Source organism: Limanda limanda, chromosome 6, assembly GCF_963576545.1.
Source record: "Limanda limanda chromosome 6, fLimLim1.1, whole genome shotgun sequence".
NCBI lineage: Eukaryota > Metazoa > Chordata > Actinopteri > Pleuronectiformes > Pleuronectidae > Limanda > Limanda limanda.
Genome location: NC_083641.1, coordinates 12,271,375 through 12,415,553, shown reverse-complemented (window position 1 = coordinate 12,415,553; position 144,179 = coordinate 12,271,375). Strand labels below are relative to the sequence as shown.

The 144,179-nt window shown below is 41.0% G+C and overlaps 2 protein-coding genes across 3 annotated transcripts in view; one reads left to right on the top strand and one right to left on the bottom strand.

Annotated features, from left to right (window-relative positions):
- Window positions 1–28,079: 28,079 nt before the first annotated feature.
- gria4a (glutamate receptor, ionotropic, AMPA 4a) lies at window positions 28,080–138,034 on the top strand. Of its 2 annotated transcripts, none has more exons than XM_061073764.1 (18): window positions 28,080–28,173; window positions 31,342–31,500; window positions 72,196–72,435; window positions 75,366–75,418; window positions 75,636–75,767; window positions 79,169–79,222; window positions 80,059–80,217; window positions 84,426–84,593; window positions 88,258–88,362; window positions 89,532–89,642; window positions 98,945–99,151; window positions 109,917–110,132; window positions 110,999–111,159; window positions 120,801–120,999; window positions 125,947–126,194; window positions 131,245–131,359; window positions 133,025–133,162; window positions 137,870–138,034. In XM_061073764.1, the coding sequence occupies exons 1-18, from the start codon at window positions 28,080–28,082 to the stop codon at window positions 138,032–138,034; spliced, it is 2,724 nt and encodes a 907-aa protein (XP_060929747.1). The 2 variants fall into 2 exon arrangements, with proteins under 2 accessions (XP_060929747.1, XP_060929746.1); XM_061073763.1 differs by lacking the exon at window positions 131,245–131,359 and adding an exon at window positions 129,424–129,538.
- Window positions 138,035–144,036: 6,002 nt separating this feature from the next.
- msantd4 (Myb/SANT-like DNA-binding domain containing 4 with coiled-coils) overlaps window positions 144,037–144,179 on the bottom strand; it is a gene marked incomplete at its 5' end in the record, with an annotated part of 8,720 nt that continues 8,577 nt past the window's right edge. Inside the window, one exon of the mRNA XM_061073490.1 lies at window positions 144,037–144,179. This exon is cut by the window's right edge and continues 1,798 nt beyond it.

Genomic DNA, 144,179 nt, shown 5'->3' with positions numbered 1-144,179 from the left:
GTTAAAAGGTAGTTCTTTAATTGGCTAAATAAAACAAGTTGTTAGTAAAAGGAACGTGACAGAACAATACAGTTAAAAAAAAGGATGTCCTGAAAAAAGTAAATAAGGGTTGATAAGCGATGATAAGGGAAGAGCACGTATTACAGAGCACATAGAAGACAGGGCGCATTGAGAGGGATGGGCACAGACTGGGAGGGAAGAGATAAACGAATTGAAGAAGCAGCTAAAATGTCACTTGAGAAATGTAATGTTGGTCCACGAAAAAAAAAAGTGTGACAGGGAATTTAACGGCGAGATTCCTCTGAGGGGATGACGAAGAAAAACATTCTGATCGAGGGAGGAGATAGAGCAAATGAAAATGAGCAGACGAGCTATTAAGTAATGGCCAGATAGTAAGTGAGGTCGAGTTCCTCCACAGACTGGGAGGAGACAGTTGAGAGGATGGTCCAGACACACACAGAGAGAGAGAGAGAGAGAGAGAGAGAGAGAGAGAGAGAGAGAGAGAGAGAGAGAGAGAGAGAGAGAGAGAGCGAGAGAGAGAGAGAGAGAGAGAGAGAGAGAGAGAGAGAGAGAGAGAGAGAGAGAGAGAGAGAAAATAAAAGGGAGTAAATAGCGTGTCCAGAAAGCGATGGGGAAGGGGCAGCGGGGGGGAGGGAGACAACCCCAGAAAGGGGTGCTCGTCTTCCGCTCAGCTGTGTGTCTTGGCCGGCTGTGAAAAGCCACTCTCTTCCTGTCAGCACAGGAAGCCCACAGGGCGCCATTGTGCCAGCTCGCAGGGAGAGAGACGGAGACAGAGAGAGAGCGACGGGCAGAGGTTTGAATAATTTAGTGGAATTATTGAGTTTCTGAAGATTAGTTGCTATTCAAATCACACAGGGTTTGCCTCGTACCACCTCGCTCTTTATTTCGCCGTGGTATAATTGGGTGGAAAATATCAAGAAGACTGTTTTGTGTTTGCTGGATTGATTCACAATGAAAATCGCCACAAGCTCCCCTCAAGCATTGCAGTTGCTCCTAATCAAGCCGAGGCCTAAAACCTATAGCTCCGGCCCCCCCCCATGCCTATATTTACCAATAAATTTAAATAGGGTGAAATTCTCTGTTCCACAGACAGCCAATTGTCCTCTCTCTGGTCACAATTGGCTCTAATGCCAGTCAGAGATTAGCTTTCTGCAGTGGTGATTGGTTCTCCTCCAGGGACGAGGCTTTTTTTAAGCTCTTCCAGTGAAATGAGAAAATCTTTCTGTTAATTTCACTTGTTTTTGTCAGTAATTGAGCGAGTCACAGAAGAAATTGGCTCAAATGGCAGTGCCCAGCTGTGTGTGTGTGTGTTTGTGTGTGTGTGCTGATAGAAAACCGTGAATCAAGTCTCCTTACTCATTCAAACATTCACATTAATTAGTCCAAACTGCACATCAAAATATTACAGTACAAGACAGCTTATCTTGGGCCTCTTTATTGTTTTTTCCCTGCTTACTATTGTGGCCTTTTTACTCTTTCATTTCTCTCTCTGTTAATAGGTTGCCATACTTCAATTTCAAATTGTTCCAGGCTGCAGGGAGGCTAAAGGGTTAATGATGTAGGTTCGTTTTTTTCAAGCAGTGAAAACAACAGTTCCATTATTCCAGCTTGTCCTGAGAGTGGCTGCTTCTGAGATCAGTTTCACACATTCTGGAGTCTCCGGTTGAGTATTTCCCCTGTAAAGAGTCACGCTGCAGTGACCCCATTCAACTAACTGTCAGTGCACTCACACATACAGCGATGTGTCATCACACATGCATTGGTTTTGTTTGTTTGGACAGAGAATAGGAGACAGACCGAGCAATAGAAAGATATAGTGCAGCATAGTATACTTTCACATCTGTGTATCTGTTGATATGTTTATGCATGTCTAGGGCTGTGTTTACATAACTGCACTCAAAAGGCTATTTATCAGCACCATAGCGCTTCTGTCCTGCTCCATTTTTATCTTGGACGTCTTGTCGTCCATATGCGGGCTATAGTTTGATATATGGTGCAGCAGTGGCATAACATATACATGAAATATATACATGAAATTAGAGTAATTGGTAGGAATGTGTGAGTCTGCAAAATAAATAAGCCACAGTCGCTGCTTCTGGACGCAACTCTCGAAAAAAAGGAAGATGATAAGCAAGGAAGGAGAAAAGGGGTGAGATAGAGGAAGTGAAGCAGCGGATGAATTAAATATGTCTCTCTGCGAAGAACACTCATCAGAAATGGGGCACGGAGATCCAGGGATATCCCTGTGTCTTTTTCAGGCTCTCGCTTGCTCCTTCACTTTGTCCGGCTGCAATGTATTGTACCATAGCACTGGTTGACCTTTTAGCTAACATTGAATTCACTCCTTCAACGATTTTGTCCTTAGATCCTGCAATTTCTTTATCTTGATTATCTCTCTCCTTGCAGATATTAAACAAAGATTTGTTTTGTGTTGGCATCGGTAGTGAAATGTAGTCAATTCAAGTAATTTGGAGCTTTCCGGAATTGTCCCATATCAGCGTTATTGCCCTAATTCATTTTTCCTGCTTCACACATCTTTCCTTTTTCTTCTTTCCCCCCTTTCTTACATCTTCTCCATTCTGGTTTCTCTCCTCGCTCCTCTCAACGTCTCAGCTCCCTGGTTTAATTTTCTCTCCATTATTATTGCTCCCTTTTTTTCCACCCTGTTTTTCCCTCCTTTTTCTCCCTCTTTGTCCTCAACTCTCGTGTTCCCCCTTTTAAGCCATCCTTTTCTTTCATCTAATCGTTCTGTATTCCCACTCGCACCGGCTCATCTTCTCTGACCCATTCCAATTTCTACTTCTACTTTCGCCTTTCATTTTTTGCCCTTTTGTCCATTTACACATCCTATACGCTTCCTCCATTTTCCATTTGCTCCGTTCATTACTCTGCCCATTTTTGACTTCGTCTTTCATCTTGTCTCCTTTCCTCGCCTTTTATGAGCCCCTGCTACTACGATTCCACCCCCCAACAGATGTCAGCATGGATCAGTGATAGGGTAGCCATACTCTAGTCTTACCCATTCAGCCTGATGCATTTATTTTACGGTAATGTTTTGCCATACGAATCACAACCCTGTCTTTTTTACACATGGATGCTAATGTTGGAGCAAGACGCCTCAGGCACACTCCCTTAAACACCAATTCTGACTATAGCTGCTTGCTACCTAAGGCTCAGGGCCCAATGTGTAATACATTAAGTAATGGACAGATAGAGAAACGATGTTGTGGCATAGATTTTCAGTGCCAGGATTTTCCTGTCACTTGGTGTGATGGCTCCGATCATCGTCGGATTTATTCACAACAGAGTGTGCTACCAAGCTGACCTACACAAAGTGTGAGAGTTTCCATCCTGAAACAAAGCATCTTGACGTCTTGATGATTAAACAAATGTGTGTTGTTACGTAGGTAATAATCTTAGAAAACAAAGCTCTTTTTTTAGGCTCATCCTTTTGATCTTCGGCTACATTTATGATACTATCAGATGTTTCTGTCAGCTTGATGCTTCGTGGTCACCATAGTCTTTACAAATATGGAGTACAGCAGTACTGTGAACCAGCTTTGTATCAAATGTTGTGACCTAACTCGTTAATTAGTGGTTATGCATGTAGTAGAAAAAAAGACATTGAATCGCTCATGTTGTTTACCAATTCCTTGTGAAATGGTCATGTGTTAACTGGAGGGGATATCTGTGGCTAAGAGGGTTGAGATGGTCGTCCACTAATCAGATGGTCTGTGGTTTGATCACTAGCTCATGCAGTCGATTTTGAGATGTGTCCTTGGACAACACGCTGAAGCTCAAATAGCTCCTGACGGCAATGAAGGAGAAGCGCAACATATATGTTGTACTGTAAGAGAGTGTTTGTGTATCTGTGTGTGTGTGTGTGTGTGTGTGTGTGTGTGTGTGTGTGTGTGTGAATATTACTGAGTGGAAAGCACTTGAGTGGTCATTAAATCTGGAAGTGTTATATGATTTGATCAATATGCAGGGAAACCAAACTAAGTAGGAAGCTGTGAGCGTTATGATAGATGGTTGTTATGGCTAAAATATTCAAATACATTTTTAATAAAGCCAGTTCAGGTTTGAACTGGTATATTGCATGCTTTTACATCTGCATACTCCATTTGCTTTATTTTTCTTCTACAGAATGATAAATGTGTTACAAAAAAACAGCTTTGCTTGTACTTGCAAGAAATACATATCGTTGATCCTGTAAAATTATGTACAAACAGCGTTAACTTGTTACTGTTAAGTTGGGTCTCTCCTCTGCATCCCTATTAATTCACTACCTCACATATTAAATCCATATAAAATCCACCCTGTGTTACCGTGGCGATGCTCCTCCATGTGTTTGAGTGGTGTTGACAGCCACACATACATGCCCTCCAACATACGATGCTTACACACCGGCCACTCCATGTCACACCCCATTATCATCATGATCATTTATTAAATGTGGCTTCCACCGGAACAAGTGAGTAGAGGAGTGAGGAAGCTCAGGGGAAGGAGGGATTGCTTTCTTAATTAAACGAGAGGAAGAAAAAAAAAAGAGAGGGAGAACGGCGCCACAGGCCGGGCTCCTTTGAAGAAAAAAACATTTATCTCATTCACTGCATTCCCCTGCTCCTTGTTTCTCTCTCTCCGAGCTGGCTTAGTTACTCTATAGCAGGAGAACAACACACGCGCACGCACACACATACACACACACACAGTGCAGTGCTCTGCAGCTCATTTTCTTGATAGAGGTGTAACATGAGTCTTTCCAGGTCACATTAAACCTTTCTAAATTATATAACATTTAACATTCTTGTGCACCTGCCAATTTGGCTACATAGCAGTCTCTCTCTCTCTTTCTCACACACACACACGCACACACACACACACACATACACACACACACACACACACACACACACACACACACACACACACACACACACGTTTCAGGATGCAGTAGTGATGAATTAACTACTAATATCTCCAATGCATGTAATCAAAATCGACCTTCAGCTAAACCTCCTGGAAGTTAATATTTTTGAGAGGTAGTTGGTCACCAAATGGCTGAAACAGAAACTAATGCAGCGACAGACTAGAAAGCTTTGGCTTCATCAAAGGTTGATATATGGTGGTAAAGTAAAAGATCAATAATACTGTTCCACTAACTCTTATTCATTGATCCCAAATTATAGGAACTAAGATCAAGGAATGGACATGATGTTAAATATGAAGTACTTCAAATATTGATTCATACAGTGTTTGCTAAGTAGCATGAGCCTCATGGTAGATGTATATATATAACGTTTTTCTAATCTAAACGACCACTCCAACCATTTTACAGTGCATGCGTCATCACACACATATTCATATCACACACTCATTGGCACAGTGCCAACACTGCCATCAGGGACAATTTGGACATTAGGAACATCAGGACACTTTGCGGACTTGATGAGCTGTGGATCCAACCAACAAATCGGTGCCGGTCTCCACCTCCTGAGCTGAAGCTGCCCCCCAGAATATATATTTGGTTGTTGGAAGGGCCACACTTTAAACGATATGATGAGCTGTTGCATGATTTTTTCCTCACAAGAAAAGCTGCTCTTCTCAAACTGGTTATTACATCTGGTGGAGTGATAGTAAACCGGTCTATAAATAACTCACCTGTTTGGAAATCGTGACCTTTTGCTCAAACGGAACTCCAGAGAGCTTTCAGCGCCACTGGACTAAAACGCAGCCTGTGTCCTCCGTCACACTGCCTGCAGGAAGCAGGTAAAGCGAGCTTCAGTGAACACAACCCGTCTGCCAAACCTAAAATGACAAAATGAAATAGATGACTCATGCTGTCCACTTAATAGTAGAATGTGGCAAGCCCCTGTCCAGGAGAGGTTGGAGTAAAACAATATTAAACTAACTGGACAGGCCATGACACATAGCCCATCTATGTAAATACTGAGGCAGAAATAGGTGACAGAGCAAGATCCCAAGGAAAACAACCCTAAACTCAACAGACTGATTCACTCAGATCTCAAACCATAAGCAGTTGCCCCCGGCTGTCATCTCGCCAATGCTCCTTTCATGTGAGAAACCCATTTCGCAGAACTCAGGGATTGACCAGCCCGACAGCATCATTAGCTGAGTCATTCCTGTCATGAGTGTTTGTGTTTTCGTCAACCCACTCTGGCTACCTGACCTAAAAAAAGCACTTTGTGTTTCATTTACCTGCCACGGTCAAATTTTTATGTCATGTCTCCTGCCTCCTGCCTCCTGCCTCCTGCCCCCTGCCCCCTGCCCCCTGCCCCCTGCCTCCTGCCTCCTGCCTCCTGCCTCCTGCCTCCTGCCTCCTGCCTCCTGCCTCCTGCCTCCTGCCTCCTGCCTCCTGCCTCCTGCCTCCTGCCTCCTGCCTCCTGCCTCCTGCCTCCTGCCTCCTGCCTCCTGCGTGCTCTACCCAGGCGCCACTCCTCACCTAAAGGCTCTGGACATTTCACTGTCGTTGTTAAAACCTCTCACCCAGACAGTCTCCTGCTCCGTTCTTCATTTGTGAAAGCCCGGGAAATATCCAGGATTGTACATGTCTGAAAATGGCCTGAGTAAGGATAAAACAAATTCAAGATTGTTAAAGTCACAAGACATTTGTCATCATGCATACAACTTTAAACACTTAAAGGTTACGGCATGGTTATGCAAAAGAAAAAAAAGACAAGAGGACAGTCTGATTTTAAAAGGTCAGGAAAGACCTGAGAAACTGTGATTTATGAAATTGTAATGGTTGATATATTTGAACTTTGGTGTCAAATTCGTGCAATGTCTCATCACCCATCAGCGCTGAAAATGACACCCATCCGACCCAGTAATGGCACCGATCCGAGCCAGAGGGTGTTCAAATGGTCACTGCTCAGCCTCAGGTAGTGCTGGAAACTACAGTCATCCAGGCACAGCTCCTGGAGGAGCAGGTAAAAAGTCCCGGAGCTGGGTGCTCTTCCGGGTGGGCAGGCATTGGCGCTGACATCTCGTTTCCACAACCAGCACACCGCAGCAGCTACTTCAGCCAGTACTTCTCTTCTCCTCTCTCCCCCGGCTTCCTCCGGTGTTCCCACAAGTTGACAACGCAGCAACTTGATCGTGTGTTGGTGTGACCACACCATAAACATAAACAATAATGCCATCTTTGTTTGGTTCCATTCTTTTTGATTCTTCTTAACTCGTAATATACTTTACTGTGTTTGGAATTTTCTCTTGTCCCTGAACGTTTTATAAAATGAAAATTGTATGAACTATTCAATCCTTATAATAGTTGCCATTATTTATTCATGGGTATAAATACCTTTACACACAGAGAGAAAGAGCTCATTGCACTGCGGATAAAGGTCGTGAAAGGTTAGCGACTTCTCCCACTGCTCACAGCCAGTGCTCAGTCAGAGAAAGCGCAAGGTGGCTGCTGTGAGGTGGAGGAAATGAGGGACTAGAGAGGAGGGAGAGATGGGGGTCGGGCTATTGTAATAAAAAGTATGGGATGGTGGGTGTGAGAAAGATAAGAGGGTGAAAAATGTGAACGTGAGGTTGTATTGGAGAAAAGGGAAAATGGGAGGTTAAATGGGAGAACAAATAGAGAGCAAGAGAAGGGGACCTGAGAAATGGAAGGACAGACATAACTAGAAAGAGAAAAAAATGAAGAGAGAGTAGAGATGGGAGGAGGTTAAGAGAGAGAGCGGATTTTACACAGTAGACCACTGACGGATGGTTGGCATTTAGCTTCCCACTACCTCCGGAAATAACTAATTAAGCATGGGCTGCTGTGCTTGTGTGTGTGTGTGTGTGTGTGTGTGTGTGTGTGTGTGTGTGTGTGTGTGTGTGTGTGTGAGGAGGCAGACGTGTTGGAGCAGGAGGACAGGGCTATGAATTGTGAAGGGAGAATACGTGATTTAATTTGAATCGCAAATGTGTCAAGCTTGTAATTCTATTAAAACATGTTATTTATTTGGGGAAACCACAGTTTTATAATGCAGCTTGTCATGTAGGTGTGCACCTGTATATTTTTGTTCAAATGGAATTCATACCTGTAATATCTGTTTATGTTATAACGTCTATTCCCCTGAAAATGTCAGTATTTGTTTCTCTGTGAAAATGAAAAGGGGCAAAGGGTAAAAGGGAGATGAATTTAGGCCAATTCATAGCCTCCGTGTCTGAAAGTCTGCTACGGTTCTCATGACATAAATTGTTCAGGCCCTTATATGGACGTCCGCTTGTGGAGTAAAACCCTGCCAAATGTGCATTTTCCAGATGCGATACATTTTGTTGTTCAACACTGTCCTGTCCGATCTGGGGCACGCTCTTGGTTTGTTTGCGAAGAAGAGAAGAAAAAGACAAAGAACAAGTAGCCTTGCTTTGAAGAGAGATTGAGTGAGGTACACACATTTGTACAACCCGTCTTTGAAGATACTCAAATGGAGGCAAACTGTTGGACAGAAATCGCAGCTACCCTTGGTGCCAACCAATAAGTTGCAACTGTTTGACCTATAATATCTTATTAATCAGAACACTTGTTATCTTATATTGAAAAAACATGATTAAGTAAGTATTTCATGACAAGAGTTGGCAATTTAATCGAGTGGTACCCCCTGCTGGCCATCTGTGGTACTCAGCGCCTCAGGCTACGTCCACTCTTTATATACAGTCAGCGTTGACAACAGAAGCCGAAGTAATGGTGGTTTGGCGGTTTAACAAACATCCTTTACTGCTACCTACTGGAATGGAGTGTGGGATCAGGTATGTATGGATGGAACACCAGAGTGATTCGGACCTTCATTTGAGTATGAATTGATTTGTGGGCATGTACTGGATGTGCGACTGGAGTGAGTATGCAACTCTGAGTGAACACAGATTGTGGAAAGCCTGGTCAACCCTTTCGGCTCACACAGTGAAAACAAAGTAGATTTGGTTATTCATTGATACATAAAGTGCTTTATGTGTGTGAATGATGCTGCCAGTGTACAGCGCTCATCCCAAACATTGGATGATTTCAAACTAGACACACACAGAAGTGGGTTTAACATTTGCCAAATGCTACTAGCTCCTGACACGTAAGCTTAAGTTTTGATTACTTTTTCAATCTATTCCACCTTTTATATTGTCAAGCTATCCCTCTTCTGGAATAAATTTCCATGTGTTTCTTTGCTTCTTTGCATTCAACCCACATATTTTCTCTAATGCCACGGAGTCTGAGAGCTGTGTTGGATTGCTTTCGTGGAAGTATTCCAACTCAGGTACAGCGAGCCAGATGTATATAACAATCCTTGCAAGTCACAAGATTATTTTGGAAGGGTATTCTAACATTTCCACCTCTTTTCCCTCTGACAACCAAGCCAGACTCCGGCATTTCTTCTCATCTGACAGTAGCTCCAAGGATCAAGGTCTGTAGTTCAAACAAGTGTGGGAATTTTGCACTTTTGAATATTATTATTTTTTTTATATCAATGCTGTGCATTACAATGAGATAGTGTGAGTGAGCCACAGCGGTACACAGCTATAAAATGCAGCAACCAAGCAAAATACCAAGTTAGAGATTTTTGTTTATTGGCATTGGTATGCATTGATTCATAATGAAACTGTCGAGAATAAATCAAAATATGATGGGCTGCAACCGTCTAGATAATTAATGTGAAACACTGCAGTTAGAGTATAGCTTTCAGCATATAGTGAAGTTTCTTAAGATCACACTTTGTGCCGTCTGCACTGCATTACTGTATGTTAGTTTTATTCTAAATCACTTGCATCTGTTCTTCTTCCTTCCCTTCATTTGATCCACATCCATATTCCAGTCATTAAATAAAAAAAGCAAAGAACTTATTAACACACCAGATTGTATATTAAGAAGAGACCCATTGTTTTCTCAACATATACATGAACTAAAGTGGTTGCTGTGTAAAAAAAGGCTTTCTGAGGCTCTGTGTCATAGACAGGAACAGCCCCTTGGCTAGATTAATACAGAACAGCTTATTATTGCCAGTATTTGCATTGTAAGTTATGTTTGTCAAGTTTGTAGAGTTTAACCACAAGCTTTCCTATAACATGTATTTCTCCTCATCCATCTGGCATGTTCTCCTGTTTATCCTGTTGATTACGTAGAGGTTTGCCAGTGAGTCGTCCCCAGACAAACATGGTTAACGGATCCGACAGTGTTTTTTAATATTCTGGCAGTAGTTGAACAGACTATCACCTTTTTCAATCCACTGGAATAATGATGATGCAATTGAGTTCCACCAGAAATATTGTGAACAGGTTGACCTTCAATCTCACTCAAAAAAGGCAGATTGAATATATAATAAACAACTAGTACAATTTATGTTTTTGTTGATTTATGTACTAACCCTAACATTATCCAAAATGCTCTCGACAATGTTCAAACCCAGAGAAATCGTATTCAAAGTAACAGGAAGTTTCATTTTAGTCGTTCTATCAATGCGTCACATCCTCTTTACCTGTGGCTTTGCCTGTCTCTGTTAACACCTTGGGGGAAAATTACTCAAGATGAAGGAATAACATACTGCTTTCCAGTCAGCCGGTTGGCTGTTTTAGCTTCTGTATGGCCATTCGTAATGAATAACTATTATTCATTTCCATTTGCTGTGAGCTCTCTTGTCAAACTTCTCCAGTAAAGCGCAAACGATTATGATCTTGCGCTGCTTCATGAAATCATCCAACTATGTCTTTTATTATTGTTTTGAATGAGAAACAATTATTTATAACAACAACTCTGAGGCTGTTTTTAAAATAACAGAATGAAAATGAGAGAAAAGTATCTAAATGTCTGTTTCCATAAATGACTTTTCATAAACACAATGTAGATGCTGAACATTATTGTTGATGCATTTTGCACAGTTTATATTCACTTTAAAATGATTTATGTGTTTGAAAACACACCTTGCAGAACATTGCCTCCCAAGAGAGTGAAGAAAGTCATCCAATCGTCCAGATTTAAGTATGGCAGTGAGTCTGAAAACTGCTTTATTTCATGAAACCTAGAGTTGCTGCTTTCCTCAGCTCCTGCACAGTATTATCCTGAAAGTTCATTGCACCAAGATGTGGAGCCGAGTGGCCACGGACAAACATCTTCCAGCTCCTCTGTGCTGTCGATACTTTACATTTAGATGCTGTGCAGGTAAACCACAAACCAATATCAGCTCTGAGTTCTTTTGGATCTTTCAGTGATGTAAAGGCCATTATCTTCACACAATGTGTCCTTCTAGACGTCCACTTATAGCTGAAATTAGACACTGGAACAGAAAATTGAGGAAAGAGAGATGGACATGGAGATAATTGAAGATATTGAAATGAAGAGATGAATTTTACACAGAAAATAACACTTTTATACCAAATGGCAAAGTGACAAAGTGCTCTTGAGACAGAGAGAAAAAAACTGTCAGATACAAAGAAAAGAGGAGACAGGCTTTGCTACTAAACCCCACCCATAGAGACAAAGTGCTACTCTAGTAGCTTGAGCTACTGGCAAACACTTCTCTATCACACACACACACACACACACACACACACACACACACACACACACACACACACACACACACACACACACACACACACACACACGCTGTAATCCTAAAAAAAGGGCTGCAGCACCTCAAATACATTCATGCAAACACACAATTTAGTTTTCTTGGAGATTAGACACACAATTTTTACCTTTAGTATACTATATATACTGTGTGTGTGCGTATCTCACTCTCTCAACAATTATATAATTTTCTAAATGGTGGCAAACTGATGTGGCACAAATTGTTGTGTAACATTTTCTCTGGCTTATATTTGATACATTTTCACAAAATAAATCATAATTTATTTACGCTGTAACAATGTCATGAACAAATCGTTGCCGTGCAAGACTTGGCACACACAAACACACACACTTACATGCTCTGTGTGTCTCACTCACACAAACAAACAAACACACACACTGTACATGTGGAGATATGTGTGTAGAGCATGCATCATTTTCTGCTGAAAACAAAGCAAGTGTTTCATTATTCATGTTGATTAAGGAAACAGCTCTGTTTCTGTGTTCCACTAACAAGCCAAAACAAGAGGACAGGAAGAGAGGGAAAACGGCATTTGTCTTCATTCCCATCAGCGCGTTCGTAGACACCAGCACACACACGCACTGTGCTGTTCGACACGCACACAGCCACACTTAGCTAACTGCTTTCTATCCATGAATGACAAACTGTGGCTCATATTCAACATCGTTGCACCGAATTGCTTTGACTGTTCTTTTATCTTCATTATACAGTTCTTTTTTACAAAACTGACTCATCAGAACGGAAGACACCGCACAAGTGGTCTCCACTGAGGCAGTTATGCGATTTTTAGAACCAAGTGGCTGCAACAGTGATGAATTAGATGTGTCACATTCAATTGGGGAAAAAGGGCTACTGATACAAATACAAATATGCCATTTGTTTTGTATTTCATAACAACTTGATGGAATAACTTTGTATTGGTGTGTTTTCACTTCGATATGAAATGTTTTTTTCATCTTGTTAGTGTCTAACAACCCACTTTAAATAAATATTGTTTCACATTAAATCATGTTGTGGAACAATAATGCAGAAATCCTACTTCTTGTTGTTTGTTTGTATGCGTCAATCTAAAAGTAAGTGCATTATCATTATTCCAAATACAAAAACTTTATAAAAATGCCACTAATGAATACACCTAATAACTGAAGATCATGGGAGTTCATGCTTGACTGTCAAAGTACAATTCATTCATTTCCTTGACGCAAAGAGAGAAAAATAACCTTGAGATATCTGTGCGACTGCAACATCACTGGCACGAAGAGAAGGTACAGCTTCCTGCCGTCTTGCAGGCTGTTTTTGAATGGTTCCTAAATTGTGTTTCCCATGGTGAACTTGACCGCGCATACTAATGAGAGACAAGACGCCAGCAGAAAGGAAGGGGTTTTGGGTTCTTAACTGCAGTCAGGATATTCCTGAAACATTGATCTAAGAAAAAGCCATTTGGCTCTCGCACACTGCTGTACTGATGGATATACATTCTGCATACTAACAGATCCCTATATATATATATATATATATATATATATATATATATATACAGCTCTGCACGCACACAGATGATGTTTGTTAGGTTGAAAAAAAGACATTGGGACCACTTCCCTTCTTTTGAATATTCATGAGCACCTGCTTTCCACAAAACACTCATGAGATCAGCATCACAGCATTACCACAGGCATGTAACTCAGTTAGACTTCATAAGTTCATCTGTTTGTGTGTTGGCACACATTTTTCAAAGTTTTGTTCAAGTAGAGACGATCATTTGAACCTGAAGTGATGTAACACCTGCCTGAAGAAAAGTGTTTTGGAGAGACTTTTTTCTCATAGTTATAATATCCATATCCAGAGCCGTTTATTAGACCAGCACTGTTTAAGCTACTTAAATATCCAACTAGAGTGGAAGGAAAAAGTTGTGTTGACAAACTGCTAATTTATCTTGGGCATTGCCTTCGGTAGGTGCATTTTTATTCAAACTCAATTACACCACCAGTAAAGTGAAGGAGACAAGTCAAGGTTAACACTTTGTCTTCAGACCTGTTCAGGGTGTGCCCCACCTGTTGTCCAATGGGATGGAATTCCAACTGCAGGCTATGCCTCATTATGTAATAAAAGACTTCAATACTGAATTATAATTTAAAAAATCTTCTTTATTAAAGAAAACATCATCATACAAGTGCTGATACATTGTTTGCCAACATTGCAAACAACATGGCTGCCAAGTGAGCAATCCCCTCATGTGGTTTTAGTTTTTAGTGACATTATCGCTTTCGATGTTTACACTCCTGGTCATACTCACCAAGTTGTGGATGTTTTGCCCCAACAGTTATGAATTTCCAAATGCAGTTTATCTGTGTTCAGCAGCAGCAGCTCTGCCAGTTCCAGTTATCAGACCTCAGCTGCCATTTGGCCCATTTTAAGCTGCCGTTTGCTTACAAGGCATGTTTTCAGAAATCCCAAATTATTGGAAACATCACTTGAAGTGGCCATTACACATATTCTTTTTTTGCGTTCATTTAGAAAAGGCCTGTGTGTTAACCTTTGCCTACAATGAAGATACCGTGTGATGCGTTTGAGATTAGGGCTTTCATTCAATATACAGAGGTGCACAACACAGGCATGCACTGACACTGGTGCTAACAAGTGACCAGCAGCCATGTGGTGAGGACATATCATGTGATCTGCGCACACAGAGAACACAGGTCATATCCAGCTGACACAAAAGCCTTGATGTAGACCCTCTCCTCCCCCCTTCCAATCCAATAATTTCTGTATGGCCAATTCTCTGCAGGCGGATTCTCATCACAGAAAAATGTCCCCTCTGTCTTGCTGTCACAACAAACACACAAGCACACACAGACACACACACAAACACAAACACACATAGCTGTATACCATGATTGGGGTTAAGCCTCGGGTTATTATTAAGGAGAGTTGTTTGTGTGTGTGTGTGTGTGTGTGTGTGTATTTGTTGGTGTACGTGTGTGTGTGTGTGTTTGTATTTGTTGGTGTACGTATGTTTTCTGTTGTTATTTTTTGAAGTTGGTTTATATGTGTGTGTCTGTGTGTTCTATGAAAGTAAGAAGAAGGAGATTTTGATTTAAAATCAGGCCTTTTATTTTAATGGCTGCAGAGAAGGTCAGGCTAAATTACAGGAAGCTGGAACCGTGTGGATTGAAAAGGGGATTTAAGAGTTCAATTTAACATTAAAGGAGGAATGGAGGGGGAAAAAAGCCTCAACCCATTAAATAGCCTCCATCCAGTGTGACCTCTGTGATATATTCATTAATTCTAATTCATACATTGGAGCTGTACATCTAATTAGTCACGCATCATAGCAATCTTTAAATTATCAGAGGACTGTCATAAAATGAACGACACCTTCCTGGTTGAATAACAGCTCATGATTCAATTTCCATTTGAAATTAGATTCTTGCGTAAGTATAATTTTAATGATCAGATACGGATTTCAGAATAAACAATCTTTCAATAATCCTCACATGTTGAATCTACTGGTTCTCCTCGTGCCTGCGTGGTTCTCCAGCTTCCTCCCCAGGTCCAAAGACAAGCAGATGGGATAGAGGCTGATTGGGGACTAAGGCAGGGCTCTCCAATCTTTTTTACTCTGGGAGACACTTTGACAAAAAGAGAGCTACTCATTTATTATAATATTTTTAACATGTAGTTGGCTTATTTCCACCCAACCAGCTGAATAAGCTTATTTTGTTTGACACAAAAGATTACACATTGTATCCATTATCTTAGATTCAACGGGATGAACATGCTTTTTTCTGTATGCATTTCCTTACATTGACGTGTGAAGCTCACACTAATTAATTAATTTCTTCTGATTTAGTTATTTTACTTTATTTCCATCTGTCCACATATCACTGTATCACATCATGTCCCTTCATCATCTGTAGTTCACATGCATGTGGTTTGTACTGTCTTTTCTCCAGTTAATGACCAGATTGGCACTGCATGGAGTCAACAAGAGATCTGGAGGAGTGCATCCACTCATGTTTACTCTTCTGTACTCATTCAATAGTTCATCTGCCTCAAACTTAGATTTAATGACATTCATGTCAGAAAATGCTACTGGTAATGGTATGTGGACCCGAACAGAGCAGATATTTTCAGAGCTGCTTGATTAAAGTTTTCTGGCTCTACTAAGTTTCAGAAAGGCTGTGGATGCTGTTGAAATATGATCTATTTATAATTTTGGAGGCGTATTACCTCCATCTCCACAGAATTGACACAGAACAGTTCAACCCTCCGTCCTGAAATCTCCCTTATGTCCACATCATGAATGTGTCGGCAATAGATGTCACACAGGGCTCATGTATCTGTCTGCAAACTCCTGCCTGAACTTGGACAGTAGGTCTCAATACTTGTATAGGTTCAAAACGTTGGCTGCCCTTGCATGGCTTTCCAACATTTTTGAGACTGAGGGTATGTGCAGAAACATTCTGCTTTTCACTTGCCGAATGAGAAATGACAGTTTAGCTTTGAACGCCTTGACAGCACTGATCAATCATATATGTTTTCATCTTTACCTTTTAACTGTAGGTTCAAGTGATTCAGTTTCTCAGTCACATCTGTCAGGAACGCAAGATCAAGCAGCATCACAGCCTCAGACGACAGAGTGATATCCTCCTCACTTGATTCCATGAAAGGCTTGGTTGCACCAAGCAAGGAAAGAATGCAAATATAGTATCTTGCTGGAATTGATCATCTTAACAACAGGTATCATGACATATGGCAAATCCCATCACCTTCGCGCACATAGCCTGTTGATGAATGATACAGAATTTATGAAAATCCTGGTGCTGTTTGCAGTGGGCAACAAATCCTGAGTGACGTCCTGTCAGAGCTGGTGCTCTGTCAGTTGTTACAGACACCAGCTTTTCCACGAGGTAGGGCTTCACAACATTATAAATATCAATTCCTCTGGTTGTAGTTTTCGGTGGAAGTAAGGTTAAAAACTCTTGTTTACTGGAAAAGTCAACCAACACCATCCGAACAAAGACTGCTGGCTGCTTGTTCGCTGCAGTCAACCGACTTGTCACTGGATTGAAAACAATTTTCACCTGTCAATGACCTGTTCTAGTTGTTCTACTATATTCCCCTGACAATGCTGACACTCTCTTTGCCACAGTAATATGACCAAGTGGCAGGTAATCATTTTGTGTCAGAGGAGCGAGGGATGTGTGTGTGTTTGTTTGGATACAAATATAAACAGGTTTACCCAGTGACTTTGTTTTATCAAATTCATGTGCTATCCTTTGAGCCTTTAGCGAAATACTCAGAGACACTCCAAGAGCTACTGGTAGCTCGCAAGTGACATGTTGGACACCCCCCCTCTAAAGAAGGTGGGAGGGGTTGTTTTGTCTCTGTATGTTGGTCTGGAATGGGGAGGGTTAGGGTTATGGTTATAGGCCTTTTATCCATAAAGGATAAGTAGTATGGATGGATGGATGGATGGATGGATGGATGGATGGATGAATGGCTGGATGGATGGATCAGATGCTGAAATAGACCCAAATACCCTCATATCATTTATTACAGCATTTATAAATGTATACTGACACTCTTGAATGACATTTACTCAACAGTGGCAAAAAGGCATCCAGTTTCAAAACAATTTCTGTTATACTTGGATCAGCTTCTTTTAGAAATTTAACACACATTACTAACTTTAACTTACCCTCAGTTGTTTCTATCATTGTTTTAAATATTTGATTATTTTCATATCTGAGATATCAACTGATAACATATCTTGCAAGTATTCTTCATTGGGCACTAGTCTGTTTCTATTTGTTTCAGTGTATCTGATTCAGAAACAGGTAGAAGCGACTTATGCCTCATATAGCCACAGAGCGAGAGTTACTTTAAAGCTTGAATCTATATCTTATCGACACATTGATGGTGTCAACAATAAAAAAAGCTAGTGTATCCACAGTGACTGTTTTACCTCTGTGGTGCAGAAACCCTAACCCTGTGCAACCAGCCAAATGTCCTTGTCCAATGTTTGTTTTCCATAAGTGCTGAAGTGGTTTAAACAAAATAAAGAAGGGACTAGTTAGGATATATTCATGAATTTAACTTCCAGTTAAGATAGTTCAAATAGGCATCAGCTTGCATCTTCATTTAGAAAAGATTGATAAATGCACATCAGTTCTACATGAATTTGCCAATTTTAACCTCTGTCAATGGTGAATTATGCAACTGTAAAAAATGTGTTTTTAATTAACTGATACTAAAGGTAAAAAGAGAAGATGAATTAGTCCGAGAGCGGGAGAGAAAAGCCAGAGCTGGGTGGATCCTCACATGAGAGGGGAGGAAAAGAGATGGCGAGATCAAGGCAGAGGTTTGTGACCGCTACATTAGCCTCTGTGCTGGTCTCCTTCCAGCGCCATTAGCATATCATTAGAAAGCATCTGAACTCACAGATGTTGGACTCTTAGCCTGGCAGGCTTGCTGAGAAGCCAACAGACACGCACACAGGCTCGCCGCAATTCTAGCACGCTCTCAGTGTGCGCATACCAACACACACAGACACTCGCTGTGTGAACTCCCAGATGTTTTATTTTGGCCCATGGCAGGATCAGAAGAGAGGAGAATGGAGCTGGCACAGATCCGAATAAGTGGCTGAGAGATGCACAGAGAGATTCTGCATCGAGCATGTTGAAGTGCAATATATTAAAAGATGCATATGCAACAGCAACACATGCCAAAGTCTGTCCACTTATATTTTCCTGTTTGCACAAATCCAAGCGCTCGTGTTTAGATCTGTGTTCATGTGCATAGGTAGGCATACATTAGCATTAGCGCACATTTGAGTGTCAGTGTGCATATGTGAAACACTTTCATATGATCGAGGCAGTGTACAGCCATCTGCCAGCCTGTGGGGTCCGTGCTGTCTGTGATCTGTCAAACAGTTTGTATTTAGTCTGCAGTGCCAGAACCTGGGCAGACCATTTAGGCAAAGTGTGTGGAGACGCAGGGCCGTCGCACAAGAGGGTAATCATTACCTGACAGGCACCCGGGGATGGCGTTTTATAATGGTTTTGGCAAGAGGCCCGGCAAAGTCATCTGCCTGTCGGCATCTCCACGGGGTTTCTCAAAGACAAAGCAATAAGAACAACATTTTTGACACAGATTGTGTAAAGTCATAAGAAAATACTTGTCCTCTTCATAAAGTATGTTGGCAAAAAATGCCAGAGTAACTTACTTTATTCAAGAGCGAAAGCAGAGGATTCTGGGATTTGTTGGAGAAGTTTAGAAATTTCATATATAAACAGAAGAATCTTGGAAATGAGACGTGCTCTGGGCAAAATGTACAGGTCATTTCCTAACATAGTATAAATTATGGATAAAATATATTGAAAACTGATTTTGGTAAATTGATTGGACAGTGCTAGCACATAAACCTATATGTTTTATATTATACAGACAACGTAGGAGCACCGACAAAGTTGTCAGTCAGGTGATTGCCAGTAAAGACCTCGCACTAGCTTTAGGAGCTGAGTGCAGGTTGCTTAGTGCTGCTGTACTTTGAAATTGTTCATCGCCATGGACAGAGCTCCTTGTACAAACATATGTCATAAGAGATTGTACAGATACAATCGATGCATATTTACAGCAAACAACGCGCTTTTACCACGAAGGACATTGGGAGCATTCAGTGAGATTATGTGTGTGAGCATATTTTGGTGTTGAGAGATCCTTTCAGGTACAAGCTCTATAGACGCAACCCATTTGCTACAGGTAAACACTCCAGTAGTTATTGCAAAAAAAAATCTAAAAAATGTACTTGCAAAAGAAAAAAGGTTGTTACAAAACCTACTCCTCATCCACTATATCAATACCTATAAACTGATAAATGTTTCCATTCCATACAATTTCAAATACATTTTCAAATCCTATGTGATTATAATGTACAAATAATTTTACTGTTTGTTAGGTAATATAATCCTATGAAAGATTACAGAAAAAACAACTAAGCATTTTATTCATTGGCAGCTTGGTTGCCTAAATTAATATATATATTACCCCCTCAACACCTTGGTTTAGTGTAGAGATTTAGATCAGGGTTAAAACAAAAAGGTCAGAAAAATTGTAATCCGTCAGGAGAATCCACTCAACAAGAGTGAGAACTGACAATGTTTGAATACTATTTTTGCATCTTTAGTAAAATTATAGTTTTTATTTAACACATGAGACAATGACAGTCTTAACAAACGAAAAGCTTCTTTTCAAAACAACAATGAGCACAAGTTCACTGGCTTAAATTGTGAATTACTATCTACCTCGCAAAACCGGCTTCTCAGCCTGACGTTAATTCTCGCCCCTAGTCATATGGATGCGGCACACTGTCACTGTGTCACTGAATCAAACCATAATACCATTTATTAACAAGTCACTGTTTATCTGCACTGAGGGCTGTGGTGTGACAGGTGTGGGAGACTGAGTGGAGCCTGTGAGCGTAATGCACACGTTCATTCAGTCAATCATCCCTGCGTTCTATGAAGACCTTCAAAGTTCCTCAATGGTTTGTGCAATTGAATTGATATTGCTCCAGCATCGCACTGCTAAGAACCAGCGGCAAAGAATATTCAATGACATTTTGTCACCCTTTTATTTGAGCTGAAATGTTTAATGGTCAGAAACACAGGGGCCATTAACTTCCACTTTTAATAGAAATTATTTTTTTCTGAAAATAAAGCTGTATTTTATACAAGTCCAGGAAAGTTGCAGGATAATTAAAATTGTTTCCAACAAGGAGAGACATGGATTTGCATAACAATGAGAAGAACAACACCCATGACTCTGTTGCATGCCCACTGCCTTCTGTTCATTACTGCTGAAATATTCCATCCGTCCTTTCAGTGACAAAATCAAACTGAAGTGGCTGAACGGTTGCTGGCGCATGTTACAAATGCACTTTTCACCATTGACCTGCATTGATCCTCACCTTACTTAGAGCAATGCAATGAGTCCCCAGCTGCAACCTCACAATGTAAAACCATCAATTGATTTGTATCTGCTAATGTTCTTTTTGTCTGTTTCCAATAAGATACAAGATAGCTGCTGGGGTTATGGGGAGGGAGAGGGAAAGAGAGGATTGGCTGTTGAGGGTATGGCAAAAGAAAGAGATGTACTATGAAGATATAAGGAGAAATGCAATGTTGCCTGATGCGTTGGGTTAAGCCGGACAGAAAGAATGACTGGGGGGCAGAAAAGACATGAAAAACTAAAGGTGAAGAAGGCCTGGTGGATACTGATACTGCGCTAATGATGGGCAGAAGGAAACGCGGGAGGGTTAAAGGAAGGATGTTAAGTGGAGGGGATACAGTCAGGAGCAGCAATCCTAGAGCGCACAGCTGAGGTGGAGGATTGAGCTGTATAGGAGGAGGAGGAGGATGAGGAGGGTGGGGACGGAGGAGGTGATGGCGAGAAGGACATTTAGATTGATGAGTCATCACACGCAGGGGATGGAGAAAGAAAAAGAGAAGAATGGATGGATGAATACCGAGAGATAAAAGTGGAGGGGGAGGAGGGCTTCTCTTGTATCCTTTCAGGCAGGAGGGATGACATGGGATGGATGGATGGATGGATGGATGGATGGATGGATGGATGGATGGATGGATGGATGGATGGATGGATGGATGGATGGATGGATGGATTGATGGATGGATGGTTAGATAGATAGATGGATAAACAGACAGACAGACAGACAGACAGACAGACAGACAGACAGACAGACAGACAGACAGACAGACAGACAGACAGACAGACAGACAGACAGACAGACAGACAGACAGACAGACAGACAGACAGACAGACAGACAGACAGACAGACAGACAGACAGACAGACAGACAGACAGACAGACAGACAGACAGACAGACAGACAGACAGACAGACAGACAGACAGACAGACAGACAGACAGACAGACAGACAGACAGACAGACAGATGGTCGGACTGAGGGGTGATAGATATATGGATGGATGGATGAAAGATAAGAGGATGGATGGAAGGATGGATGGATGGATAGATCGTCTATTTTCTTTGTCTTTTTACTCCTCTGCTTCTTTTTCGAAAATCACTGACTCTTTATCTCATCTCCACGGTCTCAAGTTGTTGATGAAAGATTCAGACAGGCAGTAATAGTGATGTTAGATTGAATAACAGTGCTGAATGTAAGAGTGATGATGCTGTATTGTTGGTCACAGCACAATGCAACAACACATTCATAATGCCATGGATAGATTCACAGGCACAACATGTGGGATCTCCAATTCTTTGGAATCTAATTCTTAAATATTCAAATTTAAAGAAAATGTTTCAAAAAGTACAAATAGACTAAAGCTCTCTTTGGGTCCATGGGTTATATCATACCACATGTTGACTCAAAATAAAAAAATTAAAAAGTATGAAAACGGTTAACTTATTGAGTAACAGAGTCTCAACCATGCACAATGTCATTATCTTGGATTAGCATGTTAATTGCTAATTAGTATGTGATTAGTGGGTTGTCTGGTAATAGCATTGCAGGCAGTTCAATTCAAAGTAAATGTTAAAGTATCAATTGGAAAATGATAACCTCAAATGCTCTCTTTTGTGTGTGTGTGTGTGTGTGTGTGTGTGTGTGTGTGTGTGTGTGTGTGTGCGCGTGTGTGTGCGTGCGTGCGTGTGAGAGAGAGAAAGAGAGAGTGGATGTGGAAATGTAGTGGAAATGCAGTCTATTAACTCAGCACAAACAACAACATAACAAACACCAAGTACGACGATGGATGATTGGAAAATTATTAATTTTGCGTGTATGTAGTCACAAAAACAGCGTTAACAGATTAAAAATTTGACCTGATGAAGTCGAAAAGTCTTGGGTTCACAATTCATCTTGAGTGAAACATGAACATCTGTAGAAAATATCATAACAATCCAAGTTACTGACAGCCTGCCCAATATCAGCATTGGATTAACTTCTATCAAAGCTTGTGAGTTTGGACCAGAATCATTTCTGGTTCGAGGCATCAATAACCATGATTTTTTTCCATTTCCTGACTGTGGTGAAACGCGCTGTAACTGTTTGAGTCTTGATCCAACCAGTTTTGGCAAAGTCTTGAAGGCAGCTAGATGCAGGCAATGGGCCCGATAGACCCATGTCATGTTTCATTTCTGACCAGAGGAGATTTGGCTGTAGTGCGTTACTGCTGCAGTGCCATCTGGACTATAATCTTATTCTGATTAGAGACATTTTGCACCATGTAATTGGTCAGCAGAGAAAATTGAACAGTTTGTGGGTATCATCAAGCAATATCCAAAAGAGAGGGAGAAATTTCCTCTTTTATATCACTTATTTTCACTCAATATGGTTTGAGTGAGAGTAGAAAACATCAGACTGTCAATTACCACATTCCTTTAGGACTCTGCCGATGGGTCGTTATTACCAGGGTGGTATATTGACTGTGAACCAAGTAATTGACTTTGGTCAATTCAGCAGACAAAGAGAATGCCGGGAGACAATGGCTATATGGATAAATTGATTAACATATATTGAATATAGATCTATTGATCAAAGTTGCTGCGAGATATTAGAAGACAAACAATTTTTCTTTATGGTGGCATTATCCATGCGCAAACATTGGAACGAAAAGGTGTGTCTGTGTTTGTGTGTGTGTGTGTGTTGGTTGTTACTTGCACAATTGCCGCAATATATCATTTAATTCCTCACAATCCTTGACTTTGGAAAAATCCTAGCAGGGGCAAATATCGATTAAATTTTTTTTTTTCAACAGACGTCCTGTGATGGATTCTCCTTAAGATACAGTAAAGGTTGGTTCATTCCATCAGCTGGGCTTCACAAACTAATAATCTGGTAGTTTTATAATTTTCAGTTGAACTGATTAGTTTGCTTTGATGGTTTCAGCTACAGGGTTTCCTCTGGTACTGCATTCTGGAAACATAAATAGGTGGAAGATCCTATTACAAAGGAAGGTCGAGGACAAGATCCACTATCATGATCATCTTCCTTTGAGGTCTACTAAAATACAATATAATCATTTTCACTGTTCTTATGGGGCGCCTGTAACTCAAGAGGGTTGTCTGCTAATCAGAAAGCCGTCGGTTCAATCCCTTCCTTCCTCATTCTGAATACCAAAGTTTCCTTGAGTGATGTAGGATCATTTTAATGGAACAATGTTGAAAATTGACCCTCTAAACGTTTGGCCTCGAAGGACTATGATGGGGAATAGTATATATTCACTTGAGTAAACATTGTTTAAATATTGAGGTGCTTTCTATTGGATACTTTTTTCATGATTATGTATTTATACTGCTGATGTAGGAAAATGCTTGATGAGATATACTGTATCCCTTTAAAGATGCCCTTGGACAGCAAGTTAACCCTTAGTAGAAGGAAATTCATCCCATGGGGAGATTTCAGAAAAAGTGCTGCGTGAGTACCATCATGGAGGCAGAGCGATACTTCATTAACATAACTGGTATGTAAAAGTAACTGCTTTTAATTAAGCTAATTCTGAACCATCAGTAATGCTGTTTAAATCTTATTTTGTAATTTGGATTGTGAGTGGCTGAGACTAAGTTTAAATACACTGACCTGCCAGACACGATTAGGGGTTTTATTTCTCTGGCTGATCTGTGTATACCTATATAATCTTTGTTACTCTTACTAATTAAGCTTGTGTAGTTCTCTTGAGAATAAAAAGTGTAACTGTACCACAACCCACTGAACCATGATAAAACCCACTCAGTAAAAACCTCAGGTCCCAAGTTGGGCTGTATGAGACTGAAAAACCTCAGAGCCAACACACAGTACAAAGTCATTTTCACATTCAGCGAGCGTTCATTAATAAGTAAGAGAGCAGAGTCAATGAACTCCCCTTATGAGACATCTTGTTTCAAAAATCTACATTTGCAGTAATTGTGAGCCAGAAATACACTGCAATGAATCACCATTAACAAAACAAACAGTCAAACAGATGATGGCGAAGATGGCTTACCTGGTCTACTCTGACAAATTCAGGAAAATGACTATAGATGGAAACTCTCATTATGTTCCAACTGTGAGTTATGGTGTATAATTAATCAGGGATGAGGTATTTACACATGCTTATGTGACAAGGCTGGAAGAACTCAGGCTGTGTGGCTGCGGGTTTAGTCTTTTATCATTTCTTTCTCCTGTTTGCAACATCATGAGAATAAAGATTAAAGAATCACAGTTCTACCATACATTAAATAGTGAGGAAGCCCGGGCTCTGTAATAACAGCATGATGGTATAGGGACAACCATACTTTATTTCCTTGATAATCAGAAGCTGTCCCGCTTTTCAATTCAGCTACTCAAGGTTGTAAAGTGTGTACCCATGGTTCAGTCTATAGGAGGCGTTAGTGCTTCACATGATTACGCACCAGCCAAGGAGGTTGTTTTTTTGTCTAGGTTTGTTAGCAAAGTTACGCAAAAAACAATTTCCATGAAATTTTGTGGAGTAGGGGGGCGTGACCCATAGAAGAACCCTACACATTTTAGAATCAGGATATTTTTTTCCCCTTCCTTTAACATTGTGAACTTTTTTCAACATTTTCCTTCATTCTCAGTGAATAATTCATGGATCTTGATAAAAATCAGGCATGTTTAGGGGATTGATATTTTGGTAAACATCACAATAATAAAATCTGGAAGTAGTAAATTTAAATTCCCAAGGGGACTCCTGGGTAGAGGAGTACATTCTAATGTGTGACATTCTAGTTATTCATATGAGGGTTATTATTAACCCAAAGACATATATTTTAAACTATTGACTTGGCTAAAATAGTATTTGAAAAGTTATATTTCAGAAAGTAAAGACCACAGGCTTTTGATGTTCCTGCACACATATTATTCTCCCATGGTGGCTGGTTAGACGCTACCATCTGCAAAGATGATTTTGCCAATTAGCACATGTTCAAACTAGAGGCAAGTTCGGAATCAGTGAGATATCCTGCTGTGGTGTTTGTTTGGACCTGTACCTGCAGACTGCGCACACTGTGTGTAACACGGCATCAGAACAGTGAGGACATGTTCCCCTCTTCCTCCTGCAGCCGGCATGGAACAGTGGGATTTCAGCACCATGGACAGAGTCCGTCAGTCTGCAGACAGCGAGGAGTGGAAAGGTGCTGCGTTGGAGTGGTGCATTCAAAGTTCAACTGTATAAGGCTGCAAAGAATAATCAAATAGCAACTGACTATTCAATTAATTGCTTGCTATTTCGATAATCTGTTTATCATGTGATTATTGAAACAGGCTAAAGTAGAAACTCCATTATTTCAGCTTGTTAAATTTTATTTTCTGGTTGTGATGTGAAGTGAACATCTTTTGTTCCTGGACAACACAGGACAATTGAGGACATTTTGGGGGTTTGAGAAACACATTTGTTCACAGAATTTTCTGACACTCTATCGACCAATCAATTCACTTGATTAATCCAGAAAATAATCAACAAATGAATCGATAATTTAACATAATAATTGATTGCAGCCCCAATTTCAGCCCAGCGTTTAAGTATCCCCTTTTAAGTACCATGTTCTATTAACCAACATGTTCACACTGATCAATTCAACCAAGCCCATGAAAGCGGATCTATCTATAGCCACAGGGCATCAATAACTATAAGACACGCTCTTTGGTTGGCCGTATTATCTGTTTGGTTCATAAACACAACTTCAACATGGAATTGGAGGCCATCCCTGAGTGTGATGTGATCTCACTCTAAATAGTTTAATGAACACCCAGTCTGTATAGCAAACAAAATGCTGTGTGAAATGTAAGAAACGTTGAACTCGCCTCCAGCCTTATTTGATTTATGCTCTGCAGTCGACCGGGAAAACCCCTCAGAGATGGACAGAGCGCATCTTTCACTGGGACAACCGTGAAGCATCCCTTTCGTTTTGCAATCTGGAGAAATGAGACTGTGCTCTGCACCGTGTAACTGCGCGATCCCAGACCGTCTGTCAGTTCTATACCGACCTGCTACCGGGCAGGATCAGATAAAAACCCCTCGGACTGGGATACAACATAATGAACTCTAGTCCAGTCCATTTTCACAATTTTATGCTCCCGTTTAAAACCGTTAATTCCTGGCTTTGTGCTGTGCAGTTATGGCACTGTGTACTTGTGCTTTCTGTTGTGGTTTTTTCCCCGTGGCCAGACGTTTGTGCTTACAGGGTCGTGACGTTGAAATAACGATGGTTTCAGCGGGTCCCCAGGGCGCCATCAGCGTCCTGCAGCTGTACACGGCTCGAGGTTATACCCTCTGCGTCAGCTGGCCTGCATGATGCTGCTGCTGTGGTGGGACAGTCAGGCAGAGTCAGGTTTGGCTGCACAGTGGACCCATGCGTCAGGGTGGATCATGTTTATAATGCAATCAGCTGGGTGCACAGGCAGAACATCTCTCTTCCTCACAGAACTCTGCCTCAGCATTCAAGACACAGCCCACCTGGAGTCCCTGAAACCCTCTCACATCCCTGCTGTCTCTCTGTCCTGTGCGCAGAGACGTGGATTTATGTTGCGGCGTGGGGGGGGTGGGTTTGGTTTCAAGTGCCTCACGGAGACCAGCACAAAGACGCACGCACACTCCCCCTTTTAAAAAACATGTTTTTACGCAAAAGTCGCCCAAGCCACGTCGTGAAGGCTACAGCTACGAATTTAGTATAGTATTACAGCAAGTTGAAGACGGCAGCGAGGGAGGGGAGATCGAGAGAGGGAGAGAGGGAGAGAGGGAGAGAGGGAGAGAGGGAGAGGGAGAGAGGGAGAGAGGGAGAGAGGGAGAGAGGGAGAGAGGGAGAGAGGGAGAGAGGGAGAGGGAGAGAGAGAGAAGGAGAGAGGGAGAGAGGGAGAGAGGGAGAGAGGGAGAGAGGGAGAGAGGGAGAGAGGGAGAGAGGGAGAGGGATGCTGTATGTGTGTGAGAGAGAGAGCGAGGGAGATAGAGAGAAAGAGAGAGAGAGAGAGAGAAGGAGAGGGATGGTGGATGTTTGTGTGTGACAGAGAGAGAGAGAGAGAGAGAGAGAGAGAGAGAGAGAGAGAGAGAGAGAGAGACGGGCGCGCATGTCCAGTTCCTCCATGCAGACTCTTCTCCCAGCTCGCCAATCATTCCAGCGAGTGTCCCCCCCCCCTCTCCTCTCTCTCCTCGTCTCTCTTCGTTCACCGGGCGCGCAGCTCTCCTCTCCCGGACACTGCAGGGGCAACAGAAAACGAACGAACCCCACCATGGAATAGGAATACTTCCGGACAACACGAGGGGGAAGACAACCTCTCTGTCATCTTTCTTCTTTATTCCCTTTCCCCCCCCCTTCTGACACCTTTTTTCTCTCTGTCTCTCTCTCTTTCGCAACCCCCCCTCTCTCTCCGTCTCCCTCGATGTCTCTCAACAGTTTCTGAAAGGGATTGGAGGAAAGAAAGAAAGAAAAGAAACATGAGGATTAAAATTTTTGCTTGGCACTTTCTCGGGGTGTTTTCCGCCCTTTGGGGGCTGGCGACCGGGGCTTTCCCCAGCTCAGTGCAGATAGGTGAGTTGGGAGGTTTTGCTGTTTTTTTACGCACGGAGACTCACATCTGACACACTGCGCCTTTTATTAGTGGGGTTGAGTTGCTGTAGGAAGGGGGGAGTGCACCGGGACCCTCCAGGAACCAAAACACCCAAAAAAATATCACTGACAAGAAATGCATGCGGGGTTAATGTGACAGAAAACACGGGATTATAGACACATGTTCCCTCGCTCCATCCTCAGACCCTGTCCTTTCTCTTCTGGTTCTGTGTCTCAGATGTGTTGCACCTCTGCTGTGACTCATAACGTTTATAAATGCACTGGAACTCTTTCACTCCATCCATTCTGTATTACAAAGATGCCTTTATTTTAAAGGTTTTTGCGTTCATGAATGTTTCAGGAAGCTTTGTTCCCTTCTAGTCTTCTTTTCTTCACTGTTTAGACACTGCAGCACTCTTGCTCTCTCCCTCTCTCCCCCTCTGTCTATCTAATTTCCTCCGTCTCTCTCTCTCTTTCTGTATCTCTCTCTTCCTCTCCCCCCTTTCTATCTCCCTACTCATGTCAGTGCAGGAAAATCCTGTTTTTGGTTCATAAAGTTAGGAAAATTAAAAATCAGCATCATCAGTGGTTTGCTCAGTGCATATAGACCACACATGAATGGGATCTCTCTCTCTCTCTCTCTCTCTCTCTCTCTCTCTCTCTCTCTCTCTCTATCTATATATATATATATATATAGAAGTATGCATGTCTCTTTCTCTGTCTCTAATGTATACACACACACAAGCATGTGTGTGTGTGATAATGAATGCACTGCATCACTCGGTGTGGGGGGCAGCTAGGAGGTCCTATAATGAGATTCAGCTCCTTGACTCTGTCTCCCTACAGCTGCCAATAAACTTAATATGCTAAATATTTTCTGCTTGGCAAACACAAACACACACACTACACACTCCCAGTGTTTTTGAAGCATGCATGTGTTCATGAATCCACACAAAATCCACACATATTTGCTATGCATACAGCTGCAAATATGCCTCTACATGCACGTACACAATGTGACTACACACTATAACATTTAAGCATGCCTACATATGTGCACGCGGAGAACATGTATGCATGCACATACATAATGTACTGTATGTGGTCATGCAGAAGAAAACATCCCTCCACGCTTCCCGTCTTGCCAACTGACCGCCCTCCATAAAACGCTTAAATGTACTTGATCACTCACTTGGCTCCCCAGCAGTTCACTTGAGGAGTCATTTGCATATCTCTGCATTGCACACAAGTCTAATATCAGTGGAGGCACAAGCAGTTGCCTTTTTGTCTATGTGTGCACGTAGGAGAAAGAGAGCGATAGAGGCAGACACTGACACAGACGAGGGTGTTTGGGAAATGTATTTGAACGACTGGTGCAATACCGAGTCATGTTGGGACACAGGCATGGCCGTTAATGTGTGTGTGCACGCGCATGTGTGTGTGTGTGCAAGCGCTAATGTGAAAATCCAACCCTAAAACAAAAACATTTTTTACTGCAATCCAGGTTCTTACCTGTAAACATGAGACTTTGCTGATAACTAATCAGTAAGTGCAAGACATGCTTTGCACATCATCCACACATATGCAACATATGTTTGTGTGAACATGTGTGTGTGCTCAGTGTCTGCCCACTGTGAGGTGCATGGAGATCTTTCAGAGAGACACACATAAAGCAAGGAGGAACTCTGCATGAATGAGACACATTAAGACAGACAGGTGAGTGACAGGTTATGTAGTGATGAATGCTTCAGTCAATATGTCCTGCCCCCCAACCCCAGTCCGGTTGTCTTTTGTCCCCTTCCGCACTTTTGCCTCTGTTGATGCCACGCCAAGGCTTTACAGGGTGATCCAGCAGAGTCTGAATCACTTCAACTTAAGTCACATCAGACATCATTTCACTTCCGTCCTAAGTTCTGCAGGGAGTAATGAGGAAGTGTGTTGTTGGCGTTACAAACAAACATTTCACATACATCGCTTTTTCACTCCAAAGTCCCTTTTAGTTAATGAAACAGCTTTTCTAGTGTTGATGACCACTCAAAGCTCTTTTCAGTACAGTTTGGCCCGTCACCCATTCGCACGCACCTTCATACAGAGCATCTATCATACATCAAACTGCTGAGACAATATGCAGTTCAGTTTCTTGTCCAAAAACTATTCTGCACGCGGAATGGCGGAATGGCGGAATAGCCTCTGGTTAAGGGGAAACCCGTTCCCCACCTGAACTACAGGCAACTTTGCAGATTGTCTTAATTCATTTAGCATGTTTTGCTATTTTGTCTTTTCTGTTACTGATGTCAGCTCCAACTACATTTAAATCATTGAACAGGCTTGAGATGATTCCAAAATGTTTGAATGCTTTTCTCAAACTGTGGCATTGATCTGCCATTCTTAACCAAGGACACCAGATCTCTCTCCTTTTCTTTCAGGTTTAACCTCTCCTAACCTCATCCTCTTAAAACCTCTAACGTCACCTTCACAATTTCTTATCATCTCTTTTCTTCCCTCTCCTTCTTATTCTGTCAGATGGACCATATTGATGTATATTCTCATTTTTAAAGGCCAACTGACACTTAGCACCCACCTCCCTCTCCCTTTCTTTTTTTTTATGGCCCGGCGTTACTCCTTTATTTAGCTGACACTTTTTGATCTGGCCTTCCTCCTCTGATTTCTTTTATATTCTCCCCTACTCATTATCTCTTTGACTGCCTTCCTGTCGGCTTAGTTGTTTCTCTTCTCTTCTCTTCTCTCTCTCTCTCTATCTCTGTCTTTTTCTTCAGTTTCATCAGTGAAATGCACAGTGTGGGTATATGCAAGTGTGTCTCCACTCATGTTTATATGCGTGCGTGAGTGTGTGTGTTTGTGTGTGTGTGTGTGTGTGAGAGTGAGGATGTGCTGAAAGACAAATTACCTTTTGTGACAAAGCTAATGAAGATCTTGGCATTCTTCTCTCCCACCCCTTCCTCTGTTTTCCTCTGCCCTCCCTCCCAATCTGTCTTTCTCTCCACACATTACTCTTCTTCCTCCTGTCCGTCTCTCCATCTCTCGCCACGCTCCCACCCCACCCCTCTCTGCCCTACAATAACTCACTTCCTCTCCTCTCCGTCATGCTCCTCTCCTCTTTGCCCCCTCTCTCTTTGTCCCTCTCACCAGGCGGGTTGTTCATTAGGAATACTGATCAGGAGTATACAGCGTTTCGACTTGCTATCTTCCTCCACAACACCAGCCCAAACGCTACGGAAGCGCCCTTTAACCTGGTCCCGCATGTCGACAACATAGAGACCGCCAACAGCTTCGCCGTCACCAACGCATGTAAGTTTTCAAAGTTAAAATTAAACAAATATGTACCTCTTTCTTTCTCTCTACCCCTGTGGGACTACGTCTCCATATTTGTTTCTCGGTCTCTATCTGTCCTACTCTCACAACGCTGCTGGATAAAGATTGGTCTAATGAGGAATCAAAGTTATTTAAGTGAGAAGATTACAATTTCATTATCTCTGTCACGCACAATACAGCGGCTGAGTTTTCTGTGGTGGCCTGTCATGTCGCTGTAATGTGCGGGCGATGTCACTGATTAAGTTTGCCAACAATTATGGCCCCACATTGTTTTTTATTCATACTTTTTGCCCGTCCATATGTAATTCTCATTTATTTCCACTTAGCACCATCCATCCCATCTGCAAAGAAGATAATGTGGCCCATCACGAAATGCTGCGGCTTATTACAACTATAAAATTAGTCTCGGAAACTGTTGCAGGCAGCGGTGAAAAGGAGTCCTTTGTGTTCAGAGCAGAGGGGAACAGTTGGTACTTGTGTCCTCGATTATCTTTTGAAGGATGACTGTCCTCGTCTGTTGTCTGAGGCTCGAGATCCAATCCTTCACATGCCCTCTCGTTCTGGAAGCCTGCGACAGGGACTGTTTGTACTAGCAAGTCAGTGTTTACAAGGCTGCAGTGGGAAGCCAAGAGATTAACCGGTTAAGTTTGAAAAATGTTTTTATGAGATAATAATCCATTCATGCGTCATCTTAACCACTTAACCTTTCGAGGGTTGCGGGGAGCCAATCACAGCTGACATTGGGTGAGAGGCGGGGTTTACACTGGACAGGTCACCAGTGTTTCACAGGACCAACATATACAAATAACCATTCACACTCACACGGTGAATATAGAGTCTCCAATATAACTATAACCAGTCTGCATATTCTTTGGACAGTGAGAGGAAGCTAGAGCACCTGGAGAGAACCCACACAGACACAAGGAGAACATGCATCTCACAGAACGACCATGGTAGAACCAAGATTAGATACGGGAACCCTCTTGCTTTAGGGCGACGCACCACCCTGCCGCCTGAGATGATAATATTTATCACATTATATATGAATTCCTGTTAAATAATTAATGTTAGTGATGTCATAGAAAACCGCATCCGGGTTTTTCATGATGCCTCAAAAACTTTTTACGGACTAGAATGGCACTGCTAGAGAGTATTCGTCTTCCAAGGCCCAACAGTCTCCTCAAATCGAATCAAGCCGCACCAAATTGCACACGCTCATGAATATCAATTCCCTTAATATGCCTGATATTGTCATCACGATTCATGAATTATTCCCTGGGAAATCATTGAGATTGTAAAAAAAGGTCCATCTCACTGTGACAAAACATCAGCCCCCATTGTTCATGTTCCTTGGCCCACCCCCCCCCCCTTTTCCACCAAGTTTCAAGTTTTTTTTGGTGCAACAGCAATAAAAACAACATGTCCTTGGTGGAGGTCAACTAGTTGGAGGAGTTGAGCTAGTTGAGAAGTTTTTGGCCCATTTAGACATTTTTAATTTGAATACTTAGTTTTCAACTTGCTTTGACACATTGTACAACAGATATTGGTCTGTTTTGTGTTAGAATATTAATGAATGAAAGAATAAAAACTAACAAACACGACACTCCGGGACATTTTTTCGTCAATAACATTATCTCAAATAGATTCTATGCTTTTTTAATATTCTTTCTCAGCGCTCTCTGCTTTCAGCTCATCCCACACTTGCACTTTTCTTACACTGTAGTGTGAGTTTCCTCACAGGGATTACGATCATTTGTTTTCCATAGTAACACACATGGCTGGTGGAAGCAGGTTACGATACCTCTATTCTAATAGTCTGGGGGTTTGGGTGCCACTTGCAGCAGCACTCGTTGAAAGCTGCACACTTTACTGAAAATTATCATCTGATCATATTGTCATCAAAAAGAAGATAATTCAATATTCTTTAATCTTCCAGGACTGTGGCATGTTCAGTGTCTTGCCTTTTAATTACAGTCCAACAGTTATTTGTAAATCTCTGTGTCTTCACGTGACAGAAGAGAATTGATTATTTGTTTTCTGACATCCCCTGAGTGACACTGGTGAAAGCCACTATAATCTGAATGCCTTAAAAGTGCTTAGCTTTGTCTGTGTGTGTGTGTGTGTGTGTGTGTAGGTGTGTGGATGTGCTCCAGAGTGTTTTCCCTATTTTGTTTATGTTTGTGGTGGCAACAATCTCTGCAGGATGCCCTCTGCGTAACTCTCTTGCTCATCTGCTTCCTGGTGAGAGAAGTGCTGCATGATGGGAGATGATTGATCACTGTGTGGTGGCAGAGACAACAGGTGCTGGGCCAAAAAGTGATCGTCTGCCAGACAGTGATTGCCATTCTGTGGAAAACTGACTTTAGTGAGAAGTATTGTTGCCTTTAAACTGGCACAAAGAGCTTTAAACTGAAAATGAAATAAAGCCAATGTCAAAGTGATATAAAGACGTAATTGCTTTATTTTATATATGTAACCCATCTGGAAGTATAACGTTTAAAAAAGGATAGTATAAAAAAGGATATAGACTATCAAACGCATGTACATCTCAGAAACAATAGTATTGCCTATTTTCGATGTAATGCCTGATGACTGAAAACACTTCTTTGGCCACCGATGTAATAATTTGGTTACACACATAGATTTATCAGAGACATCAAGTTAACTGTGTGTACAGACTTGACCAGTTTGATCCAGATAAAAGCAGCTGTAGACGTTTACAAACTGGGCAATACAAGCGAAAGAGACCTGTCCTTCCTGTGCGCGCTTTATGCATGGGAGGGAGACCAAGGTCAGCTCTGTGAGGGGGTTATGTTGATTAAAGAAAATACCGTGAGAACATGAAAATCTGTTTGTCTTTTGCTGGAAAGAGATGCTGGTGGTTTTCATCATTGTAGGGTGTATGGCAAAGGGCTTTTTGTTCTGCGCTGACAAGCTGAATATCACATTGTATTGTATCGCATCATATTGTGTTATCGTGTCCTTCAGACCATACGACTGCACCGCGTCCCCTCTTCGACACTGTCATATGGTTGGTCTTACTTTTTCCTATCTTGCTCTTGTGAAAGTGATTATACTCTGAGGTTTTACCTCCATATCTCATCAAACTTTAACAGCTCAATGTCAATGTCAAGTACAGAGCGGGAACAGAATCAATACAGTATATCACAACGGTGCAGTCCTTCTCCTCATGGTATAGTATCAGTGTGTTAGACAGGATACTTCAATTTCCTCCAAGTTGTAAAGGAAAGCGGACACAATTCGCTCTACTGTCAAACAAGGCTACTGAAAGGAACAAGAAACGGTTCACCTCAAAGGGCCTGGAAGTCAACAAGACTTTAAATATCACTTGGCTGTTGATTTGTGTTGTTTTATGTATTATTAAAATGAATTTAGGTATCTTACATCCCTGGAAGGCCTGGTTAGAGGATTTCAATGCAGCCAAATGCAAGTCACAAACAATCATATATCAAATCAAACAGCGTAGGGATATTTCTATGTTTGTTGTCTCCCACCCACTGCACTGTCGGGCCACATGAATGAACCTTCAATGGTTGGAGTTAATAGTCCATCGGCCTCCTCCCACTCAAAAAGAATCCGTCCGTGCTGCATCTATGTCTGTTTCCCGTTGATCTGTATGTGAGAGAAGGTTGACATCAGGTGGCTTTCTTGTTATGTCAGGGGAAGGGGAGGAATCTTCCCTGGCGATGAGGGAAGGGCTGTGCCGAGGGGAAAAGGTGAGACACAATCATTTCTGTGGGTAAAAAACAATCCAGCAGGTGTTTTATAATCATGCGCCCACACCTTTAGCTGAAGGAGATATGTTACAATGGGCGACAGAAACTTTGCCCTCTCTTTCTTTTCTCATCCTTATTTCTATTACAGTCTATCCACTTAAACCGCAGGGACCTGTCAGGGGTATAGATAGAAAGAAATAAAGCTTTACCATGTGCAAGATATCTTGAATATTTTTACGGTGCAGCCATAAAAACATTTTTCAGGTTTTGGGTTTTAAGATTTAGACAACACAACAAGGGTCCTATGAAGAGTTGGAACAAGATGTTACAGAATTAGTGTGTGACACTGTGTGTGAGGAATATATTTTCTTAATCTACTCTGAAGGAAGGATGCAGAAAGGACAAGCACAGCAATAATTTGTGAGTGTCAGCAAATCACATTATAGGCAAACTTCAACATTGACTGTGTTTACGTGCCAACCAGTATCCCAGTTATGAGGCTTATCCCGGTTTTATCGCCTGAACATCCTGGTTATTTTAACTGTGTGCCGATTGCGAATTTAGTGGTCAGAAAACGGGGTACATATTATTATTATTATTACTATTATTACATGCAACAGTATCCCACAATTTATGTGTCCACTGTTGTTTTCTGAGTCCTTCTCATATATGACGTCCTGCTGTTATAAATACTCAAGAATCAATGCACCGAATGTGGATGAAATATAAAGACAATTTATCCCTGTTGGAGTAAAGTTTGCTTAAAGGCAAAGTGCCTTGTATGTTTGAGGAAATTAGATAACCTGTTTTAAAATGTATTCATGACCTAGTGTTAAAGATTTATGTCTTCATTTAAAACACATGAGGGCTCAGAGCCAAAGGTGAGCGACGTCAGAGAGCACTGACAGACGAATAGGTTGTTGGCTCATGTTGAAATCAGTCCATTTTACTGTAAATTATCTAACTGAAGTCATAACTAGGATTGTTGGAAGGTTAGTGTGCGTGTGTGTGTGTGTGTGTGTGTGTGTGTGTGTGTGTGTGTGTGTGTGTGTGTGTGTGTGTGTGTGTGTGTGTGTGTGTGTGTGTGTGTTTGTTTTCTCATTTTACTCCAACTTTCTTTTATTTGTCCTTTTCCAGAGATTCTACTTTCTTATATATTGTCTACCTTTCTCTCGTACCTTACACACACACACACACGCACACACACACGCACACGCACACGCACACGCACACGCACACGCACACGCACACGCACACACACACAGTTACTGGACCACATGAGAGGTATTGTGAAAATGAAGCTCTTCCATGTGAACCTCCTGCTCTCTCTCTGCAGGAGACTATATCTTTCTCCATTTCTCTTTCTTTCACACGCTCCCATGTCGCCCTCATCTCTACAGACTCTACCTCCTTACTCTGCTCTCCTCTCCATTGTCATATTTTACTGTCCATCTTCTCCTCACAGGCGTGGTGAATGGATCTCCAAATTAATCCCTGACTCTTGCTCCGGGTGCTGAGCAACGTTCCGAATTAGAATAGGGAATTCTGCCTCTGACCTTGGCCAGTTCCTCTCTATTCTAGTATTCAGGAAGCGTGAACGGATCATAAAATTCCCTGGTCCCCTTTGCTTTTTCCTATTCACTGAGGAATACAACCTTTTTCTCTCCCAGGGTCACACATCCATAAATCCGCTGCCGCTGTCTATCTTCCTTTGTTGCTTCCTGTGTGCACGTGGATACCCCTGTGTCTTTATGTTTTGTGGTATATGGATATCTCTGCGCTGTAGATGTGTACGTCTGTGTATGTGTGTGTGACTGTTTGATGTACCTCTACTAGGGATGCACAGTATTCCATTGGGCTCACGACAGTTACTCTATTCACTGGCTCATAGAAAATAAGGCACATGAATCCGCATCATCAAAAGCTGCAGTGAATGTGTGTGTGTGCGCGTGTGTGTGCGTCTGTTTGTGCGTGTGTGCATGTGCAGTGACATTTATGTCCAATGCGTGTGTCACTGAGGTGCATGGGTGATGAGTGTGATGAAGAAAGCGATATGGGGAATAAGGGACGGAGGAGAAAGAAATGGAGAGAAAAGCAATTCAAACAAAGATGTGGTTTGTGGTGCCAGAGCTGAGAGAGAGAGGAGGAGGAGGAGGAGGAGGAGGAGGAGGAGGAGGAGGAGGAGGAGGAGGAGGAGGAGGATGTGCTACGGCTGAGGATGAAATATTCTTTTACTTTTTAAAGCCACACTAAGAAGAGAAAAATGTTTAAAAACCTTAAAATACTTCAATTGGCAAAACACGAGTCAATTGTGTAAAACAAGTTTTTAGTTGAGCAAACTTATTATCATTACCAGTTGACATTATTTTTAAAATGTAAAACAAATGATGCATTCTATTCTATTGTGGACTGTACTGCACAGCCGTGCCTATAATAATGATGATGTGTGTTGTGGTAGTTTAGAAGCTTGATTATTGCAGTGATGCATAACCTCATTTGTCATCTAGAGGTAGAATAGATTGTGCCTATAGTGAATCATTCACAAATCTATACCGTTTATGTATTATTGACTGCCTCAGATTGCATCTAGATGGAGGCTGCGCCTGATTATCTGACTGAGTGAAGCTGTTGGAGTCAGAATCCCCTGGAGCTTTCAGTCTTTTCTTGTCCTTCTGTAGTTTGGAGTTAAGGGCGATAAATCAACTTGGAGATATGTTCGAGATTAAGATTCTGAATACATTTTTGACCCAGTTGTGGACACCCCAACCTTCAGGTATTAGAGTATGTTATTACACATTTCCCCTTTAAGAAGTTTCCACATAGCTCTGTGTCGGTGTGCGGGTCAACTGGACATGTATCTATTCCTGTGATCACCTCCCTGATCTCTGACATGTTTCTCCCCTCTTGTTTCTTCTGGTTCAGACTTTGCCTCCACGTAGAAAAAACCTTTGCGGTGGATTTTGGAAACTTTGTTTGCACTTGTACAGGTAGACAGGAAGTTACCCAAAAAAGTCATTAGCGAAGCAGCTTTTTTATTTAATTCAGTTGTTTGATGTTGTTCATAGTCAAACTGTGTAACTGTATTATTAAACTATATATAATTATATTATATTAATTATATTATATTATAATATAATTTATACTAAAATGTTCAGCCAGTGTAACACGTTTTTCAATCATATTATTTTTTCCCGCAAAAATGTAACCGAAATGGGAGAATTTATTATTTATCATTCACATTCATTCATGTGATAATATAATCGACATTAACAATTTGCCTTTATAAACAGATATTGCTCAAGGTGCGTATTCCACAAAACTGGGTGGTGTCTCAATCCATCTGTAAAATAAATGCATTCTGTCATTGAACACAGGGGGGCAGAGCCCTTGTGTGAAACAGAATTACGGGAAACACAAAAAAGACAAAAGTGTGGTGAAGTGAAGCCTTAGGCCCTCAGATGAATTGTCGTACAGTTATTTCCAGTTGCATAACAGTTCTTGCAACAATAGATCAACTGGTCATTTGCACACTGACCAATCACAATTTGAGTTTGTCGACATTATCGTGTCCTACAGCTCTGTTGTCTTGTTTGTGTTGTGTTGTCTTTTCAGGGGATTCTTCTTCTTCTTTTGATGTCTCTTAGCACTTTCCTGTGTGCTAAAGATGCCAAGTCGAAAAACACTCACACAACTCTCTATTTCTGTGTTGACAAGTAAATGGCGGCCTCTGAGGTGATTTAGTTGTTAATTAAAAAAGGTGTTAATGACTCTAAAGGCACACACACACACACACAAACACATTTTCACATCGTCCCTACATGTTCACGCTTTGAGCTTTGATAAAATAGATTTGTTGTACACCCTGCTACAAATGTGTAGTACCCACCCACCCACACACAAACACAAATACAATTCATTTGACATCCCTCCCTCTCTCGCTCTCTCTCTCTTTCACATGTGTACATTCATTTGCCAATCTGTCCATATATATTTCCGACTTCCCCTACATGCAGCATTCCTCTGTACCTATTCCGAGGCCACTACTTTCATTAAACAGCTCAGTCATCTCGTAGATGGTATGAGACGCTCGATAATAGCACTGTACCGTCATCTTTATCGCTGACGTTTTGCGTGGTCATATGTCTTTTTAATGGCCACACTGGGGGAAATAGAATGAAATGATATCTGAAACCGTGGCAAAGGAACAGAGATTTACATCGCATCGAGCCTTCGTTTATTCATGTTACCTTCCTGCTGAAAGTGCTGGGTGACACCGCCTAGGCCCTCAAGGCTTTTCCTGGCATCAAGACGCATCAGGGTCTATGTTTCAGAGGAATAGAGAGGTAATAATGGATTGATTTCAAACTCTTCCTGTTCACAGATGCCTTTACTGGAGCCTTATTTTCTGTCACCAGTTATTGATTTTACTACGTATTGATTGATTTATTATATGATCAATTATTATATTATAATATGAAACACATGTGGTAAAGAGCAACAGTACATACAGAGAAGCACTGCAGCTTGGTAGATATATTTCTATTCACATCCCATCTCACATGGTGTCGTGAATCCTGCGCCTACAAGCTGCAGAGATGGCAGCTCCACTGATGAAGAGGTTCAAAGCGGCCTCTTGAATTAAACAGCTCTTATTTCATCCAGTCAATTTAACCACTTCAAAACTAGCAGTTTTACAAAGTATCTGGACTCTACTGCAGTGTCGTTATTTTACTTGTAGGAGTTCGTCTGACGTCCTAGTTGTCATAGTTGCACAGACAGGACGAACAATGCGGAGAGGATGAACGGTAAATGCTGCAAGTTATGAAATCAGTTAGTCTGACTCTCTCAAATGCACACACACACACACACACACACACACACACACACACACACACACACACACACACACACACACACACACACACACACACGGAAACCTGCAAAGCTGTAGAAGTTATACACATGTAAATACTGCAAAATTAGCTTTCAAATGCTTGACGACTGAAAGTGAATGTGTTGGCTTGACTACAGCCACTGCATCTCTAGTTTCCCAAGAATGATTTCCTCTTAAACTGCCTCCTAAATGTCCTTTAAACATCTTAGAATTTAGTTGTGAAGACTGATAAAACTATTGCTTTCAAATCTTTCTTATGATCAGTTTAATGGATTGTGTGCAGTATTGTAGCATAAGCTGTAGTAAGGAAAACCTAACCGTATTGGTAGTGAAGGATTTGTTTCTGCAGAGAAATATCTGGACGTTGTCATGAAATATTCAAGGTACTCACGGATTGTGTTTCAGCAGTACTGAAACCCTTCACTTGAAGGCCAATTGTTCACAAACGCAACCCGCAACTACTAGGAGCAATGTAAAAAACCCAGAACTCTATTTAACTATAGAAAAAATGCTAACTATCCAAACCAGAGATAGATTGTTGATTTTTCAATCTCTATAAACAGATTCTGCATGTGAATTTCTACTTTGACAAATCACGTTTGCGCAGGATTTGGTTTCCCTGGCTGGAGAGGAGAAAGGGCGGAACACATTTACTGAAATGCATCAGTTATCACCTTTTTAATTCACCTCTATTCGTAGGCAATCAGCTTTTAATATAGATTAGCCAAAATGTCAGTGAATGGCGAACGGAAGACTTGACCTGGCTGCCGATCAGCTGTCGACTACAGAAGCCCCAAAACATTGACTGTGCCCAAGATTGAGTCTTAATTAACGCTAAATGTACTTTAGCTTAATATGTGGCATTAGTGGTTGAGTATCTCACCACAGTATTCGTTTCCCCCTCTTATTTTTATTTTCCTTTAATCACTAGTGGCGACCGACTTGCTGTATCCAGTGCATGCACGTGTATATTACTGCTCGTGTGGAGTCCTGTAAATGCTCCCTGAAGAATCGCTCTGTTGTGTCGTTTCATTCTAGCCTCAGCGGTAATGACCAAACATCAAGCAATACTGTTAGACCATGTCCAAATGAATAGGTTTGCTCCAGGTAATCTGATTTAATTTAGTGGTGTGATAAAACCGACTGATTCTCAGTGCGTCTCACTTCTTTCATTAAAATCTCCGCTGCCAGGGAGTTAAACTGAACTGCACTAGTGATGGTGAGAGGGTTTTTTTAAGGGCAGGAAGTCATTTTTGCATTCAGAGCTAATGCCGATGGCTGCAATGCTTCGGCAGCATTAATAGACTGTTGTATTTAATAATATTTGTCAACAGCATTTTTGTTCTTTATTAACGATTGTGTGACCTTTTTTCACAATATGTGAGACCTACTTGTTGCTGAGCGTTCAGAGCATGTTTTATTCTTTAAACATGGTGCTACTTACAGTGTGATATTCCACACTTAAAGGTGCTTTTTGAACTGTGAACTAATTGTAAAAAAAAATATTCTTTGACAAAATATATTAATGTTGGTTTTAATATCACATTGAATACCAAATTTATTAAAATATAAATCTACATTTATGGTTTGAACATGGCTCATAACACCACCCACTGTTTTGAACCGTCTGGGACCCTTCAGAGCCAAAGCTTATGTAGAGTTAATCATTTGGAAAATCTCTCCACATAACATTTATAAATTCAAAAGTTAAACACCCTCTAATCACACAGCATAGGGTTAGGGTTAGCTTTTGTCTTTTACTTCATTGTTTTCGGAAACAGTCATCGCTCTCCCTGCATCGGTTTCGCCCCCCCGGTTTCTTTCAGCTCTAACACAGCACAGTGCACTCCACCGCAAAACAACTGGCTTAGCAACCAGCTGCATGTGGAGGATTTAGCAGGTCAAGAGCCAGATTGTCCCCTGATAAAACAATGGAGAGCTAAAAAAGAGAATGAATATTCATCTTATGTTCATCAGGTCAGCAGAAACACAACTCAAATTTAATAATTGTTCTGCTGCAGATCTGAATCTTAAAAGCTGATAATAAGCCAGTGTTGTGTTTTCAGCTTGAAATTACACGGAGCCCAAGTGGACACCACATATGACATGTAGGCTTAAAATATGTCACTAAAAACGCCCCAATGCCTCCTAAGACATTTCAACCAAACAATTTTGGAACATTAACATGAATTTAACATTCCAAATATGTTTCTACTGCAGATATCAGCTAGTAATATTTGTTCATAAACTGTAGACGCACAAAAACCATCACTTGTTATAGTTACACCAATGAAGCCATTCAGAGACTCATGCTGATACTCAAACTGCACTGAGCATCATTAATGAATTCTTTTTTGTGATTCTGCAGTTCCTTGAGGCGAGAGGAGACACAGTGAGTCTTTTCACAGGTTTTATAGACGACCTACGCCTGGAGCTGAGTTAAATCCTCCCACAACCTGCTGGGGTGCTTTGTCTGGTTCGAAGAGAAAAACTCCTATTAACCGGCTGTGGTCAAACAGGAAGATTTTTTTTCAATCTACATATGAATTTCAGGTCAGGCTGCTTCCGCTACAGCTGTTTGTTCAAGCCTCTGTAATAATGAAGAGTGAACGATATTATTAGCAGTACAGCTCAGTGAATACCACTGTTCCCTCAAGGTAATGCAACTTCATTTGGATAAAAAGGCAGACTGTGTGTCTTTAACACACCAGCTGACCCACACCTACACACTTGCGTGCATACCCCCCCCCCCCCACACACACACATAAGAGCCTCTGTCTGTCTAATGCGTTTCATTAAGAACTCTATTTCCCCACTGGGTATGATCGCTGCGCCGTAAACAGAAAAAGAAAAAAAAGGTCTGTTTCCTCCGTGTTTGTTTTGCACGCTCTGGAGTTTTGTGAGATGAAAAGCATGAGAAGAGATGACAGTGGATTTTAAGTGTTACGCATCGCCGTGGCAAAACACAGGGATGCTTATAGTGAATGGAGCGCTGTTCGCAGTAATTGTCTGCGACGTCTTTTTGTTGTTCTTCACCGTCTCGGCTTAGCTGCCGTTGTTTTCATGTCCTGATCAAAGCGTTTCCACTTGCTCGACTTTTTCCTCTTTCATTCCCCGCTCTTTCCCTTTTTTACACCCAGAAGCACATGCATGCACTTGCACATAATCACAAACACAATATTGCGCTTTGCTGTCGTCTCACTTGTCTTCCCACCGCTTTCTGAATAATACATTTGAAAAAGCAGTTTGCTTCATAATTATAAGGGTCACCACGCTCTCTCTCTCTCTCTCTCTCTCTCTCTCTCTCTCTCTCTCTCTCTCTCTCTCTCTCTCTCTCTCTCTATCTCTCTCTCTCTCTCTATCTCTCTCTGTAATACGGAGACACACACACACACACACAAAAAATCTCATCCCTATATCCTTGTATGTGTTGGTATCCATTGATTTATGATGTGGATGAAACGAAGGGCATTAGTTAATATTGATGAGTGCTGCCACTCAGTCTTTCTCACAGAGGCTCACTTAGAGATGAGAGGTGTGACCTTTACACACGCACAAACACAAACACGAACACACACACACACTCTCTCTCTCACACACACACACACACAACCAAACTGACAATTGCAAACAAAAAAATTCACCAAAAACCACCCACACAGGTTCAGGTCATCCATTGCTGAATTATTATCACAATAATTGATCTATTCCCACTTCACACTTCTGTATGAGTGTGTGTCTTTCAAACGTTAAAGCCAGAGTTGGCCTTGCACCAATTCTTTTTTCATGGCCCACTGGTATTCATTGTGTTGGATTCCTATGTAGCCAAGAAGTAATTCATCACACTTACAAATAGGAAGAGACAGAGCAGGAAGTAAAGCAGCTACTAAACAGATCGCAGCTGTAAGAGGCCTCATATGACTAGAGAGAAACACTCATTAAGAAGTAGGAAGTTATTCATGAACACACACACACATACAATTCTTTCCTGACAGCATTTGTATTCTTAAGCTCACCAGTTTACCTTCTGTGTTAATGCCAATGTCTGTGTGTGTGTGCGCTTGTACGTGTGTGTGTACGTGTGTGTGTGTGTGTGTGAATGAGAGAGTGAGAGAGAGAGTGTGTTTCTGTGTTTCAAAAGTCACATCACGGTTTGCCCACTCACATTCTGGCTCGTCTTGCTGAGGTAGTGGAGTGCATCAAATAACACACACACGTACACAAAGACACACACACACATGCACATACACACACGCACCACAATCGATCTGGCTCTTCAGACAGACAGTGATGGATGGACAATCCCTTGCTTCTATTTTTACCTCTGACACTCTGTGTGTGTATGTGTTGGTGTCTGCCTTCTCATCTTCACGAGTATGAGACATGAAGAAAATCCCTTTATCACAACACAAAGCGCAGACGAGTCTGTACGTCTGTGCCAGGAGGATATTTGCAATAGTCTGTGTTCCATGACTAGTGTGTGTTTTACACACCCAGCAGGCTTTTCCCGGCTGAGCCACGTCTCTCTTGTTCGGCCGTATGACTCTCGTACATCTGAGACAGCAACGAGACACAGCACCGCTCGCTGCCTCACGAGGAGGTTCCTGAGTGTCGTAAACTTCTGTGATCAAACAGAAACACGTCGGAGCCCAACACAGTGAAGGGTGACAGCAGGCTGGGTCTTGCTTCAGAAGCGTGTGGCTCTTGGTGCTTGGTTATGCAGTGATAATGTTCCACAGTGTGTCTCGTTGGAATTTCTCTTCAGCATATGAGCGTCGGCAAGGCATGTACGTTTTCCTGAGGGTTGCCTGAAACATGAATACAAAACCATTGGTGTGAAAGGGCCTAATGATTTCACATACTTACTGAATATACTGTATGGTGGCTTTGTATCAAGTATTATTTTTGATTTAAACTTAAACAGTGCAGTAACTGATTAGACAGTAACTGTGCCTTGGCCAGCGAAAAACCTTAAATATACTTTAATACTTCAACGCATCAGTTGTTTTAAAACAATAAGGTATAAAGAATATACCACTAAGCCTGCACTGTCATGGATAAGAGATCATTTTTATAATCATTTTGCCTATTTTCCTTCGTGGGATTTTATACTGCATTTTTACTACTTTTGGTATTAGTGTTATGAAGATTTAGTGCAACGTGTTACTCGTGTATAGATAAAAATGGTCTGTTGATATATTGCATAAAACTAAATTACCAAAACGTATTGTCCCATAAAGAACATCTGATCCTCATGTACAGCTACATTCAGGAGCCAGTAGCCCTAGAGACTGGCGGCTTTAATTCCACTCCAGAGGAACACAGACTGTTTTCGATGTGTGAGTTCAGTGAAGTTGAGAATGAGGTTGAATTTAGTTTTCGTGTCCTGTGTATAAGGACTTAAGTGATGTTCTAGTTTTAGTAAAATTTCCTCCAAGTGTGCTGATGTTTGGGTTGGATGATTTTGAAAGACTTGATTTGTGCTTCAGGAAGGGAAGTTTAGTTTTTTTGCAGATTTTATATGCGAGGCTCTGGGAAAAAACGGCTGAATATTTTACTTAAGACCGAGCTGTAAAATAATTGATGGACTGCTGCAACTTTACTGTTGTTTTCGTATAAACCCCTGAGGGTTGGGCTCTGTGTGCAAGTTCAAAAAAAGTTAAGTTAATGGAAGTTGCTGAATTCTTCTTCCACCAGTGGATATGGCCATGATGCTTACATTTTACATTCGTGTCCAGTCACCGATTCTCCAGCTCCTTCTTTTAATGCGGAGAATTGTAATTCTGAAACTTATCATAAGCCAGTCACAGTGAATAAAGTTTCTTTACAACGTGATTGAGGACTATAATATAAAATAAAGTGAAATGTCATGCACTCACACTCAATTAAGAACAGGAGAATAACCCATATGATTTTGAAAGTAGTCCGGTCAAGTTGTGCGTGTCGAGCACTGTTGGTCTGTGCGCTAACCCCAGTGACACATTGTGTCTGCGATGACTCCATTTAGAGAGAGTTGGGAAATGTAAACTAGCTGAGATGCCACATTACCTCTTGGCAGTGCAGACTGAGTTCAGAACAAGGTCAAAATTGTTCCCATCTGGGGCCTTTTTAGTTGGAGGAGTCACCAGAGGGGGCGTGCTAAATGGGATCACCAACTGCCCGCAGGACTCAACTGCTGTTGTTTGTTTTTTTCCCTTCTCCCTCTGAATTCCTCAAGGTAGAGGGCACTGCTCACTGTCCGCTCCACATTAATCTGCTGCCTCTCTAATTATCTAAAATATCACAAGAAGAGGAATTTGTTAGTCTAGGATTCTGTCTCTGTTTAAAGCTTGATTCTGTTTATAGCCTGTGCCCATCCATCCATCTGTCTGCTGTCCATTAAACTGGTTTTAATTCAAGAAGCTGAACACCATTCATTAGCAGCTATTATTGTCTGTGTCAATGGGGCAGCTGGAGGGAGACACTCTGCTCTCAAGCCCTTGATTGAAAAAGCTTTCAAAATACAGTTTGTAATTACACATATAGAACTCCCATAGGTAAACGTGAAAATGGGTGTGATAGCGTGTTCGGTGTGTAAAAGACAGAGCCCATTACTTTTCTCTGTTTGATTAAGCTCTGCAGCCTCTTTCTTTCTTTCTTTCTTTCTTTCTTTCTTTCTTTCTTTCTTTCTTTCTTTCTTTCTTTCTTTCTTTCTTTCTTTCTTTCTTTCTTTCTTTCTTTCTTTCTTTCTTTCTTTCTTTACCACAAAGTATTAGGGCTATGTTGAAGAAAAAAGTCATTTGAATTTTTTTTTATATATATTACGAAAGTAAAGTCAAAATATTAAAGTGAATTAAGGTGAAGGTTGCAAGATTAAATTCCTAATATTATGAGGATCAAAGAAACAAAAAAACATCTTTAGGAAATAAAAAGAACCTGTGATAGTTTCACTAACGTGGTTTGTGAAAATTGTGATTAAGTATATCTTAACAAGATGCTCGACAATCTTTACTTTAACACATCTTCTTTATTGAAATATACATTGATTGCTGTCTGTACAATTTCCCCTTTGGGTATAATAAAGATTTCCTGACCAGTTGACATGACTGACATTACAACTTTCTTTCTTCTAATGTTAAACTTTTCTCATAAAAAAAACTCTTTTTTTCTGGAAATATTATATATAAGTTTGTTTGTTTATTGCTCTCTTTCTTTCTTTCCCTTAGAGAAATATTGAGGATTATCATCTCAGACAGCTTTTATAGTGTTTGTAAGGCAGTAGGTGAGGATAGACGGCAGAAGATTTGGGTCAGGGATGTGTTTGGTCTCTGCTTGAAAGCGAGGGAGGGTTGTGATAGAGAGAGAAAGAAAAAAAGAAAGATCTCATGGCGGCGTGTGTGTGTGTGAGTGTGTACAGTTCTTTGTCGACATTATAATCGCATCTATCTTCTCAGTGAAAAGCAAACAATGTTTACCTGCTGTGTGATGTAACACACTGTTTGGTGCATGCTTCTCAGCAGTATATGTATATGCATGATATGATAATTGTGTTTGTGAGTCATGAAAAGGAGCAATGACCACACCTCTCAGCTCTGAGTTGGTATAGTACACTGTGTTTTATCATGGCAGTGATACAGATTGTGAATTACTGGCACTGATGCACATACACTTTAACTTTTAACTCTCACTCATTCATATAAGTATAGACATGCACACACACGCACACACACACACACACACACACACACACACACACACACACACACACACACACACACACACACACACACACACACACACACACACACACATATCTATCTTTGCTCATTCTCCCACAGGCTCTAGTCCTCACACACATACTCAAACACATTCACACACACACACACACACACACACACACACACACACACACACACACACACACACACACACACACACACACACAAACACACACACACTCACACACATGGTCATACGCTCAAGGGGATGATAGGGTGATAGTACAGATGGCATACTGGAGTAATATTCTCCATATGGGAAGGTAATTTCGTCAGAGCAGTCGTGTGGGGAGAAGGAGAGATGGAGATTAGATCTGCAGAGGGAGAGAGAGGCTTCATTCCTGTAGTACATGGCCACAGGATCTTACAGGACTTAATTTTGTAATTTAAGATAATTGCTCTTTATTTTATAGCATGAAGATGGTCGTAAATTAAGTTATAAAAATAAAGCTAACACAGCTGTAGGTATCCATTTAGCTATGTTATGTTTAATCTGTATAATATTCATATCCTGCTGCATAGTGACATGTAGCAAATATCTTTTAAATAACATATGCAGAAACATGTTTTGAAGTTGTGCATCAAGGTCAAAGCCTTAAACAAGAAACAAGAAAATAATATGAACTCTAAACATACAGTGCTCTGAAAGTCAAACAATGACTTTCATAGTTATTAGTTCACTCTTATTCCAATGGGGGATCTCAAGATTAAGGAGATGATAGAGAGAGCACAAGAGATGAAATAATGCACATTTAAGCTTTGTCTCCACTACTGCAGATATTTCTTGGAACAGATGCTTTCCCATCTGTTTAAAAAAAATCACTGTCCACACGACCTTCATTTGACAAAATATCTCTTTCCAGACGAGAACACAAATACGACTAAAAAGGCTCTAACAAGAATGCCGGGCCAGTAGGTGGCGTCTACATCATTGATCCTTCAAGTTCCAGAGAGGTGGTGCAACGATGCTAAATATAGCTGCAAACTTCTAATCAGACCTAGCAGTGCTAGAACGTAGAGAAACCGGAATAAAACTGCCATTGTTCTTGCTGTTTCTGGCACGTGCTTATGCATTAGTGGGGATGTGTAATGTTAGGTGTGACATCATCGTTTCCCATATGCTCCCTTTTCTATAATCTGCACTTTGGATTGCGTTTGTAAAAACCTCTGTTTTAGCGACTTAAATTGCTGTTAGCGTGTAGATAAGAGGCCTTAACGCAAAGGAACAAGTTTATTTGGCAAAATATCTGCATTAGCCTGGACAGGTCGCTACAGAGAGCTACTGTGTGATCATGGCTTGGAGGTAAGAAGATGCTGCTCCTTCCATTAGCCTGTAGACCAGCAGCAGAGTCTGGAGCTGGATGTGAGCTGCAGCAGGTAAAACGTAAACAGGCTACTACTGATGACCTCCGACAGGGTGGTGGCGTAACGCACAGTCACAAATACTGCGAGAACACAGGTGCATTTCCTGAGCATGTGCCTCTTTAAGGTGTATTTCAGAGTCAGCACCATGGAGAGCTCCTCCACTGGACCGTTCTATTCAGACAGGCTCACAGGAACTCTGCTAAAGTCACTGAGCCAAAGATAGACTTTGTTGTCCCAGTGGAAAGTTTGCTTCAGACATCACAGTGTCTGCACTAATAAAAACAAACAAATACATTGATCACACTTTCATCTACACAGATAAAATGTACAAATAGTGCAATATAAAGCAGTGATGAATGGAATTATTCACATATTTCAGCTTAGGTGGTATTTGGGGCTTTGATAGACAGCCGGCAAAGGAGTGTTTCAAACCTTGGTGCCTGCGGGGGGGAACCCTGTTCTGTCTGCCTGACGGGAGGAGGTGACGAGACAAAGGTCTTCTATTCTATTCTGTTTCTAAGGAGAGGTATTATCAAATTTAACATCTTCCTATGGTTTTGGTTCACAAGTTTTGTTATAAACGATTATTATGTTGTACTGTCCCCACATATTTCGTAGCTAAAAATGAATCCAAATCCTGTGTGCGACAAAAATGTCATTAGATATTTTTTGTTTTGAGAAATTGGTGGGTTATACCTCCTCCCCGAGCTTACTAGATAAAGATTATTTTGTGATATGTTTTATTATGCGGCTGTTTGATATATTGTAATTACTTTGAGGATCTTCTACTGAAAAGCCAGGCCACTCTGCTGCTTCTTCTACTAAATATATCAGGAAATATCTGTCTGTATTTCTGCGAGTCCCTCGATTTTCACATGCTGATTAACTTCAGACTTGGCGTGTGGATTGCTGATGACCCATGAAAGTGCAGTATCAACTGTGAAGGGTTTTGGACGAGTGCTTCTTCAGACTCCAATCACCATTGTTTTGCCTCTTATTTCCACAACAAAAATGGGTGTCTCTGATTGGCTGCATGGTGTTTCACTGTGGAAATGAAAACACTTGTGTGTTTGACTGGTACGTTTCTTTTAAAAACCTCTAAACTTAGATTTTCATCTCAATACCAGGCCGACCATATTTTGCTGAAAAAGCAAGACATTTTGTAAATCATCTTTAATACATATGTTGTTTGTTACTTATCTATCTTGCAGTCTGTGTAACCACTCGACACACAGCTTTATAGTCTCTTTTTTAATGTATAAAACATTCGATAAGAAATGTGCAGAACCTCTCCTACATGTCAGATAGTAATAGAGACACTGACTGTCATTACTCTGCATACTCATCCAAATCACTTCCACTTTTGTAGAAACAACTCAAAAAGACTGGAGGCTATAGATTGTCGGATCTTTTTATAGAGCAAATCTATTTTTCATGAGAAGACTTCCGCGGTTCGAGCTCCAAAGACCTTTTGAGTGTTTGCCTGCTGTGGATGTTACATACAGAACAATGCTGCCAACTGAGAGGGAATGAGGGGCGCAGTCACTGAATACACACATGACACTAACTACACATTAAGATGGGAAACATGTCCTTCGTTTTTTTAGTGTAACATGATGGGATTTTTTTTTCTCTCCGGCAGATTACAGGCGGCAAACTCCAGCAATAACTGAACCTCCTTCGTTTGTGCTCATCCGACCATCCATCTAAACGCGTGTCATGTCCTGCACACGTCTTTGCACATTTGTCTCCATATTTCATGTTGTGTGTTCAATTATGTGCCCTCTTTGTTTGTGGTTATCTGCATACAAACAGCTTAGCCTGAAGAAAGCGAGAGACTCAGTCATTATCGAACACGGCTCCTGAAAGCCTGATGTGCAGATTAGGCTCTGAATGTGTGTCTGCACATGTGTGATGATGTGTGTATATTGTCGAAGCCCAGTGGTGTGTGTAAATAGCATGGGTTCTGCTATAGGCGAATTACTGAGTCTGACCTATCTCAGTGCATTAATGTTACATGGAAACACTGTATATCTGCTAGGAATGAACAATTTATAAATTGAGCCCTGCAATTAAGACGCAGAAAGATATGAACACTTTATTACAAAAATGGGGAAAAAACGTTGTTGATGCTGGTTTGTTTGTTTATCTGTTAATATTTTATGCATTGAAGACATGTTACTTCTTTCTGTGTAATAACGACAAAGCCCTTGTTTCCAGACTAAAACAATCTTTATGTCATACATCCAACATTTCCGCCAGAGTTTAAAAATGCCTAACCTGAGATCCCGAGAGGGTTTTCCTTCAATCCTGCACAAGCTTTAACTTCTCATAATTTCTCCATCTTGTTATGTCATCAAGCCGTTGATAACTCCTGTTATTACTGTCCTATTGGACGTTATCATGTCATATATGTCAACATAATGCAACCTAATGGACAGAATTCGCCAAAGCCTTTTTAATGTGGTTTTGGTATATTTAATTTAAAGTTAGGAAGTTTTCGCTGTTATGTTGTTTGCACTGTTGTGGGGTTTGGTCTGTTGCCTGCTCCTTTAAGTAGCTGCATGGTTACCATGGGGCAGGAAGCATCGGGGGGGTGGGGGTTGGAAGCGGATGTTTTGATGAGACCAGAAGGTTCTGTTGCCAGTAAAAGGTCATAGGAATAAATACACACCGGGAGGTGCAGCAAAAGAGGAAGTCCCAGACTAGTTCATCCCAATGGCTCCAACACACATGTCTTTGTTCAAATATTGCTTCCTATGAGTAAAGTCTGGTGGATGTCAGAATAATGGTGTCCATGTAAACATGTCATTGGTCATGACTTTAAAAACTTTGAGCATATCTAGTTTTTGGTTTGTGTAGCCCTCGTAAAAATGAAGAGCCCCAGCACTTAGGACAAGTGTCTTCATTCTCTCAACTCACTTTAAGTTCATGAACACTGTAGAAGCTGCTCCGACACGATATCTGCATTACTGACATTCAGTATTATTTTCATCGTTGTCTGTGCCTTATCCATATCCATTATGTCAGGAGCTCATAGAATTGATCCTTTTTTGTTATCATGATTAAAGCTAGCTTTTTCCAACATTATATAGAATTGAAATAGATTTTCAGGACCTATTACTTTTGACAGTGGTCTCCCTTCTCTTCTACAGTTTTCAGTAGTTTTATTTCAGACTTGTTAAATTTCTCATCACTGTGATGCCATTTTCTGTCCATTCTATCATACTTTATTATAAAGGTTTCAGCCATGATTAGTTGAAACACATTTTTTAATTATTACTTTTGCGTTCACTCGCAATATGATTTGCATTATCTTGTAATTATTTTGCGTGACCTCACTATGAAACTATAAGAACATAGTTAAAACACATTGATCAATACTAAACTTAATCAGTACTTCAAGAAACACCCAATTGAAAAAGACATAGCAGTGGAACAGATGCTCTAAAAAGTGAACTTCAGCAGCTCTTAAGTGCGATTCTCAGCGAAGCAGTGAATTGATGCACAGTAATGTACAGATCTTATATACTGGATGTAAAAATACACCCACATTTTTTTCTCTACAAGAATTAAGCCAGGAATTCCCTTATTTTTAATCATGTAGCTGCACTCCTTCATCCATTGGAGACCGCTCTGCACAACCTCTTCTACATTTAATCTTCATCCAGTGAACAGCTTCACTGGAGCACTACAGATGGAGTCAGTGCCTTGTTCAGGGGCACCTCAGCAGTATCGATGTTGAGAAAATTAAAAACACCATCTATTTCTTTTGCCTACAGCCACACTCGCACTAGTCATCCTCCGTGCTGGGTTTAGTGTGACATTCAAACATGTTTTGCATGGTTAATTCTATTGAGTTACTGCAGCCTTTTAAATGACTGTTCTGTAATAACAACCTCGGGTTTGCAGTGTGTTGTCGGTGGGAGTGTTTGACCATCGCGCTGAAACTCAGCTTGCTGAATTCTCTGGATGAGAGACCTCAGTAAAAAAAAGTCTAAAATATGAATTCTGATATTTTGTAAATGAAAGGGGACTGAAGAGCGTGCTGCAACCTTTAGAGACATTTGGAGCCAATTCATTATTCCTTCACCGAGAAAGGGCAAGATAAAAATTGCACACACAAAACCAAAGACAACTTACAAAATAGATTAGATTCTCAGTCATGTTTTAGAGGTCAGTTTAAATACTAATGTGGGATGTGAAAGTTTTGTTAAGATTTCTTCAGTAAGCTGTAGATCAGAGTTTGTCCTTTATGTGCAGTTCTGTCCATTTTAAAGCTGAGACACACCATAGTCCTTAGAACCATGACCACCACATGTCTCCAGACCCCATAGAGCTTGTGTGTTTCATTATGACTTTTGTTGTTGTGTTTGCAGTGTTTCACTGACGCTGTGAATTATTAGTAGGTGCATCTGAGGTTATGAAGGTATGTTGCAGTGGAAGAAGTGAAACTAACAGGCACAAATCAATGGTGATTTAGATATTAATGATAATGATAATAGGAACGTGTGTGTGGTCCAGGTATTAGTCATGCTGTGGGGACCTTAATCTGTCTTCATAGTGTGGACAAAAACCAAGTCCCTATAACGTCAATCATTACTTTTTAAGTTGAACATATATTTAAAGGTTAGGTTAAGTTTAGGTGTAGGCAAGTAGTAATTATGTTTAAGGTTAGAACAAGCCTCCAGGAAATCAATGTAAGTTCATGTTAAGGCCTTTTAAGTCCTGAAGACACGACTGTGTGTATGTGTGTGTGTGTTTGTGTGTGTGTGTGTGTGTGTGTGTGTGTGTGTGTGTGTGTGTGTGTGTGTTCGTGCATATGTGTGTTTAACTTTCATCTGCAGAGGTTGACTGTGCTTGGGGACACGGACTGCTCACTGTGCTGCTTCCCCACATTCTGTGTGTGTGTGTGTGTGTGTGTGTGTGTGTGTGTACCCAGGGGGACGAAGTGTACTTACACTCAGAGGAAAAAGAGGGGGAAAGGTTCTGTTCTCTAACACAGTCCCATGTCTCGTTACTGCTTCCTCTCTCATTTTACTTTTTTTTTAATTCAGGTAAGACAAAATGGTTTCTAAACATTCCCGGGATATGAATGGAACAGAAGACATATCTTGCAGTGTTGCTTCTGACAATTTGAATTTGGTATATTGCTGATTACATTATGCTAATCACTCAGTGTGTTTAGTTTATAAAGTGCAAACCAATTTAAAATCAAGGTAATCACAATGTTTGGCAAACAGTCAAGTGCCCTGTAAAAAAACAATACTAAACAATATTTACAACAATGATTTTTGGTTTTTCCTTCATGCCTTCTCTGCTCACTGTAGTATTAGCATGTATTCATTAAAGGTAAAAAAAAAAAGCAGTATATTATTATAATAGATGAACATGTTCCATCTGATGCAGTTACAAGTGAGCAATTCAGGGCCTGTAGAAGAGTAAATCCCATACGTAATGATCATGGCACATTACTTCACAAAATCTAACTCTCTCTCCAGCAGGGATGTGGCAGTTTGACACAAATAAAAACACCAAATAAATACTTATTACTTTCCAGATAACGACCCCATTATCCCAACCAGGTTGCCTGGTTGACCTGCTGAAACATGAGGCTCTATTTTTACAACGTAAGCTCACGATATAAAGCACAAGTGCATTTAATCGCCAAATCCATGTTTGTTAGTTTGACAGCAGAAAAAAAAGGTCGCTGCAGGCTTGTACTTTGTCTCATGATGATTAATTAAGAAAGTGCGGTCTCTTAATTAATCATTTTGGGAATAACATTCAATAAACCAATTGATTGATATGATGAGGGTTGAGCTAACTGGTAGAGTGGTAGTCAGAGGAAATGTTTTTCTGCAGAGGACACACACCATATGTGTGTGACAAACTGAGTATACGTTGTCTGTATCACAAGCTTCACAGTGATCCATAAAATAACCGGCTTTTGTTCAGCAATGGTTTTACTCAGAATAGCAATGCACCAACGTACAACTGAGCACAACTTGTTTCAAGACGCTGAGATTGGTGCAAGTGCATTTGCTATTTAAATGAAATAAATATGCATTGCACGGCATTGCACCAGGTGTAAGATAGAACCCAAGTTGTTCAACATAGATCTGACCAACAAATTCTAATGGTGACTTGCACTCCTCTATTTCCTGAAATGTTTTTTGAGATAGAAACTGTCTGACCGTCGCTTTCCTCTAAATAAGAAAGTATCACTAGTGTGTTCTCTATCATTTCGTGGGAGAAAACTTTGCTGTTCCTCCTAACTGCTACATTCATTCAGCTCATGTTTACCAGTCGCGTCAACCTGAAATATGATCAAGCAGGCTAATTACTGAACATCAACTCTCCACCCTATAATTCAGCACATTACACAACATTATTCAGTGATAACTTTTTAATTAGCGTCATCTGTTGTGCTAAGCAACATTTTTAAACCACTTTCCCAAATTGTTCTCTGGAGTTCACTTTAGTCCTGCACAGCTTCATTAGCATTGTCATAACCAGACGAGTTTTGTTCACTCGTTGTCTTTAATGCTTAATGTTGTGTTTGTGGATTCCCAAACCTTCTGTCTAAGACAAGCTGTGTTTACTCAGACTGGCAGCACACACACTAACATTAGCCACAGTCAGATGATGTATTGAGTTTGTCAGTGGGTACTTACAAACCTGTGCACATAATTTCAGTCTATCCCTAAAGGTGCTATTTATTTCTATGTCTTATTATGTCTGTGTATGTACCTGCTATTTTGTTTTGTTTGCTATAGAGCAGAGGTTTCCGACCTTATAGCCCCGACTCCCATATGACTGTGCCGGGGACATACGACCCCATTATCCCAAAGGATATTGATTTGAATGAGTTCGCAAACAATCATCTACCTCCAACCTTTACTGTGGAGCTGTAAAAAAAAACTGCTGCAACTTTGCAGATAGTCTTTAGTTAGTTTTTGAGTTAGTTTTAGTCTCGCTGTTCCGATTCCGATACTACCAGAAATGCTGGGTCTGGCATCAGCATATATTAGCTTCTCAGATAAAAATGTGATATATTTTTTTGGAAGTCACCTCTTCTTTGCCGCTCCAGAACAGCAGTTGTACAGTACTGCCACTGGCAAGAGCTGCTTTTAGAGCAGCGAAGAATAAGTGTTTCCCGGTGCTGTAGCGTGAGTGAGAGCTGGATAAAATGTCACATATTTGGCAAAAGTCCCTCAGGTAAGATGTGGAGACAAAGGAACCTAGAAGAGTGATGATTATTTGCATGAATTATTTTCAGTCTAACTAGTCTGTTATGTTAAATATTATAATGATTATAGTTTTTGAATAATTTTGTATCTCTTTTTTATGTCTCCCGAACCCCCTGGGGAACCCAACACCTCGTTTGGGAACCACTACTATAGAGCAGTTGGTGAAACTGTTAAGATGGGGCCATCTCTGTACAGTATAAACTGCACATTAACATTATTATGTTCATCCTATGTCTTCCGTTTCATCATTTCACTTGTAAAGTAAAATAATTCATGTGAAATTTGTGTCTGTGTAAAAGACTATATTTTTCTCTCATACATTTGAGTAAGAAAACATGAAGGAGAACATGTCAAATCTATCCACATTCATAGAAAGACAGTGATGTTAAACTGAAGGTTAGAGAAGCAGAGTCAGCTGAGGAGCAACACTCCACAGTCAGTGTGTGGGAGCAGGAGGCTCATCATTGAATAAATACAAACAAATACGATTTGGTTCTTTTAATTAAATAGCTGCCTATGAGACTCTTAGGGCCTATGTCCACCAAGCACCTTTTTTTTTTTTTAAAAGCTAGCAGCAACACTCAAGATGCTCGGGGTAAGTGCGAGTCACAGTTCCTACTGTTGCTATGCGACGATGTGAGACTCCTGGAAGCACAGACCTCTTTGGGTAAAACTGTTTTTTTTTTTTACTTTAATCAAACTTGCACATTGGGAAAAAAAATATGCTCAGCTCTTAGCACTTTGAGAAGCATCTTTTTTTTTCTTTGCAAACAAGGAGGAAATGAGGCCAGTGAGGACGGCTTCAGAAGATGGGCTGAATTGAACAGCAAACCTCACACATCACTAAATTACATTTTCTAAAAATATGGCGTGGATGTTTGGAGAGTGAAGCCGTTTATACTGCACCTTTTGCATTTCATAAAGACCAGATAGGAATATTTATTTTTTTTCTTTTTCCTTTCAGTATTGATTAGTACCAGCATCACAAATGCCAAAAATGCAACCTCGAGCATCAGAGACAATGCAATCTATGTACCAGTCTGATACCCTGTCTTTCAAGTAGATTTGTTTCAAACAGATAAAACTGCAATTATCTTTTCCAGGAAATCCCTTCTGCACTGTGATGTACAGCCACTACTTAGAACTGTTTTTAGAGTGGCGAGGAAGAAGTGTAGTATTTGCCAGAGCTAACTAAAATATCATCAATCTGTCAATATTTCACGCTGGCAGTAAAACTGTGACATGCACCACATGCAAAACTTCTATTTCAAGCTAGTTAAAGGAAGTGATTGTTGCGCATTCATTTATTTATTTGTGATCTTTTTCAGATATGACTGTCAAACTAGATAATAAAAGAGGTTTTAGGGCATTCATTGTTTTCAAAGGGTTTAACCTGTGCCAGGTCGTACAACAATGATCGCAATCATCACTCCTATAAAGGGTTATCAACATCCAGCTGTTGTAATACTATCAAAATCGGTATCAGGGAGAGAAAACTGGTATCGGAACATCCCTATTTTTGATTTGGGTAGCCTGAAATTGGAAAAGCACTTTTCTACCAGATAAAGTGATATACAGTTTTTCTCTCAGTCCTCTGCAGATTGCGGTGTAGTTGCTGTGTAATACCTGGCAATCAGTAACAATCTTGGGCTCAGTGACTTCAGCTAAATGACACTTCAACACGAGGACACAAGGAGGTCAAATCACCAATCACAGTTTTTTTTATTGTATTGTTTCTGTGGTCTGAGAAATCAGTTGAAATTGAATTGAACTGAACAAAACAAACAAGTAGAATTTAAAAAGAGATGCACTAATGAGCAGATAGATGAAAAGGAAGGATGGAGAAGACAGAGGAGACAAGGAGGAGAGTGAGATGGATGGACTGAAAAAAGGATGAGGAACAGCAAGGTGAGGAGTGAGACAGCAGGAGAAATGGGTGGTGGGGTGTAATTTCCTCTGTTAAATTACTGCTCTGTTTATCTTGGGAGCACATTCAATCACTGCAGACCTGCTGAGCTGGAAGGGAACACACACACACACACATACACACACACACACACACACACACACACACACACACACACACACACACACACACACACACTAGGACAGGGACCATATTTATTACTTTTTAGGACATTCCATCTAGTAATATTCTTCCCTTCATCGTGGTTGCGAGGATGGAAAGGGATACACGTACACACACAGTCGCCCAGACTTGCAAGACTTTTTTGCTCAAATTATATGTCTCTCCCTCTCTCTCTCTCTTCTCTAACTTTTCTCTGACCATACAATATTTTTTCATCGAAGAGACAAGGTCGGAAATAAAATGAAACTGAGAACAACAGAGCCATTTAGTCCAGAAACAGAGGGCAACAGTGGTTTCCATGTAAGAGAAGGTTAAATACAATTTTCTCTGACAGATTATTTTTTCTGTTGCACCGTCTGCATCATTATAAATCAGTCGCAAGCCAAACTTTGTTCAGAAGTACTGCAAAAAGTACAAAATAAATCAAGGTTGGACAGACAACTCTGCGATCCAACAATTCCTGTGCCAACAATGAAAATCGGACAGATAACCTTCATTGTTTCTGAGTTACTTCTCTTACTTGCTGCTTCCTGAGCTCTACGACTGAGCTATTGTTTCCTCCGGGTAAAACACCAGATGCAACACTACCTCTGACATTGGACACTATACCAAATCCTCACTGCTGCATTCGATGTTCTAAATTAGTAGGAATTTGGCCCAAATTGCAGCTAATGTTTCCAGACAGCTGCACGAGTTGAATCAGCAAATGCTCATGAATTTACTTTGTTCCTGTTCTAGTGACTAAAATACCTCTAGCTGCTGCAGGAATTAGAACTGATGTCCATCTTTAGTAATAACACACAAGGTCATGCACACAAGAGAGAACTGTCGGTTTTCCATTTTAATCAATTTATAAATGTGAAGGACAACTTTGATTAGTGTCTTTGATGGAGTTTTGACCTGAGCCCGACAGACTGCGTTTAAACATGAACTTTGAAATAATTTTCAGGATCAGGACAGGCTTTTTCAGGTTAGTTGGGCTATCAACTGGATTTTTGATGCTGCATGTGACTGTAATCAGGGAGAGCATCGTGCTTGGGTCAGATTCAGACACAAAACAGAAGACCTATCTGGTTCAAGTCCATTTTCTCCTTCTTCTTAAGGTCTTGGTACATCAAATACTTATTTTTCATTCTAAATTGTCCTCATGTTGTTTCAATCAAGTTTAAACACTGACTCTGAATCGTTTGTCCGTCATTAAAGTTTTTGGAACAGGTTGTTTGGAACAGTGTTCCTTGTAGCATATTCAAACTGAACCACTGACATCCTGTAGTAGATCCTACGGACTAAGAATCAATCTGAACAATTTTACAACTCCGTGATGAGAAGATTCAATTCTCTTTGCTCCTGACGGCTTCTCAGGATTTGATGGACCCAATGTTTTTGTTTTTTTTTGTGAAGGAAAATCATCCTCCCTGCTCTACTCCACTATATCTCCTGAAACAAATTTCAGAGCGGATGTTTATTCATATTTTTATTGAATGACAGATTAAAAAAATACATACGGACTTGGTGTGCAAAGACCTCAAGACTGAAGAACTGTGCTTTATGATATTTATAGCATCTGGTGCTAAGTAACATCTTTATGCTCCCAGCCCTCCTGCTACAGGCCTGTTTTTCTATGATGTTTCTGACATGGCCTACAGTTAGTAATCTGTGGAATCCCAGTACAGAACACTCACCATGTTTAGGCGCAGCAATCACAGAGGCATCCGTTTCAAAAAGGACTGCGCGCAAACCATGTCGAGCAAAATGGCTCTATGCACTTGGGGCTGTCGGGCCCGAGTGTGGAATTGACAAGTGGAGAATATTTGAAGGGTTATGCACGGCTACAAAACTGCAAGGAAAATAAAAGGCCCATCACAAGAGAGGAATGCATGCCAAGTGTGCCCTACCAGAGGAAAAGTAGGGTTCTCTGTGTGAAGGCAGATGAAAGCACGGTACTTACATACTGTATGAGTCAAGCATAGTGAACGAGTTTCTCCTCCTCTCCTCGCTTTCTTCTCTTCTCCTCCTTCCCCCCCTGTCTGGTGTGATGAATGGTTTTGATATTGGCCGTGTGTGCCTTTCTTTTCTTGCTCTGTGTGTATGTGTGTGTGTGAGGGTGTGAGTGTGGGTGTGTGTGTGATGAATGACTGTGTTCCTACCGGACAGGCCCGCAGGGCTTTAGCTACTGTTAGTAGTGCTTAAAGATGACTGGAGTAAAAAGGCTTTCTGTCACATCTTTCTCTCTTTCTCGCTCTCTCCCCCTCTCTCTCTTTCTCCCTCTCTCTCTCTCTCACACACACACATGCTCACACACACACACAGATTAGCCCTGTTTAAAGGGCTGTGTCCTGGGGGTATGCAGCAGAGCACTATGACAGGTGACATGTAGTTTCCCTCTCTCGCTCTTATCTATTCCCTCCCTCTCTTCCTCCATCTATCTTTTATCTCTGTGGCTGCAGACCTCATTCGAAAGGCAATGCAGCACATTGTCGATATAATATATGCTGCTTTCAACGTGTGTGTGTGTGTGTGTGCATGTTTGAGTGCATGTTTAACTGGTATATCATGTTGTAAGCAGATATACTGTGAGCCACATTTTTGCCGTGAGCCTTTTTGTGCCAGGTTCAGTATTACAAGATTTATAAGACGCCTCAGTGAACACAGGTCCTCAGGACATTTTTTAATAATGTTGCCATGATAACAAGCCTTGTTTTATTCCTAGAAAGGCCATGAGAGTTAGAACTTTGGGATGTTTATTGTAACTGCAGCTTGAGTGTTTTTCTTCCATGATGACACATTGATTTGCTGGAACAGTCCTAACAGACCTAAATTAATATTTACATAACAATGCCATTGAAAACCTCTGTCAGCAATCTTATCATTTAAGGATCCAGATCAGGGAGACTCCATCCATTCTGATTTAAGTGAGTTGTAAATACAGCAGAAAAACCTGCTGTTTATAGTCTGTAGTCCAGAGCTTTTTTGGTGCATTGTGAAAAAAAAGGGACTTAGTATTTTTATTCCTTCATAATCTGACAGACATGCAGTCTGTCTGTTGTAGTTGCTATATTTGAGCTGTAGTCCAAGGCTTTTCTGCTTTTCTGTGGTTAATTAGTTGAGATCATTTGAAAATCGTATGACAGGCAAGACAAGGCTTATTGGAGCACAACTGGTTATAGTCATTTATATACTGAAAGCAGCGGCATTCATACAGCCCCTTGCTATGGGTTTCCGCAGGGTCTTAAAAAGTCTCAAATTTAATAACCTGAATTTTAAGCCTTAAAAAGTCTTAAATATGTTAAAATATCGATATAAAATATGTATGTATCTACTGTCTCTGACTTTAGAGAGATAACGTTGCATTCGGAGAGCTATTCTCACTAATGGGGAAATGGAAGTTATTCTGGGACTCTTTACATAGGTCTTCAATTTAAGTGGCTGAAACGTGCAAGCATATTTATACATATGGCTTTCACACATCCCATTCACACTGGGGCAGTGTCTTGCCCAATTGCTGGACAGAAATTAAAACATCGGCAATCATCCTGCCGATAAACTGATGACCTGACGGACTTTTTGAGTAGTCAGCAGTTTTGTGGGTAGTAACTTTTTTTGTCTCTTTGTAAAAGCAATGACTGAGCCCAACTCTTGTCACCGGGTGTGATTGTCTGTGGAACATGAGCCTGATGTTCCAACTAATGTGCTGAGCTAAGAGATATGAACTACAGACGCTAATGAGACGTCACCGCACTGTGTTCATTTCCCAATGTCTTTACAGAAAAAAGAATTGCTGATTGGCCATGTGCATGGCTCATTGGACTTAGATGTTGCTAGCTGCAACCAACGTCAATGTTCAATCGCTTTTGCATGTAATTCCCTCTCCCCCCACTAATGCAGAGACATGCCACAAACTTAATAATAGGATGTGATATTTAAAGCTTGAGATATCCCTAATGTGCAGGCCTTCACACCACATCACAACAGGTTATTCAAATTATACAGAGAAATCCCAAAATGGCTTTTTAGGAAATGTCAATTTCACAGTCTTGCCACCAATTTGGTATTTACAAAGCAATGGGCTTTTTGCTTTTTTCCAAAACATGACTTTCACTTAAATGATATTGGGCAGAAGTCATGAAGGTTTTTAAATTATCTGTCTCACTGCTCATACAAGCAGAAAATAAAAGGCAATGGATTCTACATCCATTCGTTTCTGATATCACAAGGCAGGAGTATTTCCGAGTATGCGTTTTCTGTATCACATTAGAACACACAAAAATTAAAAAGACATTCACGCCTAAGCACAAATGGAAGTTGTTATTTCATGTGAGATGCAAGGCTCTGGACTGCAAGAATACAACTTTCTATTCCACAAATACATTGTCTAAAAAATAAGGAATTGTTGCTCCTGTGGAAATATGTATTTGACAGGGGGAAGTGCTTGTTTATTGTAGTCAGGGTGAACAGTGGGAGAACGGAACACAACAGCGTGACAGCAGAGAGTGGGGTTCAAATCATGCAAAGTCATGCTGGCAAATACAGCACTTTGTGTAAGGTTATACAAATATCAGCAAAATAATAATTTGTTTCATGCTTATCTCAATCTTGCACCAGATTGATGTGCAGCATTGCATATAATTGAAAAAGAGATTTGTTTTTGTTGCTTTGTAGTGTAACAACACATCGACAAGACAGATTGGGACACATATTTTATCAATTTTATATAACTGTAGGAAAATATCAAATATAATTTGAATCAAATATGAAAGTCATAATGGGTTAATCAATCACTACAGGAGAATTAATCAAAGGAAATAAGTAGATTAGCTGTCAAAGAATATTGCAATAAAGAAATTAGTTATCGTTGAACTTCCTTGTTTATTTCCCATAATATCTGTTACTAAAGGCTGATTCATGCTTCCAGCCTACGCCTACGCACAGGGCCAGCATTCATAGTTGTGTATAGGTCGGTGCGGTGCTAGGGGTCCTAGAGTTTCTATGCTAATGTGTTGAGTTTCTTACGGTTTCTGGTCCAATTATTTAGAAGTTCTCTATAGATGTTGAACAGCAATTACTTTTTCTTGAAGAATTGCAATGAAGAAAATAGAGACGCCAGAAAAGATGGTCTGTATGACCATTAAACCACGTGAGGCTAAGCAGGAGATTCCAGAAATACTGTCTGCAGGAAATGCAGTGCTACCAAGTGGACCAATCACAGCTTCAAGGCGGAGTTCAATTTTTGTGGCGGTGCATTTCAGGGTATGGGGTAGGGTTGTTTGTAGGGTACACATAGATACGCATAGATTAAAACTTTTAGAATTGGTAGAGTAGATTGCAGTTGTGCCTATGATGCAATCATATGGGGCAACTGCAACAGTTCTGCATGTCCCCAACAAAAGGGATAAATTGTTATTGTGGGTCAGTTAACAATATGCATCTTGCTCAACAACAAGACGTCTCACTCTCAAATGTGCTGCAGGTCGTGGTCCCTCCTCTGCTTATTACCTCATTCTCTCTCCATGTTAGAGCTTCAATTGGTAGGAGCTCGTTGTCCGTATACTTTAACAAGTAGAGATGGCCATCACAATGAAATGCTTCATCATCCACATCAGAAATAGATTCCAACATAGTAGTTATTTTCAGTCAAATTCAAACTCTTCTCTTTAACTCTCTCTTTCTCCCTCACGTTTCCATCCCTTCTTCCTTTAACAAATCTCGCGAGACTTGAGAGTGAGACATCTCGTTGAGCGAGACATGTTATCTTTCCAGACTCTTAGCAAAGACCCAGAATAACAATTTGAGCCTTTTATTGGTGAAAAAATATATATTTTATGGGCATTTAATTGACTGTCGCAGTTGCCCTGTAAGATTAAACTGTTGCTCCTGCCTCCATGTCATGCATCGCTGCCAGCGGAGGTCATCTACTAAATGGATTCCAAAAGTTATTGTACACCAATATTTATCAAAATAGGGCCCAAGTTAAAATTGAAACCAGATTTAAATTTAAATTTTTCATTTATATAATTTTAAACTGTAAAAATATAACTTGTTATATTTTGAGATTGTCATCCTCAAATGGGAAATACGTTGTAGTTGATTGCCAGTGAGGTTTTTCTTGCTTGACTAGAGTTCAGAAGAGAGGAAGCCATATTAGCATATTCACTAACTGCATCCCCCACCCACCTCTTGGGCACCTGCCCTCATTTTACCCAATCACTTTTTCTTTGACGCTCTATTCATTCAGCCTGAGGGACAGGGCCTGGAGGAGCAGAGAAGAAGAACAGGTGCAGAGTAGTGGAAAGATGTAATCAAAGGGAATAAACAAGTGACAGTGGAGTGTGGCAGTCTCACCCAGGAGCCTTTCCTCCCGCCGTCCCTCACCTCTGACCTCATATTCAGCCCTATATTCCCCACCAAAAAATATATATATCCTGGATGGCCTTTGAGGCAGATCTGTGCAGTTTGATACTGAAGGTGTGTATTTGCTGTTTTCATCTTCACACACACACACACACAAACACACACACATAGATCTGTTAGAGCACTTAAGGACTAATTTCCAGCCATTGCTGACTTGCTGGGTGGCAATTCCCTACTTTCTCATTCTGCTTCTTTGTGAATATCTACTTCCAGTAACTGATTGCTCCTGCCCGCGGTCGCTGCAGTGTCTGGCTGGCAGAAGTGTGCTCTCCCTCTCGTCAATGTCAGAGCCACCTAGTGGGTTTTGGAACAGTTCTCATCCTTTCTTGCTCTTTCTCTCGCTGTCCTGGTCTTTTTTCCTTCCTTCCTTCCCGCAGAACAGTCCAGGCTCCCCATCTCTCAGCAGGAGGCGGTTTGTGAATGAATAGAATACAGCAAAGCGCACAATACCTGACCACTCTCGATAATCGATGGCCTGTTGATGACGCTATTGCGGCTCAGTTATCTTGTAAACCTCGAGCTAGTGGAGAGGATCAGATATGAAATCCATAAGGTGGCTGAACTCCCTTGCCAGACTATTGATTGTGAAGCTGTATCTTTTATCTTGTCCTTATAATGCTGCTGATGAGCACACTTGAGGACTGGTGCCAGTAGTAACACCTCACCAATTAAACACTGCATGCTGGCATTTTAGATATTTTAAATGCATCCCATTAAACCGGACGGAAGCCAACTACAACACCCATTGGTCTAGATATAACAAGCATATTTCTTTTGGAGAGAAACAGTGTAATACTCCAAATGTCATTTATGGACGTTGTTTTGGCTGAAAACAGCTAAAACAGCTCCAGTGTATTCTTCTTATTCTGGGCCATATTCTTATGAAACAGCGAGCATGCTCTCTGAATAAATATTGATCTGGAGGCTTATAGCTTGTCACCGTAAGATTGTCTCTGAAGATAGATGACAAGTTATTATCTGGGTTAAGAATAATTGTCTATATTTATCTGGGAATGGCTGTATTGTAGGGGCATGTGTGCAAGTCTTTCAGATCTAATGAACAGTGTTATTGAAAAGAAATAGTTGCTCAACATTTGTATGTGACAATACTACATTTCTCCTCTTCCCTTTGAGGTGCCGGTGCTATTTTTTTGCTCTCAAGTTGCTCCATTGTTCCTTAATCCATGTTATAGCGTAAGGGCACAAATATGAAATCCATACTGGGACTGTGGTCCCTGACAAATACAATTGATCTCCTGACTTTGTATTGTACTTATAATTCTCCTGTGTACTTGTGCACAGGTGCTATTGTCAGTGTAAAACTGTTGTTTCACACTTTAACAAAAGGACACTCATATTGATGTGTTTTTTCTGTAGAACACGGTCACAGTTAAACCAGAAATGTAGGGACAGGCTCCTCACACATTGTTATAAATGATTCAAGCAAGAACAGGAAACTGCATTTGCTGTATTTTGGGGCGAGCTGCTCATATGTGTCCTTAAATTGCATGCTTTCTAAGATACTCTACAGGACAAAAGACTTTCAATCATTTTCTTTTGTTTGTTGTCAGTCTTTAGCCAGTACTTCACCTTGTATAGGAGTGTTCTCTTTGCTTTTCACAATGAAGTCTAGACATGATCTTTTGTTTTTACTCTGCCTCTGGTCTGGAGAGCTGAGAGCAGCTATCACACACTAGAGAAAAAAGGTAGTACTCAACGATCAAGTACCATCCACCTATAGTGAGAGCTATGCCTCTGGAATGACTGAACAAAGAGAGCTCCCCATTCTTCTCCAATGAATGTTCAACTTGCTAAAGCTACCCAGAAGCCCAGGGGCATTCAGAGACATTTTACGGGCAGTGGCTCCATTAAAAAAAATGCCCCCCCCCCCCCCCACCAAAACTTTATGGAAAGATCCTGATCATTGTTTTGTTTGTTTGACTCTCACAACTTCTCTCTGCCTTTGTCAACTCCTTGCGGATGACAGTGTGGGTGTAAACAATTTGCAACACCTCTGTGGCTAAATACTTCCGCTAATCAAAGTCGGCAATTAGCTCTCTGTCTAAGTGCATTCTGGCAGCAATTTACTTGAATCAATGTAGTGTTTACTGCTATATTTTTGTTAAGTAGCCAAAGTAGCATTGCAGTTTTCTTCGAATTCTGTGTACTAAAGTTCCCTCCCTCCTAGTCCTTCTGTAGCAGTAGTATTTGAGCAGGAGGTTTTCAATACATCCTCTTTTGCCTCCTATTCTATTGCTTGACACACTTGTATTTAGTTTTGATATATTTTAGACACATAACAAATAGCTGTTGTGTTTTTTTTGCAATGTACGCCTCATATTGTGCCAATTATTAGCTAGCTTAGGTATGGATGGAGTCTGATAATGTCTTAAATACACCAGAAAGGTTGTGTTGTGTTAAGTTGAGGACTGAACGCTGTGTGCTAGCATGCTCACGTGCCTCCATCACTCCAGGGAGCCTCGGTGGAATCCAGCTGTTGCTGTGGTTGGTTTGCTCGCATGTGTTTGCTTTGCACAAGAGCAAATAGCTTCTATTGCTTTCTTGCGATCAGGAAAATCTGTTATTCTATTGACATTGGTCAAACTTTAAAGAGAATGGGAGATGCACTCATACATGGAGTTATGTATGTCACACTCATATGATCAATGAAGAAAATTCACCTGGGGCTGTCACTTTTGTGTTAATTTCTTTAAGAGTAGGTTTTTAGGATAGAGCACTTTAAGTCATTTAATTGTCTACATTCTATCATGTTAGCACAATGGTTGCAAAAGTCACATTATGTAAGAAGATGTCTTGGTTCTAAGAGGTCCTGTAATGTAGGGGCCCTCTGGAAAGACATTTTGGGAGGTGTGGGAAAACACTTCTCAAAGAACTGAGTTACTTTTGATGAGATTCCAGTTTGAGTTTAGTATCCTTTTCAAAGGAGCTTACACAGCTAGTGGGAATATACTTCTGTGAAAAAATAAACCTGAGGATCTTTATTTTTATTTCATGCTTGCATGCTTATGCTTGCATGCTGGACTGTTTGTGTTTGATTCAGTTCATATAGTCTGATAAAGTGATCGCCTTCTTTTCACACTCTTGATCTGTGTCAAAAATACTCTGAAGATGTTAGAATTGGCCAAAAGCTGTCTTATTTTTCCGAAATATGAATATAGAGATGGTCTTGGAAAAGAAATACATTTTATTAAAGAGTCCATTCTGCATTGAGCTGAAGAATAAACTCAAGGGGAGCCAAAAAGCCTATACCGTTTTTATATATATGGCCCATGTTTGCATGAATTTTATTATGAAATAGCCATCTGACTAAAATGACTAATAATGGCAATCATAAAGCATATTAATGTATTTTACCCTCCTTCATTGTTGGCCTGTGCTACACTGTAGGTCACCCTGAGCAATACCAGGACAAATATACAGAAAGTCTGAACATTGGTGTGTGTTTGTGTCTTAAGGTGTTGATTAGGCTTGATTTGGCTGTTCAGAATGTGTGACAATATCTGTATCTGTAAATATGCAACCTTTTATGTTGTGCTGCTGTTTGGTACAATTAAATCAGGAGCAAGTTTATCTCTGAGCATCTGTTCTTGCTGTCACATGGAAACAACACCAGAGAAGCCATTAAAGAACTAAGACATTAGTCTGTAAAGCAACACATTTTCTACCCCATTATGCAAGTTTGACATAAAGCTCAATTTGAAAATAAAGGGGGGTGGGGGGTGGGGGGTGTTGTGTATCAGAGGGCTTTCCAGAGAGAATATGAAGTGAATCAGTGAGCGGCAGGGGCAGCTGCTGAGGGAGATGCATTAAGGATGCAGGCTGGACATGCTGTGTGGAGTAATGCAGATAAAGACGGGCTGTCTGAGAAAGATTTATGAAGAAATCTGTGCAAAGACAGAGCAGCTTGACAGACAGAGCGAGCAATTAAGAGCCCGAAATGAAAGACACAAATCTGTACACAAAACAATCGAACATATGGAGATGCTGAGAGAACAAGCGAGAGGAGGCGGTGAAGGGTAGAGGTAGAGGACGTCCCTGGAGATCTATTGTGTCCGATGCTTTTACTGTGGCGATGATGCACCATGCTGCCGGTCCACTCCTCTCATTAAAGCTTTATGAAGCAAGCTTAGCGCACGTTTTATTACAATGACGCCACTGCCTGGCATATTCCAGCCTTGCGGCGGTGACGGAGGGTGTTGCGGAGAAACAAGCCCGTTGAGAGGTGCATCAGACAGAGAAACAAGGGAGATGAACAAGTCAGAGAGGCAAAGGCAGGTTCATAAGGCAGAGATAGAAAATAAGGGAATAAGGGAGTGAAGAGGCGGGGGACAGGGGGAGGCAGCGCAGAAAGAACAAGCTGATAAATGAAGAACAAGACATACATCGAGATTTTTGTTATGTGCTCTGGGCCTGTGTACTGTTGCAGATGGCTGTTTAAAAATAGAATGGTTGGGGATTAAGGCTGTCAATATTTCCTTTAGTTGTGATGGAGGCCCAGGAGGTGGGTGAGAAACACAATTTGAAGACAGTGATGTCACAAACCGCATCTAGGCCAGAAGTTTAAGTTTAAAAAGTTAAAAGAATACGTCAAAGTCAAAAGTTGGCATTGGAGCAGCACATTAGAATGTCAGTTCACATGTGTAATGCTTTTTGCTTTCTTCTATTTTGCTCCGTTCCCCAGAACAGCTGATCCCGCAAACACAACTTAATTTGAATCAAGTGAATTGCATTTTCCATGACACTGTTGTCAAAGAAATTCAATTGTATGTTGATTTTCTTTTTGTCCTTAGACAGTTTAATGAAATAATTTCTCTCAACCAAGAGGCGTCTTTTCTTTTGCAGTAAGCTGCCATCGTGAATAAATGCCAAGTATAATTATTCTTGCGTCCTCCCCTGTTTGCTACAAGTGTCGTCATTTCCCTGTTATTTTGATTTTAGATAAACGTTCGCCTCTCACCTTCTGAGCCCTAAATTATAACGTCAGCTCCAATGATGCAGTGTAAACATCTCTGTGCATGCTGGAGTGTTCTGGAGTCTCAGTTGAATATAGCACCTGTCATTAAGTAGTTTATCACAAGCAGTCTCATCTCAATAACCATCTTTCCATCTTGTTGTGTTGGTTTGTTCTCTGAAGTGTCCAATAAAAGCGGGAAAAGCCAAAAAAAATCATCTCTGAGGACAGTAAGTACGTTGACTTTGAAGACACCGTGACTCAGCTCCTTCTGAATGACGCATGCTAAGTGCATAGTATGCTAGTACTCTGAATTGAAGACATTTAGCTCCTGTCATAATCAGAGACTAAATCCCTGCCTTATCGCTTCCTGGGTGCAGTGGCCTCGACTTTGTTTAATTGCCACAAGCCGAACCGTCAAAAGCTGCATCTCCCTCAGTGTTTAGCCCCGCGGAGGCTTATAGCTGACAATGGAATTACTCTGAGTCCCACGAGGACGGAGAGAGGGAGGATGAGGAAAAGGAGGCAGTTGTAGTGGAGTAGACGCAGAAATGTGGATGCTGGGAGCAGAAAGAGTCAGGATGGATGCGGAGTCTTCCCCTGAAAACCAGAAGCGAGAGAGGAAATAGCCTGAAATGACGTGATTCGCAAGAGAGAGGGAGAAAGAGAGAAACGGTTAAGCTGTGATTCCCAGGCTGTTGCCCAAAGCAATGGCTGTCTTAGTGGTTACGCCAGTGTGAGATATGACATGTGGGCCGGACGGTGAACTATGACGCAGGAGAGGAATCACGCTCAAAACATGCCTGTCTGAAAGAATCTCGCTGAAAGGATGAATGGATGGGCTGGAATAAAAGGATGAAAGAGCATGGAGGCTCACAAAGAGATGCTGTGAAATGGAAAATGTCATTTGCTTAATTCTTGGAAAGTTTTGTGCACATTTTGGTTGATTTACCAGTTTGTTTCCCCCTTTTTCTTTTGTTGAAACACATTTTGGGTGGACCAGTGCAGATAAATGTCAAACCAAAGCAGCCGACAATTTTTGTAGAAGCAAGATAGTGCAGGACGTCAGTGCCTCTCTGTCATGGATGAAAGCTTCAGGCTGTTTGAAGACTGAGGTGCAATGTTGCTGTGGAAAATGACCGGAGCTCGCAACTCAGTCAAGGGGTTTTTATCTTTTTGTGTGTGTGGGTGTGTGTGTGCGTGCGTATGTGTGTGTGTCCATGCATAGATGAATCTTAGGGATGTTAAACTTTAAGCAGGTGGGGTTATTTGACTGTAATTTCCTTCACGGCTGTATAAGCAGCCGTGCCAGTTTTGGCCAGTGGGAATGATTTTATGCTCCTAAGAAAAAATAGAAATTGCCTGCCGTGGGCTTATAGTATAGTTCTGCCGTAGACTGTGTATAAAGATGGACGACACGTCTGCACTTCCTCCCACTATCTACAAATGAAGCTGAAATGTTGCGGGTCGAAACGCTGACTTCTTGCTAATTTGCAGCCTGAGTCTCACTGTGGGGATCTGGAGATGGAGCCGCAGTATCGAGATACACAAACTTGACCAATCGCGATTCAGTGTCAGCTGTCAATCTTGGCGTTAACTCCTGTTTTTGTATCCTCTTATATCTATTTAAAACCACCTTTACTGAAATAATATGCATCTGAACAAACATCAGTGTGATTTAAGCTACATAAATGACAGACGCCATTCAAATTTGTGACGCGTATTTTGGATTTATTCTGATCCATGTCCCTTCCACTAACATGGAGGAGACAGGCCTATAAAGCAGCCTACCACCAGGTGGCAATTAAGACGCTTTGGCTTCACTTTTGTGGTGCTGTCATGTCGTCATGTCATGCGTGCAAATGTGTGGGCTCATGCTTAATAGCTACATATGAGTTGGTGGAGAAAGACATTTATCATGTTGTTTCGGATAAAATATAAGTTGTCTTGTTTGTGGTTCTAATTTGGAATGAAATGTTAAAGCTGACACATGGGGGAGCTGTCATTCATGTCAAGTGGTTGGCATGTTTAACCAGATTCCACAGATATAAGGAGTCATGTACAAATACAATGCAAAGCTTTGAAAAACTTTAAATGTCTGTTTCTGATTTACTTTAATTGAATCTCCTTTTCTTTCCCCTTCTTCCATCCCAATCCCTCTATCCCCAACACCATCTGTCCTCGTCCCCACATCAGTCTGTTCCCAGTATTCAAGGGGGGTCTTTGCCATCTTCGGCCTTTACGACAAGCGCTCGGTGAACACGCTGACGTCGTTCTGTGGGGCCCTGCACATCAGCCTGGTGACACCCAGCTTCCCCACCGAAGGAGAGGCCCAGTTCACCCTGCAGCTCCGGCCGTCCATCAGAGGGGCTTTGCTCTCACTGCTGGACCACTACGACTGGAACCGCTTTGTCTTCCTCTACGACACAGACAGAGGTAAATTCTTATTTTATCAAAGAGCTGCTGGTACAGAATGAAATGCCGAAGAATTTGACTGCTTTGCACCCACGGCTAGGCTTATAACGATCCAGTGAATCCAACTGAGGCTGGTTGGTCCTTATTATGATATAAAAGTGCAAAATTAAAAAAATATGTTATGCTGCCTGTCCGCATGAGAAGAGATTCCTCCATTTCAAACGATGAAGCCGTCACCGCCAATAAACTTTGAAGCATCTTTTATATTTGCGTAAATGCAAGCAATACATCAACTAGAGGTCAGCATTGAGTCAAGAGTTTCAAACAACAACATGCATGACGATGGGAAAGGAGGATGCAATAAACTGTTAGCTACACTAGCCTCCCCACAATTTACGATGGTACTGCTACGTTTTGTCTGTTCCATCCATATCCATTAGCTTTCGAAAGAGGTGAACAAATACAGACAAAATAAACACAGAACACAAGGCTCTGTTCATTTTTCATATAGTTATCTAATGTTGAGCCTAAATGGGCCTTTAATCAGTGAGTTCTGTGGCAGAGAGACAGAAAAGCATGAGTGAAAAAGTTTAGCTAGTGTTGTTGTAACTAAGAACTGACCTTTAATTATCTGTTTCCAACCCCATTTCTCTTCCTTGTTGGCTTTAAAGAGAGACGTCAGAGAGGGATTTGGGGAAAATATCCTAAAAGAGGCTGTAATTTAGGGTCTAATGTCATTGTAATCGAACTGTTAAATTGAGTAAAATGCAGCAGGGTTGTGTTGTGATGGCACTGCCAGAGGTTCATGAGCTCTTCTGTGATAACAACAGCTAACTGGGTAGATCTGCTGTCTTCAAACCCTGGGCCTAAATTGAAAACTCTGTTACAAAAGATCAAAATAGATTTCCAAATTAGTCCCGTTCAAAACACTTTCTTTGCATGAAGAGTTGGCCCTTAATTTGAGCTCGTAAAGAAATGGCACTTGGAGAACAATATTTTCGAATATCATCGAGTTGTGATCATCTCATTAAAAGTCGGTTTCCCAGGGATTGCTTTGGCTTTAATTTAACTCCCAAATGAAGCCTTGTTTTCCCACAGATTAAAACACAAAGGCAAGAGCTGCACTCTTTCCTGATGGAAAGATACGGCTGCAGAAACAAAGGTGTAATTTGGAACTTTTTTGTGAGAATCTTGGGCTCGGCCTCAACTCATGTAGTTTTAACTTGCCTTTCATAACCATCCCACGTACCATGTGAGGCAGGCACAGCTGACAGTCTCAACCTCTAACTGCTGTCATGGGAATTCTTGGCACGTTATCTCTCTCTCTCAGTTTCTCCATCTCTCCACCCCAACCCATCCCTCTCTCTCTGTATCTCTCTCTGCCACGCACATATGCAGACACACAAACAGAGTCTAATTCCCAGCCACAGGGAGAGACGCACAGGTCAAACATGACGCAGCGTCCCCAGACCACAGAATAGTGGCGTGTCCGGGAATCTGTGAGCGGCACAGTGTGTGTGTGTGCGTGTGTGTGTGTGTGTGTGTGTGTGTGTGTGTGTGTCTGTGTGTGTGCGTAGCTCAGTGTGCTTTGTCTGTGCCTCTGCCAGCCTCCCTCTGGTCCAGGTTGTCTGGGTTAGTACCCAGGGGGGAGACGAGGGAGCAGGAGGAGGAGAGAGGGGGAGCAAGGGAGACAGGTTAGGTGAGCGGAGCTGGTGGAACTGCCAAAAGGAGAGGAAGTAAAGACAGCATGCCAAACGAAGGGAGGAGGAGACAAGCAAGGTGGAGGGGGGGTGAGACGAGAAGAAGAGATTGGAAAGGTAGATGGGAAGCAGTGAAGGGGGAGAAAGGGGGAAATTACAGAATAGGGGAAGAAAGAGGACAGACAGGATCACAAACCTCTGGGGATATACAGTCATGTACAGCAGAGAGAGGAGGAATATTGAGAAAAAGGGGGGGGGGGAGGAGAAGGCAAATGGAGCGAAGGATGGCTGCATAGAGTTTGGGCTGTGCTCACCCGTGACTTGGCCGAGGCAGGGCCCTTCATTATAGGCTCCCATCAGGCACCGCTGCCGGTAATGTGGTGGAAAATGGGCAGAAACGTTGTGATCTGTTTTATGCTCCCTGCGCTGCTGTGCTCCACACACACACAAACACACGCACACACACACTCACACACACACACACACAAACACACGTATACATATCCAGATGTGCATAAATTCCCATCCAGTAGATAAATGTATGTGCGTGCCTGAATGAATGTAAGCACAGATGGTGCAAACAAAACACATAAACAGCTCCCCGGCAAGTTCAACCCTTGACACAAATTCAGTCATTTAAATTGTGTGTTTTATCACTGGTGAGACTGGGAAGGTAAAAACACAATCACACAACACAAAGAATAACAGGCTCCAATTTTTTACTATATGTCAAAACTCAATGAAACACAAATACACTTCCACACCATGATTACTGAGGCTTCAGATGTGCTCCTTGCTTCAACTCAACCAGTAAAAAGCTCCCACACAAAAATAGAAAATACAGGGTAGCATTTTGTACTGCTGCACTGTGTGTGAGAGAGAGAGAGATATTGTGTTGTTGTACACGTGTGTCACTGTGTTTTATGAAGGCGTTTGCTCTGTCGATCTGTCAATTTCTCTTCACGTGGATGTGACTTTGGGTGGATTGTGACATTTTATGTCCTTTTTATCCGATTCGCATAATATCTCATGGCGCATGTTTCGGATTACCATCATTATTGTGATAAAAAAAGTACACTGTGTGCCAAAACTATGAATAAATAATGCCGTTATATTGAGTTATCTTTTATTGTCACATTTTCCCCCCTTGATTTGACCTATAAATCATCTCTGGTCCAATATAGCCTTCACCTAGTACAGCACTAACTCTTTCTCTCTCTCTTTTTCTTCCCTTTCTTCCCTGTTGTCTAGGTTATGCAATACTGCAGGCAATTATGGAGAGAGCAGGGCAGAACGGATGGCAGGTCAGGACATACACAAACACGCGCATTTTGGTAACAGACCAAACAAACACAAAATCGCTCATAATCTCCTGCAGCATACATATGCAATTGACCACACACGCTGCATACAAATTATTCCATTTAGTTTTTTGTGGTTGCTTGCTCACTGTGCCATATTCCTACATGCCGTTTGCATGTATATGTATATACATGCATTTATAAATGTATTTTCCCTCAGGTGAGCGCCATCTGTGTGGAGAGTTTCAATGAGGCAGCGTATCGCCGGCTCCTCGAGGACCTGGATCGACGTCAAGAGAGGAAATATGTCATCGATCTGGAACCTGAGAGACTACAAAACATCCTAGAACAGGTAATGGTGAAAAAATATTAACCAAGCTGGGCTAGCACACAACGTTAACCATGCAGCTGCAATCCAATTTCCATGTGACACAGTGTGAGTCAAAATAAGAATTCATCTTTCTTTGACAGCTTTAGTCCTAGTTTCCCACAAGATTGAGGTTTTACATAATGTATAATATAACAAGCTATTCAATAACAACACATTGTTAACATTTTAGGCACCTGACTTCTTACAAAGGCAGCATTTAGTCAGTGTCACATTTTAGATGTCTACAAGTTTTTAATTACGCTATTAAGTTGTGATTTATTTCCAGATGATTAGTTTTCATTAACTGATTAGAGCAGGAAAAGTCAAGCTTCCTCCACTTGGATGTGGCAAAAAAAACCTTCTTATTACAGATACGAATATGTTAGCGTTCCTTATTCTTATTAAATAAGAAATTAGAAAATGTAATATCAATATTTTCCCATAGTATTTTTATCATTACATCATGAATCAGGTGGGAGTTGTAGCTTCTCAAAAGATTCAGAGAAAGGCAGCGTTGCATGAAAGCGTTCATAGACTGTCTGTACTGTTCACTTAAAAAGAGCAAGTGAAGAAGGTGTGGCGCACTGGAGGCGAGCCTGCAGCCGGAGCTGGCTCAGAGAAAACAAAAAGAGCAGGAGGAGATTCAAAAGCAACTGTAGGAGATCAGGAATTGACCGAAATGCATCGGCTATCATCAGCTTCTTAATGTATTTGCATTCATATTGGCCAAAATGACCTAAAACACTTACGAAAGGTGTTGCCTCTTGTGCTGGGACTGCAAACAGTGCACAGTGAAAGGAAGGTGGAGACTTGGTCCAGATATCTGGTGTCTGCATCTTAAGCCTCAAAATATCGGCTGTTAATTCTTTGTCAAACGATCGCCAGTGGGCTGCAACCACACAGTTACACATTATTACCACCTTAGACCACAGTGCACAGAACAGGCTGTGGTTAGTAATGAACATGAGAGAAAATTTGGAAGCATTTAGAGTCAGTATTATATCACTAATTGTTGTAGTATAGCATTGGTTTGTATTTTGCACTGTGTTACTGGTGCGTGTCTGCCTGCTGTCGGCTCCGGTCAGCAAGCTGCAACACAAGTCCTGATGCTTTCTGACATCTGGAAAGAAAACAAGATTTGAGATTTCCCCTGCAGTTGTGAAATGAAAAAATGTGGCCTTACCCAGCAGCCATATCAGTGTGTTGTTGCAGTAAACACACCATACTGTCCACTTCAGATTTTGAGCCGGTATGAACACACACACGCAGACACACACAGCATATGCACACACTCTGACAATTTATGCTTGTCCAAGTTCATTAGATTATCCGTCTTTTTTTGACGGTTGAGGCTCGAGCTCTGACAGGTGCTGCAGATGTGTGTGCATGTGTGTGTGTGTATGTGTGCCCTTTGACTCAGGTTTCAGTGTGACATCCCATTGGTTCTGCCACCTGTCATAACATCTGATCCTGTTTGCACATCGGACAAACTCAATGTCACATGCATTTACACACGTGCAAGAAAACACGTACAGACACATGTTCAAGCTTCTATCATTGTGAGGACGTTCATTGATTTTATTAATCCCTCAGGATCTAACACTAACCTCAACAATCACAACTACTTAACCCGACTTTAGACCTACTTCGGAACATAACAGCGGTTTGAATGTGTGTCAGAAAGTGGGGACTGGTCAAACATCCTCACTGTCCCAATGTCTAAAACTCAATCTGGTCCTCACAATGCGGCACATACAAGCACACACACACAATGTACCCTGACCTTAATCTACGTTTTTCTCTAATTGGACAAGATAACTTTCATAACTTTCACCTTTAGTCTGAAAATTAAACATAACCTGATAGACATCCAGACATACACTCATACACACACAAAAACATTCTAATCATACAATCACAAAACAGTAATATCACTAATACATACACATATTAGTACATACAAGCCAGAGACAAACAAGCAGGACACTCACACAAACACAGAAGATTCTGCAGTACATTCACACACAGCTACACAATCACACATCAGCAGCAGCATCCTAGACACAGACTGACAGACTGTTTTTTAATTGGCTTCCGTGGTGACTGAACAGACAGACGGACACACACGCACATCCATGCACACACACTCACACACAAGTGTATACTGAGAGGCGCACAGACACAAACACACACTCCCGTCACAGTGGGCTCTGCTGTGCCGGCCTTGGCTAGTGTTCCTGCTCTGAGACAGACACTGCTCTGTTTGTCTCGCCCTGCCAGCTGCGATCTGAGTGCATCGGTGTGTGCGTGCAACTGTCTGTATCAGTATGAAGCTGTTGATATGTGTGGGTGGAGGAAAGAAAACTCCAACGTGAGGAAGTTATTGATTAGGTTTATGCACCATGCGCCATATTTCCCTTTATCCCAACTGTGCGGATAAAAGGATGAAACCAAATACATCACACATTTCAGTTTGGCTTCACGATGGAACCAATGTCACACAAACACAGCAGCAGGAGCAGCACACGAGACCGTAGTAATTGTGCTTTACAGGGAGCATGTATTGACGGTGCATGAAGTGGAACAGAAAAGGTGTTAAGGTTAAGGCATTGTCAAGTGCCACTGACTTTGCGAACTCTTTTATCTTTATTTATCTGAGATTCACAACATACTCACCAGGCTTTAGTCGCAAAGGGAAACCTGAAAATGTATTTTTCTAATACCTACAGTATTGGCTAATACAAAAGTGTAGATATTATTATTCTCAATTTGTATTAGACATTGATTGTTTTGTAGCCTGGCATCTGACATTGGCACATTGTCAGTTTGACTATTGTATTGGCAAACTTTTCCAATCAAATAAAAGGGCAAAGAGAAAACGTTGCTTTTTAGTTTGAATAAAGAGAAAAGATCAACTGATTCTTTTCATTAATTTTGTCGCCACTGGTAAATAAATGGATTGTGACTACCGGCAAAATGAACATGCTCTTCATTCAAACATATCAATAATAGGTGACGACTTCAAACATCCCTCTGAGTTGCTTTCCATCTTTCTCTTCTTCTATTGTTTAACGCTGTCTCAACTTCCTGCAATTGGTCTGAAAGTGAAGCACTTTAGATACAAGACACAAATGCATATGAGTCAGACTGGTCCCAACAACCGATGAGGTCACTGCAGGCTCATCTCTACCTCTGCTTTTAATCACAATAATCACATTCACAAAGGCAAGGGAGCCACAGATTGGTGCGAATCTCCTACCTAGGACCCTAAAAACTTTAAAACGGCTATTAATTGATCATGCGTCCTGAATCTCCCTGGTTTGTTAAACTACATGCGTGTCATTGAACTGAACACCATATATATCTCCCTGTGTTTCTTCCAGGCTGTCAGTGTGGGGAAACATGTGAAAGGTTACCATTACATCGTAGCAAACCTGGTAAGAACCCTAAATGTCGTTGCTGTCAGCTGATATTTTGAGATGTGTTTGTGACTGTGCTTTAACATGAAATCCAACAGCAGTTGTTTGAATCTACAACAGGCTGATACATATTATAAATGTGAAGCTTTAAACCAGCTAGAATCCGCCATGATACAAAGTCAAGACCCTACTTACCCCTGCTGCAACATTGGATTTGTCCTAAAGCTGTAAATTGTTCTTAAGCTCTTAGCAGAAAAAGCAAACCATCTTGGCAAGCTCCATGTTTTTAATATTCCCACCAAATTGCAAATTTCCCTTTGACGTCAAGATTTGCATATTACCATTAGTCTCTCCTTGACAGGGCCTCAGCTGTAGGACACCATGAAACCATGTCAGTAGATGAAGTATTGCTACAACCTTAATCCCTGAAATCTGTTGAACAGCAGGTCGCTCAGGGACTGTGAAAAAAGGGGCCACTGCGCTCAGGCCAAGCTATGCAGGCTCTCGGAGCTTTTAGCAAATAGCATCCATCAACCCAGGATAGCCCTCACATGTCTTTACTCCCTGCCTGCCTCTGTCTCTGGCCATTTCCCAAATGGATCCCACTTCACGACTACTTCACTGTGAAGTGTTGCACTGCATGGAGTCACACTCACAGCTGTGCAAGTCACTCCGTATTAAGTAGGGTTATAAATAATCAGGTAAACTGTAACAATATGTGGAGTATGATAACGTCAGCAAAGGGGCACAAGCTCACACATTTCCACGCTCCACCTTCAGATGTTGAATGATTTTACGTTTTATTTTCTTTCTTTCTTTCTTTGTGTCTCTCTCTCTCTTTCCTTCTTTCTCAGGGTTTTAAGGACATATCCCTGGAGAGGTTCATGCATGGCGGGGCGAACGTGACTGGTTTCCAGCTGGTGGACTTTGGCAGGCCTATGGTCATTAAATTGATGCAGCGCTGGAACAAACTGGATCAGAGAGAGTACCCTGGATCTGACAGCCCACCTAAGGTGAGAACGCATCCTTGAATGTAACGATTGTCATTTGGAATAGCAGTGGTTGCAATATGGACACAATTTGAAAAGCACACACATACTCTCGTATTTGGTTTTGGTGACAGGTTTCTACTCTCTGTTCCATCTTCTTTTTTGTGTGCTTCTGTTTACCCTCTTTGACTCTGACCTTCTTCTCTGTGTCCGTATTTGTCCCTCACTCCTCCCTCAGCGCACCTCTACTGATCTGCAGCCAACCACAGTTGATTTGAGAATATATTACCTGAAAAATGCATCACAATGCAACTTTTTGTCCCTTGCTCTCTTGGCTCATGCCCACGTGCATGCAGATATTTTCAGGAGAAACACACCACATAGCAAACTAAAAATGAAAAGGTCATATTCCATCATTACAGGTGTGACATTTGTCACCCAGGGACCTGTGTTAATGGACCAATCATTATTGTCGGATTCACCTGATGAATTCTCATTAGCAGATGTCAATTGCCCCGTAACATTTACACAGCGCTCTGTCTGTTAAATGATGTAGCATTTTGAGAGTGGAAACCCAGTAGACACGTTTAGATACACAAACTCAAGGCAAACACAACTGTGAATGTTTACACCTTTCACAACAGTAAATATATTTGATAAACTGTATTCAAACATTCTTGCAACCCCACAAGGTTGAACTTTCCCTTGTGCTTTTTGCAAACAAGGAAACAGTGATGAATGATTTAACCCAATGACGGGAAACCAGATACCACCAGTGACAACAGCTGCCTCCAAACTGCTGTAGGCTAATTGGTGCTGTGTAAAAACTGAGCTCAGTTAGCCCTGGGCCATCTCATAGCCTCAGGCCAAGTAGAACTAATAATGTGCATTGTGAAAAGCACGGACTTGTCCCTTTTTGCATCGGAGACTGGATTTTGAGCTCTAGCTGCTTTTAGCCATCAATCAAAAACTCTTCAAGCAGTGATTCTAAACTGGTGTGCCTTGAAATGAGCCTGGAGAAATACTTTTGTGTAATGAAAATGATCAGTGACCTGGCAAAGTAATATTTGAACTTCATCAAATTTCAGTCTCAATGCCTGTGATCAGACAGATCTTCTCCAAATGACAGTGGGGGTTTTTTCAACTTTTTCCATTTCACTTTCTACACATTCCCTCTGGTTGTGCAAGTGGTTGATTTTTGTGTTAGCATACTTAATACATTATCGGGAATCTGTTGTCACTAATTGTCCATGTGAAAAGCATTTAATGGTTGCCAGACAACATTGCAAAGCTCATTTAATAAGTTAGAAATCCATGTCCAAATAGACCTTAAGCTACTGTCTTAATATTTAGTTTCAATTTCTCGCCTTATTTGTCATGAAATAATAAGGAAATAACTTTTTGGGTAGGTCATTACTTTGCCTCAGCTATGTTCCATGACACAGTGTATTGTCAGATTATTTATGCAGCACTGCAAATATCATGTCGAACATCACTTCATATAAAGCACTTGACCATCCCCCTCTTTTGACTTCCTTTCATGTTACACCGGCATCATCCTCTAATAGTGCAACTTTGAACTTTTGTATCCTCATGATGTGACTGAAAACTGCCTGATGAACCAAATTTGTATGCATTTTCCATACTTCTGTTTTACTTAATAATGGGGGAAACAGTGTCATATGAATAAGAAAAAGTCCAGATGGTCATAATGAAGAATTCCTACATGATTTGAAATAACAGAGGCCTAAAGACATGTAAACCGCACTGTGAGGCTTTTCTTAGGTACAGTGATGCTTTGAGCTAACATCCCCATGCTAACATGCTCAAAATGGCAGTGCTAACATGCTAACGTATAATTGATATAAGTGCAACTGAGGCTGTTGGGAAAGTAATTCGTTTTCCAGGTAAGGTTTTGGTCATAATTACATTTCAGGGTCAATTCAAACACTGATCTGATCATGATAATAGAAGAAAAGTCAGGAGAATATCTTCTCATGAAGAATCATCCTATAAAAGTGATCATACCCACAGTGTGAAGTATGAAAAGAGGAAATCTGTTAAGACTTGGTGTATTTGAGTTGAACTTGGAGATTTGAACTGATCCTAGAAATGTTTTAAAATTCAAGATGGTTTTCTATGGGTTCCAAAGTGTTCCTGTCTCACCCCTGACGGAAACAGAAAACTCTATGATGGTTGGCTCAGTATTCCTGTTGTTTTCTCCTCGATTTGAATTCTATAGTCATCATCTGTCAGTAGCTCGCCTAAAGGCTTCTTTAGTTTCAAAGGGGAGAGATGAAAGGAGGATGACATGGTTGCGCAGCCATCCAAAACACGCCTTGTGGGATATAAATCAAGGGATGTCAGTGAGAGAGGGAACTACCTGCAGAGGCATGGAGAGTATCCGCAGAGTTTCTCAGCCGACTTCCCTCTTTCTTTCCATTTTAATCTCGCCACTTGTTTCTGCGGCGATGTGAAGGCGGCCCGCTGTGTGTTTGACTGCCTCTGTCTGTGTGGTGCTGTGTGTGGGGTGGGTGGGGGTGTAGCTGCTGAGTGCGTGGTGGTGCTCCCCGCTGTGCCGTGTCTTCCCGATAATGAATTTGTCAAACAATCCGTCAGGTACAACACCACTTTCAAGGGTTTCATTAAGGAACAAGGACTGATGGTCTCTTAGCCTTTTCTTTTATTGATCCTCAGTTTGTCTGTCACATTTCAAATACTTAATTTTGTGTGATTTACTCAGAATCACTTCTGATGTTCATGGTCGTTCTGCGTCTCTTCCTCATTGTTGGTTTCTTTTATTTTTAGTCATTTTGCAGTTTCAAACAGAGGCACTGCCCATTGTCTGGCAGGCTTGTGCAGCCATTGTGGCAAATGATGTAGAGTGGGTTGTCCACTCGCCAGAGGGTTTGGTGTTAAATCAGCGTGTTTTGCCAATGTGTCCTTGGGCAAGACACTGAACTCCATGTTGCCCCTGACGGCTGTTCTGTCAGTGTGTGATTGATGTGTGATAGATAACTGCGTATCACTGCTTGTATGAATGTGTGTGCGAATGGGCGACTGTGCCTTGTAGAGTAAAGCTGGTAAAAGCTGCAAAAAATGGTGAACAACTCACATCGAATTAAAGTAGAAAACCTACTTATTTTTCAGCAATAGAAAGTGTATTTTATGTACATAGACATGAAATAAAACACTCAAGGCCGTTAATTGAATAATTGTGTAACAAAATCTATGCCATTTTCATTAAAGATCACAACTTTAATTGAATTTAATAAAAGTAATTCACTGTATTTTTATTTAATCTATTTTTTGGCACAACATTTAATAAAGAAAAACTGTATGTCAGGATAAGACCAAATGAAATCAGGTTTATAAATCCAGTAATGACTGCAAATGTTATCATCTGTGGTAACTTTCTGATGAAGTGTATTTGACCATTTTAATAGATGTCGGACTTTGCCCACAGACTGGATTTAAAAGCTATAACCTGTCTAAAAGTGAAACATTTACTGGGATGTTACATTTTCACAAGCTGCCTGCTCGACCTTCACCGGTGTTAACTGTGGAAGTCAAATAAAAGACAGAGCGGTGAGATGGATTAGGGCTCAGGTCAGCATGGCTAATGTGGAGTTAAGGTGGTATGAGAGCTGCTGCAGTAGTAGAACTGTTGTCCAAGATTAAACTGGTTCTCTCATCGCATCTTTATTAAACATTGTATCTAAACTGATGAAGACCTGTAGCTACCGTCATTGAGCAGATCATTTGAATGATTTTTTTTAAAATGACACTTACCACAAACACATCATACATATCTTCACAATGTCTTTTGGATTCAAAGACTGTTATAATGTTATTAATGTAATCATTTCTGATAGTGAAGTTTGGTTTTTATCAGTAAAGTCTGGAAAAATGCATAATTTTATATTTTATATATATACTACAAATAAACCAAAAGTTTATTTTCATGGTATAATTTGAACTTATATGTCGTAAACCTCAGCTCGGGATTTTTCCTAGGAAAAGTTTGGATCCCATTAAATTTTCACAGTACACTTTTTAATGCATCTCTAACATTTCAAATATTTTGCACAATCTGAGAACTACAAGTTTGAAGTGATTCATTTCTGATATACCATGGACTTGGATTTATTTGCCCGTCACCAATGTTTCAAAACTTGTCAAAATGGTATAATGTTCTCTTCCTTGTGTCTGTCTTCTCTTCTGTTCTTCAGTATACCTCGTCTCTAACGTACGATGGTGTTCTTGTGATGGCCGAGGCCTTCCGCACCCTGCGCCGTCAGAAAATTGATATTAGTCGCCGTGGCAATGCCGGGGACTGCCTGGCCAATCCAGCTGCTCCATGGAACCAAGGAATAGATATGGAGCGAGCTCTCAAACAGGTTGGCATGAGTGTGTTGTTTTAAAGTTTAGCATGGAAGGCTGAGAAATTACACACACACACACGCACACACACACACACACACACACACAGACACACACAAACACACAGTGCAGTAGAGTGGTTCTTGCTTTAGATTCCTTATGATTTTTTATCATCAATTTGAATTTAGGCTACATGATTTCCTTGACATCTTAACACCCACATGATGTTTGACCAGTGATGCGTTAGTAAGAATAACAGCAGGTAATAGGAACAGGTTGGAACAAACAGAGGCCTGACATATGAATGTAGGGAAATAAATATGACACAACATGTGAATGAAAGGTCAGAATATATTTAACACTGACCACTGTATCAAGCACATTTATATTGAGTTATTAAAGTTTCTATAATTTACTAAGGAGGTCAAATGTTCACACTGTCTTGATTTATCATGTTAGCATGCTAACATTTGCTAATTACTGTAGCAGAGGCCAATAGAAATGTCATCAGATTTTTTTGTATTAAGTTATTTAAACAAGAGTATGTGCATAATATATATTATATGTGACCTGATGATGGAACTTGATGAAAATGTGAAGTTTATGGAGCTCTCACACTACATGGATACTTGTGGGAACATTGCATTGACGTACAATCTTTTGGACTTGGACTTGTAACAATAACAATTATCAACTAGGGCTACGTTGTAGCACTTGCGGGCCCGAGCACCTGCACGTTGAAGTCTGTTGCGGTCGGGGGAGAGAGCGATCGATGACAAAGCGCACGTCTCCGCTTTGGATGCGTTTTCCTCTCTGTGGCAAGGATAAACGCTTCACTTCCTGTAGCCACCAGGGGGCGCTGTGATTTAAAGTCATGATTTCTGTGTAGATGTCATCAGGCCGGGACTCTAGTCTTACATGTCTAGTTTGGACTCAATTGGACAATAAACGCTTCACTTCCTGTAGCCACCAGGGGGCGCTGTGATTTAAAGTCATGATTTCTGTGTAAATGTCATCAGGCTGGGACTCTAGTCTTACATGTCTAGTTTGGACTCAATTGGACAATAAACGCTTCACTTCCTGTAACCACAAAGGGGCGCTGTGATTTAAAGTCATGATTTCTGTGTAGATGTCATCAGGCCGGGACTCTAGTCTTACATGTCTAGTTTGGACTCAATTGGACAATAAACGCTTCACTTCCTGTAGCCACCAGGGGGCGCTGTGATTTAAAGTCATGATTTCTGTGTAGATGTCATCAGGCTGGGACTCTAGTCTTACATGTCTAGTTTGGACTCAATTGGACAATAAACGCTTCACTTCCTGTAGCCACCAGGGGGCGCTGTGATTTAAAGTCATGATTTCTGTGTAGATGTCATCAGGCTGGGACTCTAGTCTTACATGTCTAGTTTGGACTCAATTGGACAATAAACGCTTCACTTCCTGTAGCCACCAGGGGGCGCTGTGATTTAAAGTCATGATTTCTGTGTAGATGTCATCAGGCTGGGACTCTAGTCTTACATGTCTAGTTTGGACTCAATTGCACAATAAACGCTTCACTTCCTGTAGCCACCAGGGGGCGCTGTGATTTAAAGTCATGATTTCTGTGTAGATGTCATCAGGCTGGGACTCTAGTCTTACATGTCTAGTTTGGACTTGATTGGACAATATATGTCAGAGATACAGAACCTCGTGTTTTGATGGCGTTTAATCAAACTTCAACGCCACGGTCACACGGCCTTGAAACCATATGAATATCTTCAGGGGGGGGGCTGTTGATACACACATGTAGTTTGAGTGAGATAGAACCATGAACACTGAAGTAACAACATTTCGTGTTTCACGGCGAGTTGAGGAACTTTGACGCCACGCCACGGTCACACGGTGTGACGAAAAAACAATCCCTAAATCATTTTTTATCTCCATCTTGTTGTGATGACTCATCTGAATTTAAAGTTTAACTGATGAAAGCCCTGGGACAAGTATGTCAAAGTAAAAATGGGGAATATGGTCAAAATGGCCACTGAATCCAAAATGGCGGGCTTCCTGTTTGGTCTAACATATCGATCCAAGAGACTTATTTGTTTGTTATGAAAAGACACATGCCATACTCAATTTTTGTACATGTCGGCCAATCGTAGTGCCGGGGCCGACCTTTAGGGGGCGCTAGTCAGTTTTTTGCCACGCCCATTTCTTAAAACCATATGAATATCTTCAGGGGGGGATGTTAACACACACATGTAGTTTGAGTGAGATGGAACCATGAACACGGAAGTTACAGCAATTTCGTGTTTCACGGCGAGCTGATGAACTTTGATGCCACGCCATTAATACTGTGTTTGACGAAAAGTCACAGTAATCTTATATCTTCATTATCAATGTCTTGAGACCCATTTGATAGAGTTTGACATGGTTGAGGTCAGTGGATGAGGAGAAATACATCCAAGTGTAAGACATGCAAAAAAAAAGACATTTCCTGTTGCCACCAGGGGGCGCTGTGATATTAAGTCATGATTTCAGTGCAGATGTCATCAGGCCGGGACCCTTGTCTTATGTGTGTAGTTTGGAATCGATTGGTCCAAATATGTCTGAGATACAGAACCTTGTATTTTGATGGCGTTTAATCAAACTTTGACGCCACGCCACGGTCACACGGTGTGACGAAAAGTCGATTTTTTTTTTAAGTCAACTTTTTTCTCCATCTTGTTGTGATGACACTGATCTGAATTTGAAGTTGATCTGATGAAAGCCCTGGGACAAGTACATTAGAGTAAAAAATCGCCAAAATGGACACTAAATCCAAAATGGCGGGCTTCCTGTTGCGTTTTTCATAATGCCCCTTGAGACTTTTTTTCAGGAATAGTCACGATACACCTCTTGCCCGATTTTGGTGAAAATCAGTTTTGTGGAAACCTAGGGGCTGGGTGGAAACCTAGTGGCTGGGTTCCAGGGGGTGCTGTTCAGCCATTTTGCCACGCCCATTTCAAATTACTCCAGAATACTAAAATATCCGCAGACCTTGAACTTCCTGCCAAATTTCATAACTTTTTGAGCATGTCTAAACCCTCAAAAAGCCCCCGAAAGGGAAATAAAAATAATAATAATAAAAATCCTTACAATTTCAATAGGGCCTCTCACCATTCGGTGCTCGGGCCCTAATAAGCACTGCAGCTACATTGCAAAGACCAAACCAAAATGAGACGGCCTAGTCTACGGAGGATTGTCTTTTGCGCCAACAGCTTGTCACAATGCAATGATGAGGGTAACATTTCATCATAGTCTCTTTTTGAAAAGAAGCTTGTCGCGAGCACGCAATGAATCGTGGGATAAGTTGGCCCGGGAAAATCCTCCCATTGGATCCTTCATTACTCAGGAATGGGAGGATGCTTTTCTTGGCTGAATTTGGAGGAGCCTTTGAAATTGGACAGACTTGTCGCGCCACTGTGACGCAATCTGTCTTCAAATGCAACCTCTGAAAGATGCAACCCCTGACCTGGGATACTAACTCTAAGTTTTTTCCCCTTGTGGAGGAGAGAATTTTTTTTTCTGACTAATGACTTTTATTATAAAGACTACTTCAGCTGACATTCTCACAGGACTATCCATATATATTCAAATCCTTGATTCTACTTCATTCATTGTGTATTTCTCTACTCCTTACTATGACTGTTCTTATAAATCCAGGTGCGCATTCAGGGCCTGACAGGGAACATTCAGTTCGATCACTATGGCCGGAGGGTGAACTACACCATGGACGTGTTTGAATTAAAGAGCAACGGACCACGCAAGGTGAGCACTCCGCATGGATGAGAATCAATATAAAAATGATCCTTTGAATTTGTGAGTCTAACGCCATCAAAAAACATACGACCGTAAGCCTATTTAAGACAATTTTGTGATTTCTCAGCAGGAAAATTACTTTTAACCTCCGCTGACAGAACATACTCGAGACTGACTGTTACTGTGAAAGGTTTTTTAAATGGATGCATTTACTGCCCAATTATCTCCATAATTTCGAACAGATAGCTGTGTTAGTGACGTATAAATATCTTTCAGTAACAAAGATTGAGCCGTCGCAGCTTATATTTTAGTAGCTCTTTGGAGAAGCTAACAGACAGACTGGTGCAACATAAAACACTGAGGTGACATCAATAAGAAAAGTTTCAACATCATCCCTCTTAATAATTGGAAAAAGTATGGTGCTAAATCTCTAGTTTAAAGTGCTCATAATTTGTCTCTACTGGAAAAAAGCATACATGTAGCACCTATAATGAAGATATAACATAACGTTCCAGCTTCTCAAGTGTTCCTTTGACAGCACTGTGCGCTTATTGAAAGTTCTTGGCTCACAATCAATATCACTCAATATCCTCTACAGTTCCAATGGGAAATTTCTGGAGTGAGCGAGTTCTGTTGACTCTTTTTTAATGTTTCTATTTCTTTCTTTCCATCTGACTTTCTTATATCTCTTTTATCAGCTTTTTATCCTCTTGATCTTGATTTATTGTCAGCCAACACAGTTCCAGGGCCATGTGAAGATGATCACATCTATGAGATTTAAAGAATAATGATGTAATATTAATAGAATAACGTCCTAATTGAGAAGAAAGTCGTGATGTAGCAAGAAATCAGTTCTAGTTGAACAAGAAAAATAATTATATTCGAGAATAGAGACTAAATTTGTATTTAATTAGAAAAAACTCAAGGAATTACAGGAACATTTTCTCAGATGTAACCAGAAAGGAGGATGTTACGATTTAATTATTTAAATATTCTGATTTATTCCTGTAAATTTACAACTTTTTTCTCATGATGCCACAACTTTATTCTTGTTAAATTATGACGTTTTTCTTAAAATGGTCTGAATACTCTGTTGTACTGTACTTGTAAATTATATTTTCCTCTTATCACTCTTATTAACACGCTTCCGCTCCCTTTTCCCCTCTTGTTTCTCTCAGATCGGCTACTGGAACGACATAGACAAACTTGTGTTGGTCCAGAGTGAAAACACCTTGTCCAATGACAGCTCAGCGATGGTGAACCGCACCCTGGTCGTTTCCACAATCATGGTAAAGTACCTTCTGACTGCTTTGATCTCTGTTTGGTTGTTACTGTTAAAGAGACGTTTCACCCAAATCTCTGTTTCTCCAATTAATTCCAATAAATCACGCTGATGAAAATCTAGGGTTAATTTGCCTCGATGGCCTCACAAGATATATTCAGTGTCAGAAATCATAGGAGCGTAAAAAAGCGAGTCGGAATTTGAAAAATCAGGTTGGTACTTGATGAGCTGTACAAGATGAAGGGAGCTCTCAGAGCCCACCCAGGAGGGAGTGGCACTTATCCAGCTGGAAGATTGCACTAATGCCTCATTAGAAGGCAAAACTAAAACTGACCTCAGATCACCATTTAGAAGTGACCTCAGTCCAGTCCCCTCTAATGGCTTCCCCATAGACACCGGTCTGCGGCCCAGTAATTATTCCTCCTTCCTCAAACAAGGATACAAGAAGGCTAATCGCTGGATTTGTGCACATCCTCTGCTTACATTTGATTTCACTTCACCCATCTGCAGCCTTTTTTATGGTGGCCATCCCCTTCCTGTAAATGTAATCAGTCTAATTCAATTGGGCATGCAAAGTGATGCAAGTGAAAGCAACTCAAAAGACTAATTTGAGCCCAGAGATAAAAAACAAGCCGATGCTTGAGCTTCAGCAGCTCAGCATTTTTTGTTTCGAGGCACATTGATTCATCCAGCAAACACATAAGTACGAACAAAATATCTACTTGTGCTCCCTTCGGTGACCAGGCATGAACAAATATCTGAAAGATTGTTCAAAGACTTTGCTGAGTTCATAAATCAATAGACTTGATTGCCCCTAGTGGCTAGACATGGTCAGGTCAGCACAGGGAGGAAGCATCGAGCCAGACCCAAGACGAGCAAATACAAACACAGTCAAATTTATTATTTGTGGCAAAACCTCTTTTGAATAGATGCACATTGAGTCAATATACAATACCTTTTAGAACACACGTATTTGTGGCTATTTGATTTGTGTCATATTAATTTTGTGTCGTTGCAAAAGCTGAGTGTACGAAACAATCTGACTACGCTGTTGAAATATTTTGAAGTTTGTTCCCTCCCTGTTGCTCCCCTCCCATGTTCGTCCGTCTGTCATCTAACTTTTTTCCAACGCCGCTATGCTGTCTCTCTCTCTTTGTCTCTCTCTCCCCCTCTCACCATGTCTTGCTGTCTGTCTTTAATTCCACCAATCTCTTCAATCCCCCGCCCGCCCATCCCCCTGTTTCCCCCTCCACCTGCACATGTCTCTGTGGATGGTGACCTCAGCAGGCCTTGGCTAATGTTAGCTCAGCCGCCTCCTCCTCTTTGCAGCCTCTGATGATGAGGAAGCCTCTGCTGCGACACTGACGCCGGAGTCTGCAGACAGAGCAGAGCAACAGACTGAAACGCAGACTCACCTGAGTCGTAAACCCTCGGGAAAGACAGAGGACAGACAGTGATAGGCTGAGTGTCTCTAAAGCGCAGAACAAGGACACTCTGTGCTCTGTGTAACTGCCTTTTATTTTTTGTCTTGATGTATATTTTATTTGAAAAGATTATTTAAATAATTTCTCTGTTCAGAAGTGGTTTGCCATGTATTAAAACAGAATGACAGTGGCACTGGGATGCCTTCCTCTCTGCGCTCATGTCTTCAGCTCATAACTAAAGCACAGCTGGACGAGAGCTCTGCGAGGGATGCTGTGGCAAAATCACCGGACCACTGGACGTCCCTGTTCATTCTTATTTTACTCTTTCTGAGGACACCGCAATCACCACAATATTCTCTGTTACTCTTCAGAACACCTTCAGGAGAAATGACCTCACCAACATTTATTTTGTGTCTTCTGGTCAGTCCTGCAGCCCTCACTTTACTGCTCTCCCTCCATCTTTATCTTCCTGCTCCGTCACCCTGTAAATTGACTCCATCATGTCTACTCAGTCACCTTTTCTCTACACTGTGTTTCAGCTTCTCTGAGAGGTTTTCTAAACGCAAGCATCTGGATGGAAGGATATAATTGAAGAAGTTGTTTTATTTTCAGTTATTAAACTTTAGTGCCATCACTCTAAAACATAATTACAGCCTGCATCAGGAAGATTTGAGTTTTGACATTAAAATGACACAATTTAACACTGACATTGTCATTTTATTTTATAAACATTAAAGGGACTCTTACCTTTGTTGCATTTGAGAATTACAGCACATTCGAATCATCCCGCCTTCCTCCAATGCCCCACCCCCTCGTTCCAATCCGCGGTGTTTTTTCTTTTGTTTTTCCCCCTGGGAGCGGCTGTTTCAGTACGCCGTGGACCACTTTGGTCTGCCACCGTCAGTCGCTACGGTCGATACGGTCGCTACTCGCTACTGTCTGCCGTGGAATCAAAACAAACCCTATAGTTGAGGACGCGCCTTGATGACGAGGGCCCGAATGCACCAGAAGAAGCAGACGGGCTTCCTGTCTGTTTCCATGCAGCAAACAGACAGGTCTGTCGGCCAATAAGGTCCTTCGGTCCGAAGAATTTTATTGGTTGAAGTTTTCACTAAATATTACGAGAGTGAAATAATTGTTTGCTTTAACTCCTGGTGGGTCTGTCTTGCATTTTAGAGTGTCATTACCTTATTAATACCAATTTAACCTTATCCACAAAAAGTGTAAAAATGCAACAAAGGTAAGAGTCCCTTTAAAGGTATGAAAGTAAAGTTATGTTTCAAAACCCTCCTGAAATACACATTGATGTGACAGTTTCAGTTTCAAATGTAGGTCGTTCATGCAGGCAGGCTCTTAAGCCTTCATTCAATAAGTCATCTACACATGTACAACACATTACACACACATGCACACTCACACAAGTGAAGCCAGTGTGAGCAAAGTGCATTGACATGAATTGGTTGTTAAGCCCTTGGACATTCACATTTACTAACGTGCACTTGCTGGTCTTGTTAACGCTCAACAAACCCCCCCCGAGGATTTCACGATCTTATGTTTATTTTTCTCTGGTCTTAGTTTGCTGTCTCTTAAAAATTCTCCCTTATTATTGTGTTTAATTGGCTTAGGGAATATTTTAATTAAACCTATAGGCCTTAGTTCAATCAGTTGGATTAGACTTTAAACTTGCCCCCCTGGTGTATTTATAAACGAGAGGTAAATGTTTATCCCCCTCAAAGCTCTCCATGAGGATCAGGACAAAAGGTTCAGATGTGATACAAGAATGGGAGAGTTTAGCCGATCCAGATCTGGTATGAACATCCGTCCTGAGAGATCCATCAAAGTGATCAGCTTAGTCGACACTTCTTCACAATGATCGTGAACTACAGGCCTGACATATGAATGTAGGAACAAAGATATGACACAAAATGTGAATGAAAGATCAGAATATAATTAACAGTGTATCAAGTGTGAATTACTGTAAAATAAAAAACCTAATAAAATATGAAGAGCAATGAAATCGTAATGATAAAACTGTTAGTGCACATTAAAAAGAAAGAGGCCACATGTTTCCACCAGAGCACCTTCAAATGTGAGTGTCTGACTGACACTTCAACTTCCTGTGGCCAAAAACGGATTAGCTGTACATACTTCAGATTGTAAAATTGTATGAATATTATTGTCCAAATTGAGTTTACAAAATATTGCACAATCTCTTTTTTAGTGTTACTAATATTTTTCTTTCATATTATCATATCATTTTGATTTATGCTTGCACAAAACCGACCACAGTAAAATCCTTGTATGTGTTTACGTATTTGGTAAAAAACTCTGATTTTGATTCAGATTTTGATTCTGAGGGATCGGCCCTCAGGATCCATTTGGGTGTGTTCAGACCTGTACTTAGCCCTGACCACTTCAGGACACATGTTAATATGTGAACAGGGTCAAAATGTACAATTCTTCTGGAAATGTTGGCTTTGATATTTATCAAATCCAACTTGAATTGTGACTAACACAAATTATTGTAGATGCTGGTTTACTGGTTGATCGATTGAAAGGGTGCTGACTCTGTCAAATCATTGGTTAAACTGGAATCCAGGCATTTTTTTGGTCCGCTGATTCGTTACCTGGTTGGCTGACTTGCTCAGCTGCTAACTGGCCTGTTATGGCTTTGTGTGTGTGTAGCTGGGTGTAGTGGCAGGTTGACTCAGTGACTAGCAGACTGTGCAGTGAACTGCCTGACTGACTTGTTGTCTGACTGACCTTCATGGCTGAGTAGGCCACACGTGTGACTGAAAACAATGATGTACTGTAATTTGCAGTAATTAGTGAAAGAATGAAGTGATTGACCGACTAAAACATGGCCGTGACTAACCGACTGCCTGGCGGGCCTCTCCGGCCATTTCGAAGAATGCTCGCAGGCTGATTGAACATCTCGGTGGCTGAGGAACTCGTCCTGTGAAGGTCTGGCTTTTTAAACGCTAGACTGATTGAGTGATGGCAGCCTGAATCAATGACTGGACAGTGAGGTGACTGCCCAGTTGGAAGCCTGTCCTTTTTTCACTGGCTCACTTATTGGCTGACATAGCAAGTCCTGTCTGCCTCTTTGGCTCCAGTGTGAAGTGTTTCATGTCTTATCAGCTCCAACCATTTGCTTCTACAAAGCTGTTCCCCCCCTTCCACCCACCCATTTCCCCTCCTTTCAGCCCCTCTCTCTCCCTTTCTCTCCATTTTAAGTTCTCTCCTTCCCTTTATATCTCCTTCTCACCCCTCCTTTTTTACTGTTCCTATCTACTATTCAGCCTGGAGCTATCTCTGTCAGCATTCTGATCTGCTCCTTCAGTGTTCTTCTATAGTTTCACGCTGCCAAACCGTAATGCATCCCTCTCGCCAGTTGATTTTCCACCATTTTTCTTTACCTTTTCTTCCCTTTCTTTTCCTGTCAACTACCTGATCTTTGCTCCTATTTTCTCTCCCCTTTTCACCTTCCATTTTTCTGCAATGCCCAGACTCATGATTCATGATTCTCATGTTTTCTTTAACAGCAGTAACAGCAGGCACTATCATCCAGTGCACACACACACACATACGCACACAAGCACTATATTGGCAGTATTACCAGCACACTGAGACAAAAGCGTCTGGGGCAAACTGATAACACACCTTAAGGAGTTCTAAAGGAAAACCGGGCCACTGTTGGCTGAGTTCCCATTGGTATGTGTGTGTTTGTGTGTGTGTGTGTGTGTGTTTATTTGCTTACATAATACTAAATTAACTCAACAAAGCAGGCGGCTCTGATTTCAAACACTTGACCTTATAAGACGATAAACCAGAGGGTAATTTAAGGGAGGAGGAGTTGGCTAAATTGTCCTTGTTAACAGAAATTAAGGAAATTATTCCCCGTGAGAATTAGTGCTTTAAGATGAAAAATTCAGTAAAAAAAAAAGCACTTACAACTTTCAATGGCATAGTCCCTGATATGACAACCTCCCACTGTAGGATCCAGTCAAGTAGTGTGTAGAATGTGTGGAGGTAAATAATCAATACACAACAGCTGCTTGTGCTTCTGAACCGGAGCTTAACAAAATGTCATCATCGGGGTTCATGAGTGATCATCTAAAGGAATCATTCAACAGCTTACTTATTCACATTCTTGCCAAGGGTTTAATGAGCAGATCAATACCAATGTCACATCTGCCTATTTAGTAAGAAGCCATCAGTTGGTTAGCCTAGCTCTGCCAGAAGACTGGAAGCAGGCTGGCTCCGACCAAATGCAAACAACAATCGTTTATTTTATATGTATTATTGTATAAGCTGAAATATACAGCAAACCTATCTTATTGTAGAGAAGGGATATCATGCAGACTTATTGCACAACCTCACAACGGTGAAAAGATGCTCCATACAAAAGTTTTTGATTAATCTTCATCTATGAAACCAATCAGAGAAACGCCCAAATCAGAGAAGTGGGAGCTCAGGGCTGGCAGTAAATATGTGAACACACTTTCGGTCAATACTGCTCTCGTATAAGAAAGGAGCAAAGACTTTAGATGTTTCTCTGTGAAGACTGACTCATGCTGCCTTTATGTACAAAAAGGGATGTGTCCTTTTCAATCGATGTGATTGTAACTACCATGCCTCTATGAGTCCTTTACGTTGGCATGGTTGTTGAGCAATACATCCAGTAGAGGGCAGTGCAGAGTTTCTGACATCAACAAACATCGCGACAGTAAAGGAGGTTGTGATTAATGTACCTCTGAAAAAAAAAAAGGTAAAAGCTCTCCAACTTACCCGCAAAGTGTCCCTTCTGAACATTCAGCCATTGTGGACATTTCTTCCCTGTGTCCTGCGATCGTCTTGCTTGAACTGTTGGATACACTGCCCCCCAATGATTTCCAGTGGTACTGTTCCATTTTGTCCGTCTGTATGGACACAGAGCGCCGTGTGTTTGCGAATACGTATCTAACATTGAGCATAAATGACCCCTTAGTCTCACGGTGACAGGACTCCAGTCTTTGAGTGATAAACTAAGATAAACATCTCAGAGACAAATCTCAGAGAAGTATTGATCTTCTAATTTACCAATCACACAGAACTCATTATCATGCACCCTACATTATGTATTGTGTATTTTAAAGGGTGAGAATTTTTGAATTTATTTACAGTGAATGAGATGATTGAATAGTGCTGATCTTCTCTATCAATCTTGATAACAATGTCTGTCTGTACAAAGTTGGATTAAAGTCTCTGTTTAAAATGGCACCAGATTCTGGAATTTCTATTTCACTGGATCCCAAACCCACCTGCACTGTACCGCAGCATTTTAATCAGTTTCAGTAATTGTAATTTTGTTCATCTGGTTACAGTTCATTCTTTTTGTAATCTAAGAGTTTAATTTTACTTTTATTTTGTTGCAGATTTCTGTATAACCTTTGACTTTCTGTCTAAATGGAGTTATTTTCATATAAGCATGCATCAGATATTACAGGCAGCTTGGTGTTATTTGTCTGAAGCAATGCACCAAATGATCTCTGCCATAAATAAAGCCTTCAGGCATGTTTCCACACACATTGTAATGTCACATTTCTATCAATAATATGTGTTGTGTCCCTCAGCAGCTCATTACACACCAGAACTATCAAGTCTATGATGGCAAAAAAAACCACATGATGATTAAAAACGAAAGAGGTGTATATGTACAATGTTGAGGTTACAACTCATCTCATCTGTATTGTACTTTAAGGCTATTATTATTAAAATCTTAATGTCTTTAGTTTGTATCTCTGCTACAGAGAAGTCTTGGCGACTGTGTTAACAGAGTGAATTAACTTGAAACTGTTTTGCTGTTCATTAACACTATGATTCATGTTGAGTCAATGTAACGAGCCCCCCGGGACCTGCTAATGTCTCTGATAATGACATTTTTGAGGAAATGCTCTTTATTTTCAGACAGTAAAAACAGTCTTTTTTTTGCATTCGGTGACGATGATGATAATGATTGTTCTGTGCAGCATAAATTAAGTTACCAGTATTTGTGGGGTTATTTTAGTATTTTGTTTTAACAAAGCTTATGCTGATGACTGAATAATGTGCATATTTGCATGTTTTTGTTTGTTTTGAAATTTGTTTCTTTTACATGTAAATGTATGATTTTTTCTGCACTTAACAAATAAATGTTTTACCACTGCTGGGATTGCGTACTAACAATTAAAAATGTTTGACTATAGCTAATAAACCATATAAATGAGGAAAAAGACATTTGTTGGAAAATAATGCTGCACCTTTTTTATTTTGAAACAAGAGTTAGCCATATACATCAGCTATAATGTTTACCATGCTCACGTCTTAGTTTGTTGTCAGCATGCTAAAGGATGACCTTTTTTTTATGATGAAAGTAAAAGTACTTTAGTAGCAGCTTATAGTAGTAGAAGTACATCTATGTGATTAAATCATCTTACATATGGGTACATGTAAATCTATTGAATAATCATGTAGATGTTGTCCTCCACATTTATCTGATAGTCATACACGAGTAGAAAGCAAATTGTTTTACTTGAAGATCTTTGTTTACTACGGGAAATAGATCAATTCCTAAATCCAGCTTCTCTCTGTAGGTCTTGTTTGTATTGATCACATTCCATTGTATGGCTTTTTAATCCGCCTGCCTGTCTCTGCCAATCGACACATGCTTTCAGTGTGATTCACTTTGGTGGAGTGTTACCCTGACCTCTGTGAGAGTAACGTTAATATTCACCTGACACCTTTTAAGCCTTGTTAAAATCCTCTTTGTTTCCACTGTCCACTTCCAACCATGTGAACCAATTTCCCTGCATGAAGAATTCAATACAAAATATGTTATCGCTTTTATTGTGCTTCATGATCTTCATAAACAGTTTCATAGCTTGGGAGGGTTTGATGATATAAATAAAGCCTGCTTGATTAATTAAATGAGATTAGCCGTTGATTAAAAAGGGTTTGAAAGCATTTTAATGGGCTTGGTTTCAGTTGGATTACAGGGTGAGGAGCCTCAGGCATAATACCATAACTCACTGCGGCGGATGGATACGCTGTCACTCAAAACCCTTTCTCCTTTTCCTCCTGCTGCTGTAATGTGTGGGCATGATTCTCTGTCATCACGAACATGCTTGTGTCTTTGTGTGTCATCATTAATACACTCACCATCTCACTAGACGGCAGTAAAGCCGTCCTTTGCTTTCATCCCATGCACAGATATCATTCTAAATCATTCTCCCTCTAAATCATTTTCTTTCATGTTTTTCCTCTCTCTCTTGTACATCTTTCTCTTTTCAGCATTAGTGTTGAGTCAGGTGAAGGTCCCAGTGGAGCCATGTTGAGTCAGACAAAGGCATTGGCCCTGGAAGTCAGAAATACAGGATATAAAACTAAATCTACCCGATTTTATAAACTGTCCAACTGTTTCTATCAAGTTTAGGTGTTTTTTGTGTTTTCTGGACAAGATAATTCACCTGAAAGACTCCTTTAACAGCTTAAAACATTTGAAACGTAATGTATAATGTGTAACTTTTAAATTATCTCCTGATAATGTACATTTTAGTTTTAATGTTTATTGTTTCGTTTCCTGTTTCCTTTTACCCTTATTTTCTCTTGAATTCCATCTGCAAGGAACTGAGCTCCTCTCAATATAATAAAAAAAAAGGGAATACGTTTCCTGACCCTTACCCTAACCTTATGTATACACTTATATTTTTTTCAATACTATAATTTTTCCTTTGTATGTGCTTTTACCCGGTGCAATGTTTACAACCAAACCCCTGCCTCCTCTTGAGAAGTTGTTTTCTTTTAATAATTGCTGTCATGTTCCTCCAAACAGATATGTCTTTCTCCCCTTATGCTGCTTATGTAGGAGGGTCCCTACGTGATGCTGAAGAAGAACTGGGAGCTTTACGAAGGCAACGACCAGTTCGAGGGATACTGCGTGGATTTGGCTTCGGAAATCGCCAAACACATCGGAATCAAATACAAGATCCAGATCGTACCAGACGGGAAATACGGGGCCAGAGATCCGGAGACGAAGATATGGAACGGCATGGTTGGGGAGCTTGTGTATGGGGTAAGTTTGGATGGAAAACATTTGGACTTATATTGTATATACTCGTCTCTCACTCAAATGTCACTCTTTCATTATTCATCTAATGCCAGACTGCTTATATATAATTATATCAGGAGCTCTCAGATCCCGATAAGATGCCTTCAAATTCCTTATTTATGTATTTTAATTCAACTGAGCCTCAGTTTATTTATAGTGCACATCAACCAAAGAGTTCCTGGCAGACTTTACAGGACAATATTTATTGCAAACATTGTACACAACTTAAGAACCTCTCATGTCTCAGTACACACGCAGACAGAATTCCAAACCCACAGGGAAGAATGTCAGTGGACACCAATATTCTGACATTAACCCGATAACGACAAAAGTCTGAATATGATACTTATACAGCATTTCCTGATTACCTTAACCTGTGTTGTGCAATAGGAGTAGACTTGACGTTGGCTAATTATTAATAATCATGAAATAGGATTATTAAAATAATAAAAATTATCTATCAAAAATAATTAAATTATTAATTGAAGATGATCAGTAATCAAATAACAATAAAACCACTAATGAGAAAATAGGAATTATCAATTAGAAAGTACAAGCTGTCAATTAACAATGATAAGGTTATCAACCAAGAATAATGAAAATAATTAGTCTAAAACAATAAAATTATCAATTTAAGAATAATACTATCTATATTAATAATTGAAAAAGGGGGGGCACCACCCTGGTTTCCCAGGGACCAACGATGTCAAGCTATAATTATCAGTCTCATAATGATAAATGTCAAATTAATAATGTCAATATTTTAATATTAACGATTACTTAATAAACAGTGAAGGCTTCTAAGTTCGAGCACAGGCGATCATAATCCAGCTGCAATCACATACATATGCACAAATAATCACAGACTACAGATACTTTAATTACAAAAGTATTTATTAAAAAGGGGAAATAAAGTTATAATGTTATTCAATGATTTATCATTTTAACAAGCTCCAATATTTCAAAGGTAAACACAGCAGCAGCACTTATCACAATTCAGAAAATACATGGACAACCTGCGGTCTACCTATGTATGTCTGTCTCTATGTGTGTGTGTGTCTGTGTCAAAGTGTCTCTCTGTGTGTGTGTGTCTATGTGTGTGTGTGTGAAATAAAGTTAGTGTTATTTAATGATTCATCATCTTAACAAACTCCCATATTTCAAAGATAACAACAGCAGCTTATCACAATTTAGAACACGCATGTAACCTCTGGTCCATCTATGTGTCTCTGTGTGTGTGTGTGTCTGTCTGTGTCTATCAATGTGTGTGTGTGTGTGTGTGTGTGTGTGTGTGTGTGTGTGTGTGTGTGTGTGTGTGAGAGAGAAAAAGAAGGGGGTGGCGATGACGCGTAGTGACATCACATCTAAGATGGAGGCCGATCATGATTCGTGGAATCAAGGCCTAAAAACTCTCAAAATGGCGGATTGACTACAAAACAAGATGGCGGAGCCGTTATGAATTTAGAGCCAGGATGGGAGGAGAGAGAGAGCGGAGGCGTGGCAATAATAGACTCAAAATGGTGGGTTAACTTGCGTTATTCAAGATGGAGTCTATGTTAATGACACCATGTGGCCGGAGCGCACACTGGTGGTCGTCACATGAATTACACAAAGGAAATTTTAGACAAAGAGAATTCTTATCTCTGCTTGGCTTTGGGGGCCGAATGGTTTCCAGATGTGTTCAGCCTCTCTAAGCATAGATTTAACTATGTGACATGACCTGTATTATAAATACAGGTCAGAAGTGTGTATAGGTCGGTTTAGAAGGAGAGAGAGAGAGAGAGAGAGAGAGAGAGAGAGAGAGAGAGAGAAAACATGAGAAAAACATGTAAGGAGAGTCCAAAGAAGCTCTTAAAAATACGTCTGAGATGAGTTAACAGTGATTCACCCCTCAGCCCTCAAGCGAGCGTTGTGGGCCGAGGTTCTGATCGGTGAAATCACTGCAGACTCACACAGACGTTAACAGTGCGGGCGGAGGCGCTTCTCGCGGCCCTATTTACTGCAACACAAAACATTGCGATCCACCCGGAAACCGGAAGTAGCGGCTCGGAGTAGTGGCCGGCTAAAACAATGGAACACGGAAGTTCCATCAACAAAATACACTCAAGTATTAAATCAACACGCTACATATTAAAACTAACATCTGCCCAGACAACATAAGCCTCTTACTGTGACCGTGATTTCGTGGGTTGCATGCGACTTGGCGCGAATCCCCGGAGGTTCAGTGAATCGCTTGAAGTTTCTCAGACGGGCTCTCGTGAGCACCGCAGCTGGGCCGGAGCCGATCCGTTGTGCTCCGTGGCGAGATGAGGTTTCGTCTTCTTCTGCAGCAGCGGAGATCGTGCTGCCTCACAGGGACGTTCGGCTGCTTGTAGCCGTTGTAGATCGTGTGGAGAAAGAATAAAGTAAAGTCCGTGTGGATAAGGAAACAGTCTGAGATCGTCCAGCGAGCAATTTCCTGTTTTGATCTTTCCAAGTTAAAAACAGGAAAAGTCCTTTTCAAAATAAAAACGTCAACTAAGATAAAAGAATGAATTAATGAAATGAATTGAAATGAACAAAACAAATGTCTTATCGCCTCCATTAGTTACTGAGTCGTGTGGTTAGACCTCTTGAGGTCAGAAAACAACTTGAGCAGCGTGGAAAAGAAGACAAAAAGAGTCTCTTAAAAATACCGAGTTAACTAGTAGAACCCCGGAGGGGTTCTGTTGTCGCTTGGGCATCTGAGTGAAGAGAGGGAGAAGTCTGTGAGTTCAGCCCTTTTAAGTCATGTCTCAGGTGACTCCCCCCTGGGAGGAGGGGTCAGGGGTCAGTGTGGCCCTCCAGCCAATTGAGTTGTCAGGATTTGGCCCCCAGGGGCGGGCTTACCGTGGGGGACCAGGACGTGATCTTTTGCCACATGGAGATAAGGGTCCATGCTGGGTTTTTAAATGTAAGGGGTTACCCGAGCCTGGCCTAAGGTTTTACGACCCTTTGTTCTAAGTCGGATCACTGGGCCTTGCCCAACAGTCCCCCTTTGACCTGGGAAGTGGGTCGTTACCCAGTTTCCAGGGCACGCTAGGGTCGAGAGTCCAGTGATAATCCATGAGAGGTAATCCTTGAGTGGAGTTGAAGCATTGAAAGTTAGTTCATCATGAGGCATAAATGTCTTTGAGGCATGAGTCTAAACAGAGAGAGGTAATTGTCTGGGCAGACAGAGGCTAAACGACATATATTCTAAAACACGGCGCACATTTCAATTTCACATAATGCTTATCGGCAGTTATTGTTAACATACTGATGAATTTCGGTGAAGAGTGAAATGAAAGAAAAGTGGAAAAAGGAACAGAAGAAAATGTTTGAGTAGGTGCTGGTGTTTTGAGGTAAACATGTGTGTTATTCTGTCAAACCAAAACATTTAGAACGGCGAGTCACGTTCTGTTGTTCGCTAATCTGTGAATATATGGTAAATCCTATTTCTAGGTTTGCAAATCTACAGATATTGAAATTTTTCTGCCAAGACTGAATTGCCAACTGTACCCGTGAGGGCTGCACAACCGTAGTGGTAACGACTTCAAAATCCTCAACGAGGTCTAAGGAGTTCACTACCTGAACATACGTTATACAATTTACTGACAGAGGGTCTAAAGCATGCAGCTATTGATGGAGTGAGTGGTTTGAGCGGTCTTTGTTTTAAAATTGGGATTTCTTCCCCCCCCCTTTCAGGTGTGGAGGTGAGAGGGGGTTTCTGGCAGCGCCTCGGTCCTTCCCAGTCATTGAAGTCATCTTTAGGAGTGGAGAAGGAGGGCAACTGCTTCTAGTTTCGCCAACGGGGTTCAGTGTCTGGTCTCTTAGGGGAGCCTGGAGGAACACGTGGCACAATGTCTCTCATTGCTTCATCCACACATCTCCGTATTAATTCCTCTGTGCCAGGATGCATCCCATGTGTTGGATTTCGGTCACCATCACTATACTCCTGGTATTGATGAGGTTTCCTTTGGTTACAGCCCCTACTTCTCTGTGGAGAGGGATTCAGGTGCTGAGGTCGAAACTGTTTGTGGGGCTGGTTGAAATCCTCACCCCCTTGGTTTTGAGGGGCACCCTGTTGGAAGGGTCGTTGTTTCTGGTTCTCTTTGCTGGGGTTCATCCTGGCGTGGGGAAAGTTGTCATCTTCCAGCGCCGGGTCCACATTGAGTTGGACTTGAACTGCCAGAACCACGGTGTCGTCTTCGTTACACCCTCGGTTGTCTGGGTCGAAGCGATAAATGTCTTTTTCAAGGGGCTCTTGCCGCCGGTTGCGGATTTCCTCTCTTTGAGGGGGTGCTGAGTCATCAGTGTCTTTTGACTCGAATGTGCCACGGTACTCATCTTCGTGGCCACCATCTCTTGCACCGGGGTTGGCGGACCATCCAGGACGCGACCGTGAGTCATGGTGCGCCTCTGCCTGAGTGGCAGACTGGGAATCTCCTTCAGCCCTCCAGGACGGAGTCCTTCCGTCGTTGTGATGTGGATCAGCATGGCTCCGTGCAGGATGTGTTCCTTCTGGCTGGAGTTGATGCTGTGTGTCCGCTGGACAGGCATTTGATGTTGCCTCATAGCGGTCGCAGGTCACTGCACGTCTAGGGGTTGAGTCCTGCTCCCCCTTTGGTGTTGAGTGGGTCGGAGCGGTGGACTGCTGGGTGTGTCTGGCTCTCCAGAGCAAAGCTCCCTCTGCATGAGGGTTGTGGAGCTGTGTTCGCAGCTGTTCTCCCAGTGTCTCTGTTCCGCTGGCTCCACCGGGAATGACGTCAGCTCCTGGCCCTGTCATCAGGGATCTCAGCTGGAGGGGGGGGACAGCTCTGTTTGACTGTGCCCCCCTTTCTGCTGACCTTTGACCTGCGCATGCTCCTGCACCGCCTGGTCCTGTTCTTTGCGGGTCTCGATGATGTGCCGCAGGTGGGAGTTTTTTTTTTTTCTCCTGCTCCGCTCGACATGCTGCTTGCATGGCTATGAGCGCCTTCGCATGTTCTTGGGTCTGCAGCTCGGCTCTCTGCTGGTAGAGGAGTGTCAGTTGACCCAGAGCATGGGGTATTTTTGGATGCGGGCCAGTGGGGTTGATGAGTGCATGGACAGTTCTTGATCTTACGATCGCAGGTACTTATTTCATACTCACTCAACTCACTCACCGCATCATTAGAAAAAAATTACTCAGACTGGCTACAGTCTCTAATAGGACCTCTGGTCCTGAGGGAGCACTTGCCCCACGGTGTTACATGCTACTCATCTTCTGAGTGCGAAAAGGCACCTGGTGGACTGCTCACGCTTGCTTAGAAAAAGTGGGTAAAACACTTAATTAAAAAAACTACACAACAAGATGCACAGGTGAGCTTCACCCTGTGTCTATAAAGTGTCAATGAAGGATAGCTCGGTGGCTCAATCCTTAAGACCTAGTTGTTCAACAACTAGTCTTCTCAAAACTAGTCTCTCAAATCTAGTTTGTCTCCTTAAGATCAAAAAGCATGCAGAAAATCTCCTATAAAAATTACCAACTACTGAAACGCAGTCAGCAACCAACCAAAGTTACACAAAAGTCTGCTTAGCAAAGGGAATTAAGAATAAAGAAAATTCAAAGAGAAATTAGTTTCGAACCTATGTCTCTCTTCAAAAATTTAATCATAATTATTGTGCATTGAGATGACACAACCACTTATATGCTAGAAGCAACCAACCACGGATACACAAGGCACTAGTATACCTGCTTGGGACAGGTGCAAAGGGATTACAATAAAAATTTTCAAAGAGAAATAAATTCCTAGAATTATTTTTCTCTTTTCTTAAATTATTTATGATTCTTGTGCCTCGAGAACACAACCACCGATTGCAATCTGCAGCCAATTACGGATACACCAGGCACTGGTAAACCGGTTTGGTAAAAGTTCAAATGAATTAAAAATAAAACTTTGCAAAGAAGAATAAATTTCCAAAATTATTTTCTTCTTCAACAACGAATCATGATCAATACCAAATGAGAGAAAGCAAAAGTTTTGAAAAAATCAAATTTTCAAAAAATTTAAATTTTTCAAAAAAATTAAATTTCTGGAAAAAAAAAAAGAATCTGGATTATTGTACACAGTATTATGATACAGCTGGAGTTAGATCGCCTCACAGGGGGCACCATTTATGTTGTGCAATAGGAGTAGACTTGACGTTGGCTAATTATTAATAATCATGAAATAGGATTATTAAAATAATAAAAATTATCTATCAAAAATAATTAAATTATTAATTGAAGATGATCAGTAATCAAATAACAATAAAACCACTAATGAGAAAATAGGAATTATCAATTAGAAAGTACAAGCTGTCAATTAACAATGATAAGGTTATCAACCAAGAATAATGAAAATAATTAGTCTAAAACAATAAAATTATCAATTTAAGAATAATACTATCTATATTAATAATTGAAAAAGGGGGGGGCACCACCCTGGTTTCCCAGGGACCAACGATGTCAAGCTATAATTATCAGTCTCATAATGATAAATGTCAAATTAATAATGTCAATATTTTAATATTAACGATTACTTAATAAACAGTGAAGGCTTCTAAGTTCGAGCACAGGCGATCATAATCCAGCTGCAATCACATACATATGCACAAATAATCACAGACTACAGATACTTTAATTACAAAAGTATTTATTAAAAAGGGGAAATAAAGTTATAATGTTATTCAATGATTTATCATTTTAACAAGCTCCAATATTTCAAAGGTAAACACAGCAGCAGCACTTATCACAATTCAGAAAATACATGGACAACCTGCGGTCTACCTATGTATGTCTGTCTCTATGTGTGTGTGTGTCTGTGTCAAAGTGTCTCTCTGTGTGTGTGTGTCTATGTGTGTGTGTGTGAAATAAAGTTAGTGTTATTTAATGATTCATCATCTTAACAAACTCCCATATTTCAAAGATAACAACAGCAGCTTATCACAATTTAGAACACGCATGTAACCTCTGGTCCATCTATGTGTCTCTGTGTGTGTGTGTGTCTGTCTGTGTCTATCAATGTGTGTGTGTGTGTGTGTGTGTGTGTGTGTGTGTGTGTGTGTGTGTGAGAGAGAAAAAGAAGGGGGTGGCGATGACGCGTAGTGACATCACATCTAAGATGGAGGCCGATCATGATTCGTGGAATCAAGGCCTAAAAACTCTCAAAATGGCGGATTGACTACAAAACAAGATGGCGGAGCCGTTATGAATTTAGAGCCAGGATGGGAGGAGAGAGAGAGCGGAGGCGTGGCAATAATAGACTCAAAATGGTGGGTTAACTTGCGTTATTCAAGATGGAGTCTATGTTAATGACACCATGTGGCCGGAGCGCACACTGGTGGTCGTCACATGAATTACACAAAGGAAATTTTAGACAAAGAGAATTCTTATCTCTGCTTGGCTTTGGGGGCCGAATGGTTTCCAGATGTGTTCAGCCTCTCTAAGCATAGATTTAACTATGTGACATGACCTGTATTATAAATACAGGTCAGAAGTGTGTATAGGTCGGTTTAGAAGGAGAGAGAGAGAGAGAGAGAGAGAGAGAGAGAAAACATGAGAAAAACATGTAAGGAGAGTCCAAAGAAGCTCTTAAAAATACGTCTGAGATGAGTTAACAGTGATTCACCCCTCAGCCCTCAAGCGAGCGTTGTGGGCCGAGGTTCTGATCGGTGAAATCACTGCAGACTCACACAGACGTTAACAGTGCGGGCGGAGGCGCTTCTCGCGGCCCTATTTACTGCAACACAAAACATTGCGATCCACCCGGAAACCGGAAGTAGCGGCTCGGAGTAGTGGCCGGCTAAAACAATGGAACACGGAAGTTCCATCAACAAAATACACTCAAGTATTAAATCAACACGCTACATATTAAAACTAACATCTGCCCAGACAACATAAGCCTCTTACTGTGACCGTGATTTCGTGGGTTGCATGCGACTTGGCGCGAATCCCCGGAGGTTCAGTGAATCGCTTGAAGTTTCTCAGACGGGCTCTCGTGAGCACCGCAGCTGGGCCGGAGCCGATCCGTTGTGCTCCGTGGCGAGATGAGGTTTCGTCTTCTTCTGCAGCAGCGGAGATCGTGCTGCCTCACAGGGACGTTCGGCTGCTTGTAGCCGTTGTAGATCGTGTGGAGAAAGAATAAAGTAAAGTCCGTGTGGATAAGGAAACAGTCTGAGATCGTCCAGCGAGCAATTTCCTGTTTTGATCTTTCCAAGTTAAAAACAGGAAAAGTCCTTTTCAAAATAAAAACGTCAACTAAGATAAAAGAATGAATTAATGAAATGAATTGAAATGAACAAAACAAATGTCTTATCGCCTCCATTAGTTACTGAGTCGTGTGGTTAGACCTCTTGAGGTCAGAAAACAACTTGAGCAGCGTGGAAAAGAAGACAAAAAGAGTCTCTTAAAAATACCGAGTTAACTAGTAGAACCCCGGAGGGGTTCTGTTGTCGCTTGGGCATCTGAGTGAAGAGAGGGAGAAGTCTGTGAGTTCAGCCCTTTTAAGTCATGTCTCAGGTGACTCCCCCCTGGGAGGAGGGGTCAGGGGTCAGTGTGGCCCTCCAGCCAATTGAGTTGTCAGGATTTGGCCCCCAGGGGCGGGCTTACCGTGGGGGACCAGGACGTGATCTTTTGCCACATGGAGATAAGGGTCCATGCTGGGTTTTTAAATGTAAGGGGTTACCCGAGCCTGGCCTAAGGTTTTACGACCCTTTGTTCTAAGTCGGATCACTGGGCCTTGCCCAACACCTGAATAAGATCATACTTGGAATATAGTATTCTGACCTTAGTCGCATTATGCAGACACCTATTCGTATTACTCACAATATGCCTTTGGTTTAATTGTCTGACGTAATGTAGACATGAGCCAGACGATGCTCTTGTAACATAAAAACAGTAATATGAAAACACAACATTTAGCTTGAGGTTACAAATTAAGAAATTGAATAAAACAACAATAACTGAATTTATGTTATAAGTTGTCATTGAGCATTAATTAGTTGAATGTTCTTCAGCTCAGTTAAAAATGTGTTTCAATTATGTCTTATTTCCGTCCTTGTTGATTTGTTAAACCCAATTTGTTTCTAAATGTTGTTACCACCACACTTGAAAATGGATCAAATATGTAGTTAAATTAGCAGGCACATATGGCCAGTTGTGGACCAAGGGGTTGAGAGGGTTGTCCACTAAACAGAACGTCAGCAGTTCGATCCTCAGTTCCTGCATGGGCTAACCGTGAATGAATAATGTGTGACTGAAAAAGCACTGCCTATAGAAGAGTAGTTGTATGAATGTGTGCAATTAGGTGAATGCACTTTGTACTTAAAGCCCTTTGAGTGGCTGATAAGACTGAAAAGCTCCTCTGTAGTGTAAGAGAGGATAACTGGTTCAAATGACAAATCACTGTTATCGTCTCCTTTACAGAAGCGTCACACATTTCTGGGCAAAAATATCAGATATCAAAATATTGCACTTAGACCATAAACCTATCTGGAGCTCTGCGTCTCCTTAGTTCCCACGTCAGTCTCCTTCTGAATGGCTCTGTCTAGACGCCTACTCTTTATTTCTTAAGAATTTGGCGAGCTGGCTAATTAAGCCGCCGTTGACGCACCACGCACGTCCTGCAGATTTCACATCGCTGTCTCGATGAAATCTCTACCAACATGCAGAGGGCAGCGTCAGTCTGCGTTTAGCGGGAAGCTGAAAACGGAGACGCTGCTGTAGAACAGACCGAAGCGACAGAATCAATTAGCCATCAGAATGTGTGTAGTGAAAGGTGGCACAGCAGAACCGCTGCATTGACTAATCAGGTTTGATTTGTTCCAAACACCCGCAGCCCTTTGCAGCGACTCCTCTGTCACAGTCAGGAGATCTCTGCATGTTATCCTCTGCATCTCTTCACAGTCGCTTTTATGTATTTGTCCCTTTCTCTCTGTTTATCTTTGTGGCTTTCTTCTCCCTCGCTTTCAAGTTGAGTAACATTCGCCTCACGCTTTGCAACTCAAATTTATTTCATCTATTTCTTTTGTGGATTATGGATTATTTTCCTCTATATTTCTCTGTCCTCTCCTTCCCTTTTTATTTTCCTTATCTCTACTGATTTCCTTGTCATTGTTATGTTGTTTATCCTCCTTGCATCTTCACTTGTAGCGGAGGATGTTATTTGATATGCTGTTTGTGTACCCTCTTTTACCGATAACACTGCAGACGCTGTTTAGACACACTTAGCTACTCAGGAACAGATACTCAGTCTGCTGAATAAATAATGTTTTGGACTTGCAGATTTTTGCTAGTGTGTGCGCACACATGCAAATGCTGACTGATTGATATTCAGGCCGTGTCCTACTACGTATGAATTACTTCCCTGTCATTCTACTGGCTTTCACTGTTGCTTCGCTCTCTCTTTCAACGAGTCCAAATTTCAATAATCCCCCTCTTGTTCTCTCACCCCCATGCACCAATCCGCTTTCTTTGCCTCCCCTCTTTCTTCCCCTCTGTCGCTCCTGCTTTAAACTCCACTCATCCTATAGTGATCCTGTCTGCTATACCTGCCCTTTTGTGTTTCAATTTCCTCCTCAATCCTTTATCTTCCAAACCCAGACTCTCACCTTGTTCAGAAAAGAAGAGTTCACAGACAGTTCCCGCTCACCTGTTTTCGAGAAGTTGCTGCAAAATTAAGGCACTGAAAATAATGTGCATACTTTCTTCCCTTCTTGTCTTATGCAGAAAGCAGAAATCGCTGTGGCCCCGCTGACCATCACTCTGGTGAGAGAAGAAGTGATTGACTTCTCGAAGCCTTTCATGTCTCTGGGTATATCCATCATGATCAAGAAGCCCCAAAAGTCCAAACCGGGTGTTTTCTCCTTCCTGGACCCGCTGGCCTACGAGATCTGGATGTGCATAGTGTTCGCGTACATTGGAGTCAGTGTTGTGCTGTTTTTGGTGAGTGATCATTCAAAACCAGAAGTCCGAGGTCGAGCTGGGTTGAGGGATTGTGACATGTGGAAGAAGTTTGTTATTGAAAGCTTGTCTTTCCCTGGAATTCCAAAAGTGTTTTTCAAGTGCAGTGCTGGGAGGCGGAGCTAACACTATCCTTAACCACCAAATGTCCCCATAAATAGCGTGACGTTAAAACATCCCAAACAGTTGACTCTATGTAAGCACTGGCCCTGCAAGGTCCAAGACGGATTGAAACACTAAATGGCATTATTAGCAATATTCAACCCATTAATGTAAATGTATTTACACATTTAGTAATAAATGTGATTTTAAAACCAGTAGCTTATATATTTCCTCAAGGAGAAGTCATATAATATATGTTACAACTCAGAAAACACATTTTAATGTACAGTTTTCCTTTAACTTCCAGGGTAAACAATAATGCAGCGCCAGTGAACTACATCATTTGAACATTTCTTAGACTTTCTGGTGCAATAATAAACTAAGTGATGATAAATCTTGATCTAATAAAACAGATGTAGGAAATATTAAAACCTCCAATTATGCATTTAAAGCAGTTAACATCTTTCCAAGCATGGTGGCATTGTCTTGATCCCCCCAGCCGACAGAGAGTGTCGGTATATTCAAGATTCAAACATTACTTATCTACAGCAGTAACAAGAAATGTACCCTCTGTGGGTTTCTTTGCATTATTAAGCTTTTACGATTATTGCTAAGATAATGTTTCCCAGTGTTTATATATAGAGAGATTTGAATTTTCCTTCTACACACCTGCATTTGTCTTTTTTACTCTTATATACTTCCAAATGGTCGAAATCCTTTTATTTAAATTATGTTTTCCATCTCAGGTGAGTCGCTTCAGTCCATACGAATGGCATGCGGAGGAACCAGAGGAGGGTGCCACCGAGCAGGGCCCCACAGACCAGCCTCCCAACGAGTTCGGCATCTTCAACTCCCTGTGGTTCTCACTGGGAGCTTTCATGCAACAGGGCTGCGACATCTCACCACGGTGAGGGGAGGCAAATGGAGTGTGTGAGACGAACAGAGAGCATTTGTGAATGTGTGTCCGACAGACAGAATGAAAGTGTGTGAGTCAGTCGGCAGGATGTGTTCATAAGAGTGTGTGGGCTGGGAATAGCCTTTGTGAGTGTGTGTGCGTGTCTCTCTGTCTGCAGTTCTGTAGTATGAGGCTTTTGTGATTCAGACCGTTGACAATGTGAATCACCTCTTTTAGCACTTTGTTAGTTTTCACTGAACTGGGCTGATACTCCAACACACTGTGTTACAGAACATTAAGATGTCATGGAAATGCACACACACACACACCAAAAAAGTGATGGTGCACACCATTCAGCAGTCATGTCCGTATGGATGTGCAATGCTGGGAGACTTAGCAGTTTTCTATGTGTATATGAATTTTTAAAGCACCACAGAAGAGGCAGAGTCCAGCTGTATTTTTAGAATATTTAAAGAAATATGGCATTTTATTATTGATAAGCTGAGAATGCAGTTTAGTGAAATATTCATTGAAGTCATCCTCAGGACCTTGAGGGAGCAAATCTAAAGAGAGAAGGAGCAGTGAGGGAGAGCGTCAGACCAGACCACAGGAGAGAAAGAGTGATAGATGATGAGCTGAAGGAAGGAAAGGTGAAGTGTCATGTTGCAGCTGAATACCCCTCACCTCGCCCTCCCCTTCCAAACATGACAAATAACCTGTGGTAGCCTTCAGTTGTCATACAAACTCAAAAGGTGTTTAGTTTGTCCAGTCTGACCTACTGTAAAAAGAGGGTGGCCTCACTCCCTGTAAATACTAAGTAATTGAATATAAAAAAGGTCTATTCAAGGTTAAAGTAAACACTTCGTACAATTTAGATGAAACTCACTCGTGAAAACATCACTAAGGTTATTTATATTCAATTTCTGCCAGTAGATCCCGTTCATCCAGATCATACACACTGGACCTTTAAGGGAATGTCTTCAGTTTGACTTACGGATGAACTGATTTTTATTGATCAAGGCCATGACCTGACAAAAACACCTATTTGATTTTGTGAATGCAACATTTTTGGAACACCATGAGGAAATCTCTTCAAATAGGGCAAAAACATTCAGTTGGAGTCACGGATACAATTATAAGAATGTTGGGGTCAAAGGTCAAGTTCAGTCAGACCTTGCAAAATCATTTTTTTGCCTAGGGAAAGTAGTGTAACAACACCTCAAGAGAAGGTAGCACTTAAATGGCACTTACTTATAGCACTTTGTAGTTTTGCTTTTTTTTTGAAGAAATTGTACTTTCTTGACTCTTGTTGTTCTGGGTTTGAACCCTCAGGGTTGAATGCACTTATTGTAAGTCGCTTTGGATAAAAGCGTCAGCTAAATGAAATGTAATTCCTTTTCAACTTAAGCAGAAATGTTCACATCCATGTGATCATTTGCCTGTACATCATGCTTCAACGTGTGATCTCAGTATAAACAGAAGCTTCATACACCAAGAAAAGAACTAAACTTGTGCATCACCTGCCCACTCTCTTCCTCCCCCTGTTTCGCTCTTCTGCCTTTCTCTTTCGCTCCTTCGCTCTCCCTCTCTTCCTCTCTCCTCCCAACACCTGTCGTCTCCCACTCCTCCCCACTTTAGTGTGACTGACAGGCCAATTCGAGCCCCAACTCACAGAATGGGAGAACGCTCTCACCAGCTGCACACAGCCACACTCACGCCAACACACACACACACACACACACACAGACACGTAAACAGACAACAATGCAACACCCACATGCAGGCCCTGTTACAGATGTGTGCGCATAAGCTACAGCTGTCACAGAGATAATGTGATACTTAACATGAAGCCAGTGTTCGTCATATGAATCACCATACCCTGTCGCTTCAACTACAGCACAACTCCTCCACAGACATACTGTCCCAGAGGCAGCTCAGAAAAAAGTGATAACTTATCATCACGATTTAAAGACTGGTGTATTTAGTGGTGCTGCTTTGTGACCAGGATGACCATGGACTGAATAAATGGAGACATTTATTTGAAACGAGGAATTAAAAGCACTGGTGTGTGCGGAACAAATAAACTAAGAAACAGCAGCTAAGAAAGAGGATGAGCCAAAAAATACAACTTAGACACTGACTCAACGACGCAAATTAAATCCACAACATTGCAATCCAATTTCTTTTAAATAAAAATGTTGTGAGGAGTCGGTAAACAGGATGTAGTATTGAGATTGACAGTTTAAAGTTTATATTCATCAACTACCAAGTTATTCGTCATTGTCCTAGTTACACTTCCTGAGACATATGTTACAAACACATCTGTGTGACACACGCTGCTCTTTGCACCACTATTTAATCTGTCATGCTCTGATCACGGTTTGGTTTTGCCAAAGCGTGTAATGCTATAGCGGTTATAGCATTAGAGGCTTTGGCAAAACAATACCGTGATAGTATAACCCCTCAGTGCTAGTGTTGCTGCATCATCACCATCATCGTCTTTATCATCATGCTGCTGAGGTATATATCTCACTTCACCTCCACTCCAGCCCTGACCTGCAGCCCCTGATGTAAAGAAAGGAGGTTAAATGTGTGATTGTCCCTCCCTGTATCCTGCAGGGAGTGATGACGCTCACCTGACTTGCCCAGACATCAAACATTCACTGTAACTTGTACTCACACAAAACCCCTTCACAACTGGCTGAGGGCGATACCTTAGTAGTGACGCAATCCATGATTATGTAAAAGAGAGAGGAGGGGAAACTAAAAATAGGTAATGATCAAAGAGTTAACTAGTTCATTAAATGCATTGATGAAGAAATTAAATAAGCCTGCCGGCCAGAGTTTCTGCCATGGAAAATCAGGTGATGGATGAGCCTCCGCTGTTCCACCATGCTCTGCAGTAACACTCGATCACGTCCTTGGAAAAAAGGACACGTGTCATGCATATCATCACGTCCAATCGCCTTCCCTTCACTAGAGATCTTATTTCCTTTGATATACCACTCTTTTGTTCACCTTAGCAAGGAGGCAAAGTCATGATGCTAATGTAACCAATCATACATATATTCAATTATATAACTTCACATTTTAGATATTCAATTAGAAAGCTTATCAAATCACCAGTCTCGATCGCGCTGCCCATGATATAAAATAATACACAATAACCTGTTCACTCATTCACTTTCTCAGTCCACCTTCCCTGTAGTAGCTGCACACCAAGGTCTACAAACAACACACTGAACTAATTACTCCTGAAGGAGAATACATAGTAGAACTGGAGAACATTTCTTTCTAGTGTGTCTACTCGCCCAGAGATTCACTTTAGTCCATTGGGTTCCAATTACCGAGCTGAACTCTCCTCTGTTCAGTGTGCTGATGAAGGGAAATAAAGGCATGTGCTCTTTTACATGGAAATCAGGGTCTCTTATTTATCTTTTACCACATTAGGCCTGTGATAGACTGGGGACGTTAATTAATATCTACAACTCTACAACTCGTCAACTTGTGTTGAAGTTGACTTGTACTGTGAAAGTAGAAATATAAAGAATGAGCCAGCCTTCACGAGAATAGATTTTCTTCTACCTTTCCGACTATTGATTATGTTTATTTCAAAATGTGTCTGTGTGCATATCGTTTGCTGTCAGCATTGTTGGCTTTTCCAAAGTCTCCTCTTTCATTATCTGTCATCTCAGTCTGTCTTTCACATGCATGAGCAGCAGACGTCCGGTCCAAGTGTCGACACTTGTTGTTTGACTTTATACACTAAATGTGCGTGTTTGTGTGAGAGTGAGTGTGAGAGAGACTCTTTTTCTTATGTATTGTGTATTGAGCTGGGATAGTAGGTCCATTGGTATTCAGTGTGAGTCCCGCTCTCCCTGCTGCAGTCATCTTTGCAGTCTGAGAGACACAGTGTACCACGCACTCCTCCTCAACTCTCTCACTCATCTATCTATCTATTTATCTATTTATCTATCTATCTATCTATCTATCTATCTATCTATCTATCTATCTATCTATCTATCTATCTATCTATCTATCTATCTATCTATCTATCTATCTATCTATCTATCTATCTATCTATCTATCTATCTATCTATCTATCTATCTATCTATCTATCTATCTATCTATCTATCTATCTATCTATCTATCTATCTATCTATCTATCTATCTATCTATCTATCTATCTATCTATCTATCTATCTATCTATCTATCTATCTATCTATCTATCTATCTATCTATCTATCTATCTATCTATCTCTCTCTAACTCTATCTTATCTGTCTGTCTGTCTGTCTGTCTGTCTGTCTGTCTGTATGTCTGTCTGTCTGTCTGTATATCTATCTATCTGTCCTCATATCTGTCTGTCTGTCTTATTTTAGTTACTTTATTTTCAACATGATGTCATTTCCTGCTACTTTGCAGTGTAAAAGAATGGACATTTCCACAAGCAGAAGTTACGGTGAACATCTTGCCCATGACACACGTACATTTTCTTTCCCCAAGACACATACAGTACATGCACTGTCTCGTGCAAACCCCCCGCCTCGTGTTTCCGTCACCTTTTCAGTCAAGCAGAAGGTAATGGCAGAGAGCAGAGGCAAACACATTCATACACACACGCATGGATTGTCAGTGACCTTGAGGTGGCACTTTGCACCACCCACCTGTCATCTTTTCATCCCAGCCATTTGGCTTTCTAATATCGCCGATTGACCTGGTCACCGCCCAGAGGGAGGGAGGGGACATAAAGTGACGGACACTTCGGGCGACGGGGACTGAATTTTAAAAAATCTGTCTGCGAATAGGTGGCAGAGACAAATGACAGTGTGTGTGTGGAGAAAAGACCAAGAGCAAGCAGGAGAGATAGAGAGAGCGGTAAACCTGATCACCAGAGAACATCCCAGGGGGGGTTGGATCCGTCTCTGTCAATATACATCTGAAATTACAGCTCTCTGCTCTTTTCTCCTCCACTTTCTCGCTCTCTGTGTGTGTGTGTGTGTCTGTGTGAGTCTGTGTGTGTGTGTGTGTTGTGAGTGTCATGTGTAAGTATTGAGTAAAGGGCCGTGGGTGTGTTTAATAGTTAATGGCAGCAACAGATCCAGTTAATGGCATGACCAACTAACACTGAAACTCCCTGACTAATTAATGATTACTGCCAAGGTCACTTATTAGAACCCAGTGAATCCTGTGTTTATGAACTTTACAAGTTATATGTTGTCTCGTATATATAAATCCCATGAACAATCTTCACTCTGATCCCCTCTCTCTTGGTGTCTTGTAGCTTTTCTACATGACTTTTTTTGATTATACCATTCATTATCCGCCTGCTGGACCTAATCTTTAATCTGATTCCCCCTCATGTGTGTCCGTTTGCCTTCAACCCCCTTTGTTCCGCCTCCGTTTGCTGTAGAGCCCCTCTGACTGTTTCAATCAATCACTCGATTCACTTTATTTCTCACCTCTGGTCCGTGAAAGAGAGCGAGGGAAGATAAAAGCATTTTTCGCCGCCCTTCATTGTGTCCTAATCAAACATTCATGTCTAACTTTCACCAAACACCAGACGCTAACTGACAATCTCGACATTTGTTAACATGTCCGTCACCAGCACTTGTCAGAACACATCTTGCTCCCTGATCAGAAAGCAAAGCAGCAAAGTGTTGCATTTCCCTGTTGGCATGTCTTAGCCAGCAGGGAAATGAGTTCCTAACAAGCTCCTGATTTACATAATCAACTGCAGAGCATGACATCCTCCATGTCTGGTGTGTCCGAAGTCGTTTGAAAACATGATTACTTTACTTTTCATGGATAAAAGAAAACTTGATGGACGACAAGATAGGTACTGGGAACTGCTTTAGAATGTCTGGGATTATTTCCAAACTGAATCACACAGCCTTGTCATTCACTCACAGTGACGCGTTGAACCCAATGCTATAGCTAACATGGTTGCACTATGGCATTCTACCACTGGGATATTCAATTACAATTCAGAGAGGTCCGCATACAGAAAAGTTTAAGTCAAAGTAAAAGTTAAGGACATCATAATGTCTAACTAGAGTTAGGATTCAGGGAAATGTGTATTGAAATATGAAATCTATAAAAATCTGTGGGTGATCAACAACTGACTGTCAAACCAAAGAAAGTACAATGCAATGATGTATTGACAATATTTGTTGTTGTAGAAGTAGTAAAATCTTAAAATAAAGTGCTTGATTTTAGAGAACATTTTTAAATAAAGTTTCCCATTTTTTGTATATCTAATTTCCGTTGAACAATCTTAAACTGTTTTCGAACAAGTTCAACATTTGTTATAATAACTAACAGATTTAGCACCTGCTTTATTTTCCTCTAATACCCCCCCCCCCATTCATTAATTCTCATGATAAAGAGAACACTTGTAGAAGCAAATGCAAACACGCAGACAAAATTTGTCTTTACTCTTTTACTTTGAAAAATCTGGATGCATTCTTTAGCTCAGAGCTGTGTGTGCGTGTGGGCGTGTGCATGTGTGTGTGTAGTTTGTGCTTGTGGGAGTAGGAAAGAGGAACAGCATGCCATTAATCTTTCACACAGAGGATTGCAAAGGCAATCTGTTGGCTATCATAGATGATACATGACCTGCTATAGAAGGACTCTCCTGTTGCATACCAACACACACACACACACAAACACACACACACACTCCATACAACTACAAGCACAGGCTGCACTGCCTCAAACACACATGCACACTCACACAGGCATTAAAATCAAGGACGTCACTTCAGAAGCTCATCCACGTACACCGAATACCACGTGTGATGTGCATCAGCAAAATATATGTGCACATATACGCACGTGCATGCCTCCATGCTGCTCTCACGCATGGGCTTGTGTGAATCAAACATGCTCCATCGGCCTCGGTAACATGTTCCCCGACTTTGCTGCAAGGCCAAACACCCACGTCTCCTATTTTCATTCACACACACACACACACACACACACTCACACAGACACACACAAATCAAGGACTACACATTCAGAAGTAGACATGCTGTCATCATGTTGTCCTCAACCAATCCATCTTCCTGTTCTCTATAGAATAGTCGTCTTTCATGCGTCTGACACACAGGAGCGTTTTAACTGCTCAGTCTTAGATAAAAAGCTCCATTCAGCCACATACAATATAATGAGCACATCAGCGTTTATTCACACAACGATTTATTCAGTCAGGATTTGTTTCTGCTCTGAAATCCTTACGAGAACTCAGAATGAAACATGTCGTTTTGTGTTTTTTATTCTACAGTCATTTTGCCTTTTGAGGGGGGTTTCATGTCAGGTTAAGTCTACTGCTCTCGATCGTCTCTCCATCTCTTTCTTTTTCTTCCTCTGTTCTGTCCACTCAAATCCCACTCTCACTCCATCAGGTCAGATTAAAATGCTGCCACAGCCTGTTTACCAACTAACCAATCAGCACGCCCCTCTAGAACCTTTGAAAATGAGTTTCTCAATATCTCGATCTTTAAATTCTTCCTCCTCTAATTCCTTTTCCCCTTGGTCCTCCTCCTCATCTTTTACATTATATATAATTTAAAAAAATATCATTAGGATTGTTATTATAACCGCAATACTCATCAAAAACACTAACAAATCTATAATTAAATTAATGGTTTTAATCGATCAATCCATCACAAATTTTCAACTGGTGGAAATCTTCACCTCACAACTGCATCAATCACAGTGTACGGACACTTTCATTTGTTCAGGTAAACAGATCAATACTTCAAGGACAAACGCTATCAATTCATATTTTATTATTTACGTGTGTGTGTGTGTGTGTGTGTGTGTGTGTGTGTGTGTGTGTGTGAGAGAGAGAGAGAGAGAGAGAGAGAGAGAGAGAGAGAGAGAGAGAGAGAGAGAGAGAGAGAGAGAGAGAGAGAGAGAGAGAGGATTAAGAGGTGTACTGGCTTTTGAAGAGCAGCAGAATGAGGAGTTGCACCAAAGGACCACAATTTATGCGGAGTCAGGCGTCGCTGCACCTCTCTCTCTCTCTCTCTCTCTCTCTCTCTCTCTCTCTCTCTCTCTCTCTCTCTCTCTCTCTCTCTCTCTCTCTCTCTCTCTCTCTCTCCAGCACACTCCTTAAAACCCAGGGCAACGTATCACCGAACCAGCTTCCTGTCCGAAAAACATTTATGCCTGATTTTCTGAATGATAAGAGTCACATGTAGAGACTAGAATGTCACTCAGTAGCATCCTGTAAACCTCCATCAAGGCCAAACAGGCCCCTGATGAGACCACATTTAAATTCACTAGATACAGATCCACACCAAAAATGTAATGGGTTCTCTACTCACCCATATCATTTTACCAAGTTTCATGGTATTCCATCTTGTATAAATAAACCATCATACAAATGGACAGGGCTGAAACGATAAGGTACTTAGCATCAACCATCACCATGGAATCCCCCGTTACACCACCAGCAGCCCAACAGCACCATTTAGTGGCTAAATAGACTGATATTTCCCTCAGCACCTGGTGGAGGCAAAAAATCTAAATAAAAGACAAGAAACGAGAAAGGGAATTTTTGAGTAAAGTGTGCAAGGTAGCCAGAAACAAAAATCCAGATTATTGTTGTAATACCATAAAAGATATGAAGAGCACGCTACACTTTGAAAAACATGCATCCAACCCTCTCCCATCAGCCCTTGCGTCTTCCTGTTACTCTACTTTTTATTATCATGTCTTTATTATTTATTTTTTATTACTTTTTGCACCCAGAGTGGAAAATGAAGTAAAATGAAATATTTCCAAAAAAACAGATTTTTATGAGGAAAATTACCAAGACATATTTATTCATACTCTGAATAAATTGTGAATTAAAACTTTGTTCACTCTCTGCGACTCTTCTACATTTTAATTCTACTAAATAAGACGGAGGAGCTGTTAAGATATGTTTGGCCCGATATCCCTCTTCACAGTTTTTCTCCTTTTCTAAAGCTTGGTTGTTTTATGTCGCTCTTTGTGTCCATTAGAATTTCATGGCCTTTTATTGACTGCGGCACTTAGGAAAAGAAAACTTAACATTTTGCCACCTTCTCCAATCATCCACTCCTTTTCCTCTAATGTGCTCAATGTTGCTCGCTCTTTTCCCTTTTACTCAGTGAAAACAAGTCCATGTAAACAGAATGAATTGCCACTTACTCTGCTGCTTCGGCTCACAATTGGTAGATAAAGAGAGTAAACAAGGAGAAAAAAGGGAAAGAGAGATTGAGGTTGAAGGAGCGTCCCGATTACAATCTGTTTCATGTTATTGTTGGTGCTGAATTGGTTGTTGAAAGACAATTGCTATGGCAGAGCTGTCGTTTTCACAATCATACACACAGTGGTGTGGAAAATGCTTTGTGAAACTACAGTGTATTGTGCTGCATATCTCTGATTCAGGAACTAACCGCAATTATATTTTCTCCCCTCTGTTTTTTCCCCTGCTGTCTTTCCTTGATTTTCTTTTTATCCCCGTAATCTTCACTCTCATCTTTCACTTCATTCTCTACTGCTAATTTCTCATCTACTTAATTCCCTTGTCATCTCTCCTGTTCTCTCAAACCACTTCCCTCTCACCTTCTGTCTCTCTCCACCTCTGACTCCCCTCTTCGCTCTGTCTTCTCTCCAGATCTCTGTCTGGACGGATCGTTGGAGGCGTGTGGTGGTTCTTCACCCTCATCATCATCTCCTCCTACACGGCCAACCTGGCAGCCTTCCTCACCGTGGAGAGGATGGTCTCACCCATAGAGAGTGCCGAGGATTTGGCCAAACAGACAGAGATAGCCTATGGGACACTGGACTCAGGCTCCACCAAGGAGTTCTTCAGGGTAGGGACTCATCACATTCTGCTCATTTACCTGATTCCTCTAGAGATTACAGGCAAGTCAAGTTAAGTAGCTCAGGCTACAGAAAAAGCAGAAAGTCTTAGAAGACCAGGGGGAGAAGTAGTTTTATCCCTGTTGGCTGCTTTCATACATGCACCCTATGGATTTTGTTAAAAATGTCATGGTACACAATGATTTTGCCAGAGAATGCCTCCTCAGTGTCTTCACCTTTTTCATAATTGCATTATTATCCATGCATTGGATAATATTAGTAAATTAGTTGTTGTTGCCATTAAGATGAAGCAAATATAAAGGGAGATGCTGTCTCCTCTATTGAAGCCAGTAAAATGGCCAAGCAGCAGAATTCAGCTCAGACTCTAGGGGAGACTTTGTCCAGGTGGGAGTTGAGGGTTGAATGAATGTCTCTCCTCTTTAACTTTGAAAGACAGGACATTTGAAAATTATGCAAAGCTTAAAAGTCTGCCTTTGACTTATTTTGAAGACTCTATGAGAGTTTACAATAAGATAATATTGAGGAGTATACCAATTTCTAAGGAGGACCCTTCCTTTTGATGACAATTCTCCACACTTGATCGACAGTTGTTTACCCCATTAAGTCTTGCTACTGCCCTGTTAAATAATAATAACTATAATGGTAATGCTAAACTTTATTGCACACTTAAAACACTTTTACAAGGTGCTTTACAAGTACCACATGATTATATAGACAGATAGTAGGAAAAAATAAAAAATAAAATTGAAGATAACACAGCAATAGAGCAAAGACACAAAAATAAAAAGTCTTTCAGATGTGAAAAATAGTCAAAACTAGATTTAATAAAACATCATACAAAAATAAAAAAGAGTATACGATCAGAACCAAGAGAAAGCTAACATATAAAGAGATTTACAAGAGGAGTTTGCCTGATGGATCTCCTTGCAGAGATTTTGCCATAGAGTGGGAGCCCTGACAGAAAAGGGCCACTTGCCTCTGGTCACATATGATGTCAAAAGGTCTGAAATGAACTTAGGTGCAAGTCCAGGACTGTCCGTGAAAGTCCGCAATAAAATCTTAAAATCAATTCAGTGATTTATTGGAGGTAAAAATAAAGCAATCATGAACATGACAGAAAGTGTGGAGTAGTGAAGTAGGGGTGGTCTACAGAGGTGCAGCAGAATACAGCTACTACAGGGGGATGTCAACAACTAAGTGTCGAGCAGGAAATTATGGCAGAGTGGATGGAAGTGGTCCAGAGGAGACCTGGAATGACTTCACCCAGTGACCTCTTCACCCATGAGGATTGCAATTAAATAAGTTACCAATAAACAAACAGACACACACACACACACACACACACACACACACACACACACACACACACACACACACACACACAAACACACACACACACAAACACACACACAGGAAAGCACAGTGCTGATGAAGACAGAATTTTCTGCAGACACCGGCAAAACACCAGCATCATTACTTGCTCACTGCTTTGTAGGAATATTCAGAATCAATTGTGTGCCCATGCATCCTGTGTGTACATTTACCAATTTACAGTTATGCTTTGTGAACACGTGCGCGCTTCTGTGTGCGGATCCGGGGACGCGGGGGGGATGCAGAGGGGGGGAGGAGGGAGGTTTTAGCAGACAGTTTGTGCTTCTGTGAGCGGCTCTGGCATCATCAACATAACGAGCGGGCTGAAATCTGTGGAGGGTGAAAAAGCAATTTACTCTCCCTCAGCTGAGAGGGCTTCGCCACCGCCATTAATTATCTGTGTGTGTGTGTGTGTGTGTGTGTGAGAGGATGCAAGCATTTATGTATGTACATTTAGCCACGTATGCACCGTGTGTTTGCATCTGTGCATGTGAGTGTCTTCAGCTCACACAGGTTCACGTATATGGAAGTGTCCGGATGCCTGAAGGTGACATGCATCATCAATTTCCTCCTTCACAGCCTCACTCATTTTTAAAGAATCTGGAGATTGTCACACGTCCGTCCCTATGAGGCCAGATGCTGCTTGATGTGCTTTATGTGCTCACAGCCGTGGTCGTCTCTCTCACTCTCACACAGACACACACACACAGGAGGATACATACACAGAATGCACAGAGCAACACTCAATAATGCATATTTTGAAGGATGTAAAAAAAAAGAAGAAAATATGAGGTGATGGATGGATTTGATCAATGACAATGTTGTTGAGGTTGTGATTGAAAAAGGGGATGGTGAGAAGGGTTTTGATGACGGACAGAAAAAAAAAACGAGAAAGAAAGGACAGAGAAAGATGGGCCTGATGGTCCTCTTAAATATGAGATACAATTTTATGGGATAGGTGTCCGTCACGCTCTAGCGACACACATGCACACACACCCCTTCCCTGGGTGCTGGTAACAGTGGCTGAGGCCATGGCTTGTCGCTCGCAGAGAGACGGAATAACACTTTATCACCAGGAGAGAAGGGGAAACAGGACGCTTGTGGAGGATGACAGTTTGACTCCTCCACTTGTTATTTTCACTCTTGACTTCATACACACACACACAACACACACACACACACACACACACACACACACACACACACACACACACAAACACAAACACACACACATACACACATTGTCTAACATCACTTTCAGGGACATTACATACTTGCATCCATTTTGGAGATTTACCTGAACCTAACTAACCTTAACAGCTGACACCAAAATCTGTACGTGTCCCCAATTGGACAATCTTTCCCAATTAAAGATGGGGTAAGCAATTCTGGGGAATAGCAGTTGGTATTTGAACCTAAAAAAATAAAAAATAAATATAACAGCCCTGCCTTCACTGCTCCTTCAAAGGCTCAACCCCCACATCTCAAAAAGTTGGAATTAGCCGCCACAAACATTAACAAATGGGACGACACACTACTTTACCAAATGTGAGCAACAGAAAATGAAGGGTAAGATTTCAATCAGCAAAGAGTAGCCGTTATATTGGTAAACAGCTGTGGTGGTGTTTATTGTCTGAAGCCACTTTTTCATGTCGTCGTCAGGCAGAGGAATCATCACATTACCTTATTTGAGATGTTACAGGTGATGTTTCCACATGTTTTATTCATAAATCCCTCCAAGAAAGAGGATTAGTATACCATCAGCGTATACAGTTTAGGTCTGTTCCCATAGAAAGGGCTGTTTCTGGTTCAGAGACCACCCTTTAGCTCCCACTGCCCCTTCACCCTAAACGTGCTGCTGGCGCATCGTGAGAGGATTTTGTCTATTGGATTAAAATTGCTTACCACAGCTATAACTGCAAAGGGGACTCAAAATGTATTGCTGACTATGTATTTCAGCTACATATATAATTTCCATGTAACTTTATTCCATAAATTTCATGTATATGGTCACATTAATGAAGTGTTTTCTATCATGTTGAGTAAGTGTGCAAAATCATAGAACTTGAGTGATTTCACTTAATATATTGTGTGTTTAATTTTGAGGTTTATTTAACAATATTTAATCAAATCATTCTCAAGTTATTGTAATTGAAATGCATAAAGTCACCGTTTTAGGCATAATGCTTTTTTTGGGTGCACACCTAGTCACACATTTCATGGTATACACACAATAAAACACAATCTACATGCCAAACAGATTGTCCTCTGGAGAACAGGTGACCAAATTCATATCTGCACACACATTGTTCCAGCCATAATCTAATTTAAAGTAAAGGCAAACTCAGTGCTACATTTGAAATGTGGTTATAAATGCCAGTATATGCCTGAGGATCAAAATGGAGGATGGACGACAGAACCCTCCATCAGCGCTGTGATATTCAAAAGCCTCAGCAGTTTGCTCTTCATCATGAAGATCTCGGTACTGGTCCGTTGATTCTGTCCACAGAAAGAAAACAAGTGTCTAATCAATAAGCAGTCATTGTCATTGTGTCAACATAATGAATAGGCCGCTTTGTTTTCATCTCCTATTTGTCTCAGTAGAGATGATTTGAATAATCAAATCTGTGGTTAGAGAAGCTGCTGTGGGCACCAGTGAGGTGCAAATGTCCATCTCTAATTGTACACACAGAAACGATGCGTCAACAATAACAGGCCAGACCTAGTTGTGTATTCTTAAAAAAAAAGAAGCCCCAATTGCCCTAGTTTATTTCTTAACCTTTTAAAATGTCCCTTTCCTTTCTGTGGCCTTCAGCCCTGCAAGCTCATTTCTTCCAAATGAAGACACCAATCTTTTCAAGCAGGCCATGTAATAAATGTTTGGCCTCTAAGCTCTGTACTGTATTTATTCACTCAGGAATAAGTACTTGATTTGGCTGGACTTGTCAGTAGCGGATCGATTCACGTTTAGATGTTGAGCATTCACAGCAGCAGGACAGTGCAGATGACCCGGGACCCAGTGGTAGCGTTCAGGGAAATTAGTTGATGTGTTTTTAAAAGAATGCCCTGTCATAGATGAATAAGATACTTGGCTAGATATAGAAATAGTTGATTATCATGCTATATGATTAGTCTGATTGTTCCTAGCACTCACATTCGGTAATTTTGTAAATACAAGGCCCTCAATTTGAATTGAATGTTTATATTATATTTTTATAACGTCATTTTTTATTCATATCAAATTGTATACTATTGTGAATTTACATCTTTATAAAATGTAAACTATATTAAGTGCAAAATTACAGCCAATTATTAATTTGTATACTCATGCTCATTGTGTATTATGTAGTAATTTTATATTGTGTACCATACCTCGCTATTCCAAATATTCCCACCTGTAGTGAAGGTGTATATTGTGAACATATTATCTTTATTTTTATTTAATTAACTTTTAAATTTTCCTTTTTTATCTGCTATTATTTATCTTAGCTTGTATGTGAGCAAATAAGGCCCATTCATTCCAAATTAACGTCCCCCTCTTTCCTCTCCACCCTCCGCCACCCCAGAGGTCCAAAATAGCCGTATACGAGAAGATGTGGTCGTACATGAAATCCGCCGAGCCGACTGTCTTCACCAAGACCACGGCAGAGGGAGTGGCGAGGGTCCGCAAGTCCAAGGGGAAGTACGCCTTCCTCCTGGAGTCCACCATGAACGAGTACACGGAGCAGCGCAAGCCCTGCGACACCATGAAAGTCGGGGGCAACCTGGACTCCAAAGGATATGGCATTGCCACACCGAAAGGCTCACAGTTAAGGTGGGTGGAATAGTGTAACAATAGGCGACAGTAACAAAGCTGATGCTGTTGCCACTATTGCTGCGATATTCCACCTACCCTGCTGTGCCTTTAATACTGCACCTAGATTAACCTGTCACTGCTGTCAGGTGAAAACATCTCGTGTTCAATTTGAGAATTTCGGTTTTTGGTATTTGACAATTATTAAGCGCTTGACGCTCTAAAGACATCTAAATGAGAAAATACAATTTGTTTTAATTCGTCGGATGATTTCACCCTTCAGCAGCGACTTCCAGACAAATGTGTTCAGTGATTGATTTAGATTATGTTTTACATCATGTCATCTTCCCTTTTTATTTCATTAGCTTTCTCTTTCTGGCTCTCTTTTCCTTTCTGACTCCATCTTTTCTCCTGTTAATTTAGGGCCAGTTAGCTCCATCCCTGTGTCCTGTGTCAGTGTCATGTGTCCATCCCTACGTGCTCGTATCCGTCCTCTCTCCCCTGTCGCTCTATCAATCACTCTCTCTCTCCACAGGACCACCACACAGGTAACTCTGTCCATTTGCCTGTTGTCTCGTCCCTTTGTTCCTCTCATCCTCAGAAATGTTAGTCAAGATGGTGATAATGATGATGATGATGATGCTGATTATGGTGATGATGATGATAATGATGATAGTGATGATGATTATTATAGGGGAGATTTATTAAATGAATATGGCTGCAAGGAGGGGCAGAACCTCAGACTGCTGCCACGACATCCAAGGCTACGAGGGGGAATTTATAGATCGAGCAGGAAACTAAAAGTAAGAGATGGGAAGTAGAGGGGCCTGGACGATGGGGGGACTAGGAAGTAATCAGATTACAGTATCCCACACCAAAAACACTCCCAAATGAAAAAGGATCATGCTATGTTTTTGTTACATTTGTTGGTAATTGAGTAAAACCAAATTAAAACCCAAATCAAGGAGTAGTTTCATAAAAATACATGACAGTATGCGTGTGTCTTAATAAAGACAGTGGAAGGTGGAGGAAACAAATGAGAAAGTAAATAATGGCACTAAAGTTGGTCCTTAGATTTATATTTTTTACTTCAGCAGACACTTGTTTATCAGCCTTGTTAACGTGACAGTGCCTATAGGTTTCACAAAGGTATACTAATACTTATACTAATTCATTTTTCAATGCCTGTTACAACGTCACTCAAGACTTTGTCTTCTCGGAGTGACAGGTGCCTGCCAAGCTAAAATAATTGGGTAAATTCGGTAAAGCCGGACCACTTGCTCTCTCTTCCCTGCCCCCACCTCTCACTGCCTCTTGAAAGGCAAAAAAAAAACAAATCAGCATCACATCCTGTTCTTATAACTTCCCCCTGTGTGTGGTGCAAACAAGCCCCTCGAAACCACAGTCACTGTAGTTTATCCTTACTTTCAAAAAAGAAAAGGGTTTTTCCGTTCAAGGGGGAAAAGTGACAGACAGCGGGTGGATAGGTCCCTTTTAAGCCCCCCCCCCCCACCCCCCAGAACACATTTCTTGGACTATCCACGGTTGTCTCTGGCTTCTCTCAATCAGTGGAAACCTGGTCTCTACCACGTGTGTGGCTGGAAGTGTGCACGTCAGGTGAGCCTGCCTCTCCTTTCACTAATCATGATGCTAATTTACCTTGGTGATGTTGATGAGGAGGATGAATACCCTGATGATTGAAATGAGCGTTAGGAATGTATGCTTTCTGAAGTACTGCTACTTTTGACATGATTAACGATTTGTGACCTTCATGATGACTCACAGATATGTTTTGAACTGCTTTCATACATACACCTCTTATGTTGATGAGATTAGTCATGGCCTGTAGCTTAGATCACCCCAGAGAACAATCTCTATCTCTCTCTTTATGAATCTCTTGATGATCTTTACTCTAAACCTGCAGTGTGCCTTTTAATTTATTGTTTTACCTTCCTAATTTCCTAAAAAGAATCCTGACCTGATGACCTTTCTGTGACGAGCTTGTCTCACATGCAGGCAAATCACACAGGACTTCCAAATACACCTGGCATGGCACAGACAAAGGTGCAGATTAACAAACAAGCAGGCAGAGACAGCAGTGACCTTTTTGTAGAGATTAGCCGGCCTGATTACACTATCTAACACACAAAAGAGTTGTCGGCAGAGGGTGGGAGCAGAATAATAAAAAAACGATAGTCGCAGGTAGCTGTAAAAACAAGCAGATGTGGAAAAAGAGAGAGGTATGGGAGAAAATGAATTTATTTAGGACATCCTGGGAGTACAATGACAAAATCATTCAGCTCCTGCAGCCACGTTTTGTGGATGTTCTCGAGGGATTACAGTAAAGGAGCGGGCTACATATCGAGGCATTCAGGAGACACTTGCAGGAGAAGTGCAGTGGTGAAAATTGTGGCAGGTTTACAGTGAACATCAAAGCGGTTGGTGAATATCACACCACCTCAATATATTGTCAGCAAGCAGAGAGTTTGATTCTAAAAGGCACATCTTTCACAAGGAGCAGCCTGAGGATGCCTTCCTTTTGAGCAGAATTTAAGCAGAGAAATGCATGTAAAAATCCATATTTTAACTGCACATAGAAATATATGAAATATTTTAAGTGGGATTAAAATATTAGTAAGTTGGTTATTTTGTTAATTTCCTTAAAATGATGGAATAATGATGATGAAGACATGTACACAAACAGCAGTTTTGCCCAAAATTAGCCTTGTGTCCCTGAAAAGTGTTCGGAGGTCAATCCACCTCAGGGGTGTGAGCAGGACGGCTGTAGGGAACTAGAGCTTCACGATCTCACTGACACCCCCACACACACACAGCCATGTACAGAGAGGGGGGGGGGGAGCAAAGCACCAACAGCAGGCTGCAGAGACCTGGTTAACACAATTCATAGCAGCAATCTGACAGTCGCTGTGAGCATCCTCTGCTCGGGCCACCCGGCGACGACAGGGGAGAGGTACATAGAGAAAACCAATGTGAGATGAACAGAATAAGATGTAAAAACAAAAAAGTATCTGAAGTAGAAAGTCAAAAGAGAAAGAGTAGAAGATAATGTTGTCTGGGGTGCATCCTTCCCCACTAACCCACCTTTGTCCATTAGCCCCCTCTGATTTCTCCTACCTCTGCTCCCCCCCCCCTTCCCTCCTTCCTCCTGGCTGTGGTCCCCACATCCATCTTGTCTGTCCCTCCATCCTCCACTCTGACCAAACTATTTTCCCTCCTTTTTTACTTAAAGAAATGCGGTCAACCTGGCCGTGCTAAAGCTCAACGAGCAGGGCCTGTTGGACAAATTGAAAAACAAGTGGTGGTATGACAAAGGAGAATGTGGCAGCGGGGGAGGGGATTCCAAGGTTAGCCCTCTCTGTCTGCCAACCCCACCACTCGGGGGACGGGGGCCGTCGCGGGCTGCCCAGCTGGCGAACGGCCTCCGTGGGAGAGTAGCGCACGCATCTGCCCTGGCAAAGAGTCAGGAAGTGACACCCTAAAATCTCCTAAGACACCCTGCAGCTCCAAAAATAGGCACAGTGTTGCATATGTTGTCAGGGGTGTGTGCCTTTTTTTACATAAGAGGTTCAGACTCAGTGACAAAGGTACAACACTGTGCTTTTTTAGACACAGAATAAGTAAATATTATTTCCTGGTAAAGAAAAGTTTTAAAACACGCAACAATTTTCTGTTGGCTGTGTCTTTTACAGACCCAAATGTGAATCAAACCACCTTTAATAAAATATCAATTTACGCCTTTCATACAACTTTATGTTGAATTATCAAAGAAATATAACATGTCCTCTGTGCAGTAGAGGGTCTGCCAAGATAAATCAATCACTCTTCATAATAATCATTTTCAATTGTGTTTAGCGAAGATCTGGTAGCGTCCCTCTGAGAGGACAGAGTGCCAGGTAATGGGACAACAGTTCAGTGATGGATTTGTGTCAAAAGGAAACAGAGCAGTTACTGCCAAGACAGGAATATTTGCCCCCTAGTGGCAGCTCTGGGGAGAGAAGAGATAAGATGTGAGTCTGGAGTCAAATAGCATGAATGAAAGAAAGACTTCACATTGATCCTCATCGTTTCTTCAGGAGAAACTCATTTGCTCGAGTAGATGGCTAAAAAAAAAACAGGTTATAAAACGTTTAATAGAGAAAGAGACCCAAGTGAAATCATTCCTCTCAGATTCTTGCAGACTCTTTGATGAATAATTGATTGAAGCAGAACGATGTTACGAGGTTAAGTTTGTTGAATCTACTGTTCATTTGTAGAGTTTCAACAGTTCCTTTCAGGGGTTTTTCTTCTGTTCCCTTTCCTTCATTGCATTTAAAGAATCAAAGATTTACTTGACTTTTGAGGTCCTGAATATATTCTTATTTTCACATGTGTGTTTTTGGCAAAGCTGTGATTTAACTTTAACCCACTTATTTTCTTTTATATTAATTTCTCAATACATCCAGAAATCTACAACCATGCTAACAGCTGCATGAAGACAATCACAATCGAACATGCTGATGTTTGGCAGACCATTTATGCTAATTTCACCTAGCACGTCCTACTTAGCACAAAACAGAAGATTGAAGTCGTTAGTTTTAAATTAGAAATTTGAAGTATTGGACAAATTTGAATTCTGACCAGTTGATGGCGCAAAAGGAAAAGTTTGGGTTTGTCTGTTTGCATCTTTAGGTTGACTTTAGGTTGAACGCACTATAAGATAGGAGCTCTCTCTCCCAGTTGTAGCACGGAGCTAGCCTGATGCCAATAGTCCTGGATTAGCAGTACTTGGCTCTGTTCAGTGCAGGACCAGCTGGGGCAGTATGGGTGTGTTACCTGACGTGACAAAGGTGGGTCCCACTCATATGTCTGTAGCTCGCCTTAGCTCCTCGCTCCCCCCAGCCCCTCCTCAACGAGCATACACACATGTACTCAGTGGGATCCATGCTAGGTCACTTGATTTGAACAAAAAATGTTTTAATGTGACTGAGCTGTGCAATGCAAATGTTAATTACCCTAATAACATAAAATAACATGATCTATGATGTTATTTATGTTATTTTTACACGCGAAGAACCCCGGTAAACCTTGCAGTATTGAAACTGAGCGAAGCAGGCGTCTTAGACAAACTGAAAAACAAATGGTGGTATGACAAGGGAGAGTGTGGACCCAAGGACTCTGGAAGTAAGGTCAGTCTCACGCTGCTGCGGCCCACAGATCGCTAGTCTGAAACTCTCATCCTGAATACGCTCCAGATTACTGCAACTACTGTCTTAGAAATAGCATTTGAAACAGCTTCTCACGTAGCCTGAAACATATGTGCTCCAATGTAGACTTTTTCTATTTTAATGGTGGACCACATTTATCGAAATTTGCATCAGATTTAAATCAGTTTCTTGTTCAGTCTCTGTAGCAATCTGTGGCAATCCCATCCCCATTACAGTCAGTCCTCATTAGGACTCTTAAGGCAATTTTCACTCACATGTTTTTTTGTTTTGATATCATAAAGTAGCTCATATTTGGTCGACTATAACTCATCCACCAGACGAGAATGCCACTGTGTCTGTAGTCATTTGTTGTCAATATTGACTTTTACCAATATATCTTGTTTGAAATTAAACAGGATTAGGTTATATTAATTTATTTCCATAACTTAAAGTATTGCTTGATTTTACAGGTAAATATTTATTTAATAATATCTAATGGTATTTTGTGCAAGAACCCTATTATTTGGTACTAATTATAGCTCAAATATTACATATGTGCACTTGCAATTAAATATTTAGGCCAGTTTAAATTAATCACCAGTGTATAAGGACCTGAGTGCACATGAGGTCAACTTTATATTCAGAAAACTGGACTTTTGTCCACAGGTTAGGAAACAATTTTACGAAGTTGAGCCGGTTAGCTGCATATAAGCTCAACACAACTTCCTCACTTATAAGTGATAATCCTCACTGACTCTAGTTTCCCTGCAATTAGAACCAAATGATAATGTTCTTGTTTAGTTTCTTACAAAAATATTTAGAAATGACAGACCTGTGAAATAAAGCATTACCATATTTTAGATTAGCTTTGCTGCTAATTCATACACTTTTCATTTCAAAAGAAGACAGGAAGATTTTACAATGTAGAACATGGGAGTTGCAGTTTAGAGCTGGCGACTGGAGCCTTTAAATCTCATTAAAACCACAGTGAAATGTCATCACCGTTCAAGTTAAAGCCTGCTCTGTCATATAATCTAAGTGATTGACACAATTTTTTTACTTAATTGTTAAATTACTGCTGAATAAAGATGTTTTTGTGTTGCAGTAGAAATGTAGATTGTTCGTAGTAATGATTGTGCTAGCTTTGTAATATATGTATGTAGTAGTTGTGGTGCTGACAATAGTTATAGTTGTAGAAGTAGAATGTAATAATGTCACAATTCATAATAACACAATAATGTAAAGTAGTACATGTAGAATAGTAGTGCAGTGAAAATTTAATACTGGAATTTGTGTCTGATTATTTTTATTTCTCTGACATCTCTATTTCTTTGTCTCTTTCTGCTTTTTCCTGCCTCTTTATTCATGGCCAACTTCCTTCTCTTACTCTTTTTTATATTCTGCTTCTTATCAACCTCTTTCGTTCTCATTCTTCTCTGTCATTCTTCTCCCTTTCTTCAATCTTTCAAATTTTTACTCCACCTCTTCTCCTTGGCCCCACTAATCCGTTTTTCATCGGAACTAACCCCACCACCTTCACCCGACACTCGCTCGTCAACTCCACCATTACTCGGCCTGAACTTGACCCTCCCCTCCTCCCCCAATACGACACCCACTTCCTCCCCCACTACGACTCCCTCTCTCCAGGACAAGTCGTCCCAGGCTCTCAGCCTGTCCAACGTGGCCGGGGTCTTCTACATCCTTGTGGGCGGCCTTGGCCTGGCCATGCTGGTGGCCCTGGTCGAGTTCTGCTACAAGTCTCGGGCTGAAGCCAAGCGCATGAAGGTGGACCTTAGCCCCCCCCACTGCCCCAGCCCCTCCCCCAGCACCCAGAATCTAGCCACTTATAGGGAGGGGTACAACGTGTACGGCTCCGAGGGGGTCAAGATATAGGGGTAGGATTTAGCGGCTCCCATATATAGGTGGGGTTATGGTGGTGTTGATTATGGTGGTGGTGCCGTAGATTATTGTATTGTCCGTGCGGAGGCTGTTGCAGCAGCTCCAGTGTCGTTCTTCATGTGGTGATGAGATGGGGTCAAGCATTGTGGAACCAATTTATCTTTTTATGTTTTATTTTGCTTCTTTTGTTTCATATATTTGCAGAATATTTTCTTTTTTCATTTGTTATGCTTAATTCTTTAGCAGCTTGCCCCGAGCAAGAATGGGGTTAGATGTGTATGACAGTTTTGGTTCCATTGTCTTTGGCTGCATATCATGATGATGATGATGATGATGATGATGATGATGATGATGATGATGATGATGATGAGGCTCTTTGCCGATGACTTGCTTAGGCACCTGCATTGTAATTTAGCTATCAACAAAATCTTGATCTAGCAGGGATGTACAACTCCAGCCTCAGTATTTTTTTATATGTATGTGTACAGGGCTTCAGATTAGAATTCATATCTAAATACATTTTATAATCAATAAATCAGAATTTTCTCTCATTATTAGTTCACGAAATATCATAAAATAGTGACATTGCCCATTGTTGTCTTTAGAAGCCTGAAAGGAAAGTTTTGCATAACTAGTTTTATCTGACTAACAGTGTTAAAACTTCTAAATACTCCATTAGCAATTATAAAAGTAGGCACAAGATCATGTGCTCATTCCCGTGCGCGATCATTTGCTGTAAATAGTTTGTATTGATGGAAACAACTTAATAATGGGCTGTTATGGATAACAGGGCTAAATCAAAAAACAGCATTCACTATAAAAAATGGATTCAACCTAATGCATCAAAACTGTTAGTCTAAATTTTCATAAATTCTAATGCTTCAGTATTTTCTTGGCTCAACTATTATAATTTTTGTAGGGTCTTCTCACCCTGCTCTCATAAAAGTTTGTTAGTGCGGAGTTCCTCATTAAAATCTATGACTGCTTCCAGCTACAAATTAATTAGCTATCACATGGACACCAGTCATTGTGGATTTGGGTCTGGCCAAGTTATTTTTCGCCCATAATTCGATAGATATCTCAGGAAGAAAAACACTGCAATTTTATACGATGTCTAGACTTTCGCCTCAATTTCCAAAACTAGACAGAACTTGTGAGGTGAAGAAAATACCCTGTTTGTTCAGGTTGAGACTGGATTAATGTCAGCTCAAGTTTCTGCTGCACAACAGTTTCTTGAAATACTGGTTTAATCTTGACTATTCACGTAACATTTGCCCCATAGCAGTTTTTTGTTTCTTTTAATTGTTGTCTGTAGATAATACCGGCTACCAGCTGATTGGGTAGTAGCTCGTTTTTCTTTCCTGAATCTCTTCACCCGTACATGGTCCTAATTATCAATCTCTAATTTTCAATCCCATATTGGGATAAAGTGTACTAATCTATAATTCATCACACCAGCTTATCAAAATGTGTGCTGATTTAATTTGGAATCCCCGAGATGTTTGCATTTACAAGCTTTTCATTTTTTTGTTTCAAAAGTAAAATGTTCAACTTGAAAGGCGGACGAGAAGAAAGGTGGAGAGAAAAGAGAGAGACATCAGACATAGTTGTGTTTATCGCTTATTTAAGCTCAGTCTGACTGGTATAATGAAAATGATAAAAGCGACACTTAAAGATGTGTTATTAATGGTAGCACCTCAATCGTCATTAACAACAACAACAATAATAATAATGATTTTCTATATAAATGTAGGTTTAATGTTCAACAGCGAAAATACATAAAACATGAATTGCTGCTGAGCCGATCTTTCCCAGATCTGGTGGCTTGTTTCCTGTATTCGTCATCCTTAAAGTTGGAGTTGTGCACCCCTGCTCTAGACCCTCCAAACAGGCATTTTGACTCACTCCAGCCCCGACATCTTCAAAACAGCCCAGTTACTTAGTGTTAATGCAGAGGAATAATTGATGAAACACTTCATATAGAATGGCTACTTAGTGATGTCGTTGTAAAAAACATGAGACATGTTTATCGATGCACACGGCCCATTAACCAAAGAAAAAAAAGAAACAGTGGATTTCATTTGGATGATCTGCTGAGCAAACCGCTTCGAGGCCTTATACAGTCCTGTTTGATTATCACCTTGAGATAATTAGCAGGATCAATACAGAGGGTGTAAGAATAAGGACTGCTAATTGTGGTGCACTAAATATCGGCAATTATCAGTTTGAAGGTAACGGTACCCAATTTTAAATGAAGTATAATGTTTACCACAAATAAACCATTGTGGGAGTGGAAGAGTTTTGGACTGAACTCAGAAGCAATAACACGGATCTCTACCCTCAGGAACCGAATTTAATTCTGACTTGATTCATCCCAAGTCGCTTTAAGATACAATAATATCGTCCAAACATCATGAACAATATAGGTTCCAGATGAAATTGTCTGAGATGCTTCTTTAGAGTAGTAATTAAAGTTTTCCATTTAGTTTGGAACCGAGCTGAACATCAAACTGACGGAACTCAGTGAAAGCGGAGGGGAAACTCGTGTTTCAGTTTCTGGCAGCGAGTCACCTGTTAAAAGTGACAGTTTGAAAAGTTTTAGGAGAAAAACAGCCACTATCAAATTGTTTTCCTTTTAGAAATCAAACCAAAATGTTTTCTTGCCAAGCTTCTTTTACAAAGTCTTGAGATTGCTAACATTGTTTGGGTAAAACCCTGTAACTTTCCCCTAAAGTTCCGACAAGTGAATTTTCTTTTCACTTTGTACACACAAAATAACTCGCGTGCACAAGATATAAATTTGTGCACGCTAAATATTGTCTTGTTAATGTTAATATCAATGAATTAACTTGGGCACACAAGATATTGACTTTTGCACAACTTATTGACTCGTGCACAAGTCAATATCTTGTGTGCACAAGTTATGTAACTAAAAAGGAATGTGTCTCTAACTTCAGATGCACAGCCTCTGTGATGTAGAGAAATCCGCTAATCAAGTTTTATTTTCACCCTGAAATGTCATATAACAAAATTCTTACTGCTGTTGTGCGGATACGTGCACTCATCATCATCAGGAATCACCTGCTGCAGATATACATTAACTTGATCCCAGAAGGTTGTTATCTTGTGTGAACACGATAAAAAAAGTAACATCTGTCGGGACTTTAGGGGTTGAGGTTCTCGTCCAACAGCAGCGACTGAACAGCAACAAAGCAATCACAGTAGCCCGTCTGTGTGAAGTGTCACCCTTCTCTGAGCAGTATAGTCAGTCACTCCCTCTCTATAAATCGGACACCTGGAAAGCAAACCCACTCCTTCATGTTTTCCTCTATCCAAAGTCCTCACCTTCCAAAATCCCGTCCTTTCAAATCCTCACCTCAATCTGTGATCACTCAAACCCAGAACCCAGTGATGCATGGTCACCTTTGAAATGCAGATGTCTACAACCTGAGCCCGCTTGTCCACGTTGTCCATGTTTGTTGATTGTTGCCTGCTTTTGCATTTACCTTTTTCCTTTCTGCAGGACTGTGCTAGTGTTTTGACAGTTTGTTAGCCTGAGTAATATTTGAATGTGTATGTGTTTGGGGATGCATTCACACCACGCACTCCGCTAATCAACAGTAGGTAATAAAGGTAGTAAAGCCCTAACAGATGCAGTATTGCACCAATAAAAGATAATTCTAGCAAGTAAACATAAACTGTGTCTCAATCCAGGGGCAGCATCATTTGGTGGACACGCTCTACGGTCGTGTCTACTGAGTTTTCAATGATCGACATCAGAGCTTGTGTGAATTTTCAGCTCCATCCTGTTGCAATGGAGCTGAAAATTGGACACATAGAGAACGTTTTAACATGTGTACCTGTAGCTGTTTGGTTAAGATGACTAGATGTCCAATGCATGATACTCATGCATTGGACATATAGTTGCATTCCACAGCCAGTACCTTTTTTTAAAAAACAGTTTGTCACCCAAAGGCAATGCATTCAGGGATAGGTTCCGATGGAGAGTCCACCTTTTGGAGACTTTGATGCTCAGGGATGAAAGGACGCACTCGACGGTGCATTTGAAAGAGCCTTCTTTTGCGGCTGGACACTATTGGTTTTCATATGCAGCCTCTGAAGGATGAAGCTCCTGAATTGAGACACCTCTCCCATAGAAATGCATTCAGCACATTTGTTAGAACTAAGAAACACACACACTGTGATTTCATGACAATCAGTGAAGGGAAATAACAAGAGAACTCCACTTCACTACAGCCCACATGACCTTTATTTACAAAACATTTTGGCATATTCAAATACTCAATTTGTTTATAATTAAATAGCGGAATGGGGAAAATCCAACTTTTCAAACAATCGTCTTAACTGGATGAATGCACCCTCAGACTTTTCTAATTATTGAGGTTATTTTGTGTTTGTACCGGCACATGCATGTAGAAGGGTTTTTGTTGCATGTGCAGATAACTCAGTTTTTTACCGAGTTTAATTCACTGCCCAATTTCTGCCAGTGGCATGTTTTTTTTTTTAAACGAGCTCTCCACTCTGCCATCTCCATCCCCTCCTCCGTCCTCTCCTCCTTTCTCCCTCATGTAGCTGTCATTTTCCGACGCCATGCGGAACAAGGCCCGTCTATCCATCACAGGAAGTGTCGGGGAGAATGGCCGCGTCCTGACGCCAGACTGCCCCAAAGCCGTCCATGCAGGCCACGCCTCCTTCCGACACCACGGCCTTGCAGTGGTCTCCTCCGGACTGCCCTGAAAACCAAAAACACCTGTTGTGCCTTAACGACACACACACAAACACACACACAGTGACTTCGACAAGGACACACACGGGCATACAGTACAATCTCTCACATCCTTACATATCACATATAACACACACACATATATACACACACACATAAAGCTACAGAAGCTCAAATACAAATACACAGAACACAGTTTTACACACTTGAATACACAAACACACATTGCTCATCATCATCACACTTTCCTGTTGCCATTGACTTATTTTACAAGAGACAAGTGAAATACAACTGTGTATTGAACAGCGGAGGAAAAAGAAGAAAACAAAGGACAAGTTACGGCTATCACACTTGCCTGCAGCGTTCATTCTTTTTTTCCTTCGTTTTTGGGAGGATACCATCCTGATATCAACGAACCAACAGGAAAGCCAGCAAAGACATGACATGAAATATGAGCTGTGAACATGACGACAGAACTGATCATGATGATGATCGTGATAAAGATGATGGCGGTGACGAGAACAAAAGACAACCAAACGACTCTGCTCCCGCTCCGTCTTCATTGGACATCGCTGGCCAATTAAGCCACACCCCTTGACAACGCCTTACTGAGACTACAAACCTTGTTTTCATCATCGTCGTCGTCATCACCATCATGGTCGCCAATCATCTTATCTTGCCTGCAAAGACTGAGTGCCAGGTATTATCACCCTTAGAAGACCAGAAAACTGTAAAGCTTGAACGTTCGGACTGTGCAAACCCTACTTTGCCATGGACTGTTCCAACTGAATGAAAACGCTTTCTTACCACACATTTACGATGATTCTCTCGTCCCAAAGCAGCGAGATAATCATCCGACATAGAACAGAAGTAACCTCGACACACGTACCTTTGGCTGAATTTCGGCCAATGAATTCACAGGGGTTTGTAAAAGAAGAAAAAATGAATAAATAAACATTAGTAATTAATGAAATCAGTCATCAACAGCATTATCATGACAGTAGAAATGCTAAATAGAGATGATGAGGTTCAAGCTGTATATTCAGTGGTGGAAAGGAGATATTAAACATGTAGGAGGATCTAAAATGGCCACCTAACAAATTGCATCTCAACTGAAGCACTGGGCGCTTGTCGAAGTCTGAACGATTGGGGGAAATGGAATGATGTTTAAAACATGTGGAATAAAACATTCAATTTAAGACTTCGTGAAAAATTCATCCAAAAAGAAAATGGAAAAGGCAAATCAGCTCATTGTTCCGTGCACGTTCGCCAACAGAGCGGTGTCCCAACGAGAATAACTGCTCTGTGCTGGTGCACCTCATTTAAACTGAACTATATGGATCTATAGGTACAAATTCCAATTTCTCTAAAAGTACAGACACTAATGAACAGTTTGGTTGCCATTTAAGATCCTTCGTGTTTTCCAGTGGCGGGGGGGAAGGTTCCGTATCAGAGAGCTTGCTTTTTAAAACTGTTGTAAATAACTGCGTAGCAAAACAGAACTCACATGTCTTTTTTAAATCATCTTAGATAACAATTCATTGCAATAATGAATATAAGAAGAAAATGCCACTACTTGTAATTAAGATACAAATCTTTTTTTATAAATCTACATATTATATATAATACAAATAAATATATATCTATAGAGAGCTATAGAAAACATTGATCACTGATTGTCAGAGGCCGTGGCATACATTCTGTTATATGGCTCTTTTTTTTGTTTTGATAACCTGAGAATATGAATATGCCACAGTGTGTGTGTCCTACTCAACACTGAATGTCCATCTGGTACTCACGCGGACACACACACACACACACACTAACACGTAGAAACGCACGCACGCACACCGCTGCATACACAGGGTCAACTCAGAGTGATCACTACAGCACCATGAGGGGGTTTGGATGAGTTTGTTTTTGCCTGTTTGTCTGTTCAGTTATTCACTTATTTTTCATTGTCTAACAGTGTTTTTTATCCCTGAATATCTTTGTTGGAGGCCTGAAAAGGTCCCTGATACAGTTTGTACTCACCAGTATTCAACACTGAAGTCCGTACAAAGAGACACAGGCCTCACGAGAGGATGGGCCTCTGTTGATTACTGCACTGTAGGTAAAAAAGGCTGTCTGACATTTAAGTGTAGCATTTGTGTTGCATTGCATATCATCTGAGTGCTTTTTGTTGTTTGTCTTCTCGCCAAATGTGAGTCAGGTCCAGTTTGAAAGCCAGAGTTCAGGAGGTTTGCACTTTGTTGATTAATTGTGCCAGACATGAGTAATCAATCGAATATACATTTTTACAACCTGTATGGCAGCCTTCAATTCTACTTACTGTCGACCTTAGGAATAAGAACATTTACATGATGCCAACATAGGAACTGTGGCTCTTGTCCTCCGTGGGGAGGAAACATTATGTTTTCTGTCCTGTCCTTGTTTTTCCTTTGCCTTGGGTCCCAACTTTCAAATGCTACTTATTTTGTGTCCTCTTCCTCTCTCCCTCTGCTTTCATCTCCCGTCCTGTCCCACCGCAAGAAATAACTCTTTGTTCAAAGTGCAAATGATTTCTGCCCAGATACAAAGCAAAATAATGGGCTAGAATGGAACTTTACAACTCAAGAGACTCGTTGACAATCTGAGTTTCATTGCATAACCCATACGTCATGCATCAAATTTACTCAAGTCAGACTCCGCAGATAAAAGCATAAATAAAAATATAAAAATAAAGATTATAAGTATTTCAAACGGCTTATTAAATCTTTATGTCTGAAGCAAACATGATGGACAGATTCACCTGCTCTCAGTGCAGCAACACTGCAGCACATCCAGCTTGTAAGAAATAGTGGGTTTCTGTAATGGGAACATTTGTGAGAGACAGCGAACCCTGATCACTAGACCAGACACACAGGCAGTTTAACAGTACAGGACACGGTTGTGTGTTTTTTTCTTTGCCACCTCCAGCACATAAGATTTCATGCATTGACAGCAGGAAGCTGACTGCTGGCTTTAACACTGTTCCTTTCTTCCTTTATTTCTCTCTTTCCATTTTGTTTCTTTTTCTAGTAAAACATCGATGCTGAACCTATGTGTGAATCTGTGTGGTCATTTATTCACTGAGTCCAGTGCTGCCTCCGGGCTGTGTGCCGTGTTTACAGCCAAATTCTTGAAAGGTTTTCTGGGGGTTTTGTTTTATTTATTACCACAATGTGTGCATAAAAGGGAAGGATGTCTGGCACCCGATGATGGTGCTGGACAAAAATGATATGAAATAATGTCAACCTCATGATGGCGCTAGAGGAGTCAGAGGATGATCAACATCAACAGCTCACATCCTCTGGGGACCATGAATATCCAATCCCGTCATTATTTCATAATTCATCAGGACCAAGGTGATGAACTGACATTGTAATCCCCAGAGTTTCTCCGGCAACATGGCCAGATATGATATTTCAGTAATCAATAATCTCTCTTGTTTTCACAATATTTGCACCCATCATGGTCTTTTAAAAAATAAAATTATAACAACACAGCCCCTGTGGAGGATTGAACAGGAGAATATATTCAAACCACAGCCAGAATTGGAATCGATTACTTCTTGGCTTTGAAATATCTTCAAGGACAGTCGCCTTTTTCAGCTTCTCCAGAGTTTCTTAGAGGCAGCTCTGTGTCTGTGAAGAATCTCTGCTCCCCTGTAGATCAGCAGCTGCAGGGTTAAAGATTCCCTGCTGTGATTTTATCATTTGGGATCCTTTTTTCAATCCATGGAGAGCTAACACTTCTAATGCAGAGCCATCACTGACAAGCATTTCCCATTATTTACCATCTCACTCCCACTCCCACACACTTACATCCCATGCTGTGCTATTACTGACAAGTATTTCCCATTTAGCCAAAGATGAAGCAAAATAAAAATTTTGAGGCGGTTTTGCCCCTTATAACCTTGCACCTTCACTTGCAAGTGCGCATGTACACACACACACATACAACTGCAAATTGTGAAAACGGCCTTTCCAGCTTTTTATTTTATTGGCTCATTTCATCTCCTCTCACTCATTCTCTGGCTTTCCTTCTCTTAGCACTGATACAGTATATGCCCTGATCTTTTCAGCTTCTCCTCATTCTTCCTCCCTTCTCACACTCTACCAGTCTCGTCATCCTCCCTCATTCCATCTCTCCATTTCTGCATCCCTCTCTCATGGGAATTAATCTCAGACCCTGATTTCTCATAAACCACCTTCCTGTTCTGTCTTTTATGATCCCAGAGAAAACAACACAAGCACACAAGCAGCTCATCTCATATGCTGTTTTGTTGTGTTGTTGCTGCTGGTACAGTTCTCAACGTAATACAATAGACCACTGCTGAGAATTGCGGAACACAATGAATGTTTTCATTTCAGATTGAAGAGTGAATCAAGTGGAACTAATAACATGTTGTGAAAAACTAGGATAGATTTCGAGATGATTAATGTCAATATTTTCCATCACAGTGGAAAATGGTAGCTGCTTTTCCACTGACCCTTGGGCTCAGGTCAAGTACGTGTCACCTTCACTTTCCTGAGAAAAATGCAGAGAGTAAGAAATATTTTAGCCCTTTCTGAAATGCACATTGAGTAAATCTTTTGAAGCAGGGTGTAAAAAGCAGCATTTCCCCAGTGTGTCTCTAAAAAAGTCCGTCAACCTGTTTTAATCCATTACTGCATGGATGTTTTTGTGCCACTCAGATGACATACAACTAAATGTGCAACATATGCTTATGTTAACAAGGTACATTTAATTACTACTGATGATCCTGATGAATGCAGACTCATCAAATCTGAACATGCATGAACAAACAAAAAACGTTTTTTAATAATTGTGTTGTTTTCTTTTGTTGTTGCACTTTTTTTTGCCTTTGGACCTAATGTCAAGGATTGTAGTCTCCAAATATAAATCATTTTATTATTTTTATTGATATAATAATAATCACAATACATTTTATTTGTCTAGTTCTGTCAACAATGCTCATAGTCACTTTAAATAGTATCAAAAAGAAGAAAACTTGTGGTAAAATTTTAAATTGTTCAAAATTCTGCAGCACATCTGCTCAGAACGACCTGTGGGATAAATTTACTGCTTTTCAAACCTCAGACAGGTGGGTCTACTGAACATCAGGAATATTAGACACCTTAGATCCTCTGGCACAGACCATTAAACTACCAGCAGTCAGATCTGTGAGGAATGGGCAACCAGATTGTAGCTTTTATCATCACCCCCTGTGGAACAGTCTGCCAGAGGACCTGAAGGCCAAGAGTTTGAGCCCGGTATATTCTATCCCTCCTCTGATGGGTTTAAGTTATATCATATACAGCCTAACTAGGCTGCATCACTCTATTAGAAGGGATGTGGATTTGAATATAAAAACTCATACAGTATTATATATGTTCTATTTGACACACATGTATAGTGAGTCCAATCAATGCTTTCAGTTTTCAGGGAACCTTCCCACAACAATTCGATGGATTTTCTTGGCAAATCTAAATCCAGGTAGAGCAAAATACATTTTTATATGTGGTTCTATAGAGGCAGACAGAAAAAGTAACGGAAAAGTAAACTCCTCTTTGTGACTCTGTATTCGTGTGGGAGCTCAAATGATTTCATGTTTTAAAAAGGTATCTTGTCTTTAAATGTCTCTATGTCAGCTCAAACACGCTGGCTTCAGTATCCTTCTATTTGAGAGTTTGTGGCCCCAGTTTTGCAGATTTTACATTTTAAAAGTCAGATCAGATTTACAGAAATCCCTAAAGGTCGACTCTTTGTGCAGTTTATCACTGTTACAGTCTCAGAGTGATTTTTTACATTTGTCTCTTTCTCTTTATATGTTCCTGCATTGATCTGGGAAATCATATCGGTTTCCTACAGACCATCAATACAGCAGAGAGTCCATGAACTGAAATCTTATTCTTAATCTCTTTTGCCATCATTCTTCAAATACAATGCTGAGAACAGAAAAGCAGGACAGGGACCACGGAAGCAGCACTTCAGGGCTTGAATGTGAAATTTATTCTCCTCTGATCATCACAAAGATTATCTGGAAGTCACAGCTATTTTAATTTACAAAGATCATTTATAAACTCAGTAACGTGGGACTGTAAGAAAAATTGTATAAATACATATACATGC

What these genes read in the sequence shown, in the direction of transcription:
- gria4a (XM_061073764.1), top strand. Translation starts at nt 28,080, where the DNA reads ATGAGGATTAAAATTTTTGCTTGGCACTTTCTCGGGGTGTTTTCCGCC. An exon ending in TTGGGGAGCTTGTGTATGGG is followed by an intron (nt 99,152 to 109,916) that starts GTAAGTTTGGAT and finishes TGTCTTATGCAG; the next exon opens with AAAGCAGAAATCGCTGTGGC. An exon ending in CTGAAGCCAAGCGCATGAAG is followed by an intron (nt 133,163 to 137,869) that starts GTGGACCTTAGC and finishes TCCCTCATGTAG; the next exon opens with CTGTCATTTTCCGACGCCAT.